Source organism: Callithrix jacchus, chromosome 10 (genome assembly GCF_049354715.1).
Source record: "Callithrix jacchus isolate 240 chromosome 10, calJac240_pri, whole genome shotgun sequence".
Classification (NCBI taxonomy): Eukaryota; Metazoa; Chordata; class Mammalia; order Primates; family Cebidae; genus Callithrix; species Callithrix jacchus.
The window spans coordinates 100,473,864-100,579,102 of record NC_133511.1 but is presented as its reverse complement, the minus strand read 5'-3'; the positions used below and the strand labels follow the sequence as shown (position 1 = coordinate 100,579,102).

Sequence of the window (105,239 nt, the reverse complement as noted above, 5' to 3'; positions counted from 1 at the left end):
GAGCCTTTTGATGGTTCTGTCACATAAATCTGATTGTCTCTCAGTTTTCCACACTGCACACTTAGGAGTCAGCTTTTCCGCATTTGTTCATTGTAACTAATCAGCTATCACTTTTCAGCTTCAAATTTTTGTTGCTCTTGTCTCTTCTTTCAATCTCCTCAACTCCATTGGTTGATTTGGTTTGGAGATATCTCTTTCTTTTCTTTTTAGAGGCTTACATGAGGGAATGAAGGTATGCACACTCTCCTCTCTTTAACTAGAAGTCCAGGAGTAGTTCTTGGCTTTAAAAGAACTAACACTTCATTGAATCTCATTTAGTTTGAAAAACATGAACCACACATTACTCATAGAAAATAAAAGACTTTCAAGTTGATGGAAATCCATGTCATTTTTGCTTTTTTAAAAAATGAGTATGAGGCTCCAGCCATCTCAGATACCTTTTCGACTTTGTTCCTCTAAATTATAGACAGTGCCAGATAAGCAAAGTTCTGTCCCTCTCAGCCTCCCATTCTTTTAAATTAGAGACCTCTGAGTCCATTTCCTTTAGTCTTTTAATGTTAGCCTTTTAATATTTTCCAATAAGGGCTTTCAACTCAGCAATATACATATCATGCTTTCCTCACTATTGATCCATCAATAAATATACAAAAACCAGAGGAAGGGTGTGCTCTGAAAAGTCAAAGTAGAAATAACAGTGGTCATTGTACAGTACGTGAATGAACAATGAGCTATTCTTTGAAAACTCAAAGCAAATGATTTACACGAAGGCAAACCTATGACATAAAGGTGAATGGACCATGTTATTCTTGTTCTTAAGTACATTTTGCTTTTCCGGAGAAGTCAAACGTTTCCTCTCGCCTATTCCACTGATGTAACAGTATTGAATGAATGTTGGCTACAAAATCGATTCTTGGTCTTGTTATGAATCTCAATATAAAACTTTTTGAAAGGTTCTAATAGAAAAGCCAATTCCACTAGGCTTGAAATATGGATTTGAAGGTGTCTTTTGTCTCATTTGATTTTGCACTCAGAGCTAATTTTAAGGGAAGCCCTCAGGAGACATAAAAGATTTACAATTGCAGGAAAAATTACATCTTATGTTCTTAGGTTGCTTTGCAAAATAACTAAATGTTGGCATCTAACTGTTATAAACAAGACCTAGTTTGATGACTTAGGCCAAGTCACCTGGAAAATCATTGGTGAAAATGACATGCAGTCAAGCTGTGCTTCCAGAGTATGCCCTTGAGGTCAAGGGAGTGAGAACACATCTTATCCCATAAACTTCAGGAAATGTTGCAAGGGTTTGCAAAGACTTGGGAAGCTCTCCATTGACAGTGGCCAAGGAATAGAAACTCTAGAACTCCCTTATTTCTATCTGGAAAACAGAGGTATATCCAAGTGTGGGACTACAATAGTAAAAAGGGAAAAATAGATTTAATTCCAAAATAAAACTGAAAATAATCTCCTGTATCAGCCTATTTGTTGGGAATGTCTAGAAGGGGTGGAAACCATCTCTGGCTATGACACTTGTGTCACTATTCCTGTCTCCCTGGGGGACAGATAGAGGCGGGTGTAAGCATTTTGAACCTTGTCCTAGAGTGGCCTGTTGCATTTCGATTAAAGAGCTTGAGTGAGCCTGTCTAGGCCTCTGGTAGACCCAGGAAATCTCTGGGAAAACAAGGGGCACTTGAACACTAGTGGCAGTAACAACACATAGTGGCTTAATGTCCAGTTTCTTTCAAGTTGAAAAGAAAATAAGAAGAAAGCCAGACCACTGAATATGGAACTGGCCAGTGATGTTCACAGAAGAGAAAGGAAGTTTTTCAAAATTTTGGGGCAAAGTGAAGGGAGGGAGGGAAGAGGGTAGACAGAAGAGGAGGAGCAGAGGCTGGGAATAGTGCAGGAAGTTGGTATCTCTCCTTTAAAGATATTCTTCCGATCAATTCTGTCTGAGCCCAGCCCTGATTTGGTTGGGAGCTTTCTTTTTGCTATGTGGTCTGAGAAGCATTGCCTGTTAAGCATATAAGTTTAGGTAACAAATGACTTTTTGTGGGGGCCTAAGAAAGGAGATACCATTTAATAGGACCCTTGCTTTATAGGTGCAATGGCTTCTATTACAAGCAGGCTCTGGAAGTTCTAGGACCAATCGGACACCTTGACGGATGAATAAATGCCACAATGGACTTGCAAAGTGGGAGAAAATATGGGGTTAGAGGATAAAGCCAGTATTCTCTTCTTTGATCTTAAACTTGCCTATCTGGCGATAAGATTCCAATGATGGGAATCCCCGTAACCTTTCCAGGGACTCCCCAGGCACTTAACTCCTAAATAGAACTGCATCAAGAACAGACACTGGCGTGTTAAAGTATTTACAAATATTGCCATAAAAATGTCAAACAGGATCTACACTGCAACCTCTTCTCCCCTTGCCAATCTCTTTCATTTCCATTGGCTCCTCATCTTATTATAAGACATCGAAAGGCACTTCCATATCGTTTTTGGAAATCACTAAGAGGGCCAGCATCTATGAAATAGGGCTCCTGGAATGACAGGTCATGCAAACTTAATGTGACTTTGAAGGAGAGAACAGATGGCCATTAAACCATAAAAAAGGCTGAAGCTCCTCAGCTTACAATTCTGATTCTAAGACAGGATAGAAAACTTTGGACAGAGTCAGAAACAAAACAGTGCTGCCTTCCTTGATCTTCCATGAGATTTGGCTGAGTAGGTCAGAGTGGGAACTCAGAGTCTCTGAGATAAAGACTTTAAAAGAGTCTTCTTTACCATTCTCAACTCTTCCTAATAAGTTGTAGAGACCCAGACAGTGCTGGTTAGAAACTGAAGGATCACAGCAAAAAAGGTTAAGATGGAAGAAGTGCAGATGTTTATTATGAATCAGTTTTAACCCTTTCGTGCCTCTGGCAAAGTAACTTTAAAAAATTATACTGATCAAAGGACCTCCAGGGTTTAATATTTCAAAAACACAGATAAATAGTTTACTACAGATAAATAGCTTCACCCTTTGGGTGTCTCCCAAAAGCATCTGAAAAATTTCCAGGGGGCTCTGTTTAAGCAGATGTGTAACCAGTACATCCCACCCCCCTACCTCACTGTAAAGCAATGCCCAGGGATTGGGCTACTAGAAGGGCAAAATGGACCCATTCAAATTTCCTTCCAGGGACCGGGCCCTCTTAGCCCTGGGGAATGAATGTCCTTAGCTGATGGGGGAAAGGTTGGGGATCAGGACTATGTATGTGTGGCTTGTGTTAGAAGCCACCCATAGCACATCCAAGAAATGAAAGGCCTCCATGCGGGAACTGGAACAGTCAAATTCTTGCTGATTATTAATTGGATCCTAATTTCAGAAAGCAATGCTGTTTTCAAAAATTGGACCTGACTTTAAAGAACAAAACACAAAAAAAAAAACAATAAGGAGTAGAAAACTTTATGCTAAAAAAAAAAATCCCAATGAAACAATCAGTAGCACATTGCATCTGTGAAGTGTCCCAGCTCCCTGCAATGGTTATGTTTCCAATGGTTGTTTCTTTCCAAGATAATGGCGTGGGTGTTACACCCCAATCTTCATGTCCACGTTCTGCAGGTTCCTTGTTTCATCAGCTGTCATAAACTGGTCTGGAGTTTCTGAGGACTCCTTGTTCACCAAATGCACCATTTCCTGAGACTTGCTGGCCTCTCCGTTGAGTCCACTTGACTTTCTGTCCTCCACAGCTCCATTGCCATTGTTGATCACTAGCTTTTTCTTCTGCCCACACCTAATAATGTAAAAAAAAAAATGTATCATATGAGAAAGAGTGCAGTGACTCAGGCATCAGATTATCATCATTATTGAGCACCACTGTGATGATCACTGTGGTTTATAATGGTCTTAGCGTGTGCCAAGTACTGTGCTAGGTGTCTTCTCCACTTTATCTTACTAACTCTTAACAGCCAGCACTTCTTAAAGTGAAGTCCCTGGACCAGCAGCAAGAGCATCATTTTGGAACCTGTTAGAAATACAAATTCTCAGCCCCACCCCAAACCTATTGAATCAGAAACTTTAGGGTTACAGCCTAGGATCTGTGGTTTCACAGAGAAGCCCCCCCCTCAAGGGGGTTCTCTGCACAGTCAAGTTTGCAAATCAGCAACTACAACTCCAGGAAGTTGGTGTTATATTATTCCCCACTACAACTGAAGAAACCATGGGGGTCAGAAAATTCACTAACTTCCCCCAAGTAACTCAACAAGTAAGAAAAGAGGATTCAAACCCTGGTCTATCTGACTCTCAAGTTCTGATTCTCCTTCCATCAGACTTTATAATGGAAACGTTTGTCTCTTTTAAGCATTTTAGCAGTTTCTGCAGATTTAGATAAACCATCAACATGATGATTATAAATCATTCTGATTTGTATATTCAAGAAAGTCCCATAACTTCCTCTCCCAGTCAACACTTCGTCAGTCTTGTCAGCGTTATTACTGAATGTACCTAGCAGAATAAAACAACATTTTCCTAGAAGTATAAGGCCATGGTGATATTTTCCTAACATTGGTTAACTCCCATATAACCCTGATATAGGAAGTTTAATAACATAGGACAAATTATTCTCATTACTTTAAGGTTTCTTAAACCTTACTCAAGACTCAAATGCAAAAGAAAGTTGCTATGGAAGAGCATGACCTTGACCTTTTCCCTGGTTACTGTCCATTGCTTCACCCCACCCAGCCTGATGCAATGCTTCCTCTTTCCTGTCACACATCACTACTACACACACAGGAGTCAGACTATGCTTAGAGGAAGCAAAGTTGCACAGCTTCACAACTGCAAGCAAAATGTGGATGAAGGGAAGCAGATTACCTTCTGAATGCCAGATGCTTTACATGTAATTTTCTGTAATTCTTACAAGAATCTTTCAAAGCAGCCATTGTTCCCATAATACAGCAGTGGCAACTGAGGCCAAAAGGGGTTTAATAACTCGCTCGAGTTCACATAGGGAGTAAGAATGACAGAGCCAATATTCAAATTCAGACCTTTATGACCAAAGCCTGGGCTCTGCCTGGCTCTATTAATGCTGCCAGCCATCTGGAGATTTGCAAACAGTATGAACTCAGAATTGTTCACTTTGCCTCTGGTTATTTGGAGTAATGGAGAGAAAGCCTCTATTATTCATGATCATGGACCATTCCCTGTAGCACTGCCAAGGCCATAAACTTTAATCTCTTGTTTGGGGAAATAGAAATTATACCTCTTCAACAGGAGGTAGATTCTGTCTCCTCTGGCATGAGGTTTAATGAGGGGTTGGGGGAAGGATGCTTGAACCATGAAACAGATTCATGGGGACCGGGAATACAGATGGAGTCCAGCAGGATGCATGGTCAAGAAAAGGGCCTTGGAGGTCAGGTGCACTGGCTCATAGTCCCAGCAATTTGGGAGGCCATGGCGGGTGGATCACTTGAGCCCAGGAGATTGTGATTAGCCCAAGATGGAAAACCCAGTCTCTATTCAAAATACAAAAATAGGACAGGTGTAGCATTATGTGCCTGTAGTCCCAGCTACTTGGAAGGCTAAGGTGGGAGGATTACTTGAGCCCAGAAGGTCGAGGCTGCAGTGAGCTGTGTTTGTGCCACTGCACTCCAGCCTGGGTGACAAAGTGACACCCTGTTTCAAAAAAGAAAAAGAGGTTCACACCTATAATCCCAGCATTTTGGGAGGCCGAGGCAGGCAGATCACTTGAGGTCAGAAGTTTGAGACCACCTTGCCAACATGGTAAAACCTCACCTGTACTACAAAAATTCAAAAATTATTAGGGCATGAAGGCATGGTGACACATGCCTATAAGCCCAACTACTCAGGAGACTGAGGCAGGAGAATTTCTTGAACCTGGGAGGCAGAGGTGGCAGTGAGCCGAGATTGTGCTACTGCACTCTAGACTGGGTGACACAGCATGACTCCATCTCAAAAAAACAAAGAAGAAAGGGGCTTAGAAGGCCTGGTTTTGAGACCTTACTGCTCTGTGATCTGGAGCAACTCACTTAACCTCTCTAGCCTCAGTTTTGCATCAATAATACTAGGTTAGTAAGAGTAGTAATATCGTAGTATTGTGAAAAGCCTTTGATACAGAGCATGTCACTAAATAAATGAGTCTATTATTGCTATTATCCTTGCTCTTACGAATGATGTGGGATAAGGAAACTAAGGTTTGGGATAAGCACGTAGAACAGCATCTGGAGCACAGTAAGCTTTCAGGAAGTGCTATCTATGATTGTTAATACAACAAAAGCCATATGAAATGAATTTTGCTTGTTTCTCCTGGCTGCCTCCACCTACCTCATTATATTTACTATGAAGAGGATTTAAAAGGCTAAAGTAGAATGCTGCTTGTGTTATTTCAAATTCTCAGTTCCCTGTGTTCTTTGGAGGAAAGTTGTCAGTTAAAGTAATTCCCATTTGTCTATCCAACGGGTGGTTGAGGGATGTAATGAAAAATTGTGGGAAAGTGATTTATGAGCATAAAAAATATGTGCATGCGAGTGGGTGGGGATTAATGTGGTTCGTCTAAACGAAGGTGATCTTGACAGTGAATAACCTTTGACCTACTGAACACAGGAATATTCTGCTTGGGTTTTGGCTGGCCTGCATTTCCTTTTGGATTTATGTGTTTCTATCTGCCTGAGTTCTTTCAGGAGGGTAGGATGAGTCTCATAAATAACTCATTCCAATATTCAGTGCTCTAGGCATCTAATAAGTACTTTTAAAAGACACATTCTAATTTTTAAGTTCTTCTTAGTTACAGGAATTTAAGAAGAAGCACTGGACTTGAAGGGGCTTCAGAGATCAGCCAGCCCAGCTTCTTCTTTATGTAAACTGGACGCCAAGTCCAAGAAGTCAAGGGTCTTGTCCAAAGCCTCACAGCTAGTTACGGTGCTGCCAGAATCACAGAATCACAGCTTGGAGTTTCTGGGGTTTTGTTGTTGTTTTTGGTTTTTTTGGGGGGTGTTGTTTGTTTTTTGAGACAAAGCCTTGCTCTGTCACCCAGGCTGGGGTACAATGGTGCCATCTAGGCTCACTACAACCTCCACCTCCTGGGTTCAAGGAATTCTCCTGCCTCAGCCTCCTGAGTAGCTGGGATTACAGGTGTGTGCCACCACACCTGGCTAATTTTTGTATTTTTAGTAGAGACAGGGTTTCACCATGTTAGCCAGGATGGTCTCAAACTCCTGACCTCAAATGATCTGCCCACCTCGGCCTCCCAAAGTGTTGGGTTTACAGGTGTGAGACACCATGGCCAGCCACAGCTTGGATTTTCTGACTCTGAAGATCAGAGATCCTCGTGGACCTGTGTCTTACCTTTATCTCCTCTTCCCTTAAATCTCAGGCATTAGCTGAGCACACAGTGTGGAAGGAGGCAGACTGGGACCTCACCAGGAAAGGAAGGGCAGGCTGGCTGGGGTTTAGAAACCACGTAACATAACTTTTATGGCATGGCAGAATTTATCTCAAAAGATTTAGGTGGGTAACGTAGCAACTGATCTCATGACTCTTCTACCTGACATTCCTTAAAGATATTTAGGGATTTATTTTGCACTTTTTTAGAGCTATGCCATCAATATAGTAGCCACCAGCCATATATGGCTATTTGAATTTCAACTAATTACAAGTAAATAAAATTAAAAATTCACTTCTTCAGTTGAACTAGTCACAGTTCAAGTGCTCAGTAGCCATAAGTGACTAGTAGTTATATATTGGATAGTGCAGATATAGAACATTTCCATAATCACAGAAAGTTCTATTGGATAGCACCGTTCTAGACAGCAGGATGAAGTTGGATGAGCTCAGTTTACAGGGAGCTAGACTGTAGCATAAGAGAAGGAAAATATTGGCCAGGAGCAGTAGCTCACATCTGTTATCCTAGCACTTTGGGAAGCTGAGGTGGGCGGATCATGAGGTTAAGAGTTCGAGACCAGCCTGGTCAATATGGTGAAACCCATCTGGGCATGGCGGAGTGTGCCTCTAGTCCCAGCTACCTGAGAGGCTGAGGCAGAAGAATTGCTTAAACCCGGGAGGTGGAGATTGCAGTGAGCCGAGATCACGCCACTGCATTCCAGCCTGGGTTACAGAGGGAGACTCCATCTCAAAAAAAAAAAAAAAAAAAAGAGGGAAGGAAAACATTTCTAAATCATGGTGATGAATAGAGGAGACCTACTGAGCAGAGTGCAGGTGACCGCCTGCTGGGCTTTATAGAAAAGACGATTATTCCCATTAGAGTGAAGGTTGGTGAACACAAGCAGCATAGTAAAGTCCTCATGGTTTTTCTCCTCTTCAGACAAATCCGTTAAGTGTTTGTTTGTTTGTTTGAGACAGAGTCTCACTCTGTTGCCCAGACTGTAGTGGCACTATTGTGGCTCACTGCTGCCTCCACCTCCCGGGTTTCAAGTGATTCTCCCACCTCAACCTCCCAAGTGGCTGAGACCAGAGGCATGCACCATTATGCCCAGCTAATTTTTGTATTTTTTTGTGGAGACAGGGTTTCACCATGTTGCCCAGGCTGGTCTTCAACTCCTAGGCTCAAGTAATCCACCCGACTCAGCTTCCCAAAGTGCTAGGATGACAGGCTTGAGCCTCTGCACCTGGCCCAAATAGAGTCTTTAAAGGAAAATCTTCTCTGGAGCCTCATCCAGTATCTATCAACCCAACTGACTCGTAAAATAATTATGTGCTCTCACGGAGAGGGAATAAAGTATAATTTCCCTTGGAGAGCTGTAATTCAAGGAGTCAGGTGACATGAGGAACAGCAAGGAAAGCTGTTGTGGAAGATGGCAGGGGTGGAGAAAGTTAAAAAAGTAAAAGAACCTACAAGCCAGCATCTTTAAGACAACGTGACTCACAGATCACTTCATCATGGAAGCCCTTGGGTCCATCCTTGTATGTCAACTTCAGAGACTAATGATTTTCTACTTTTGTCTTTTAACCATAATTTACATAACAGTGCCTGGCACAGGGAATGTTCTCAATAAATACTAGCCAATTCAAATTCAAGAGGCCAATACTGTCACTGAACCTCAAAATTCTTTTAGAAAAGGGGTGATACTCCTTTAGTTTTTTTTATCTTCTCTTTCTCCTTGCCAGGATTGATAGTCACAGAGTCACTCAAAAGATGTTTGCTGAATATTGGAGGCCCCATTTTCAACCAGCCTTTCTTTGATGAAAATAGGATTCTGTATCTCCCTCTCTCTTAAATGTGACAGCCAAAGCAGAAAAGCCTCAGCCTTTGAAGGGGATTAGAAATGGGTTGACAACTTTAAAATCACGGAGCCCATTAAGGGGCCTATGCAGCTGTTAACTACCCGTTAGCTGTGTGGCAAATCTGTTTTCAATTATCAAATCAGGACATAGTAATTTATGGCGTCCAAGCAGCTACTTTCCCGGTGAGATACTTGCTGTGCAGGACCCTGTGTGTCCCTGTTTGCCTGTTGCCAGGGTGACGGCTGGTCTTGGGAGGAGGGAGAGGGCAGCAATGAGGTCCCTTCTCTGCTGTCTGCTGCTGACAAGACACAGGCGATGTGAGAGATACCCAGCCCCAGTGTGTTGACTCCAGCTGCTCTTGGGGACAGCTGAGAGGCTTCTCCCGAGGTCTCTCCCATTTAGGTCTCCCTAAATGTCGAGAGCATCCATGCCAGTGTTTCTATGGTGACATGTGCAAAGCTTACAGACTTTGTATGTGAACAAAAGTGGTGCATTCTAGGGCTTGGCAATAAAGGGCTGATTGCAAACAATAGAAAATTCATATTTAATTGAGCAAAAGTAATCCAAGGGAAAACAAAGAAGCTGAAGGGAAGTATAAAGACTCTTTGTAAAGGCTCCCCCAAGTCACATTATTTAAATTCAACTAAAAAATGTCTTTCCGTTTAATCATAGGAGGCCTTTTAGACTTTTTTCCTCTCAGTTTTGTTCCTTATACCGTCAGCTATCATAACTACTTTTTAAAATCATGCCATCAATGGTAGAGATAGCAACATAGCTATTTGACTGTAATACAGCAGATTTATTAACTTGTACCAGTGTAATTATTATAGCAGCGCCATTTGGTTTTCTCAGATAATTAGAGGCTGTATGGGCTGCCCACGGTGTAGGAATTAGCTGTTGGTTGCCTTCCAAAAACCAGTAAGAAGGAGTCCATAATTCTCTCTAGGTCTTCTCCGAGACTGAGGGTCATTTTTCCACCCTGTGAGGTGATCTGGGGACACAATCAAGGTGACCTTGCTTGGAAATAAAGATTCTTTCACCTTACAAGAAACTACCTAAAGGGACATTTACAAAAGGTTTAATATTCCTATGAATGATGTCCTGAAGAAAAATACTGTATCTTTAAAGTGACTTGGGTAAGAAATTTAGATTTATACTTTTGGAGTACCCCTGTTAAAGTTCATTTCCTCTGTTGCTAGAAGTAACACTGCTTTATACTTCACTTTAGGTGGCATTATTTCTAGAACCTGTTCAAGTCTTAACCATATATATATATAATGTAAATAACTTCCAAACCTATAGGTCTTGGTTCAAGGTAGGGAGAGAGAGTGGCCTTCAAGAATATAAAAACAGCCCACGTGTCAGTTCTAGGTGACTGTCTTCATTTAGACTTTCGTAAGAAAAGTTCTGTTTCATAGACCTCTTACCAGTGAGGAGGCCTATGAAACATGGCTCTTCCTGTGCTATAACCTGAATCTCTTCAACTACAGTTTCCATAAAATAGAAAGACATATCATTACAAACACAAGCAAGAGCACAAGCCAGGGTCTGCTTCTGGGAAGGGTTCTTGAAGGTTCCCTGGGCCTCAGAGAGGCCACAGGGGATGAAGAATCACTGAATCCTTATGCAATATTTGTGCATTGTGAGTGTATTTAATAAGTTAACAAATCAATGAATGAGTATATACTTTTATGTGCCTTCCTGGTGAGATATTTCATAACTTTCATCAGATAGAGTCTGCATGAGGTTTAACCTTAAAAGAATTAAAATCATAAAGGATTCAACCACTACTTAAAAATGATAATCCAAACAATCACAGGCATCTCCTTTCTCTAAACTCTGGGGCAGAGAAAGATGTCTTAAGCTTCGCCATGCACATGAATCCCTGGAATCTCGTTAGGATGCAGACTCTGCTATAGGAGGTCTGGGATCGGGTCTGAGGTTCTGCATTTCCAACAAACCCCCAGGGTGCCCACGCTACTGGTTGCAGAGAGCAACAGTAGAGCAACACTCTAAGCAGCAAGGATATAAAGCCCAAATTTAAATGATGCCTTTTGCAAGCTGAAGGTCCCCCAGGACAGCCCCTTACCTTCTTCGACTGTTGACTGCAATGCAAACTGCAAGAATCAAAGCCAAGGCCAAGAGGGATGCCAAGATGATCAGCCATTCTGGTGTGAGTAAATTAAAAGACGTGTAAGCTCCAGAGATACAGTTTGTAAAAACAAAAATGCACTTTATAATCGACCTAGGTCAAACAAGCACCATAGTCAGCACTGCAGGAGGGACTAGCCATAGGTCTAGCCAATAGGCAAGTAATTCTGGAAGAACAATTTGCTGTAAGTATTTGTCCAATAGCCTTCTTGCTTTAATTTTTTTTTTAAGACAGAGTTTTGTTGCCCAGGCTGGAGTGCAATGGCACAATCTTGGCTCACTGCAACCTCCGCATCCCAGGTTTAAGTGAGTCTCCTGCCTCAGCCTCCCGAGTAGCTGGGATTACTGGCACCCGCTACCACGCCCAGCTAATTTTTTGTATTTTTAGTAGAGATGGGGTTTTACTATGTTGGCCAGGCTGGTCTCGAACTCCTGACCTCAGGCAATCCACCCGTCTCAGCCTCCCAAAGTGCTGGGATTATAGGCGCAAGCCACTGCGCCCGGCGCCTTGATTTAATCTTTTATCATCAGTCAGGATTTTCAAATCCCTCCAGGAGAACTATGTTTCTAAAAAACTACAGGATAACTTGTTGAATCTTGTAGATGCCTTTGGTATAACATTATTAAACAGATAAAAGGAAATGTATGCTTCTTTTGAAAGGAACATTTTTTTCCTGTATAAGAGCATCCACCTTACGTTGTGTTAAAAAACAAAAATGGAGACAATAAAGGATTGGTTAAATAAATTAGGGAACATCTATTGTATTATGCACTACAATATGAGGAGGAAACATTCAACGATATGGAAGCCATGATTAACCAGGAGGCAATGTTTACTAAACACTATTTAAGGTGTAATCATGTTTTGCTATATATTTTACATTTTAAAATGACGGGAAAGATGTATATTAAAATAGTAACTATGGTATTTCTGGATGGTGAGAAAGGTAATAAGTGATTTATATTTTCATTATTTTATTTAATTGCATTTTTCAAATGTCTTCAGCAATTATATATCACTTTTGGATTAATATTCTGCACATTTTGAAATCAAGCTCTCATTGGACTAAAATATGACTTGGCAACTCTACTGAATTCAGTTGCATAGTGGGTTGCATATGTGTGCAATGAACCAAGGCTTGAGAAAGAAGAGACATGGAAAGTCTCATTATCTATTTTCTTCTTGAAAATCTTGGTTTACCTCTGAGTTCCTGCTCTGCATTCTTTTACCTCACCTTTTCCTGGTTTAGATGAATTTGGAGAGGGAGGTAGGGTCAGAGGGTGGGGAGATTGACAGGAGGGCACCATTTCTGTTCTTCCTCTCTACTGCCCATCGTGGCCCTGGTCTCCAGCCCTGAGATGGCCCACCAGCACTGTCACTGGAGCTGGGAAGAATCTTGCTGACTGATGACAGCTAAGGCTTCCCCTCTCCCTCCTCCGGGGCAGCCCACCCTTCTCTCTCTGCTCTGTCGTCAGGTGTGCTTAGGCAAGCTGGGGCAAAGGAGAAAGGTGCATGCCACATTCTTCTCTTTCCCCAAGGGAGGCTCAGTTTGGAGACCTCTGAAGAGAGAATTAAAAGAGTAATTTATAACCTTAGGAGAACCCTTCCCTTTAGTAATTCTCCATGACAAATCAATTTTGATTGCAAGCCAAATAAAGAATTTGCAACAAATGCCTTGTCTTGATGCTCAGGAGAACCAGGTGTCCCAGCCTCCTCACAGCACATGTCACACTTCCTGAAAAGTTTATTCTGTCCACATCAGCACGCAGTTCCTCAACAAAAATAAAGCTGGGGAACCAAAAGAAAGTTTTCACTTCATCTGATATAAACGCCTCTTGGATCCCCTCCCTGTCTGCAACTGTAAGAGGAAAATCACATGCTTCACCATGGACCCCAGAAATAAGGGGACATTGGATTGGGATAAAAAGGACCTAAGTATGACATGGGGTCCTCTGGGTGGTCATTCATTTAGGAAGAAAGCTTTCATAACTAACATGGCACTTCTCTGGGACAGGCCAGGGACAGATCTGCATATGAGCTCAGCTAGTCTGCAGAACCCAGGAAAGGAATATTCTATCTTTTCCTACCAATAGGCTGTTGTACTCTAACTCATCCTCTAACTTGCGAAGAGGGACAGTTGGATTCATACGTTGGGCATTCTGGAGAATGTGCTTTCAAACCGGTCTCTTCTTCCTTGCTGGGACATTCTGAGAAAGTTGCTTTCAGCATCCTTTTCTGCCTCACAGTTTGAAACTCACCTGGAATTTGGGGTGTCCTTAAAGGACCGGAGGTTGTGTTTGCCCCACCTTCTTGACTCCCATGTGAATGTCCTAAGGGGGGGGGGAAAAAAAGACATCTCTCAACAAAGTTTGAAATGCATAACCCGAGTTCCTTGTGGAGCCATGTAAGGGCTGCTCTCCGCTTTCTGAATCACTGAGAAGCCATTTATGGATTCAAGCTGCAGACGTTTATAAAGCATTACACCAAAGATATCCCCCGCTCAGTCTGATTAAGGCTAAGGCTTGGTAATGTTATCCTGTATCAAGGAACCTGAGAATTCTTAGCAGCACTGTTGACAGTGCTCAGGACTTTGGGGTCTAGAGCTGGACAACCCTGGATTTGAGTCTCCTTGCTGTCCCTTGCTAACTAGCCATGTGAGTGAGCTGGGTCAATTTACCTTCTCCAAGTCTTCATTTTCACACTCGTAAGATGGGGATAATAGAATCCCGTTCATCATAATTTTACAGAGGTTTAAGGAAGTACACAGTATTGGTAGTTGTGTGTGGTTGTTATTTTCTATTTTTAATTTAGGACCTTGCTCCTCAAAGCGTGGCCCCTGGACCATCAGCACAGGCATATCTGGAGAGATTGCTAGAAATGCAGAATCTTCCACCTCACCCCAAAGCTACCAGATCAGAATCTTCATTTTAACAAGACCCCCAGGGGATTCACATGCTCCAGAAAGCCCAAAGGGAACCTGAAAATCCCATCCAATAGCATCATAGGAGCCAACATAAACACTAAAAAATAAAGAGTTTGCGGGCAGTGGCCCTTTCTGCCTATGAAAAATCACCCTATTAGAGTCCCTGCTAATATATTACTGAAACGCACCTTGTTAGAAGAATCAACACTTTCTACTGCTAGAAAGCGAAATGAGGAAATGAACAAAATGCCTCAAACTGGGAGGAAGCATCACAAGACAGACAATCCTCAAGTCAGAACTGGAGGTCAATCCAAATGAGTGAGACACAATGCTTCTAAAAGAAATTTATGAGAGGCTGGGCACAGAGGCTCACGCCTATAATCCCAGCTCTTTGGGAGGCTGAAACAGGAGGATCTCTTGAGCCCAGGAGTTTGAAACCAGCCTAGGCAACACAGGGAGATCCTGTCCCTACTAAAAATAAGAATAAATAAGTAAGTACACAAATTTTTTTAAAAAAGAAACTTCTAAGACATCTTGTGGAAAGACTCATCAAAATTAAAGCTTCATGGATTTTAAAACATTCTTCCTCCATTGCTTCAAAACAAAATTCCAAAGTGTCACCAAAAGGAACTTTTTTTCCCCTACCAAATGGAAGCCCACTCTAGAATCCTGAAGGTGATCAATGGATGAAGATAGTGGGGCCTTTAAATGACAGCTTTCCTCAGAGAGTCCAACTTTAGACTGTGCACACGGAAATCTTGATCACAATGGTTATTTGGGGACAGGATGGCTCTTGTTTATGCAATTTAATGCTTTTGTTAAAACTTAAAAGGGAGCAAAACAAGTTCCTACCAGACATCTGGCTGTTTCGACACCCCCCATCCTATGTTGACAATGGCCTTTTACTTTACAAACCTCCAAAACAGTCCAAGGTCCTTTCCCGACATGCCTTACAGTGTCCTTGGTGGCTGGCAGGTTTTCACCTGCCCAAGTCATGGGACATTGGCCACCTAAACTGAAGGTCTTCGGCCTTGAAAACTCCCCAGGAGGTACAGTCACTCTCACTGGTTTTCTTCTGACTCACAGAAGCCTTTGATATTTAAAAGTGAGGCCATTAATGGATCCTAATCTCTTTATTTTGATTTTCAAAAAAAAAAGTGCTCCCAGCAAGACAAGATCTGGGTGTATGTGCAACAAGACGGAACCTCCTCTTCGAACAGTGGACACTGGCTCAAAGCCAACAAAAGAGACTGTCTCCCGTCTCTTTTCCACCTGATTCTCACTTCAAGCAAAAGCCACAGAGGACGGACGTGAGACAGCAGGCCTTGCCTTGTGCTCTAGATGTCTACAAATCCAGTCAGGATAGGACTGGCCACAATAGCAAGTTCCACAACAAGGAGCACTTGATATTCCCGTTGGGAGATGAGATGTAATCCGAGACATGTGCATAGAGATCCGTTCCATTGTCTTCAATGGTGAGAAACGCAGTCTAGCATAGTCTAAGCTTCCAAACTTTCGTGTGCATATAAACCACCTGGGTGGGAGGCTATAGTTAAAATGCAGATCCTGATTCAGTAGGTCTGGGTTGGCCAGGGCTTCTGCATTTCCAACAAGTTCCTAGGTGAGTCCGTGCTAATGGTTAAAGAACCACACTCAGAGAGTGGCTGAGGTCTCTTGGTTTAGAAAGCATGCCCTTTAATAATAACTCCCTACGGTTGCAGAGTGCTTTCACAATTCTGGTCTTCCTCACAAGAACTCTAGGAAGCAACTGAAATAGGCGATTTGATCTCCTTTTTACTAACAAGGAAACTGAGTCTGGGAAAGGTTAAGTGTCCTGCCTAAGGTCCCCAGTGAACCTGTGACTTTTGTCTCTATTTCAGAGGCATTTCTAATGAACCTACCTCCTAGTGCTCCTCCATAGAGGGTTATTATGGAAGCCACTATGTAACTATCCATCTTCCTATTTGTTTTCAATGTGTAAACATTTAAACCTGATTATGAGCCTCACTCAAACTTGGGTATAAAAAGGGAGTACAATAATTGATATAGCTTAAATCATTTACATGGGGGTCACCTGGATTTGTGATGCTCAAGGGGACCATAGTAAGGCAGCACTGGCAGCACCTCGCAGTAGCCCAGTAGTAGAAGTCATTAGTAAATCTACCTCGCATCAGACTTTTGCAGTCTGGGGTAAGGTTTTCAGGGTGTGATCGGAATCACAGCAAACAGGAGTCTATTTAAGAATGCATGCCTCGGCCGGTGTTGTAGCTCATGCCTATAATCCCAGCACTTTGGGGGGCTAAGGTGGGTGGATCATTTAGGGTCAGGAGTTCAAAACCAGCCTGGCCACCATGATGAAACCCCATCTCTACTAAAAATAAAAAAATTAGTCCAGCATGGTGGTGAACACCTGTAATCCCAGCTATTTGGGAGGCTGAGGCAGGAGAATTGCTTGAACCTGGGAGGCAGAGGTTGCAGTGAGCCAAGATCACGCCACTGCATTCCATCCAGCCTGGGAGACAGAGCAAGATTCCATCTCAAACAAAAACAAAACGAAACAAAAAAACAAATGCATGCCTGGCAGTAATTATGGTCATTATAGAATGCCTTCTCCAGACGGCTATGAGAAGTAACATGAGACACGCAGGCTTGAAATGTGGCTCCATCACTCCCTGGTCCTGTCAACTCTGCCAAGTTATTTACCCTCTCTGAGCCTTAGTTTCCTCATCTGTAACATGGGAATAATAATAGTACTCACCGATGTCATCACAGAGTTTGTAGGATGACTGAATGAGTTAATACTAGATACACTCTATGAATGTGCTGATATTGACCTGTTCCTGACCCATAGTAATGGCAGTTCCATTTGGCCTAACCTAATACAGGTAAAGTGTTGAGAAAGATGCTGTTGGCACACAGTAAATTACCAACAAATACCAGCTATGATATCATGTGCCAGGATTATGCTAAATGCTTTATATTTATTCTATCATTTAGCCTTTGAAACAGTGTCCTGTGACAATTCTTATTATTCCAAGTTTATTAGTTGAGAAATTTTGTCTCAAAACCTTTAAGCATCTTGCTCAGTTAATAATGCAGAGGGATGGAATTGAACAGGGGCCATTTTTGCTACAAAACTCAGGCTCTTAAATGACTATGGTGTAGCGCAATGTTAAATTGGGACACTGCCTGAATTCCTTCTGAGGCTTTCGGATGCAAGGCTTTTCTCCAGAGCAGTAGTTCTCAAAGTGCAATCCCTGTCCCAGCAGTGTCAGCATTACCAGAGAACTGATGAGAAATGCAAATGCTTGGGCTCCACCCCAGACCTACTGAATCAGGAACTTTAAGGGTGGGGTCCAACATTGTGATTGAACAAGCCCTCCCTGTAATTGTGATGTATGGTAAGAAGGTTTGAGAACTACTTCTCTGGAGACACTGACTCATACTTCATTAGTAGTCATCATCAGGCTCAAGGATTGGAACAGTAAATGACTGAAGCCGTTTTGAACTCACCAGCTGATTCAGATCCATGAGTGGTATGGGAGCCCCCCCTGGGGTCGAATGCACCTTGGTCTCCTGTAACGAGCAATCAGGAAGGTCAGTACTGCAGGTTTCCACTTAAACTCCCGTCTGCATTTCCTTACATTTGCGTTCTTATGCAGCCTATCACAAAGTCTAGTCTTTTTAAGGTATTCCAAAAAATGATGGCAAAACGTCCTTGAATGGGTCCACAATATTAATTACTGTTCATTGCTTAATCCACTGATAAATGACCTAGAGCTTTAATCAGAATTAAGGAAACTAGGGCAGCAGAGGCTAGGAAGGATGACCACAGGAAGTTCTGTAGAAACTTGGTTTTGGTAGAAATCCAAGAACTGAGATAAGGAACACGCTAACAAAAATACTGTAATATCTTTGCAGGTCGGAAGTTGAGACTAGACATTGTGTATTCTAAATAAGGATAATATGAATTTGATTATGAGACGTGTAATCACTGGAAATGGGCGTACTCTGGTTTAGGGCATGAAACAAAGAGCATCCTTGGCGGCAGGAAATTAGTATGCAATAAGAAATCTTGGAATTGAATGATGCAAAGATTCAAAGAGAAAGGTCAGCTACTTATTTTCAGAAAAAAAGTTGAAAATAAGTAAAAAAGAAAATGGTGAGATGGTAGCTAACATGAGTAATGCGTATTGAAATATGGATATTATGGTAAGTTTAAAACAGTATTTTTAAAAAGTTGAATCTGTATTTTCAACATGACTAATTAATATAATCCTAACTTCTCAAGGAAGGATTATCACCAGAAAGCTTTAGATTAAGACAAGGTCATGGATTGCTAAAATCTAAATCCATAAAACTCCTTCCCCACCCCCATTTTTCAAAAGTATACTGGAATCTTTTTTTTTAATCACAGGATAATGCTTACATACATAACATGGCTGCAGTTATGCATTATGAAGGCACCTTATAAGGAATCTATAGTAACTTAATCATCACCATTTCCTTGATTAGAGAAAGTGGAGGCGGGTGACACATAGTCACTTGTGTAATTATATTGAAGAGACAGATTGCTTTGTTCCTTGGCTGATGGCTAAAATAAATGAAAATAACATTTGCTAAAATGCCACACCAATACTCCCACTACCAAAATCACCATCACCATCGCAATCCCATTACCATCATTATCACCAGCACCATCAGCACCACCACCACCACCACCACCACCACCACCATTGCTACCACAATTCCAAATGCTTTAGTTCTTTTTTTTTCTTTTTGAGACAGAGTCTTGCTCTGTTTCCCAGGCTGGAGTGCAGTGGCTCCATCTCGACTCACTGCAACCTCCAACTCCAGGGTTCGAGCGATTCTCATGCCTTAGTCTCCCGAGTAGCTAAGACTACAGGCACCTGCCACCATGTCCAACTAATTTTTTGTATTTTTAGTAGAGATAGGGTTTCACCATGTTGGCCAGGCTGGTCTCAAACTCCTGACCCCAAGTGATCCGCCCACTTCAACAAATGCTTTAGTTCTTAACATTAAGCATAAAGACTGAGAAAAATGTATAGGTATAAATAAGATTTACGTGAGTGTTTTTGAAGCAAACCCAAATATGAGAATTGAGTCACTTCATTGTCTAATCCATGGAGAACTGTGGAAAATCTGTCTGTACCACTGTGAAAAGCAGAAGGAATCAGTGTCTGTGAATAACTGAATATAAGTTTTGTAGAAAGCATTTGATTCACTAACATTACACTATAAGCCTTCTAGGGTACTGTTACTATTAAAATTGTCATTTAAAATTTAAATTCATGGCCGGGTGTGCTGGCTCATGCCTGTAATCCCAGCACTTTTGGAGGCTGAGGCAGGTGGATCTCTTTAGGTCAGGAGTTCCAGACCAGCCTGGCTAACATGGTGAAACCCTTGTTCTACTAAAAAAACAAAAATTAGCTGGGCATGGTGGCACACATCTGTAATCCAGCTACTCAGGAGGCTGGGGCAAGAGAATCACTTGAATCCGGGAGGCAGAGATTGCAGTAAGCCCAGATTTGCCACTGCACTGCAGCCTGGGCGGCAGGGCGGCAAGACTCTGTCTCAAAAAAAAAAAAAAAAAAAAAATGAAATTCATTAGGTTGCACAACAGGCTTTCTTTTGCCAAGGGAAATTAGGCAGTACTGTAAGATTTACTGAAGAATATTCACAATGGTACTTGGAATTCTTACTAAGTGAGAGCAGAACAATGCTGAATAAAGAACTAAGGAGTGTAAGGGGCTTTGTCTTGCCAATATTGCTGAAGTTGGTATTTTCTTAGCTTTTCTTGAAGCTCTGGGTAGGCCACCCAGAGAAATGAGGCCACACATGTGGCATTCTGAATTTTCTGTCCCTGGATCACAACTGTCATCTGTTTTACTTATTGGGTTCTCAGAAGGTATCTATGCTTCTTTTTCTTTTTTCGGGAGTGGGGAGAGAAGATCTCTGCTCCAAAAGTATATATCTAAAATCTCTAATCTTGAATATGCCTTAGTGATTGTGTTAAAAAAGCAATTGAAAAACTAGTACTAGGAAGACAGAATCTGTTTTTAATTTCTTCACTACAGTGGGCGTTTGCAAGTTCTCCTTTCTTCAGTGTTAATTTCTTAATACAAATGGAGAAGCAAAGAAAAGCAGAAGCAGCGATGACTGCTTATTTGAGAGAAAAAAAAAGACTTATTCTAGGTCCATGTCAAACTTAATTGAATAAATTATCTTCAGTCCTCTCTTCACTGTAACAATAGAAGAAATGGTCCCTATTCATTAATACTAGATTAAGTCATGAAGATTTTAAGTATGCTTCAGAGCTAGAAGAGGTTTATCCATCACCAAAAGTAAAACTGATCAATCTATCACAAAAACAAGATAATAATTTCAGAGCAAAGATACTAGTATATAGAAAGTATTCACCTGTAGGATAAAACCTTACTAAATAAGTAGCATATATTAGTCAAAGTAAGTGGAAATGCTAATATTCGACTATTTTGACCTGCAAAAATATCAGTTTCATGTGGTTCAACTTGATATATCACAAGATAAGACAAAGAAAGCAATTCCATCATAACAGCCAAGTTGTACACATAATACACACACACACACACGGAAAAAACACTGGCAAAAGGTATTCTTTTATCTAACATAAATCCAAATTTATTTGCACTAGAATTGATAACCAATGATGAAAGACATTTCCATATCACAAGCTATTCCAATCCCAGACTACACAGAAAATGTCCTCTGTAATATGAAAGTATGTATTGTTTCTCTACACAGAGAAAGCTAACTAGATAATGAATGGCCAAATTACCTGATAAGGAGTGATTGACATTAGAGTTGGAATCTCCAACAGTAACATCAGTAACTCCAAAGGACCCAGTCTCATCTGGGGTCCCTGGGATGAAGGTCCTGCTTTCCTTTGAGTCTGGGTAAGGAGAAGTATAACCTTCCAGTAAAGTAGTTGAAGGTTCAAAATGACTTGGGCCTCTTCTTCCACCTCTGACATCATTTCTATCTGTGTGAAAGTGAAATCAATGATGAACTCACATTGTAATATCACCAGCCACCATGTGCTTGACTCCAGAACACACAAGTGCTGCAAAAGCTTTCCACTTGTTACCCATAAACAGGGAGGAATAGAGTGAAGTTCACCATAGTATTGAACAGAATAAATATTTTTCAACAGACACCACCACCACCTGGACATCACTCAACAGAAGAGATTTTGGTTATCTTAATACCCAGAATTGGCATTTGTTGCAACATCTGCTTGGGTTATTAGGTAAGGCTTATGTCACTACAACTGTGACCTTGACATCAGCCGAAGTACTAGATAATCTTGAGTTCTTTCTCAATTGGATTCAGTTTTGATGAAATGGAGGAAACATACCATTGGATTGAAAGATAAAATTTTGCTGCCTGCAATTAGAATAGCAAAGGCAAGGTTTCAAAGGCCTGAGGCTACTAATTTAATTATTCTTTTACTTTCCAGAAGGGATTCCTTTCAGTCATCAGCACCATGGAGGTCCAGAGAACAAATGGCAAAATAATATTAATGTGAAGAATATAAAGTGATATAATCCAACATTTACACCAATTATAAATCATAATGCAAAAAGACTGAAATCGTAACAAACAGTCTCTTGAACCACAGCATATTCAAATTTGAAATCAAGACTAAGAAACTCACTCAAAACCATACAATTACATGGAAATTGAATAACCTGCTCCTGAATGACTCTTGGGGAAATAATGAAATTAATGCAAAAATCAAAAAGTTCTTTAAAACTAATAAGAAGAAAGATACAAGGTACCAGAATCTCTCGGACATAGCTAACGCAGTAGTAAGAGGGAAATTTATAGCACTAAATTTAAATGCCCACATCAAAAAGTTAGAACGATCTGAAGTTAACAAAAATAAATAAATAAATAAAATCATATATAAGCAATTCATTATTGTCAAAACAAATTACTAACCCTGGAGTGAAAGAAACCCAACCTTTAAAATTAAGAAATGTAGTTTTCACTTAATGTACAAAGAGGTATATGAAACAGAAAAATCAGAGAACCGCCACCAGACGCACCTTTTGATTAAAAGTAACAGCATAACAGCAGCCAATGGATGCACCTCCACCAAAGACACGGCAAAAGCACCCATAATTTATTGATTCTTATCAATTGCTGAAGCCAACTAGGTTTTATAATCATTCCTTACTACTTGATGTCAGAGTAGAAGTTGTTGGATGGTCTTTATCTTCTTCCAAGCCTTCATGTGATGTAGAGAAGCTCTGAGAGTTACTCTGCTCTGTTTCAATGAGGGATGAATCCAGTGTTAATTTGAAGTTATGACACAAATCCCGTTATCTGCTAGCAGATAAGATGTAGCTATCACAGAGTCAAATGGGTAGGTACATAGGTTTGTGTGCATTATTCTCCTCTGATAGATGGAAATATACAGAAGAATTCTATTTTCCCCCTAGTTGGTTCCAAAGACTCTTTATTTCTCAGTAGAGTCAACAAAGGTAAAGTGGCAAGGTGAAGACTGAGCCAAAACTTTGCCTACCCTGGATTGTTCTGGCGCAATTGTAACATTGTTCCCAGTCACACAGGAAAACCAGAGAACACAGAGATGAGGAAAAAAGAATACTTGAATCTCAATGCTCCTATCGGAAATCAAGAGCATCTAACTGTGTGTCAAGAAATGTGACAGTAGGGAAGATACACAGCATGCTAGCCCATAGTCTACTTGGAACCACAAAAGAAAAAGAAGCCTATCTAGAATAGCCTGCTCGAGTAACACCGATCAAATTTATACAAGGCAATACTTAGCTACCTTGTAAAGGTCATTAATTAAAGTTACCATTTTACTCCATTATTAAGTTTTTTTATTTCATCTGTGTAGGGGGATTCTCATGGCCGCACCAAGGAAACGCTTGCCTGGGCAAACACAGGGCCCTCAGTGATATATCTCAATTTGAGGTTGGACCATTGCCCATATCTAAAATCACCTGGACTGTTTCAAGTTTATTTCTTTTGTGTTCTTTTAAGAAAGGTACTGACCTCTGAGTTGCACGTGCAAAAACTTCATGAAGCACACCCATAAGCCATGCCCACCACCAATTAAATGTTACAACCAGGAGAGACAGTCACCAAATCGCAAAACCAATGTCAGAACAAAAGCCAACAGTGACATCAAATGGAAATATAAGTCTTTCTTTGGCAAGGGTCATTTATAGGCTTATTTGTATCTCCTTTGGTGCTCAACACTGTGCTATTTACATTGCTGACAATCAATACATGCTTGCTGATTTTTTTCCTTTGCCTAAAGGTCTCATATGAAGGGCTCTGCCCATTATGTGTGACAAGCAGTAAAATGGGACCTTCATTCTAGATATTTTTTCATATTCTTCTAAGAAATTAGGAATGACTTTAGGCTGAGCTCTAGGACATCCCTGCATATATAGTAGAAATTAAGGCTACTAGAAATGGACCGTTTCTTAGTGATAGAAAGAGATACTAGCAAAAATTTTGTGGTTGTTGTTCCAGGGATCCTGCCACCTTTGTTGATTGTCAATAACATGCCTTGCCTCTCCTCTAAGAACTGATGTAATTTCTAGGAGTATCTGGCCCCAAAAATGTCTTTTCACAACCATGCAAGCAATCCTACCCCTTTTCTGCATTGGTTGGAGGACAGATGGATATTAAAAGGAAATGGTCAGTTAAAACAAAGAGAAATCACTATCTTAGAAGTGACTTGTCTTTCACTGACATAACTACTTAGAGAATGAAAATGGAGTTGAATAGAGTCCCACATTTTTTTTAAAACACAAAGTCATTGAATCTGGAAGGCACTAAGAAATGAAGGCAAAATCAGGTTGAGAGACTTCCACAAGAAAGATAGACAACGAAGACAGTTTCACACACTGGGCTGAGTGGAGCCACATAGAACTAAATGCACCATTCCACCACCAAAGCTCTGCATCCTGGCTAATGGGGATTAAGAGATGAAGCAGGAATACAAGTCAACAAAGGGGCTGAACATTGTTATCCTTACGCGTTGTCATTGAAAGAGGTCCTGTCCTGTCCAAGTCTTCCTCCAAACCTGTATTTGGATCTGCAGTAGGCTGAAGCTTTGTACTATGACTGGAGTCCATATCTGAAGGAATCAATATTAGTGTTATCGCTTGGTTTCCCAAATCACTATGAAGGTGGTTTAGGGTCTACAACAGATTTTTCAAAATATTTCACATCTGGCCAAGAGGAAAGAAAGCACATATTGACTATATCTCCAAAACTGAGATAGATTATTGTTTCTTTACAGAGTACCACAACAAGTAACTGGCCTTCCTTGAAGGGCCGAGTTATGTGAAAGCTATGATTCGTGTTTGTTTTTGCTGAGTCTAGAAGCACTCTACAAGAGCGCATGATGGAACACCCAAATCTTGCAGAGAGAGAGAAACATTGCCTTTCTTACAGAAACATGCAATCTGACACACAGAGAAAAGTCAACGTGCACTGACTCAGGCACTATTTTATCCCCTCCCTCTTACCAACCAAAGGGGCTTTTAAAAATGGCCCTCTTCCCCCTTTAGTCTTTTTCTTTTCACAAAGTGAATGTGCAAATAAACACAAAATCATCACCCAATACCACCTAGGTGGAGTTACAGGAAGTATACAGGGGCAAGAAATAAGAAGCAGTGGATGTCACCAAATTATTCTTTCAAGAAACTCAAATTTAAGGAGTCTTTAAAATTTAACGTGTACAATGTTGAGTAGTGCAGAAATTTCACTGGAATACTTGCAAATGTTGTTTTTAATAGTTATCACAGATCTATTCTGCTGAAATAACAGGTCTTGAGTGACACAGAGGCCAAACCCCATCAATATTCCTGGCTCTCCAATTCAGTCAAAATCCATCCACATCACTGCCTCTGGAAAGAGCTAATCAGTTCCAGCAAAGCACCAGAATACTGGGTACTCATGTCTGCACTGCAGCCTTTCAACACTAAAATATTTAAGATCTTTGTAGGACAAAAATGTGGTGACTCTCCTATCCCAGATTTCAAACAAGAGCAAGGGCTAACCTGAATCAAAGCCACAAATGGACATTCTCCCAGAAGAAGTCCCACTTGATGATGGGCTCTAGACTCTTGTTCATCTTCCCTCTTATCAGTAGAGTCCTTCAAGAGGTACCACACCATTGTGTAGTTGAAGCCAATTGTATTGTCCTTGACATCTTCATCTATTTAATGGAATCTCTTTCTCTTCATCAGTACAGAGACTTAATATTGATTCCGAAGATCTTTGCCTGGCTTGGTTTTCCCCCATGGGTGTCCTCAGAGCTTCAGCTGCCATGTGCAAACTCATGTGTGCTGGGCCTAGCCATTCAAACATATCTTCCTTTGTGACAAATGGATCCACTCACTTGAAATATTCATTCCTTGGCTTTTCTCCCTTCATGTTTCTCCTTACATGAGTCTCCTTCTTAGAAAAATTCCCCCACCCCTCCACCCACTTCCTTTCTCTGACTATCCAGTTTTTTTTAATTTTTTATAAATCAGGTCCAGTTCACCTTTCTGTGATGCTATGGTAGGTGAGGAGGGGTTCTCAGAATTTCTTTAGCATTCATTATTAGTAACATTCATTTCACATCTATTACTTACTGCCTCACCCAGATATATCTTGACAATAAATGTCTTTTTTGCCAACTGTCCTGACAAATTCCTTACCTTCAGCTCAAGTGTTCATACCAGATGAATATGCATATCACTCCTACCAAGAAAACAAATTTTTGAAGAACCTCAAGTCCTTCAGGAAAGAAGACTGGTCTAAAACCAAGGGCTTATTTCCAGAAAAATAGTCAACAGTCACTCAGTGGATTTCAAAAAAACATAATATATAAAAATTTCAGAGGCTATTACCCATCCTTCTTCCTGCTTGATGACCTCGTCCCATGGGATGTGAGACTGGGTCGAAGAAATCAGTCCAGGAACTGTCCTCTGGGCTTGATGTCGTTGTTCCTTGGGTTGAATGGCTGGTGTGGGCTGAGGCTGTTGTGATCATGCAGTTCAAGCAATTGTCAAAGTGTTAATGGACGCTTGGTCAGGGGTACATTGATTTTATTTTTAAAAAAGACTTGATTCTCTTAACAAGACAGTGCAACCATCTTCCTTGTATAGAGGGCAAGGAAGTTGCATAAATGCAGAATGCTTCAGCAGGTTCGAGTTCACTCATGCTCATTTTCTTCTTAGCAATCAGCATGTGAACTGGAGGACACAAAAGCATTAACAACTCCTGCAGCGCAGAGAGGATGAGTTACAGACATCAAAGGAAGATGAAGGAGAAGTAGTTCTGGACCCATGCCATGCTGCCACAGTCCCCTGAGAGCAGAAGTATAAGAGCCCAAGTGCATGATGTCATACTGAGACAGCCATATTCCAGCCGAATGCACCTTAGGCTGGAAGTGATCTCAGGAAAGAAATCAAGTAACAGCTTTCCATGTGATCAACATGAAAGTCAATGCCGTTTATCTCAAAAGCATGAATGGAATCCATTAGAAGCATTACCTTCTAACAATGGGACTTATGGCATAAATGACACGTAAGACAGCAGCAAATGCCTGGCTTCATTCTGAGCCAGTGAAGAAGTATAGGTAGAAAAGATTACAATAGCATCCTCTTAGCAACAACCACACCACATAGACAGTCAAAGAATCCATTGATCTGCCAGGAATTCATTCAGAACTTGCCATGCCCCAGAAGGACATGCTGCATCACCTTCTATATTGCAAAGAAAAACATGGGACTATTTCTCACTGAACTGAGAATATGGAATTCACCTTCTCTATAAGGCAGGACAGATTTCAATACTATGTCACACAGACAAAAGAATTCTGCATGGGTGCTTGCAGAGCCAAGTTATCTGGCATCACTTAGAGATGATGATAAGACTTGATTCCAATTTCCACAATCTTACAATTCAAGAATAGAGAAGATGCCTTTTTAATACTGAAAAAACAAATTACAAACAGGCATGACCAAAAAGCCAAATGACATCAGACAGGTGTCATTTTTCACATAATGTCTGGCTCTGTTTCTTCAAAGTTTTGACAAAATGCTATATCACAAGAAAATACTTTGTGAGAAATCACATTGTAACTCTGGACCCACATTATAGAATATATTCCTTTGCATGACAAAAGGGGGTATTTTATAATGGCCTCTGCTACAATCTCACTAGAGGAAGCCCAAAACTCGATGTGAAAGAGACATTCTTAAGGGCATATTCTCTGTGCTTCCCGTTCCTATTCCTAATGGCTTGTATTTATTCCTGTTTGGGTAACTTGTTATGACCCTTTAAGATTTGGCTCTGTGTTAACTGCAAGATAATTTATGAAGGAACCTAACATCTTGTGACAATTCCTCCAGTGTCCTTTTGTTCGATGTCTTCAATGTCTACCATTTAACCCAAAAGGAAGTTGCCATCGAAATTTACTTGTTAAACCATCCATTACCAGCTGTCCCTGTTGTTGAATGGGAGTCTTCTCTGGGCGTGTGGAGATATCCCTCATGCCATCTGTTGCCAAACCACTGTTCCTTCTGGGTAGCTGTTTCTTCATTTGTACTACCAGGAGTTGCCTGGACTATGAGAAGAATATCAGTTGGGAGACAAAATTGTCTATTTCTATTTTCCTTGCCAATAGCTGTCACGTATCTTTCTACTTTTTTTTTTTTTTTTTTTTTTTTTGTAGAGACGGAGTTTCGCTCTTGTTACCCAGGCTGGAGTGCAATGGCGCGATCTCGGCTCACTGCAACCTCCGCCTCCTGGGTTCAGGCAATTCTCCTGCCTCAGCCTCCCGAGTAGCTGGGATTACAGGCACATGCCACCACGCCCAGCTAATTTTTTTTTTGTATCTTTAGTAGAGACGGGGTTTCACCATGTTGACCAGGATGGTCTCAATCTCATGACCTCGTGATCCACCCGCCTCGGCCTCCCAAAGTGCTGGGATTACAGGCTTGAGCCACCGCGCCCAGCTGTATCTTTCTACTTTAAGGGCAGATACACATGGAGCTAGAAGGTAGAAAAGAAAGGCAACAAAGAAACAGGCCACTGATATTCTAAAGGGGATATTAGAAATCAAATGATCCAAACGTTTAATTTTTCAGATGTCAAAATTGTGGTCCAAAGAGGTTTTGATTTGTTCAAAATCAAAGTACTAAGCAGACCACAGTTGATGAATTCTCATAGTTCCATGAGTTATTATTTTTATTTTATTATAGTATATGGCATCACATACCCTGTCTGAGAAAACCATTCAAAGAATAACCTCTTTGCTCCAGTCATTTTGAGGAAAGGAAATACTGTACAACAACTAATGACAAGATCAGTGCATTAGGAGACCTTCTCAGATGGTGGTCCTGTAACCCATAATCACACACAATGGAAAGGCACCAGCAGTGGATTTGCCCAGCAGGAAAGGTGATGGGATGGCTTGGATGCTATTCCACTAACACATTGTATAGTAATGTCCACACGGCATCCAAAATTACTAAAATCACTTTTTAACAAAATTAATTCAGTTAACAAAAACTATCCAAGCTAGTCTGAGGCATTATACAAATAATAGTGTGTGACAGGCTTACAATTTCAACCATGGCTTTAAAAAGGACAAAATCAACAGAATAAAGTTTCATAGAGGTGCCTTCAGGAAAAGTCAGACACCAACATTTTTGTCTACACAACTTACAGCAAATTGTTTTTAGTTGATCAAGAAAATGAGAGCCTGTAAACTTGCCAAGTCAGAGTATTTTTTTGCAACTTGTAAAAATGGCTGTTTTTCATTATCTTAGAAAATGATATGTGTAATTTGGTGACAGCAATGACATTTAAAAAATAAAGCATACCATCCTCATTTACCTTTACATTGGCCAAGCCATTCTTGGGTAACTGGTTATCCAGGGGGAGGGGAAGAAAAGCCGAAATCTTTAAGTTTTACCTCCCACTGGCTAAATCACTAATTCCCAACAAGAATGAAGTTGGAAAAACCACTGAATGTAATTACCAGAAAAGGAAAATTGACCCAAATATATACTGCCGTGTTACTCAAAGTTTAAATAAAAGAAATAAGGAAGTGTATGTGTGTGACTGTACAGAAGGACTCTATAGTCCTTCTATCACTACTTTTATAAACATACTGATTTTTTAAGTACCTGTAACCCTTTATTATTTTCAGCTTAAATCGGAATGGGTTAGCAGAACATATGATTTCTATCCTACAAGATGAAGGTTGACTTTCTTCTAGAAGTTGTGATGTTAATTTGTTAAAGCCCAGAAGTTACCAATCAGATCCCTTTGAGTTTCGCAAATACTGATAAGAGAATTGTTACAGTTGTTGCTGTCTTCTCTTTGTCAAGTTACATTCTGTCTGAATTTTCACCCACCCTCTAGCATTAATGCCCCAAGCACCACCTTCTGACAAGAGGCTCATTATTTTCAAGTCTCTAAAGTAGCTTTCTGGTCTTTAAGTGCAAACTGTCTAAAGTCGTTTCTAAGATACACTGTTAGGGCTCTAAGGGACTGGAACAGAATCCTATTCCGAAGAGACTTCTGCTTCCTCTGTATTTCCTTTTCTTATCAGATTTCTTTTTTTAACTCAGCCCCTAAGCCTTATGCATACATCAAATCTACTGGGGCATGAAATGGGATGTAAGGCCTGCTGGATATATTCAGTACAATGTCCAAGACTTATTAACCTCATGCTAGCTGATAGCTGAAACTTTTCTTTTGGTGTCTGAATGCACTGCTCAAGCCATAGAGTCCCAAAGCCCTTTGGTTTTTAAGTGGCTATTGCTCACATTTTCCCATTAGGTATATTCAAGGCTGTGAGAATGACAGTTGAACCATCATTTTAAAAATGCTAAAAAGCTGTTTTCCAAAATAAATGCTTATTTTATTCCAAATAAGATAAGATATTTCATCTATCTCTCAGTGGTATAGATGAAAGAAGAAAAGCATATACTTCTTATGTTTGGGGGTGAAGGGGTCCCCTATCCTCACAGTTCAGTGCAGCAACTTGTTTTAGAAAACCTGAGAAGTTTTCATAACAGTAGAAATAAGAATAAGAGCATCAGAGCCTTCCTCAAGTTACTCTGGGCTTAAAAACAGAAAAAGATGCAGTTGTAGAATTCAAATGTAGACCATATGAGCTACCAATTTTGCTCTAAAGAATGCAAAGGATGTCTTTCAGGGACGAAATACAAAAAAAAAAAAAAAAAAAGAAACTATATTCATAGAAGATCTTCATAGAAAACAAGGATTCCAAAGATCAATTCACTTGACAAACTTTCTTTCCAGATTCCACTGCTAAGCACCAAAGAACACACTCTTCACCAAACATTTCCAAAAACACACACAAGCCACCCAAGGAACCTTTAACACAAAAAAATGTATCTAGATCTACTTTTTAAACATGTTGGCCTTTGGGCAACCTGGTGAGTTGTCATTTTCCTTCCAATTTCTAAAATGTGTGTGCAGATTTGGCAGCTTTCAGTCTCTGAGAATAAAAGAAGTTACTGAGTGGAAAATAAGATGTGGCCAATGTCTAAACAAAATCTTCCCTATCTCTGCAATGTCTTCACTAACTTGCCGAACCCAGAATTGCTGACTGCCATCTTGCTTACTTGTGCTTGTAGAATGTGGGATCTCTTCTTCCTCGTGATGCTCATAGTGAATGAGGGAAGCGTGTGCTTCCTGGTTCCAGTTTCTTTCATGAGCAGTGGTACCATTTCTGTCTACATCTGCTGTGATGATGGTTAAATACACTGTGACTTGTTATCAACCAACTTTTAATGATTCTGTTCTTCCATTAAAGAGCATGCTATTTAACAATTCTATGTCAAAGTAGTATCTCTGAGCATCCACTCTCAAAAAATTTTCAGTGACTTCACCTAATCTGTCTCAAGAGAAAATCAATGGGCTTGGAATTTCTTTGTGTTTACTTATTAATCCACTATGATCAGTTTGTCAAAGGCAGCACCGTAAACCATTTAAACATATTCATTTCTACAATGAAGTAACATAAAATATCCTGTGCCCACATGGTATAATTGATAAACGACTCCTAAATGGAATTGAGTATTCTCATGAAAGTCCGCTAAGAATTTCTTGAAGAGATACTAACTAAATTTCCTACTGTGTCCCGATGATTGACCTTTCCAGCATCATAGGCTTTGAAGGGGGAAAATAATCTTTCATTAAATAGCATAACCCATTACCAGTCATCCTTGTGGTTGTCTGAAGTAGCACTTCTGGATTTGAATGGCTTGGGTTCCACTGGGTCCAATCTTGGTTCTGTTTTGTGTGGTCAAAAAGCCGTGGTGTGGTTGAAACTGTGATAACGTGATTGAAGCAATTAGAAAAATGTTATTCCTTTAGCCTTCACCGCTTGTCTTGCACATAATCTTGCTTCTGTAGACTATGCAATGAATCATCTATACCCAGTTTTATAGATGGCTCCATGGAAGTGGAGGGAAAGCAGAGTGCCTTCAGCTTAATTCAGCCATATTGGTAAGCATCTCAGTGTCCTTTGCATTCTGTCATAGAATACTTGGGGTTCAGAACATGAGATCTTCCAGATAAAGCAGTCAAAGAAGCTGCAGCAGTAGGAAGGACAGCTTTGAAAACACCAGCCCTCCACCGAGGATAGCCAAAGGCACCATTTTGCCCATCCATGCAGTCTGTAGTATCCCTCTGCACTTGAAAGCCCAGGGACTTAATCACTGTGTACTATTTGTAGATCCTCAGGGTGAAGAGGCAGATAGCTGAAAGTTATACCATGATTATCACTTTATGTTATTTGTAATTCCAGTGGGGAAAGAAATGCCTGAGCAGCCAGAGCTTTCCTATAGATGATTCTGAGAGAGAATATCTACCTAGAATAGCCAAATGGCTTATTTCTGAATATTTATGAAACACCTATGATATTTTCATCAAATACAAAATATGTCATGAGCAAGCCATTCATAGCCAATGAAAGAAAATAAGACACCACAAGTAACCAGCCACCATTATAGCAGCACACTGGAAAGAAAGTGGCATACATCCACCAGCACCCTAATGTTGTCACCCCATCTGTTAGAGCTGGAATAGGAGATGCACCTAGCAGAAGGATCACAACAAAATCTGAATCAATGTGTTTTGTGAAAAAGTTGTTTGCAAATCCATCCTCATTGTTTCAAACTTTATTCTGACACCAAAATAACACAAAACTTTTCAGAACTAGGATACCATCAGCTCTATTTTATAAGTTATGAAAATCAAGTTTAGAATCATTAACCACATTCTCAATAAGCATGAAAAAGTACATATTATCAAGCAGTTATCACACCCCTCCAGGGGAAAGAGAGCATCGTGTTGAATTATGTCCATAGGTGCTAAGCAGAGAAGTAAACTGAAATTGGAAAACATGCCATAGAGATTAAAAAAATAAAAAATTTTAGGCCGGGCGCGGTGGCTCAAGCCTGTAATCCCAGCACTTTGGGAGGCCGAGGCGGGTGGATCACCAGGTCAAGATATCGAGACCATCCTGGTCAACATGGTGAAACCCCGTCTCTACTAAAAATATAAAAAATCAGCTGGGCATGGTGGCGCATGCCTGTAATCCCAGCTACTTGGGAGGCTGAGGCAGGAGAATTGCCTGAACCCAGGATGTGGAGGTTGCCGTGAGCCGAGATTGCGCCATTGCACTCCAGCCTGGGTAACAAGAGCAAAACTCTGTCTCAAAAAATAAATAAATAAATAAATAAATAAATAAATGAATAAATGAATAAATGAATAAACGAATAAATAAATAAATAAATAAAAATAAATTTAAAAAATAAAAATTTTTAAAAGTACCATGGGAAGTTTTTCCCTGAAGACTGACATACAACTCATTTGCACATAGATCTGTTTGGGTGACCAGTGAAGGGCATTTAATTTCTCCAGTATCAAGACCACATCTTTTCTGATGGGCCCACCTGCAAAGTGGGGCCACATCCTGAACACAGGAGACAGTGTAATGTAAACTTCCAGTGTTTTAGATTATTTGGTTTCATTCTGAAATTACCAAAAAGAATTTTTTATTCCATAGATTAAGCTCTGGAAGGGTGTCAGGTCTAAAAAAAAAATCACTTAAAAATTTAGAGAGAAAATTCTAGTTCCTTTTGAGTATTGGTTATGTCAATGTACATGCTCAGATGCCTTCAAGGCCTAAGCTGTTTTTTTCCTGGACCCTTTCATCTCTGGATGCTGTCCATGTGAGGATGAAATTCTCAGGTTTTAATGAAATGGACAGAACTTCGGTGAGTTGGCAGAGCTCATGTAGCACCCCAAAAGCCTTTTTTCTAAGGAAAAGCAGAATGGTGAGAAGGTCAGGTTCAGGATTCTCAGCTCTGTTCAGCAAAATCTTAAGTCATTACAGGTATGTGGGGAAATCTCAATAATCCAGCAGAATATTAGACCAACCTTTGCATGTTTTTAACTTTTTAAGGACATCTGTAGAGCTCAATTTCCATCTCTTTGTTCTAAAAACATTTTATAATTGTCAAAAATGTGGATGCTGTTATGTACCAATAGTGGTTTCACTATTTGCTTTTAATAAGTGGCAATGTCTTGTGAAAGCTAACCTGACATTTGCTCTTCCCTTCGAGGTCTTTCCATTATATTGGTGTCCAGCTCATTTGTTAAAACTCTGGATTTATTCCTTTGACCTCAGCCAGGTTTTGATTAACTAACATAATTCTTGAGTTTTAGCTCCCATCATTTAAGCCTTAAGGGCCTTCAACTTAGGATCTTCTACAACTTTTAATTAATACCCTTCTAATCACATTCTCCAGGCCTATTGCTCCAACAGACCATGAGCTTCTGAAAGGCAAAGGCTCTGGCTTTTTTCAGCTTTGTGTTTCTAGCACCTGGCATGGTAAGTACACAATGAACATTTGTTGTACTGTTTTAATATGTCATTCTCTGTTAAAGCCTGATCATTCAAAGACAATCTGTACCAGCAGACCTCATAGATAAATAAAAAAGGAAGAACATGAAACATTAGAAATTTTGTGAGATGTTTTCCCCACTTCTTCTCAAAACAATCTATTTCTTCCTCCATAATTTCATCAAGGTATAATGAAGGTGTATGATTATAGGTTCACTCATTTTTTACATTAACTGCTTTTCAAGAGAGATACAATTGGGTATCACTCAGATTAATCAATAAGGCTTGCATAAATGGCTATACTGTAATTGATTATCCTTACTGGTGCTGGAGATAAAATCTTCATCATCATCAATGCCTGATCCAGAAAAACTGAGGTGTCTGTCTCTTTCATCTTCATTTTCTTCATTTGGCTCCCAGCCTGCTGAGATGGTATTTGAAGACGTACCTGTTGTGGTGACTTGCATTAGTGGCTGAGCTGGATGCCAAGCAACCCACTTGCAAAGGAAGAAAATCAGGCACAGAAGGTATAATGGATTTCCCAGGATTTTATAAAGAAAATGAGGGAGTTGATTTGCATACCCCAAATTCTTATGTTCTGGTCTCCAAAGCTGATACATAAATCTTAAAACAATTGGCTGTGATCTTTAAAACTGAATATTCTCTTTAAGAAAGCTAAAAGAGCCTTATGTGTGGATATAATCTCTCCAAATAAGTTTTTAAAGGCCAGCGAACCCACACACACACACTTTCAGATGTATTTATTACTAACTCATTAAGCATATGCCATTAAAGTCAAGTCATCAAGGACGGAATGGAAAGGTTTCACATGTGCCTTTTTTTGTCAAGACACCTTCAGAAAAATGTTGGAATCTACACCTGTGTCAATCATTTCATTGTGGTCACAATTTGCTAATTCATTTTTCATCTTTTCTAGCATCAGATCAGTGTAGCTGCAAACACAGATAGAAGCTACACTGCAGTTCCCAAGAATACTTCAGCATAGAGCAAAACCATGAAGCCAATTAACAGACAAATAATTCCTGGCATTATTAGGCCACCAAGCGGGTTAACTAAAGTCAACTGTAGTTGAGATTTTGAGAAATTTTTACTTTTTCTTTCTGAATAAAAAAAGGAGATGAAAAATTTCTATTTCTCAGTGGTTACTGTAGAAGATAGCTCTTTACTAAAAAGGGATTTTCTACATTTTGAATGAGATTCAGGCTATCTTAGGGACTGAGCATTTGTCTTTTCATACGATTAGTGTCTACCCCAAGAATAGTTCCACTGATGAAGATTTTCTATATTTTTTCAGACCTAGCTGTGCTATTTCCTTATGAAAATCAAAGACTTTTTATGACTGTGGTAATTTTAGAATATACATGAATAATATTTCAGAGTCACAATTTTGCTATATCATTTAAAAAAAAAACCTGTCCCCTTTTCATAGTCTCTGTATTAGCCTTCTCCTGGGTTATACTAATCCACAGATTAGAAAGAAGAAATCTTATTAGAGCTATACAACCAAACAGATACCAGAGTTCATGATCCTTCTAAAGTTGTAACAAACGTTTATGAGAATAGAAGGGACTTCAGGCTTTAACAACATCCCACTGGTCAATAAAAATTATTCAAGGCTGTTTAGAAAACATATGCTATGAGATAATCGTAACTCATTACCAGCCATTTGTGTTGTTGTGTGAAGATGATGCTTGGACTCCGATGGTGGAAACCACCATGAAAACCAGTCCTGGATTTCTTGCCTCTTGGTTGCTGTCTCAGTTGCTGTGGCACTAATGCTCATCAAAGCTGTTGTAATCATGATTGAATTGATTGTTGAAAGATTAATTAAAAGTTCCTAAGAAATAGCATTGAATATGCTTGTACTCTTTTACTACTCAAGAGAATCATCTATATTTTATATAGATGGTGAAAAGAAAGGGAAAAAGCAAAAAAGTTCAATTCTTTTCAGAGGCCCAAGCAGGAGTTCATAGAATGTCAGAGAGGGAAGGATCTTAAATATCATCTGGTTCATGCTCCTTGTCTTAAAGATTTAAAAATTGTGCTGGACAGAGGTTCTGACTTGTCTGAAGTCAGATGGCTAATTAGCAAGAGCGAGGGCTCCAGGAATGCATGAGAGCTGTCTTTGAATTTTGAAAGTCTATATAAGATAAAAGAGAGATTTAACTTTTGTCTCTGGACCTTTGAGGCCAAATTAGGACCTGTGGTGAAAATTTCAGGGAGATGAATGTTCTTCCAAATGTTGGATTTAAAAAAGCAATAATCTGAATGATCCAACAATGAACTTCTTCATAAAGTATTCTGTTTCCCATCACCAGGAAGATTACTTGGCAGGAAAGTTGTGTAACAGATTAAATCATTAGAAGTGTTGATTGAACCAGACCATTTAACATCCTTTCTAAATCTGAGAGTTTATGATTATAAAACTCAGCTCTTCAGAATCCTAGCTCCTTAATCTTCTATACAATCTTGGGCAAACAATATCATTCTCCAAGACTTTAGGATATGATATTTCTGCCAGCAACAAATACATAAGCCTAACAATCCAACACACAGGGAAAATGACATAGAAGTAGAAGACTAAAAAAGATACCTTTCTACTTTTCTCCATTTAGATTCCAAATCCCTCTAACAACCTTGCCCACAGTAATTTCTTATATCAAACTGTATTTTGCAAAGCAGAACAGGACATTTTGAGTCCCATTCTTTGAAAATAGAATAATCAATCAGGAAAGACAGATGAAGTGACCCCAATGATCTCGCTAATAAGACCAGAAGCAAGAGTAATATTTAAAAATTTCCAGAGACTGCCATTTCTAATGCACAAAAATGTACATCAGAAGCATATGAGCTAACAGCAGACAAAAAGCTGAGAACAAGTTGAAGCAGAGAGGCTGAAACCATCATCCCTAAACACAAAAGTAAGGTAAGTTAGATTTTTTTTCAGCTATCAAGAAAGCCCAAAAGGAAAAATAACCCAAGCTGAAACACTGCCAATTTGTCCTATGAAGATAAACATTGTCAACATTTACAAATAGCATTTTCTTTATTCTGCAATCTCACTATCCCCCCTCCCCACCTCTGCATGATCTTAGACATTGTGATATGGCAACCATAAGGTAACACTAGCACTATTTTTCTCACGATTATTTATAGAAGTAAAGAGTACAATTTATCCAGTGTCACATAAGCCAAACAAATGTAAAGAATCATCTTTCCAAGTTTATTACTTCCCTCTGCAGAAAGAATGTCTAGTTATTTTGGAATATGGCCATTACTTCCCTCAATAAAAGTTAATAAATGAAGGTGTTTGTAATCTCCCATTTTTACAGACTTTGAATCAGTTTTCCCAAAGCTCCTTTATCGATGCACTTTGCAGGGATACAGAACTGAGAGCCACACACCCAGGGAGCTTATTAGAGGTCTAGATTCTGATATGGAGAAACAGGTCATTTCCTACATTTTACTGTTGAGATTTTAAGTGTCCGAAGAAGGGTTCAGGGCCTACGCTTTGATAAGAGAAATCTGCATTTCCTTCTCTTATTATTGGTTGTGAGAATCAGATCAGTAGGAAGGAGAAAACTGCACTTTCAGACAGACTTCTTTCTAAAGGATATTTTCTCAGTGAATCACAGAGTCAATTCATTCATTTGTAGTTTTCCATAATTTCGTTCATTCATTCAAAACTATTAATTCATAGTTTTTCCTTCCTCTGATGGAAAAATCATTCTGATTCTACATACATGTTGCCAAAAGGAAAACAAACAGGACATTTACAAATATCAATCATACCCCCATATCCACAAGCCTTTCTGATAAATAAAGTGCTACCAGATCCTATTCTCACTAAGAATGGTAAAGAAGCTTTGGCATGATAATGGATGTCCTCTCCCCTAACACTAAAAGATCTGATATTCAGGAGAGCTGAAAAGCAAAAGACGAAGCAGTTTACCTGTTGTTGATGTTGTTATGAGATCCTGAGTCTTAGGCTGTGAATTACCAAACCATAGCCAGTTATTTTGCTCCTGAGCTGCTGTGTGAGTGCACACAACTGTTTGAGTGCACAGTTGAAGTAACTGGATCAATTATGAAAATATCATTTAGTGACCTCTATAAATCTTTCCTTTCAGTTCTGTCTATATATGATGTCTGTATCTATCACTGAATAATTAGAAAAGAAAAATCTAGGCCTGGTTTTATCTTTCCAGACTCCTAATGTCTCCCACAATCTTAGGACAACATCAGAAATGCAAATTCCACATGGGTATCAATTTCATGCTATTCATTCTTCAAACAGAACCCCCTGAATTTATAATGAGAGCAAAATCAAGCAGCAACTTAATAACCTGCGAAGGAAAGAGATTTTCAGTTTACTTGACTGGGTGACTGAGCCATGAACTGGAGGTTTTCGAAGCAGAATTTCAAGCAGCTGCTTTCATTCATTTATCTTTCGATTATCTTTGGGTTGCTAGTGTGTATTTTTCACATCTGCCCAGCATTGTACCCAGGTGGCTTGTGATGATAACTGGCATTTCAAAGCTCCACCCACAAACATCGGCCTCAAGTCAAACTTCATACTTGAGCAGGAACTCGGCAAAGAAAACGTGTTCAAAGTGTCAAAATCAGATAAAATTTCCTCAAGCATCTATCACTTCTGTTACTTTTTATTCCAAGTCGGTATGTGTTTCTACCAAAAAACCAGAGTTGCCAAAGTTCATTTCTCAAATTAGAGAAAATATCATCAGTAACATTTTTGCAATATAAAATCTCTTATTTGACTCTCAAGTTTGACTTGAGTTCAGGATGTTTCCTTATTGAAGTAGAACGGCAAAAACCATCAGGATAAATATCTAATTTAAGCCAGTTGAGATTTTAAAAAACCACTTTAAATTATGTATCCCTTTGAAAATCTATGTTGTGACCTCCCTCCTCAAAAAAGCGACCTTACGCATACACACACTCAAAATTTTGCATATTATTTCAAATGGTTTGAGAATGCCTTATAACCTATCATTGAATCCATGACCCCTAGGTTAAAAACTTTGACTCTATCTGTATCAAATGCCAATAGCTGGCACAATATATTATGTCCTCTAAATTAAGCTTGTCTAACCCACAGTCTGTGGACCACATGCAGTCCAGGATGGCTTTGAATGTGGCCCAACAAAAATTCATAAACTTTCTTAAAACATTATGAGATTTTTTTTGCAGTTTTTTTTATTATCTCATCAGCTATGGCTAGTGTTAGTACATTTTATGTGTGGCCCAGGACAATTATTCTTCCAGTGTGGCCCAGGGAAGCCAAAAGATTAGACATCCCTGGTGTAAAGGAAACATTAGGTCAGAACAGAGAGCAGAGAAATAGGAGCCAATGTAACCCATGAAGCTTTCAGATTAACCTGAGCACCCCTGGAAAATTCGCAGATACCACGTTCTCACCTCAGAAACTTTATTAAAGATGCATAGTTCCCACCACCCTCACCCGATAGTACACCAGGAAAAAAAAATAGTACCAGAGGAAACAAACCTACAAGAACAAGATAGAAATAGGCCTTATTTTTGTCTTCCTGAAAGGAGTGATATGAGGGAAAAACAGAAAAACCTACTGCCTAGTCAGCAGAATTTCTAATTTTCCCCACCCAAATAGGCCACACCAGATTTGAAAAAAAAAAAAAAAAGAGAGAAAGAAATTATTCCATTGACACCCAGAAGACAAGGAAATACAATGTTCCAAGGCAGGAGTCTGCTTCTTGAATTGGTTTAGGTTTCTTGATCTCAAGAGTTCCAGATCACCAATAGGAAGAGGCTGATGACACTCAAGATAAACAGCCTCCTGGAAGCCTAAAGCTACCCAGATGGTTGTTCTTACTAGCTGTCCCTATTACCACCCACTACAGGCCCTTCACGAAGGAATGAGCCAGCGGAGCCAAAGACAGGCGTCTTCTATCCTCTCAGCCAGTGCTCCTCTTGACCCCTGCCCTCCTGCAATGCATGAGGGAGGTTTCGCAATTACTCCCTCTCACTCTGTCCCAGCTCTCAGTGTAACAGTGACGAGGTTTTGCAAATCTTCTCGCAGGACTTTGAAAATATGATTATATTCAGGAACCTATCAGTGCTGACTTTTCCTGGCATGCCGTTATAACGCTCAGTTTTCCACCTGGTTGTTTGCTTTGGTACCTTCCTTTGCAGGAAGTGATCCACTTGGAGCTGCTACTGGTCCCATTTGAGTCCTATAGTACTTCAAAGACTTTTAGGTTAGCCCTGGACTCATCTGGTAGTCTCATTAGTCTCTCTCTTTTTCAGCTGCTGAAAGAAACTTAACCAATTTATGTGGGAGGACAAAGGTACAATTCATTTCTCAGCCCACATCCTGAACCATGCTTTAGTTAAGTCTTATAGAATTCCTTTCCCTTGATTTCTAAACTGATAGTATGTAGTCTCCATGAAGTTAAGTCCATGAAATCCTAGCATCCTAGAGCAGTGTCTGGCATACAGAAGACCCCAAACATTAATTGAATGAATAAATATCTCAGTAACCCTTGTTTCTTTTCAATATTACTTCCTAACCACATTTATCCTTACATCCCCAGAGTCTAATAGGCCTGGTACATAGTAGGTTCTCAAAATATATTTGCTGACTAACTTAGGAAGGGAAGATACCATTCTTAAGAGATATTCTATGGGGGTTAAGAAAATGTGCGAATTGCCTTTTTAAAAATACACATGAAATACTATTTTATATAGGCTATTAGTAGCTTGAATGTTAACTTCGTCTAGTCCCCACAAGTTATGTTTTGTCAGGATTTTCTTCTTTTGTGGGAAGTGATACTTTAGGGTAGACCTATTCTGCTTCCTGCTGAGACCACTAATTATTGTGTTTGCCAACATCTGACAAAATTGCATGCCCTAATGATAAGCACATGGTTACTTTAAACAGACTGGGAACCCAAGAAGCAGTGAGTGGCTAGCAGCACTACCGCTTGGTTTGCAGAAGCCTCTCTGAAGAGGAGTTGCCCATGGGATTACCAACAATAAGCTGATGCAACGTCAAGAGTGTCAATAATTCAAGAAAGCATGGGCAGCTTGAAAAAACTGCTATTTGAAAGCCTTCAAAGAATTTGCAGGGAGTGATGGGAACCCCAAGCCTATTTGTCTCATGCCCTCAGCCAGCAACTAACAGAAATCTAAAACACTATTGAGCAAGTGACCTTAAATGAAATCACAGTGCTGGGGAGGTTTCCTTGGCTTCTGGGTGATGAGGAATAGAGAAGGGCCCTGTCTTGAGTATTCACAAGCCAGAGCATTTCTGCCACACTCTTTGGAGGCCCAAGTTCCACCCTTCAGGAGCCGTAGCCAGGAAAAGAGAAAATCCACACCATACTAGGAAAACTGCTCCAGATGCAGATGCCCTATTTGAGTTTGATTAATCCTCCACTGGAGGAACATGGCCCATCTGGAAGCCCATTTCCAAACAAACCATAGAAGAAAAGCCAAGATGGAAACAGAAGAGGCAAGAGAGATGTAAACACTTTCCAGTGGAGTTGATGCACGAGGGGCAAACTCCAAAGCAATCAAATGTCATGTTTACATACGTCCACTCTTGCAGTCCTAAGTAATAAATTACCCCCACACACCAAGTAAGTATTGAGATCCTTCCCCAACAGGCTGGAATATAGAACTCTCAAGTTTATTTAATTTGATCAGAAAGCTCCTCCAGATATGCTTCCTTGGATCAAAAATAAAGGAACTGTTAGTAAATCATGGTTGATGAAAATCCCTGAATATTACACTATCAAAAATATGTATATAAATCAGATTAAAACATAACACAGTTGACCCATTTATGCCTACTCTTCCACTACTGGAACACTATAGCCTACTGCCCAGGTCATTACCAAGGTCTGATTGCAAAAATTCAAAAAATTGCAACCTCAGGCATAAATGGGCTTTTTAAAAAGTGCTAGTGGAGTGGTATGCAAACTCTATGATCCCAACTTTATGAAAACAATCTCATCCATAGGTGGATAAGAACAAGAAGAAAACATGCAAAAATGAAAATAGTTTTCATATCAGGCTTGAATTGTCACTGTATCCCTAGGGATAAGAGAATAAGGAGGGCTCTCCCCAGAATAAGACTTCCAATATGACACTTCTTATGCCAAGGTAAGAAAAACAGTTACAGATGAGGGAAAAAAAGATAAACAGCAGTAGTCAATGCATGCAATGCACTGGCAATCACAAAGGTCCACCTCCCCTAATGGTGTCACCAACTTCCAGCTGTATAGAGATGAGAAAATCAGCATGTGAGTGGGCAATACTCAGGAAGGTCAGAGACATTTTGCCAAGGAAATGCTATTGGGAAGCACAGTGATTTATTCTCCTTACTGGTTGCAGGGGTTCTGTCTGTGCTGTCGGTGATCCAGGGACTGTCTTCATCTGGGATGGGTGGTGAAGTTGAAAAGTGGTTATAAAAGATGTAACCTCCTGAAGTGCTGCTCCTTTCACTGGAGGATCCACTGCTTACATCGTCGTCAGTAGGGCTGCTGGGGTTGATGTCCTCAGGATTCGTTCTGTATTCTCCTTTCTTGACATAGCGGGTGCCGTCGCGGTTAACAATAGCTGGGAGAGAGAAAAGGTACTTACAGAACTTCACAGCTCATATTTCGAGTATGTGGATTAGCATTTAATGTAGTGATTTCAAAGTTATTTTCTTTTGTAATGAAAAACACCTATCTATCCAGTGGTGGGAGAGAGTGGAGGATGCACTAGGTGCACCCTCCCATCCCCCACACACCCTGGGGATGAGGCAGGAAACAAAGTACTGGAGAGTCCCATCGCCATGTTTGAAGCCCAGCTTCATAGAGCTCTAGACAAGGTAACTCTGAGCTTCGGTTTTCTCATTGTAAAATGGGGATGATGTGATACATTGTAAGTACAGTGCTCAGCACGGTATTCAAAACACAGAGGATGCGCAATAAATAATCATCCTCCCACTTGGTTTCCTACTCTCCCTTCTGAGGTACATATAAAATGTGTTGCTATTTATTTCATCTATTCCTCCAAAAGAGATTTGAAGTAGCAGACTAATAGCCTCAGCAGGGAAGATACATTCGCAAATTGATGACGATTTAGATTTTCTGTTTTAAGGGGAAAATTTTGTCTGCTTGGGCAAATTTTGTCTGTTTGTGCAAACACCCACTTCTGGCTAGGAAATCAGCAGGTCTAAACAGAGATAGAGCCTTTGCAGTCCTCTGTGAAATTCAACCTGGAAATTAACAAGCGCAGATATACATGAAGATCAACATCTGTGGTTTCAACAAGCAAATGACTAGAATGAACCGGATGATAAAAAGCCTGAATGCATTCATTCATTATTCCTCCCTAAAAGTATTTGCTGCTCTGAAGTCTGGGCCACTCACCATGCAAATGTACATTTAGATGAAATTATTTACTGCTGTACTGCATTGGTGGGACTAAAGGTTCTTTTTGTCTACCTATTTAGCTTGTTCAATGGAACTTTTTTTTTTGAGATGGAGTCTCACTGTTGCCCAGGCTTGGGTGCAGTGGTGCAATCTCAGCGTGCTGCAGCCTCTGCCTCCCAGGTTCAAGCAATTCTCCTGCCTCAGCCTCCCAAGTAGCTGGGACTACAGGTGCATGACACCATGCCTGACTAGACGGGGTTTCACCATGTTGGCCTGGATGTCTCAAACTCCTGACTTCAGGTGATCTGCCTGCCTCAGCCTCCCAAAGCGCTAGGATTACAGGAGCGAGCTGCTGTGTCAAGCCTCAAGCAGAACTATTAATAATACATAAATGAAAATGAATTAAGGTCTCAATCATCCTGGTAATCTCTGAAGATGAGGATTTGACAAGGAAATATTGTTGACCAGACTCTTACAGGTCTAGACTTCAAAAGAGAACTGTGAGCATCAGAGAAACAGGGCATTTATTAAACATCTACTATGGGACTGGGCATACATTAGACATAATGTCTTTTACAAATTTCGTGAAAATTCTCATAGGTTATTCCATTATACATACAAGAAAACCGAGGATCAGAAAAAGTATGCCACTCCTCTAAAATCTCACACATGGTGAGGAACTAGGATTTCAAACCAGGCCTGACTGAGACAGCACACCTCCTGTCGTCGCCATCATGGTGTGAGGCATCCCCTTCCTACTGCAAGGCACAGGCCAGGAGCAATTCCTTACATAACAGTGCAGGGCTGGGTTTGTGTGGCCTGTGGAGAGTCTCGTCCCTCTCTCGCTGCCAACATCATGCTTATGCACGCTGTTAGTGTCTAGCTGTGAGGAAGCAGAAATCAGACCTCCTTGACACTGTGCTGCTTCCCAATTAATGAGGCTCAAAGACAGTAACATCAGGGTTAGCAGGTTAGCCTATTTGAAAGTTCTGGTTCAGATTTCCTGATTTCTAAAGTGCTGGAATTGGCCAGGCATGGTGTCTCATGTCTGTAATCCTGGCACTTTGGGAGGTTGAGGAGGGAGGATTGCTTGAGCCCAGGAGTTAAAGACCAGCCCAAGCCACATAGTGAGACCCTTATCTCTACTTTTAAAAAGAGCCAGAATATACACCCCTGTGGATAATCAAATACCAGGATTATTTCAGATGGAGTGGTATAAATGATGTCAAAACACATATCAGGAAGTTTATATCCTTCATAATTATCCTTCAATACTTCAGTTATATTAAACAGAAAATTGCTACTTGGGGCCAGATTGCCCCTATGCCTGACAGTTATTAGTCCCCCTTTATAAGAGAGAACATGACTCAGACCCAGAGCTTTCTGCAGTCACAAATTAAGAATATAAATTAATTTTTCTTACATTTAAATGTATTATTAATGTTACCTTCTATTTATGATGTGATCTTGGTTATCTATGTGCGATTTCTTTTTAAAAATGAATGTATATTAAGTAGAAAACAATGGGCCAATTAAATAAAAAATATCAAGTAAATGATAGCAGTGTACACAGAGATGCCAAAAAAAATGTGAAAGTGATTTTCGAATGACTGAAGTTTGAGGCACAGTGCATGAATGTAAACCAGAGGGCAGTTTCAAGTCTTTGCAGAAAAAAGGGAAGAGACAGTGAATTAAAACCAGCTGTCCTTAGCCTTGGGGTAATGACTACTATTCTATATACATATATATATTTTTGGAAATGGAGTCTAACTCTGTTGCCCAGGCTGGAGTGCAGTGGCGCAATGTCAGCTCATTACAACCTCCGCCTCCAGGTTCAAGCAATTTTTCTGCCTCAGCCTCCTGAGTAGCTGGGATTACAGGTGTCCATCATTATGCCTAGCTAATTTTTTTGTATTCTTAGTAGAGATGGGGTTTCACCATGTTGGTCAGGCTCATCTCCTGACCTCAAGTGATCCGCCCACCTTGGCCTCCCAAAGTGCTGGGATTACAGGTGCGAGCCACTGCGCCCGACCTAATATTCTATTCAAATAGTACCATAGAGAACACACCTGAATGCTTTCCCCAAAACAGGAAAATTTAATCAAGATTAGAAGAGATACGTACTTATGGTAATTGGTCCATCAAAGGCATTGGGCAGGTCTGTGACTGATGTACAATCTTCTCCTGGTGGAGCTATGGGGTAGGAAAAAAAAGCATGAGAACCCTTCAAAATACGAGCAAAATCTATCCTAATTTGTATTAGTCAGTTAGAATGGAGTTTTATTATAACTTATCCCCAATAATTTTCTTTTTCCAAAGCTCTGTAAGTTGGCTAGGAATTTCTGTCTTTCGTGCTGCATTTTCCATTTTTATTTGACTTCATAAATTTCTGCAAACTTATGAGGTTTCCAGAAATTTCCCCACCCCAGTGAATTCATTCATTAATAAATATACATTCTATATCAGGCACTGTAAAAGCCTGGGAGTACAATTTTAAATGTGATAGACATGGCTCCTTCTCTAACGCAAATGCATCAGGGAGGATTTTTTAAATTTATGATTATAAAAGTAAAGCAAGAACATTGTAAAATAATTAAAAGTAATGTATGAACTATCATGAGAAAATATAATCTGAAAAATCTATAGAAATGATGAGAAAACATGGCAGATGCACAATAAAATGTTTATCAACATGAACAACATGACAATCTGAAGTTTAAAACAACCAGCAAAGAATTTACTTTTGGTTGAAATATTAAAAACCAAACAAATCTCTTGTCTCTCATTAATGTAGCAATGTATTTATTAATTTAGCTGATCGTTTGAAGTGCTTACTCTGTATAGACTGCTTCTCAGCATGTTGCTTCTGAGGTTGACCACCTTTGGCCTAGATGCCCAGAATATTTTTCAAGATTACTGTTTTGCCATATCTCATCATGGGCATTTCTGGGGTTTTTTCTCTTGCTCGCCATTTATCCTCTACTCTTTCATCTCTTTCTTTAGGAATCAAGATTTCTGCCTGAATCTTGGGCCTGCCTGATCACCCACAGATGTTACTGGTAGCCCTCTGAGCTGCCCTGTCTCAAGCACCCTGAAAACAGGCTCTGAAACTTCCACCCTGCATTCCATTCCTTGTGTCTTAAAAGCAGATTGCAAAGTAGCTGAAGCAACCTTCCATTCATGCCAAAGGGCTTTATTCTGGGACTAGACCTTGTACTGAGCTCTAAAATCTTAGAAAGCTTTAAACTGGTTTTGCTGCTATAGAAAGGTTAAGTCCATTTGCGCCTTACAGCTTTTATACTGTGTGTGTGTGCGTACTTAAATGTAAAATGGAAATTTATTTGCTAGGTTAGTTTCTCCTAGAATTGCTTCTATCAAAGAGGAAGAAAGAGATGGATGGATGGGTGGATAAATGGATAGAGAGAGGGTGGAAGGAAGAGAAGGAGGCAGGCAGACAGACTACTATCACAAAAAGGGCTGTTATCACAAGTATTTTAGGTCTCCTGCTATAACATATTTTTTTTTTTTTTGAGACAGAGTTTCGCTCTGTTGCCAGGTGCCAGGCTGGAGTAAAGTGGTGTAATCTCGGCTCACTGCAACCTCTGCCTCCCGGGTTCAAGCAGTTCTTCTGCCTCAGCCTCCCAAGTAGCTGGGACTACAGGCGCACGCCACCACGCCCGGCTAATTTTTGTATTTTTTTAGTAGAGACGGGGTTTCACCATGTTGGCCAGGATGGTCTCGATCTCTTGACCTCGTGATCTGTCCACCTCGGCCTGCCAAAGTCCTGCTATAATTTTTGTGTGCTTATAAAAGTGGATAAAAACACAACTTGAACAAAACAGGTTTTGTTTGCTTCCGAGTACCTGGGAGTATCTGTTCCCACAGATAAAGAGGATGACCTTTACCTGCCCATTTATTTGGCTTCATAGTGAAACTAACTGGCAGGTTTTTTTTTTGTTGTTGTTTTGTTTTGTTTGAGATGGAGTTTTGCTCTTGTTACCCAGGCTGGAGTGCAATGGCACGATCTCGGCTCACCGCAACCTCCGCCTCTTGGGTTCAGGCAATTCTCCGCCTCAGCCTCCTGAGCAGCTGGGATTACAGGCACGCGCCACCATGTCCAGCTAATTTTTTGTGTTTTTAGTAGAGACGGGGTTTCACCATGTTGACCAGGACGGTCTTGATCTCTTGACCTTGTGATCCACCCGCCTCGGCCTCCCAAAGTGCTGGGATTACAGGCTTGAGCCAGCACGCCCGGCCTAACTGGCAGTTTTATACATTCCACTGGAAAACACAAAACGTTTTAGGAAAAGCCATTCTTGCAAAGCCTGTTCTAAAAGATTTCTCAGATTTCTTTAAAGAGAAATATCACCTCCTTGGAGAGGCCCTTCCTTACCATTCAATCTAAACTCCTTCATTACTCCCCCACGCCTGTCACCATCACATAGCGTCTTGCTCTCATTTCTTCTTCATGTTTACCACTATATAAACTTATCTTGTTCATCTTACTTGATGGCTGTTCATGGCGCAGCTCTCAATTCCCACCTCCTGCTACCTGCCTGCCTCCCTAGAAATATATAAGCTCCACAGATAATAACTTTATCTGTCTTGGCCAGAACATTTCTGTGTGATGGGGACAGAGAAACATGCAATAAATATGTGTTGAATGGATGAAAAAAGAAAAAAGTACCAGGATAATTTCCCAAGGGTCTCTAAATGGCAATGCCATAAGAAATAACTATAGGAAGTTAGAGATACAGTCTTCATTTGTTATTTTTAAGCATCTACTCAACATGCAGTGTTTATATGCCAGACCATATAAAAAGAGAAAAGAAGATGAATATGTTTCTGTCCCTGCTTCTGAGGAATTCACAAGGTCATGGGGGGCAGTAATAATTAATATGAATTTAGCTTTCTACAGTTTTCAAAAATATTTTCCAAAATTATTGCATTTGAAAATAAGGGCATACTGCCAGCCTGGGAGATTTGGGGGAGCATCTATCTTGTTTCTCTTGGAAATACCAACCTATGAGATGTTTCTGATGTTTGTATGTTGTGCACACCTGGAAACAGGCTTTAGATTATGGCGTCTTGATGTCAGGGATGGAACAATCTCCCCCAACTTCATACACAGCTGCAAGTAACAGTACATTGGGAATCTCCAGGCAGCACGTTGTAATGGAATGGGGCATGATGTCAAAAATCCTAAGACAGTTTTGTAAATTACTAGAGCATTTGTTCACATGGACACCCTTCATGCTCCAAGTCACTGTAACTTTTATAAAGAACATCAAATCTGGCAAATATGTTTAGGGGATGGTGATCCAAATGTGCAGTTGACACATTCATGCTCTCATGTTGGATTCCAGGGCCTCATTAGATAGCCTTTCTTTCCATTTAATGAGCTCTGTACTACTTGGAAAGCTAGACTTGGTGAGGTGATCTTGAATCTGAGGACTTGTTAGAAATTCTCTGAGGTGGGCATTCTCATAAACGTTGGCTTCCACGCACCAAAATAACCAAGAGAAACATTAATTATTCAGTCTAGCCACTAATCTCTGGGTGTCAGATAGAAAGCCACCCTCCTCAATTCTTGATACATTCTAGGTATCTCATAAATATTCTCAAATAGTTGTTGCACAAAGGAGGAAATGGATAAACAAATACACGTAGATCTTCCCTGTAATTCTACCTTCAAAAGAACATGGGGCACTTGACTGAAAGCAAGCTTAATAAATGAATGAATTCAAGTCAGTTCTGAGTTCACACAGAAGTCTCTAGGCTCATATTGGACCTTAACCACTGAGAATGAGGCAAAAAAAAAAAAAAAAATCACAAAGGCCTTTTCAAGTTCTGCCTTATTTTAATTTGTTAGCCAGAGGCCATGTTTCTAAATATACTGCTAAAACTTTAAGCTTATGGAAGCTATCTACTAAGATCAAGCCGATTTTTGTCCCTAGAGCCGTTTTATGGGGGGATCACAGCACTGGGAATGGACCAACTGCTAGCAGCTCTCAGGCTAAATTAGAATCAAGGATCCTTGCAACAAAATCCTTTGCAGAGGGCAGTTTATCGAAATCTTTAGCTCACTTAATACCCATATCATCCGACTCTAATCCAAGACATTTAGAATTTATTTTTCCTTAAACACATGTATCCTCTTCTCCAGTTTCTTTATTTTGTTGTCTCCTTGCTTCAAGAAGATTGTGAAGTTCTTTAAGTAATGTAGCCTCCAGTTTTTTTTACCCCATCTGTGCCTAGTGCAGTACTGAGCCCATAGAGGTGATCAATAAATATTCCCTTTAAACTTAAATAAAAACTTACAAAAGTAGCCATCAATATTGAGTCAATTTGGAAAACAGAGAAAATGAAAAACATTACTTCTAGCTTTCTTATTTAATTCATCCATGTTAGTAAGAAATACCCACGCTATACCTCTCAAACCTTTCAACTGAACTAACCCTCCAAGGAGAAAAAACCTAATCAATGCTCTTACTCCCAACTCCAGGGATGGCCACAACCTCATGAACAAAATTAAGGATAGAAACAAGTCTCAGTAGCAGGCTCCGATGCCAGGCAATAAAACGGTGTGAGCTTCTGCCTGTTTGGGTTGAGGTTCCTTCTGGCAAGTGATACCAAGTTGTAAAACAGGTAAGACAATGTGGGTATGCAACTACATAACTTATTGCATGCATTCACTCAGCAAGGCTTAATGGGAGACACAATAAGCAGTGCCCAGAGACTCAGGAGTGTATGGCCTCATGCCAGCCATTTCCCACTGAGCTAACCTCTTCCTCTAAAGCACAAGCTTTTCCCAATGTCTCCCTCTGACCTGTTGCACCTAGATGGAGCTAGCTAGACCACATGTTGCTCTGTGTCTATTTCTTGCTTGTTTATATGTGATTTTCTCATTATAATATCATTAGAATGACATGCTAGACATGGGTATGGAAATGAGTATGTATGAGTTGTGTACTGTTTGGTGTTCATTGGACTACCTTCCCTTTGGTCAAACTCCATTTGTGTTTTTCACTCACGTAACGGGGAGGAATAAACATTCTACAGTTTTCTGTTCCTCTCCATAGGTTTAGTGACCTGTAAATTTTTGTCAAAATCTACTGGCATCACACACTCCACTTCAACTGCTAGCCCTGATACTTTGTCCTAAACTGTAGATTTCTTCTCTGAATTTCCACTCTGATCCCTACTGTTCATACAACAAAGGGTGGGTGGTATAGACTAAAGCCACTAATGCAATATAGCAATTAATTTTAATTTTCGTTTTTTTATTAGTAGGTAAAATATCTCATAATTAAGTTGATGTCCTTTTTCTAGCTTAGAAATCCATGCATATTTTATATTTTACTCTCTCTATGTGTATATATATAATATACACAAAAAATATATAATATATACAAATATATATATATATATATATATCTGTGTTTGTCTCAGGCTGATAATGTTGTAAGTCCCTTTCCACCTAATTTAACATCCCCTTCCCACCTTTAAGGAAAACTGACACTCCAGCAAGATGTACTAAGTTTAACTCAAGGCTTCATCTTTTCCTTCACACAACTTCAAACCTTCCATGGGAACAGAAGGCGCAGTTTAAGAGGTAAGACTTTTGATAGTTGGCATCCAGAAATTTGACATTTATAATTTTGATCCTTCTCAAAAAAATCTGAAAATTTGATGCATAGAATTCTTTAATTTTGCTAGGACTTGAATTAGGCTCATAAGCAGAATTTCCTAGGTTAAGGGTTGGGAGAAAGTCCCAAAGACATGGAGAAAGGCTGGCCTGGGTCCCAGCATCTACATCTTAACTTAGGTTTCTTCTTCTCTGGTTCTCTCAACTGTTGGGTAAGGGATATTTAAGAAGCTCAAAGGCATACCATATACTCTCCAAGACTTTTTTTCCAGTCCTCTCATATAATAAATACCTCTCAGCTAAGACATTTGACTCACACCCCAAAGCTATCATTAGATTCATGTCACTCCCTTAGTCAAAGCCTGTAATGGTTTCCTATCACATTGAGAATGAATCACCCCCTGTGAGCGGGCCCTTGCTTAGCTCTCTGACTTTATTCCTTGGCATTCCCCCCTCTGAGCACTGATATTCTCAGAAAAGGCCAGGAGGCACGTTCCCTGACCACCTTTTCAGAAAATAAAAGCATCCCTAGTACTAGCTAGCCTCGTATTCTGCTTTCTTTTTTACAGCACTTGTATCACTTTCTGACTTCAAGCTTGTCTGACCTGCAACTTGCAGGCCACATGTGGTCCAAGATGACTTTGAACATGGTCCAAGATGACTTTGAATGTGATCCAACACAAATCTGTAAACTTCCTTAAAACATTATGAGATTTTTTTTTGAGTGATTTTGTTTGGTTGTTTTATAGCTTATCAGCTAGTTAGTCTTTGTCTAATTTATATGGGGCCCAAGACAATTCTTCTCCCAATGCAACCCAGGGAAGCCAAAATATTGGACACCCCTGAAGGGTATTTAATATTTATCTGTTTATTTATTTATTTTTGAGCCGGAGTTTCGCTCTTGTTGCCCAGGCTGGAGTGCAATGGCGCGATCTCGTCTCACCACAACCTCTGCCTCCCAGGGTTCAATCGATTTTCCTGCTTCAGCCTCCCGAGCAGTTGGGATTACAGGCATGTTCTACCACACCCGGCTAATTTTTTGTGTGTTTTTAAGAGAGATGGGGTTTCTCCATGTTGGTCAGGCTGGTCTCAAACTCCTGACCTCAGGTGATCTGCTCACCTTGGCCTCCCAAAGTGGTGGGATTACAGGTGTGAGCCACCATGCCAACCCTGTATTTAATATTTATTTGTTTACTGTTTGCCTCTCCAATTCAGTGTTTAAGCTCCACAGAGACAGGAATGTTGTCTCTGCTATACAGATATTGAGTGAGCATTTGTTATGTAAGTAGAGGCTACATGAATCCCCACTTAAGCTGAGATCCAAAGACCAGGCTCCCAAAGCCTTTCATGCCAACAGACACCCCGCCTGAGAACCAACCTGAAGCATTGAAGCAATATGTGTCATACTGGGAGGTGTTGGACGTGAGAATGTACACCCCTGTGTTGTTTGCTGCACAGATGGAGTTGGGGTGGATCCGAGGAATCACCACGTGCCCTTCTATGAACCCATACCTGCAAGAGAAAAACAAGAGGATAGTGACCTGAAAGGCTAAGATGGGAATTTCATAATATCGCATTGAATGACATTTAATACCGTGCAATTCTTCACTCAATTCTCCCTTAGGGATATCAGAGGTTTCAACAAACGAATTACGTGAAATCCAAAAATAACATCACAGAGAGGGAAAGAGATCAATAAGACTGATAGAAACAAAGTAATTTTATTTAGAGACCTGTAAAGAGCTTTTTTTTTATTAAAAAAATCATAAAAGGGATAATTAGTTCAATCGAAATTTGTGGTCAGCAGTGGTGAGTCTATTTGAAAAAACAGAAGGAAGCCTGAGCCACAGAAGAGAGAAATTTTGATGTGAGATTCATGCTGGCTTTGGGTTACCTTCATGTTTTCTAGAAAATACACAAAATGGTCAGCTTCCATAAACGGGAAGAGGTACTTCTTCATTTCAGTACACACATTTCTGACCTGCCTCATGTCCCATTTCCCTGCTTATTTCTCAGACACAAGTCTGCAAGCCCCCTTACTCCATACTCCATTATCCTAAACATGAAGCCTTGTTCAAATGCAAAGTACACAAGCACACTGTCTCCTGAGCATCCGGGTATAATTCTATTGCCAGTGGGAATAAATTAACCATCATTACAATGGGAGTCATAGCAATTAAGTAAGCAGATAGCAATGGCTCTTGTAACTCAGGAACTTTCCAGAAGCAGCACACCCAAAGAAATGCTTAACCCTCTCTCCCTACCAAGGTTTGTCTGGGAGCTTGTTACAGCTGGAGGCCCTTTCAGATACCAGAGCCCAACCTCTTCTAGCAGCATCCTGGTGGCTAAAAACTCACTTATTACACATTTTAAAAAAATATAAAATGCCTCTTGACCTCGTGATCTACCCGCCTCAGCCTCCCAAAGTGCTGGGATTACAGGCTTGAGCCACCGCGCCCGGCCTCGAGACCATCCTGGTCAACATGGTGAAACCCCGTCTCTACTAAAAATACAAAAAAATTAGCTGGGCATGGTGGCACGTGCCTGTAATCCCAGCTACTCAGGAGGCTGAGGCAGGAGAAGTGCCTGAACCCAAGAGGTGGAGGTTGCGGTGAGCCGAGATCGCGCCATTGCACCCCAGCCTGGGTAACAAGAGCGAAACTCCATCTCAAAAATAAAAAATAAAAAAAAATAAAAATAAAATATAAAATATAAAATGCCTCAAAAAAAATGAGATGTGGGCTGAGAAAAGGTTGTGTGCAAGGGAAGCTGTGATGCAGCAGGAGGGCAGAGAGAAGGAAGCTAAATCCAGCAGGTGGACAATACAGTTCTGGCTAAAATGCACAGCATCAATGCTTTCCATCTTTCCTGCCAGGGGCAACAGCATGGAACCCATCACCCTGCAAGACCCATGGAATGTTTGTGAGTTTGAAGTTTCCAGGCACACAGAACTCATATCTATGTGGCAATTGTAGCTTGCATGACTAATTTCTCATTTGAACAGACAGACTGGTTTCCCCAAGGTCTCCTTAGCTTGGCAGGGGGAGCGGGCACAATTAAATGGTAATAAGTTTTCACGTATCTGAGAGTTGCTACCAATCAGGGTGGGGCAGACAAAAGAGAGTAGCTGTTAAGGTTTTATCCTAGCCCATGAGACTCTGCCATCTGTCCTATGGCAGAAAGCTGATTCATAGCTACCTGAGTGAAATTATGGAAATGAGTTTTGCAATACTTAATACCAGTTATTGGTGACATGATAGATTTCTTTGGCACAGTTTTTCTTTTTCTTTTTCTAACTAATACTTCTTGGTGAACCTACCTGCCAACTCACCTCATCACATCTTATCGTCAAGTATTCTAGAATAGGTTCTTATTCTAGAATAGATTGCACTCTTTGTAAGCTATTACTGAGTTTTTGCCACTTCATGTTGCCTGGCAGTTTTCTGTGTCATGCTAACCGTGAACTGGGGATACTAAAGTTTATATGTGTATATGTGGCATGTAAGTTACTGATCACAGGGAGCAAAGAATATTCAGCAAATCCGGGCAGCGTACTTCCCTCCCCTTTTAAGCTCCCAAGGAGGCCTTGGTCATTAAAATCCTGTCCTGGGCTCAGGCTAAGCAGATCCAGAATCCCAAATCCTCCATGGGCAGGCTGTGTGTCCCAGGGTGTGGAACTTCTCTAAGCCTCAGTTCCTTCATAAAATGAGCTAATAATATTGACCAATAGTGTAGTTTGAGGATTAAGTGAGGGGTTTGGCCAGGTGGGCAGTAGGTCTCCCAGCATCTAAGTGCTTGATGACTGGCCTGTAAGAACTCTCCTGGTCCTCAGCATATGGGAGCATTTCTGTATTTTTCAAATATGCCTTGTTTGTATTTTACAATCAAAGTTCAGTTTACTAAATTCATTTTCTTAGACCAGTGGCCTAGTCAGGGCCATATTTAAATAATTAGCCTGGGGAATAGAATAATGGATTTGCTAATTGGCCTGTCTTCACTGCAGCCTACAGTACATGTTCAATAGCCACCAGAGCTTTCTCCCTTTCTCTGCTCCTTTCATATTCTCCCAGTACTAGCTCTGAACACATACAAATGTCTACAAACATCTGCTTTTTATTTTAGAGCCGTGCTGCCCAAAAGAACTTTCTACAATGATGGAAATGGTTTGTAACCTGCATCATCCAATACAGCAGCCACTGGCCGTTGATGGCCGAACCCTTAAAATGTAGTTAGTGGCCAGGTACAGCGGCTCACACCTGTAATACCAGGACTTTGGAAGGCCGAGGCAGGCAGATCACGAGGTCAGGAGTTCGAGACCAGCCTGGTTAATATGGTAAAACCCTGTCTCTACTAAAAATACAAATAACAGCTGGGCATGGTGGTGGGTGCAGTGGCAGGCGCCTGTAATCCCAACTACTCCGGAGGCTGGGGCAAAAGAATTGCTTGAACCTGGGAGGCGGAGGTTGCAGTGAGATGAGATCATGCCACTGCACTCCAGCCTGGGCAGCAGAGCAAAACTCTGTCTCACAAAAAAAAAAAAAAAAAAAAATGTAGTTAGTGCTAGTGAAGAACTCAAGTTTTAACTTTAGTATTTTAATTAATTTAAATGTAAGACAAAAGATTTTCCTCTTCTTTTTCAGCAGAAGTCTCAGCCATTGCTCATAATGTGGGTGCATGATTCCAACCAATGTAGGGGGATAGAAGCACTTAACTTACACTTAATGGTTTCCGTAAACAGTTCTACAGCTTGGCTTTTCAAAAAGCAGTCTGTGTGCATGCGAGTGTGTGTTGCAGAGAAAGGAAAATTGTACCACCTAAAGACATTGCAAAATCACAGCTGCAGGCTGGGCTAGAAACTTCAGAGCAGTTGTAGAGATTACTCAAACCTCTTCTAGTGAAAACAAACCAAACCAAAACAATTCACCGCGACCGCCACGATGGCTTGCTCTTCCTGTGCACCGCTTACCAAAAGGGCATTGGAAATTCAACAAATAAAGTCCTTACTTATTGTGATTATCTTGGAGCCATAGTTTGAGAAAGACTCTATGGAGCACTAGGATACCTAGTAGGAGCCTTCTCAGGCTCCCAATAATAATAAATCTTAATATAATAAAGCTGAATATCTTTCATGCCTTTTTATTTACTTTCTCAACCCAGAGAAACATAGAAGAAAAACAAAAAAAAATTTTTTTAAGTGAGAGCAAGAGAGAATTGCTTGAAAAGTCTGCTTTGAGCCAAGTCTGCAGGCCCAAGACTCTACCAGCCACATATTTATTTTAAACACTGTTATTTGGTTTGTGTTTTCTTGTGGTTCCGACAATGATATTGCAGCTTTTTCAAAGCCAGGAGAGCTCTGTGGAAGCAGGTTAGACAAGAGGATTCCAGCCGAGAGGACTCCTAATGGCTTTCTCAGAGTTCCCGCTCTATGATTCACAAAGGTGTCTTTAGCTGACTTTAAACTCCAGTTGTCATACAGGTTCCAGATTGACTTGGCCAAATTAATAGGTGGGGTTGACCCTTTAGGCCATAATCCATTCAGCTGATGGAGAGGAGCCTTCCAGTTCTAAGCCCAGCTCCCTGGGCCCAGGCCACCAGCTTTCCCCAGTGGTTGGGTGCTGGTCTCTTACCTGCAGGTCTCAAACCCGATGCTCAGAGCTTTCTCCATCTGGGCCATTGTGGGCAAGGTGCTATTGAAAGCCTTGCAGAGGTCAGCTGCCTCCGTCCGAGAGATGCTATAGCGACCATTTTTCTCCACGTGGTATACACCTTCGAAGCGGCAGGTTATATTCAAATCTATGGGAAGAAACAGAAATGTCAGATTCTTTTGCATAAATAATTTGGAGACAGTTAGAAGTTCACTTTAGGACAGACTCCTTAAAAAGCCAAACTTCTCTAGTAGCCAGAACCTTCAAAATTCACTCCAGCATCCCAAAGCACCATAGCATTAAGCTCAAACCTGAGATAAGACATGGTAAAACAGCGTCACACTTATATTCTCTCCATTGGTTGCTCTGCAACAAAGGTTTTAAAAAGTAAATTATTTAATTTTGATTATTGATGTCACACAAACTTATGGTAAATTTACAAAACACAAGAAAGCAATGAAGGAAAGTAAGTCCACCACTACAAAAACTATAGCAAACACTTTCCTGTATCTTCTTCCAGTTTATTTACTGAATACACACATTCACATTTGCACACACACACACACGTACTTTATGCATATATACATAAAGTATGTGTATACACACACAGACACACACGTATATACACTCACACATGTGCTTGCATAATTGAAATAGTACTGACTATACAGTTCTGGATTTGAGAGTCCTTTTTCCACTTAATCTCATGTTATGAGTATTTTTCCACGATTAAGTGGTATCTCTCCCTGGCTTACACCCTCCAAGAGTTTATGTTTGCACTCAGTATAAATGTTATTATCGCTAAAACCAACATAATCTGGCTCCTGGCTTCCTCTCTAACCTAAAAGTAGCTTGCTCTGCTCTAAGCAAAAACTTTTCTTCAATTCTCTCAGAACCTTTGAGCTCCTTCCCATTCTGGAACATTTGTATCTGCCTTCTTCTCTGCCTGGAATGTTTTATCCTCAAATGGTCACATAGGTGGTTCATTTTTTTTGTCATTCAGAATTTTAACCCCACATCACCTCACTTTAGTTCTCTCCTAAACACCCCTAGCTTATCCCCAGTCTCTCCCTCACCTCATTTGGTTTTTCTGTCTCCACAACAATGCGTTCATCTACTGGTATGTGCGGTTACTGTCTTCCTTTCCTTGGAATGAAAGCTCTGAGAAAGCAAGAGCTGTTTACCTGCTTGTAGCTGTTATCCCTAACCCCTACAACAGTGCTCCGTAGACAGTAGATGCTCAACAAGTACTTATTATACAAACAAATGACTCACTGGAGTTTCCTCAGAAACACACTTTTAATATATTGGCAGACCCAAAGCCTGTCATTTGCTCTCAGAGTTAATAGCATTGAAAATGAAGCCTAACTACTATCACCTGGGTAGAGAATTATTCAAGACAAGTACTTTAGTGAGTTTCGTAGACATTCATCTGAAATTTCAGTAAAGAGGTAGAAATAATCCTGTTCTACTTGATTCTGTGTAACAATCTCAAAAGACTTCAAAGGCCATAATCGAAAACTCCTAGGACAATATGATCCCCGGTTTATACTTGAGGAAACTCCATACAGAAGGCTTAAGTCATTGAAACTATCCTGGGGAAGCTTGATTCCTCCCGAACACTTCCTTGGGCCTCAGTGACAGTCCTTCTCTAAGGACACATGTTGACATTGTCTTGGGACAATGACCCAGGTGCCTGGCCAGGCACCACTCTTTGTTGCTAGTTAAGTACCAGGTCTGGAATCAGACAGAACTGGCATTAGCCCAGCTCCATCTCTTCCTTGCACAGGTCTAAAGGTGGGTAGAAAGGTTCTACTTACTTACCGAAAAGAAAATTAAGGCTCAGGGACGTGAGTTGCCCACGGAAGTGAGTGAGTACTTTTATCTACAGCCTATGGTCTCCTTCCTGAATCCCAGTTGCTCTTTTCTATGTTTCTGAGTTGACAGCGATAGGAGAGGAGACCTATTACTGCAGTGTCCCTGGATACCCAGTACCTTTGAGATTCTGTGTTACATCATCTTCACCAGAACCCTGAGAATTGAGTTTTATATACGTGTGTATTATTTATGGGTGAAGCCCAGAAAAATTAAATGACTCCCCAAAGTCACCCAGCTCTTAAGTGGCAGAGCCGGAAATCTATCTCAGACCTGCTTAACATCCAAACTCATGCTTTGAACCCCTTTACTATGTACCCAAGTTTCCTTTTCTATCAGCACAACTGAAGAAAGGAGAGTGGCGCACCTAAACAATTGTTAAATAACAACAAATGTAGAATCATGATTACTGAATTGTGTGGGCAACCACTGCCTTCTCCTTCCTGAGCAGGAAGCGGGTCCCAACCACTAGGAAACAATATCTAACAAATGCAAAATGAGATGAGAAAACTGTTAAAATTCTGTATTATCTTCTTTGATTCTGAAAATAGTAAAAGAAGAAACAAGAAATGGAACTTGAAAAGACATAAATCAATTTCTATTACATTTCCTTTCTTTTGTTTGCATCATTAGCACCTGGGGGAAAAATACCAACTAGGTGAAATGGAGAAAATGTGCTTTTGCAGTTCACTCTCTTTCAAGCCTAATGGTGTTCTCTTAAGTCACTCATGAAACACTTGGCTGATGGGGCAATGCAAGCATAGAGAAGGAAATGCACAAGGTCCTTTTGCAATACTATTTGTTTTTACTGACATTTTCAACTTTGGCCTCAGTTGGCCAGCCTTAAAAGGAAAACTGTCAATCTGCATGACAGACCTTCCGGGGCTTCTCCCTGTCCAGCACACAAAAGGAAAACAAAGCATTCCAACTAGCTTCTTGAAGGTAAGGCTGATAGAGAAGCCTCCAGTTCCAGGAGAGGCAAACTACCTGTCTGCCCCAGCCCAGGTGGCTGCTATCACTCTCAGGTTAAAAATCAGCTCTGAAGCATGGACAACAATTGGAGCTAAATTGTAGTTCCTTTCTTATTACAGTCAATTCTGCCTTGCCACCTGGCAGATAGAATATGCAAATGTAAGAGGAACCAATTGAGGCTGAGATTTTTCAGTAAAATCCCTTCAGTTTCATATCCTACAGCCAACATAACTTCATTGACAATACGTGCGTGCATTGTGTGAGTGTGTCTACACAAGGGGTCTTCCAAAAGTTTATAAAAAATATGTTATGAAAAAACTACATACAGATTTCAATCTTTTGCACCAAAGTAAACTCACACTAACTTGCTATGTCTGAACCAGATCTAGTTTGAGGCACTAACAAGGATAAGACATGATTGAAAAGATCGTCTCTCAGAGCAACATGAATTCTGCTAAAATTAAAGCAAGAACACACATCAAATTTTTTGGTGGAGCTTAGGTGGAAGAATGGCAAAATCATCGATGCCTTATGAAAAAGTTCATTAGGACAATGCCCCCCAAAAATGAGCAGCTTACAAACAGATAACTTGTTTGAAGAAGGGACGAGATGGTGTTGAAGATGAAGCCTGCAAGTGATATGCCATCCACATCAATTTGGGAGAAAGAAAATTAATCTTATTTGTGACTTAAATGAAGAGGACCAATGATTAACAGCAGAAACAATGGCCAACATCATAGAGATCTCAACTGGTTCAGCTTACACAAATCTGACTGCAAAATGAAAGTTGAGCAAACTTTCCACTCAATGGGAGCCAAAATCATTGCACCCAGTTCAGCTGCTGCCAAGAGCTGAGATTTCAATGGAAATATTAAACAAGTGGGATCAAGATCATGAAGCAATTTCTTTGAGAATTGTAACAGGAGTTAAAACATGGCCTTACAAGTGTGATCCTGAAGACAAAGCACAATCATAGGAATAGCTACCAAGAGGTGGAAGGGGTCCAGTCAAAGCCAGTGGACCAGTCAAGAGCCAAGGTCATGGCCAAGGTCATGGCAGCAGTTGTTTGAGATGCTCAAGGCATTTTGTTTCTTGACTTTCTGGAAGATCAAAGAATGATAACATCTGCTAATTATGAGAGTGTCTTCAGAAAGTTAGCCCAAACTTTTGAAGAAAAATGTATCGAAAATCTTCACCAGAGAGTCTTCCTCCACCATGACAATGCTCCTACTCATTCCTCTCATCAAACAAAGGCAATGTTTTTTAGAATTTCTATGGGGAAACCACTAAGCATTCACCTTACAGTCAGAATTTGACTCCTTCTGACTTTTTTTTTTGTTACCTAATCTTTAAAAATCTTTAAAGGGCGCCCATTTTTCTTTAGTTAACAATGTAAGAAAGACTGCATTGACATGATTAAATTCCCAGAGCCCTCAGTTCTTTAGGGATGGACTAAATGGCTACTATAATAGCTTATAACAGTGTCTTGAACTTGATGGAGCTTATGTTGAGAAATAAAGTTCATATTTTAAAACTTTTATCATTTAATTAATTTTTTCCATGAACATTTTGAATTCCCCTCATACTCATGTGTGTATATGCAAGTGAGAGTGTGGTTGTATGTGCATGTGATCAGCCAAGACAGGATGAAACAGATAAACTCAACCTTTAGCCTTCCTAGATGTGAAGGCTTAACAGGTCCTGACACATTGTAGATATCCACAAAGGACTACTGATTAGATAAAGAAATCCTATGCAAAGTAAAAATGTTACAGCCTACTTTTATCTTAATCTCAATAAAAAGTCCATTTCCTAACCCTGATGCTATTTAGCCACTTAGGAGTTGCAAGAATGGTGTCAAATACTTCATTTCAGGTCAACTATCCTGTAAGTGTTCACAATCCTTCTCCTCTAGACTTAAAAGGAACCAACACTTTCAATGCTTTGTGTCACTCAGATCCTGATAGTTTATGAAGACATTACTTTTTTTAAATTATACTTTAAGTTCTGGGGTACAAATGCAGAACGTGCAGGTATGTTACATAGGTATACACATGCCATGGTGGTTTGTGCACCCATCAGCCCATTATCTACATTAGGTATTTCTCCTAATGCTATCCCTCTCCTAGACCCTCAACCCCCAATAGACCCCAGTGTGTGATGTTCCCCTCCCTGTGTCCATGTGTTTTCATTGTTCAACTCCCACTTATGAGTGAGAACATGCATTGTTTGGTTTTCTGTTCCTGTGTTAGTTTGCTGAGAATGATGGTTTCCAGCTTCATCCATGTCCCTGTAAAGGACATGAACTCATCCTTTTTTATGGCTGCATAGTATTCCATGGTATATATGTGCCACTGATGGGTATTTGGGTTGGTTCCAAATCTTTGTTATTGTGAACAGTGCCTCAATATACATATGCATACATCTGTCTCTATAGTAGAATGATTTATAATCCTTTGGGTATATACCCAGTAATGGGATGCTTGGTCAAATGATATTTCTAGTTCGAGATCCTTGAAGAATCACCACACTGTCTTCCACAAAGGTTGAACTAATTTACACTCCCACCAACAGTGTAAAAATATTCCTATCTCCCCACATCCTCTCCAGCATCTGTTGTTTCCTGACTTTTTAATGATCAACATTCTAACTGGCGTGAGACGGTATCTCATTATGGTTTTGATTTGCATTTCTCTAATGACCAGTGATGATGAGCTTTTTTTATATGTTTGTTGGCTGCATAAATGTCTTATGAAGACATTTCAACAGGTTTCCTCAATACTTATGCAAACCCAAATTATTACCCCAGAGGGTATTCATAATACCAACAGCAATAGCAGTGGCTAATAAATATTGTGCATTCATGATGTATATGTCAGGCACTCTTCTAAGCACTTTAGAATTATTTACTCATTTTATCCTTAAAACAACCCTATAAGGTGGGTAATATTAATATCCCTATTTTCCAGATGGACAAACTAATACACAGAGAGGGGAAGAAGTAAAGAAACATGCCCAAATTCCCAATGAAGTAGAGTTAAGGTAAGGCTAAGGCATGAATAGCCACGGACCACAGAACATTGCTGAGAGAACACCAATGTCTCCATGCTGCAAACCACTACAGAGAGGCAAGCCTCCTCAGATATCTGTGTGTTTCTCCTGAGAAACAGAGACCTCTGTGATTCAGGATCCACTTTGACTCAAGAGGCTAATACTAAATGGCTGATTGCATCTCTCAAACAAGTCTTTCCAGCTGGAAAGAAATCAAGAATGTTTTCCATTGGGCCCTCTGGTCTCCAATAAATCTCCTGTATCATGTAATGAATAAACTGTCCCAAGGCCCTCCCTCTGAGATAAATGGGCTCAATAAAAAACACTGAGTGTTTGAGGCCTCTTTTGGATTTGGAGAGGAAGCTTCCCATGATAGAAATCCACTGGGCCTTTAGAATGCTCATGACGCTAGGGCTGTGGGCAGCACAGAGGGCTCATGGAGACCAGTGTCCCAGTGTCTAGGAAGCTCATCTCCCCACCCACATGGGAAGAAGTCTGCTAGAGAGCTGTGAGGAAGGCTGGATAAAGGAGCTCTGCAAGAAAGTTTCTTTGTCCTGTAAAACTAGTCTCTAGTGTCAAACTTTTATGAAGGTCAGTAGTTCAACCTAGTTAGGACCTGCTCAAATCTTGTTCAATTCCTGACCCTGCCCCTCGCTTCAGGTGACACAGGTTGTTAGTTACTTAACCTGTCTGACACTCCACCTCCTCCTTGAGGTGGTCAGGGTTTATTGGACTATTAATGAGAAACACTTGATATGGTGTTTGACACTTAATAATCAGAGCAAATGGGCATTGCATACTTATTAGGTGCCTTATGTCCTTCAGCTAATTTAATTCTCCTCAAAATGCTATGAGGTAGGCACTATTGCTAAACCCATTTTAGAGATGAGGAAACTGAAGCACAAAGTGGTAAAGTCATTTGCCCAATGTCATCCAAGTGGGAGAGTCCAGGTTCTAACCTCTGTGCTATGCTGCCTACCACACAGACTCCTGGTTACAGGTACTATGCATTCTCTCCTGGATAAACCCCTAACACCGTTAATCTCATCTATACTGTTCCATAAGCCTCACATCAAGGGAAATAGATCTCTAATAAAATCATTCCAGCACATTTCAAAGCTTTGTCTAGATTGTAGAGCCTACAGGGAATAATAGCTTCTTGGTCCACACCAGTCATTTCTGAAGTCATAGAAAATCACAACAACATCTACTGGGAAGACAGCACTGTGTAATTTTCACCCACATTGCCATTATCTACATCTTCCTAAACTTTCCTGAGAGGTGAGTGGGCTGGTTCATGCAGTAGCTAGTATTGGAGCTGGGCTGCAAGGGATTTTCAACATGGAATCCAGGAGCTGGTCTTCAAGACATCCATGGACCTTTGAGATTATATGCAGGATTGTATGTGTGCATGGGTGTATGGGTGTGTCTGTATGTGTCTGTGTGTGTTTAGGTGGGGCAACATCTCTGGGTTTTATTGGTTCTCAAAAAAGTGTAACACAACCCAGGTAAAAAATTACAAGAAATTATTATCTCTATGGTCTCTTCAGTAATCAGAAATTCCAGTATTCTGGAAATTGGAACTTCCCTGTGGGCTTTGTGACAACAGAAATGGTACTGCCCTTCTTCACAATTATATCCCCAGGACCTAGTACAGTGCCCATGGCAGGCAAATGTTGAATGAAATGATGAATTAATAAACGCTCTCTTTCTGCCCCCAACCCTCAACAGGCGGCAGATTTATAGGGGGCAAAAAGATCACCTATCAGGTTCCTTCCCCACATCATCTCTGAAGAATCACCAGCTGGTCTTTGCTGAGAATCCCTTATTGGACAATTAAAATGTCTTTAACTCAGAACTTTGCTTCTGTGAACATTTGCTGTCTTCCCTAAAGCAAATGTTTCAGAGACCACCTTTTAGTTTTGTAACTGGCTTTATCTGTCTGAATGTGCAAGCCATCATCTCAGCAACAGGCATGGTACATTCACATACCATCACAGGGCCATTTCTGAGGCCAGATCTCCTAGGGAATGTGGTAAACACAGTACATCCCATATGAAGACAACCTACAATTGTACTGTGCCCAAAGAGAGGGCACTGTCAGTTCTACAGACCAGACGTCTCCAGATTTTGCAAAATGAGTTAATTTGTTTTCTAACATAAGCCACCCAGGTGTACCTGGTCCTTATTTGTCATCTCTTCAGGAGGGATGAGGGAGAATTAGAGTTTTGGTCCCAGATTAGGCCATATGTAAGGAGAAGTTCTTTTATCATGAAGATGAGAATAAAGCTAGGTCCTGTTACTCAATGGTGTTCTAATTCCTGCAGCTCCTGGTCCATGATAACCACAGTGAGCACTCACTGAGAGCCTAGTCTGGGTTCAAAGTATTCAGCACTTTACACCTAAGAATTTGCTTAATTCTCCTAACAATGCTATGCGGCAGGTATTTTTATTATCCCCATTTTCCACAAGAAGTAACTGATTCATTGAGAAGATGTAAGTAACTTGTGCTAGTCACTGGGGGGCCCGGATTTCAGACTGGGCGATCTGGCTGATGGCTTTCCAGTGTTAAACTGCAGCTTATGCACAGGTCAGATACTGAAACTATAGGAAGCTCACTTACCCTTCATGTGATTTTTTTATAAAGTGTGCAGATGTGATCATGAAGAGAACCCTAGAGAGAAGAATTTGAGCTTATTGAATATTATTTTAAGATCAGAAGTCCCCTGATTCTGGACCACAAGATAGGAGCCTTTACCAAGGTCTGGTAAAGCTTCAGTGGAATAAACTTCACTGATGGAATTTTCACTCTTTCCCCAGAGAGATTCTGAAGTCGTGACATTGGCTGGCTTTCCCCAACAGTGGGTTGACTACTTCTCTCTGGTTCTACCTGTTGGTCTTCCCATCATACCCTTGGGAATTTAGAGAACCCAAACTTGGTCATAGCCCCCAGATCTCCTGCCTTTTATAGCCTGAATGCTCTCTCTACAGTTAGGCAGGGTGCTTAGGAGAGGACTCCAGGACTTGGGATTGGCCCAGGGTTGCGTCACCAAAGACACAGACAATCCTTGTGACATTTTGAGATGTTTGCAGCCAAACCCAAAAATCTAGACTGACCAAGCTAAGGCTTCAGGTTCATATACCTGGAGCATGGCTTTCTGGGTGGACTGCACCCAAGGAGATCGAGCTCCTGGGAGTCAGCCACATTCAAACCACTTGGGCAGCCAGAAGCACTGGCAAGCTCTCCAAATTTTTCGTTTTTACAGTGTTTATCATTAAAAAGCCACGCTTCTATTCCTGTTTTTTGATTTGCTAAGCTCCTGTCCAAAACAGGTTGCACAACTCATAAATCTTACTGAACTGGTTCTGATCAGAAGTAGGAAGGGAAGAGAAGAAACTTTTTGCTATTTTAAAGCATTATTGCTAATTGGATTATCTACTTTTAAAGCTAGGAGGGACAATGGGAAGCTTCTAACCAATTTCTCTTGTGACCTATCTTTCATGAGAGGTCTGAGCAAGCTGTTCTCAATACAGCCACAACACTCTGTCTTAATAGGACACGAAGAAGTCATTCTGTTCTTCATTTGTTCGAAGTCTTCAAAGCCCAGAAGTTTTCTTATTTTTTTTGTGATTTCACCCTTTTTGCCCTGGTTTCTTCCCATGCCCAGAAGTTTTCATCTTGGAGTCTATTGTGCCCTCTGCTGCCCCCAGGCCTGCCAGTCTAGCAGGCCAGCAGCCTTCCCTCTGCCACCACATCACTCGCTCCCATCTCCTGACACCCATGTGATGGGCTCCTGGTGAAAGGGCGTATTGTTCAGCATCCACTTCTGAATGAGGCCAGAATCACACTTGGTGGCCGAATCGCCTTTGGCTGCCCAGTGCAGACCATGAGTCTTGAGTGACTCAATCTCTCCCGGAATTGCCGTGGAGGCGGATGAGGGTTTAATGAGCAGAGAAAACAGTCATGCACAATCATACCCAGAGAATTTCCTCCAGAATGTGCCCTGGGTTGCTTTCAACTGAGCTATTCATCACTTGGCACTTAGAAAGGCAAGACACCCCAATGTCTTGGTGTCTGGCTGGATCCTCTGATCTCTCTGCCTTTTTTCCATGGAGCAAGGAGCCTGTCATTGCAGCCAATGCTGAACCAACAGGGGCCCATCACATTGAAGAAGAATCCCAAGGGTTCTCTTAGTTGTTACCCTGTCCCTTCAGCCAAGGCCATCAAATGACCAATCCAATGCACAGTCTAGAAAGCTCTTGGGTTGTTTTGAGAGTTTGGAGAACAGTCCTGTCCCTGCCTCCTAATGGGATGATGGGGAGTTGGAGAAGGTGAGAACATGGAGAACTGTTTAATCCCTCACTCCTGGTCCTGGATCCAAGAGTCTTCCTGGCAAAAGGAAGTGTGTGTCCCAGAACTGTTGCTTTACTGCACCAGAATTCTGTAACACCAGGTAGTCTTTGACGAGTGTGTCTTCAGGGAGAGAAACCACAGTGCGCACCCCTGTGTGTTGCCATGGTGATCAGGAAATCCTCTGGCCTCACAATCTTTGTTTTCTGCTTTTCGGAGCTTATTGATTTAGCAGACTGACTAGCACAAATCCAGGATGTGGTAAATGAAATGAAAAAGCATCTTGGGACCCGCATAGGGTTTTCTTGTTGCAAGTAGGAAATAAGGTTGATCCATTTGATTTTGTCATTGTATTTTGTTTTTCTGGGTAGTTTCAATGACTGATACATCACCTAATCAGTATATAGCTTCTGCTACTGTCTATAGCTGGCATTTTGTGGACCTGGTTAGCTTTAGTTTAAGGAAAGACTCTCATAACAGTTGAGGTAGGCTGAGAAACTGTTACTCACAAGTAATATCTGTATTTCAGGGGTGATTAATGGGTTACTGACATGTTGATGAGCTAGCAGCCCCCATCTGGGAGTATGATGCACTGGTTCTAGCCTTACTTCTGTTAATTATCAGCTAATTATGTGACCTTGAATAACTCACTATAGCTCCCTGAGGCACACCTAGCATTCCTACCACCCAGGTTGAAATAAAAAGTTATGAAACTTTTGGAGCTCATGTGATAAAAACGAGAGGGTCGATGTGCATACCTGGGACGGTATTAAAATCTCAGAAAGCTTCTCAAAAACCTCATATGAATTAAGACACATTTGGGCTTCACCCTCAGCAGAACAGAATTAGAACCAGGATTAAAGTACATCAGGCTTTGCTAGTCTTGCCATGTAGGAGTTTCCTTCACCAATTATAAAGCACAGTCACATCCAAAAGCAGCTTTGTGAGGCCCAGAGGACAGGTGCTATGGACCCATTTAACAGATGAAGAAACTAATGAACATAAGTTTCACAGACTCAAAGTCTTATGGAGAGTTTGATAAACCCAGGTCTCAACTCAGATTTTCCAGTTCTGCTAATTTTCTCCATTCCCCTGTGGTGCTGCCTTTTCAACTTGGGTTGTAACAGGCAAATGGGATCAGTGGCAGCACTCAGAGAAAAGATTGGTGGTTTTCAGACTCTTCTTCCTCTCCCTGCCATGATATCTTAGGCACAACCACAATATTTTAAATGGCTAAAAATAGAGCTAATGGGCCGAGCGTGGTGGCTCACACCTGTAATCCCAGCACTTGGGGAGGCTGAGTTGGGTGGATCACCTGAGGTCAAGAGTTCGAGACCAGCCTGGCCAACATGGTGAAACCCCATCTCTACATTTAAAAAAATGACCAAAAAAATTGGAGCTAATAGGGGCTGGAACGAGGATTGAAGGGCAGACACAGAGACTCAATCTACCAGCTGCTCATTCTCATCCAGCACCCACCCTATCCCATCAATGGTCCTGGCACCCACCACAAGGCCCTAGGAGCCTTGGTGGAAAAGTCTGGAAAATACTGTAGTAGGGACCAATCAAAGTGATGATGGCCACCACTTAGTAAATTCTGCAATGGGCCAGGAGCTCCAAAGCATTTGGAAACCTAGAAGGGTAAGTCATCCCATGAAACAGACATGCAAACAGACACACAGAACAATTAGCACCGTGCAAAGGCTGCAGACCAAATGAAATACATTGTGCAAAAATGCTATTCATGATTCAGCTTAGTATTATCACTTTTGTATTTTTCCCCTCAGTATCAAGAATACAATTATCTTGCAACTTAAAGTTTTTTATAAAGATTGTCTCTAGTTCACTCTGCAGAGCAGATAGCAAAGTCTGAGTTTCCAATCCTACTCTAAGGGGACTGGAGCTAGGTAAATAGTGGAGTTGGTCAGATTTATACAATCAAAAATTGCAGTAAGACTTGTAGTCCTAGAACACAGAGCCATCAAGATGGAGAGAAGCGAAAGGTCACCACCAATTCCATCAGAGCCCAACTTCAACACACAGCTCAGGGCATCTCCAAATTTGCTTTTCTTTCCTCTTGCCTATCTCTTTTAGCATCTCCTTAAGGGAAAAACAAAAGATTTGGAATGTATGGAGCTGCTACTTTGTGTCAGATTGTAGTCTATATGCCTTAACAGATGCTATACCTTGAGAAGTCAAATTATCACCCCCATTTCACAGACGAAACAAGTGAGGCTAAGAGTACAATCCACCCAACATCCTACTGTGAAAGTGGCAAGAGCCAGGAGTCAATCCCCAGGATAACACCTGGTCTCTGACACGAGTTAGCTAAGAGTCAGTTTATGCTTGGGACATGTGGATTCTCACACTGCGGCTGAAAATGCAAGTGGATGGTAGGGTAAAGGATGTCGCTGTAACACTAGGCTCCAGCAGCTTCTACCGCTGAGCCCCCAGTTGGGCTTTCCAGTAATATTAACTCTAATAGAGCACCTACTGTGTGCCAGGCTCTGTGCTTGGTACTTCACACGAACTATCTTGTTTCAATCCCACAGTAGTCACGTGAGATAAGTACAATTCCAATCACGGAAACTTTATACATAAAGAAAACTGAGGCTGAGAGAGGTGCAAGGTTGCACCAGCAGAGGGTGAGGCAGACAGATCTCTTCTTTCTTGGCTGCCAAATACAAATTTCTCTCTCCTTGCTGCACCTTGACTTTAGGAAGGTACAGGCAAGAAGCAGACTCATGCCTCTTCTCAGATAGTTTTAACGTCTTGGGTTAGAATTTGCTAATATCAAGCAAATTTAGCTGGGGGATGGGAGCTGATTACGAGTTTCTTCTCCCAGGAAGTAGCTATCAGACCAAAGGGCGGGGAGCGGCTGGGGGCAGGGGGATTTCATAGAGAAATTGGTCTTGCGCTGGCATATAAGAGGCCCAAGCCTAAACAGGGCCTCTAGGGACCACAGCAAGAGGAAAAGCTTGATGAATGGACTGGATTTCTGCCTGACTGATACAGTCCTCTAATCTTTCTATGAAGGACATCTGTTCTTCACAGGACAGGTTCCATCTGGTGCGCGTACTCCATAGATTGATGCTTTTTAACCCCTTTCCCCATACCACCACTACAATTCACAGGGTGGACAATGCCAGTCACACTCCAACGGGCATTAAGTGCCTTGTAATCCAAGTGGCCTCTTCTCTGTTACTCAAAAAAGCGTATCTGAATGCAAGCAAGCGAGTGTGCATGCTTTTCTAGGAACAACTATGAGTTTGCTTCAGTTTGGAAAAAAAAAAAGTAAATCATTTACAACCCTTGGTACTTGATAGCCAATGGCCCTTGCCTACAACCAACACTGACTTACAGGTGGATTAGACAGAACAGGATTCATGCCTTTAAGTTATCTTGCCTTCTTTAAACATATTAGCAATGAAGTGTTGCAGCTGCAAAAATATTCATTTGCAACAACAGAGCATTGCAAGTGACAAAGTAGATTTCTAGATTTCTACTGATTTCAAAGTCAGAGGACTCAGACATCACCAGGTCACATGTTAATGACTCAATCTCTGTCTTTCCTCGTTCTCTTTTTCTATCAGAGACTAAAGCGAACACGTGTGTGTGTGTGTGTGTGTGTGTGTGTGTGTGTCTGTGTGCACAAGAGCGTGTACATAAGCAGGATCTCCTTTGCAGTCCAAGAACCCTACTGCTATTCACTCTTCAGATATTTTTGAGAGTTACACAAATCTTTCCAAGCAGAAGCCCTACAGAGGGAGAAGCTGGGTTGTGGGGTTATTTTTAAAATCTGGGCCAAAAGATTTGCAGGATTACTACAGTTCCAATTGCCCTGTGAATTAATTGCTTGTAATTCACACCTCTTCCCGAGCTTTCAATCTGTGAAATCTCATCTGGAACAACAGATGCCAGTCTCAAATGCCAAGTTCCAGAGAACTTATTTCTGACAAGCTTTTAAATCCAACTCAAGCCACAGGATTTGGACCAAAATCTTTACCATTCCATGCAAAACTGAAGCAGGCCAAACATAACTTCCTTCTTTTAAGGAGCATGACACATGCAAAGATCCAGAGGCTTGGAAACGAAGGACATTACAAATGACCCTGTGTGCAGTTGTCAAAGAAAATAAGCTCTTGGTTTTCTCTTAAATGGCCCCGAACCATGACATGAGACCACACCTTGCAAAAACCCATTATTTCACCACAGACATTGGAAAGTAGCTCTAGAACCATCAGGATGGGAACAAGTGGGCCTCTTTCTATGAAATGGGTGCCTCCCAAAGCACCATTAGTTCTTATAGGGCATAGTGCAAGGTGTCAATTCACAGCACCTTCCATATGATATGGATGATATGAGCCAGATATAATCTTGGGTGCTGGAGAGTCAGACATGATCTGTGCCTTCAGAGAGCTTCCCTCTAGAGTGAGGAGATAGTACACAGGTAAATGATTAACACATGAACACGCTAATTTCAGATACTGATAGCGCTACACATGAAATAGAAGAGGATATTACAATAGAGAATGACAGGCTCTTTTTTTTTTTTTTTGCGACAGAGTTTCACTCTTGTTTCCCAGGCTGGAGTGCAATGGCACGATCTCAGCTCACCGCAACCTCCGCCTCCTGGGTTCAGGCAATTCTCCTGCCTCACCCTCCTGAGTAGCTTACAGGCATGTGCCACCATGCCCAGCTAATTTTTTGTATCTTTAGTAGAGACAGGGTTTCACCATTTTGACCAGGATGGTCTCGATCTCTTGACCTCGTGATCCACCCGCCTCGGCCTCCCAAAGTGCTGGGATTACAGGCTTGAGCCACCGCGCCCAGAGACAGGGCTCTTTTGACATGTGGTCTGTGTGTCTAAGGTTCACTCTTATACAAACTCATGGGCGTATTTACTTATTTATTAAGGGGCTTTCGGTGGGCTCAGAAAAATGTATTTCCTTTCTAGCAAAAGGAAATACATTCCTCCTCCCCCCCCCACACACAGATTAAATCAGATTTGGAATTCATTTCTGTCTTCCACGGTCCACAAGTGTGGGAAGAAAGTTGCCCAGGTGCCAAGGCAAGAGACTGAAGGCACAATCTGTCCCAGTATAATAAACAACTGATTACTTAGTTTTAGCAATGATACCAAATATGTTTAGAAATAATCACATAATTATATAATCAATCTTATTAAATAATTATTCTTTATTATTAATCTTTGCTTTAGTATTATAGCATAAAAACATTTTAGTCTCATAGTATAGAAATAACCTGGTGAAATATAATTAGAAACCAAAGGGACATTATGAGAAGTGATCAGGAGACGAGAGTGAGAGCCTTGTGGTAGTGCCAGCGCCTGGGAAGGTGCCCATTACTTAGCAGGCAGGCCTCGCGGTAGCGCCAGTGCCTGGGAAGTCGCCTACTACTTAGCAGGCCGTGAGGGGGAGTTTCCCTTTCACTGGGGGAGTTCAGAGAACGCTCTGCTCTGCCCCGCTCTTGAGGAAGGTCTGACATTAGCCAGGCCTGCCCGTAGACATCAGGGGCTTAAATGCCTCTCTGTGATGCTGTGCTCCGATGGTCACCATCCTTGTCCACTTTCATGTTCCACTTTCCCATCTGGCTCTCCTTTTAAACTCTTAGAAGTTGTGAGTAGTAAGAGTAAGAGTAAGGGAATCCTAAAAGCCTTTGATCTTTCTGATAAGTATGGAGAAAAATGCTGACATATGTGCCTCCCTCCCTTGCATCGGCTACCTGAAAGGGAGGGGCCCCCTGTACTGTAAGCATGTGATTTGCTTGACCCTATCAGTCACGTCAGATGATTCACTCTCCTTACCCTGACCCACTGCCTTGTATACAATAAATATCAGCATGTCCCGGCATTTTGGGCCACTGCTGGACTCCGCGCCTTGGTGGTAGTGGTCCCTCGGGCCCAGCTGAATTCTTCTCTTATCTCTGTGTCTTGTGTCTTTCTTTCCTGAAATCTCTCATCTCCGTACATAAAAGAACACCCACTACACCCTGCGGGGCTGGACCTTGCACATAAGGAGAAGTCCTTAGAATTCAGAAGGGAAACTTAGAAGGCAAAGGCTACAACAACTGAATGACCTGGCTTAAGGGACAAGAGTTCCACGTGGGTCACAAGCTGGGTAGAATTGGTGTAAGTGAAGCCACATCTGTCCCTTCTGAGTTTTGACCAGAAAAATTCAAGGCAAAATCCAACCAGAGATTTACAGAGCAGCCCAGCAGAGTGCAACTGTGATGTGTCCACTCCCAAGCCTTCTGAAAGCTTACAAGGCTCTCCTGACCCCCTGACATCTATGCCATCCATTATTTCACAGTTGCTGGTAACTGGTGATTGCAGAGATTTACCCTCATTGTATTGTGAGATTGTGGTAACAATACTCCAAGTATGGCTTGGATCAGAAAGATCCCAGAAAGACTTGGGTCCAAGTCCCGGCTTGCACTCTTGTGGGATGTTATGCGTGCTGTGTTTTCTTAACCTTTAAGCCTCCGTTTCTTCATCAGTAAAGTAAAACCAATGCCTTCCTTATGAGGTGCTTTTTGAGAATTAAATGAGGAAATGTACTTAAATCATTTAGCAAAAGACTTGACTCTCTTCAAAGTACCTGGTACTTAACCAATATTAGCCAATCATCTCCAAGATTAAAGTGTATTAAGGCAGCTTAAATGTAAAGTGCCTCTTACTTGAACTTAATTCTTCATTAACTGGTCAGCCACTTTTGGTATCCTTGGTTACAACCACTCAAGACCTCCAGGCTTCCTGGTAATTAGGAGCTAGGAGCATAATTATCCAGATACATGGGCTCCTACTCTACATTATTTGTGTTCTCTCTTGATAGGATAGATCGGAGATAGGAGGGAAAGAGAGAGAGAGTCTCTATAAGACACCATTCTAAGGAGGAGCCTGCCTCAAGTGTCCTAACCCATATAACCAAAGTGAGTTCCACTGGGACCACTTTGTGTCCCCAGTGTCTGGCATTTAGTATGGCACACAATAAATGTTAACTTGGTTTAGTGGGAAGAGCATTAGGCTGAATGTCTAATGACCTGGACTTTCATATCAGCCTTCCTACTGTTAAACTGTGAGTACTTAGAGAAGACACCTTACCTTCGGAGGCCTCATTTTCTCTATCAGACAAGGACGGAGTTGGATTTGAAAATCTCTAGGTCACCAGCCAACTCAGCCCTCTGCCTCTAGAAGGCTATGTATCTTTCTCACTTACCCTACAAACACTCAAAGAATCCACATGACTCTCTCCTGCCTGCAGAGAAATGGCATTTCACTCTGGTGTCAAGGTGGTTATGGTATAATGAATGCGTCAGACAGGGTGGACTGACCAGGAAGAAGAAACAATTGGCAAAACACAAAAGAGAGTGTTACCAGCATCCTGCTCTCAGATTACATCAAATAAATGCCTTTCAGCACGCAGATATGAGAACCTGCCCCATGGAAGCTGGAGGCAAAGAATGGTTTCAATTACAAGAAATGCAGCAGCTACTGATTCCCTTAGAGAGAAGGCTCCTAAGTTGCTACACACTTCCCCAAAGCTCCCTGCCATAAATTTCAGCATCTTGGGCCAATTAGAACCATTCTTCAGTTCTGAGACAATCCTCGCCTGAGGAGCTGCTGAGTGGCCCCCAATTGAACAATGAATAGGGAGCCGGGAGGTGACCCCACCTGGTGCCCTGATCTTTGGTGGTCTTGGAGGCCCCATTGTCCCTGGGAAGAGTGGGGAGAGGGAAGTTTCACCACCTGCTTTCCTGATGATTCCTCTCAAGAGTTGTAAATTGTTTCGAGCTCCTTAATTCTCAAAGAGCCAGAAAAATCCAAATTCTTAAGAAAAGGAGATGCTTTGAGCTTTCAAGGCTTCATTCTGAGGACAGAAGAACAGGATTAATCCCATGAAACTGAATGGAAACTTGAGGTGTAGTGTTAAAAGGGAGAAAGGGTTCTAGCTGAACCATATAAGAGCTGAGCCATCTCAGGTGAGTTACTTCCCCTTTATGAGCCTCAATTTCTCTCCCTGTAACCTGGCTCTAATGAAATTCAGCCATTCCTTTATTCAGCTGTCATTTGCTGCCTCCCTCAAAGAGAAGTTAATGGGAGTTAGAGAATAAATAGACAAAAAGCACCAGCAGAGAGTCTGGATCATAACAAACACTTAATACGTGTCCATTTTTTCCCTTCTCCTACAGAAAGATGAAACCTTGGACAACTGGCTTCAGCCTTTCCCGCTACAAAGGGGTCTCGTAGGTTCTAATTTACGATGTGTTTCCACCGTAAAAAAAGATTATTTGCACTTTAATAATCTGCTCTTTCATCTCAAACAACAGTCCAAAATCACACTCTCATGAAATTGAAAGCTGATGAGAAACCGACACACATGTAAATACTCCTATTAAAAGGTGCAAAAGCCTTACTCACTTCTGAGGTGTGGCTGGGAGCGGCCAGATCTTCCTTTCTGTAGAGGAGAGCATAATTAAGCAGCTAAACTCAATTAAAGGTATGTTTGGAGATGAGAGAATTGATTAAAAACTATTGACACACTTTATGCATTCAGAAGCTGGCCCCTCATTGGCAACCAAGAAATTCCAAGCCTGGGCTTCTGGGGAGGAAGTGGGCTCTGGGGAACTCCGAACTTCTCAGAGTGAAAAGGAAGTTCCTCTGTTAAACTGCCTCTAGATAATCAGGCCTCTAGAAAGGGCCCTTCTGTACTTTGAGGCCAGAGAACAGCACTGTAAAGAAACAATTACATTTGAGAGGGAGAAAAACACCATTTCTTCCTCCAGCCCCACCACCCACTGCCGGGACAGAAGGCAGGAAGAGGCTGATCCTGCTGAGACAAGCAGCCTGGAAGATTGACTGTAATTGTGCAAGTAAAGACAGGACCTGGAGTGCGTTTCCCACTTCACTTTCACCAGCTACAGCAATAGCCCTGCTTCCTGGAACGTTCCACGCTGCTTCATCTGCTCAGCAACAGTTGTTCCAGGAACCCTGCATGCACATAGTGTCAGCTCGCTGGTGTATCCTCCTAACCAAATTCAATGAGAGTTGATTGGCTAATGTTTTGCCCAGAAATGGAATGAAAATTTCCAGAGGCAGCTGGAATCATTTTCAAGTGCAGCAGGAACACACTTGGGGCAGAATGGTGAATGGAGAGGTCCCGAGTGTAATCATAACAATGATCTTAAGTATGCCTGTTGAATGCTTACTCCATGCCAGTCATTCTATCAAGGGTTTCATGTCTGTGATCGCATCCGTCCTTACACAACCCTAAGCCATAAATGTATTACAACTCGATTTTAGAGAAGAGAAAATTGAGGCTCAGAAAAGTTAAGTAAACTGCTTAAGGCCACGTAATTGGTGACTGGCAGAACTGGAACTCAGTTCTATCTCCGCAGTCCACACGGCTTTCTGAGCTCCCAGGACACCAAAGTCAAATCCCCCTAATGCATCCTTGACAGCCAGGACACTCAACTATGTGGGCTGGAGTAAATCTTCTCAATTCCAGCCTTTGGAAGAAGATAGGAAATCTGACTCAGGGAGACCCTGGTCCCTGCTGGCATATTAGAAGAGGGGCTTGTTTCTGAATGTCTCCCAGGGCTCTGGGAAACTGGTTTTGGAGAAGAAACCAGATGAGTTTTCCAGAGTTTTTAAACAATGCAGAATACAAAAGTAGCTGTTGACTTTAGCCTTCCAAACAATGCAAAGAACAGGAAGCTCAAAGAGATAATCGGGCTCCTTTCCTAGACCATCAGAAACTATGCAGAAGGAAGCCTGGGGATGATCTAATGCGGCTTGTTTCTGAGGAGAGAGAGCTGCCCTAAATATGTCCCGGTGGGGAGCCACACAGAGTGCCCCTCTCAGCCCCAGCAAGAAGTAGCCTGGAGTATCCATGCCTTGCTATCCCAGCCCTTGCCCCAACTGTATTGCCTCTAGAGGAAAAACGTTTCCTTCTTATTCCTCACATCCATCCTAAGTGGTCAGATGTTGCGTATGTTCAGCTTCCCTTGGGGTGATGCCCTTGCAGGGAACTGTGGAAGAGATGATCTCTTACATGATGCCAACCAAGGAAGTGGGTATGGGGACTGCAGTGACTCACAGGCATGAGGAGGAAGGAGGGAGTGAGAAAAAATGTGGCCTGTGTACTGACTCTCCTCTGCTTTTCAAGCACTTGTCTCTTAGTCCAATAGAAACAGTAAGTTAAAAGATGATAGACATAAATATATGATAAATATAAATGGATAAACAGAGATAATATAGATATATGACAGATAGATGATAGAACATAGATAATAAATGATAGATAGATAGATAGACAGACAAGGGTTTTTAAGAAGGTGAATTTGAAACTCACAGGCTGTATCCACCATGGTAAGCTGCAATCCCACCAAAATCACCCCAATACTGAAGTAGATATGGGATTTTCAAAAAGCAGAATCCCAGTTCAGTGCCTCCATGTGCTGGGCACTGTGGTGGGAACCAGGAAAGATCCAGGCATTGGATAAGGCAGACAAGGTCCCTGCTTCAATAGAGGTTATGGACCAATAGAGCAGATGGGCTTCTTTTTTTTTTTTTTAATTTTTAATAGAGATGGGATCTGGCTCATCACCCAGGCTGCAGTGCAGTGGGACAATCCTAGCTCACTGTAACCTCAAACTCCTGGGCCCAAACGATCCTCCCACCTCAGTCTCCTGAGCAGCTGGGACTACAGGTGTGTGCCACCATGCACAGCCAATTAAAAATATGTTTTTGTAGAGACAGGGTTTTACTATGTTGCCCAGGCTGGCTGTGAACCCCTGCCCTCAAAGCAAGTCTTCTGCCTCAGGCTCTGAAAGAATTGGATTACAGGCATGAGCCACCGACAAATATTAAACAAGCTGACAACACAGCACGATAAATGTAACAGACACACGAGGTGTAGCAGGAGCCGAGCCCAGTGGAAAGGGAAGTCTTTCCTCTCCAAGACCTGTTCTGTCCCCAAAGGAGATGTGTCTCTCTGAGGAAATGCCATTGTAGCTGAGAACTGAAGGATGGGTTAGGAACCAGCCGTCCAGTCTAATGCTCAACAGAATTCATGATCAGGAAATTCACTCTCAAAAGAAAGCATACATCATTTTGGTATAGAATCAAATGGTAGAATCCATTTCCTTGAGATCTTTCATCATTAGATACTGAAAAGAACTGGCCCCCTTCCTGCCTAAGACACAATCACATCCTTCAGATCCATCTTTAAGCATCTCTGGATGTAGTCATCACAAATGCTTTAACTATATTTAGGTAATAAAGGAATAAGAAATGGAATCCTGAAGGCTTCCCCCCATGATGCTGGATTCATGAGCTAACTGTGTGTAGGCAGAGGACTGGTCCAGAAACCCCTCCTGTTCATTTTGGGTTTATTAAAAGGTTGAGAGGCTAGATTCTTAAGCTTTGGACTCAAACTATTAGGAAGGACTTCTGCCTATGAAAGAGGAACAATTAATACAAAATCCAATAGTCAATTCTAGACAACTTGAAAGTAAATCAGGTCTATTGGGAGTCAATGATGTCCATGGTGACAGCGCTGGAGTAGAAACTAGGGTTCAAATCCTAAATCTGTACTAATTAGTTGTGACCTTGACCTTTCATAACTTTGCAAAAGTTATTAAACTTCCCTCCTATACAGGAGGACAATAATGCCAACCACAACATGAATATGAGGGCTGCTTTAGATAATGGAGCTGAAAACACTTCACACACATTAATACAATCTAAGAGTGCAGTAGAAAAGGGAAGTCGGCCATTTCCCTTAAGGGACATTATCTCATAATTCAGAGAAAGAGATGTTCATCCAGCGTTGTAGTAATTATTTTTTAATGGATCACTCTAGAGCAGTGGTCCTCACGCATAGTGTAGCTCCAACAGTGCTGAGATGGGTTGCAAGTAATGAGTTTCTAATAATAAAGTACTCAAGTATGCAAAAGACTGGCTGTTTCTTGTAAATTATAACAGATTTAAGGTTATTCCCTGATATGATTCTCTTTTGTGGAAGAGAGGAAAGGACAAAGTTATAGCTATTATCATTGAGTATAAACCACAGATCATCTAAGCCTCAAACTGCAGTGTGTCCCCTGTGTGAGCTCTACCCATGAGGTGTGTCTTCTCAGAAAAAGGTTGAGGATGTGGCACAGAAACACAAAAACTTAGCTTTGCCTTCTTTCCTTAGCCCAAATAAAGCCTCAAACCACAACTCTAGCAAGTAGATGGACTCCCTTGCTCATTGTAGCACACACTGTTACCAATGCAAAAAAACTTATTCCACCTGAAGTGCAATTTTAATCAGAAACCCTGAACTTGTGCTTCAGGAGAGGTGAGATCTCAACTCCCAGCTCCAGTGGGTGGATCATGATTGGTCTAAGTCAGGCACTGTGGTCCAAGATCTCCTTGCCAGTGATTGGTTAGGTGTGGGCATGTGACCCCATTCATCCAATGAGAAATAAAGAGAAGTCAATTAATGACTTCCCAAAAAGCCATTCCTCCAACTTAAGAAGAAATGTTTGTGAATATGCACTCTTTCTTCTGCTGCTAAATATTGATTTTTTTTTTTCATAAGATGCCTGGAACTGTGGGATTTAGTTTAGGAACATGAGGGGTGTTTTAACTGCAGGAAGACACTGGGAGTGGCAGAATTGAAAGCTGGAAAAATAAACCTGGGTTCCGATAATATCATTGAGTTACTGGAGTCATCCCAGACTTCTTGCCCTGGGAGGTAATATTTTATGGGGGTTGATTGTTCTGTTACTTACAGAAATATTCAGCCGGTGTGTACTGATAGGGATATACCAAAATATACACAACAGATAACAATCACACATGAGATACCTCATGGTTTGACGCACAGATGGGTTATAGCTTATGTTCAATCATGATAGCTATAACTCCATCCCTGTCTCTTCTGCCCAATAAAGCCAATTTGAGTAAAAGTGAGTGAGAAAGATGTTATCATCATCATTGGGGGAATAATTTTATTCTCATTTGCAAGACATAGTTGTTTACAACCAAGCATTTGAATTAGCTAATGCCTATACTCTACTAATTTTTAAATATTTCTATTATTACATGTGCTTGCATCTGAAGGCATCTTAAATGATGTTTGTGGTTTTGTTTTGTAACCATAACTATCTCACTGTTCTGAAAGCGTCTACTCTTGTCATCTCCAGGAAGTCACCAGAAGCAACGAACTAATGGAGTGAGGCCCTAGGAGCCAATGGTTGTACATCCATATTCCAGAGTTTGTCTTACTCCTCCTGCCTGATTCCAAAAGAGGCACCTGCATGCCCTCAGACCACATCCTGTAAACCATCCCTTACATATACACTAATAAAACTCTAGCCCCAAACTTCAGACACAAGACCAAGGAACTTTCAGTGAAATGGTTAAGATTTGACTCTAAACAAATGCTTGACGCTCAAGATCCCAAAGTAAATTATGAATTTTCCCCGGTAGCTTAAAATAACTTCTATGCCATGTGACACTTTTTGATTCTCTAGAATTTTGGTTTCCCTTCTCCCCAAATGTGTGCTTCTAAAATCCTGAGTCAGCTTACAGGTTCCCATGATTTTCTTCCCACCAGTGTCTATTACAGGGCAGACATGATAAACCACTTGCTTTCAGAATTTTGAGGAGTACACTTTTTTTCTTGCTCTCTTACTCAGAAGGCCCAGTGGTGAGACAGTGAAAGGGCTGGTGCAGCTCTGAGAAGTCCAACAAGGAGGATCCCCAAGGAATTACAGGGATCCTGGAGACATAGTTACTGCTGTTCATCCAACAGGTCTTGGGAGGCTTTCCCTGATGCTTTAAATCAGATAAGATCTCTGTTATGCTCACAAGATCGAGTGCTTCTCCTTCATAGCACTTACCACAAGTGTAATTAAACAAAGCCATCATTAGTTGTTTACTCTCTGTCTTCCAGATAGACTGCAAGTTCCAGGAGAGACGAGACTATGCCTCTGTTGTCTACAGTGGTATCCTCAGTGCCTAGCAGAGCACACATACTGGTGTTCGACAAGCGTGTGTTGAGTGAACAATTGAATCATCTGAAAACCATTGATTGTTAACTCACAGAATTGCTGAGAGTGTCTGGGCAAGGCAAAGGTCAGGTTGCTCTGGGCCTTCTCGTTTCCAAATGTCAAAAAGGATCAAAACAAATACCAAATATAGATGTGCAAGATACTGCACAGGGAACTAGTTCCAAGCACCACGAGGGGTTCAGTGCAGCATAAACACCTACACCATTTCCTGTTGTGCCACCAAAAATCTCCGTACCCTATTATCTTCCGGTTTTGCATTCCAGGTCTTCTTGTCCTGATCAGATTGTTCTCCTCTTGTTTAGCCAGTGCCCTCTCCTTTATCATCTCAAAGGATAAAATGAAAAGAAAGCCAAACAAGTCAGAAGACCAGGGTTTTGCCACTAACTAGTTGTATGACCTTGAGAAAGTCACTTGCAGTCCTTGAAACTTCTTTATCTTTCCAATCAAACAAGTGAGCTACATAATTCCTAACACGCTTTCCCATTCTGACATGCCATCATCTTTGGCTTTTTTGTCATCAGCCCATGATAACTTCCCATATAGGATCTGTTCTCTCTTTCTCTTTTTCTCTCTCGTTGAACCCACATTTTGGTGCTGCTGCATGGGCCCAGCTCAGCCTGTACCTTCTAAGCTGTCCCATCAGCCCTAGTAAAGCATCTGATGATTATCCCATTCCCACCTCTAGCCCTTTACTGAGTTACCCTAGGAAGGGCACTGAGAGCCACCCTGGCAGGCTGAATCCATTTGCAAACCTCAGGAAATGGCATAACCAAGAAGCCTGAGCCAATACTGGGCCCACCTAGATAAGGAGGGGATGGCAGCTTGGAGGAGACTGCTGAGCATTCCAAAGAATACAGTTTCAATGATCGGGGTCAACCAGCAACAGGAGACATAGATAGAGACGAAAGTTACCCCAGGTAATAATAGGACCTTGTAGTTTTATATCACGTGCTTCTGCCTACTAGCACAAAACACTTTCACACCAGCAGGCAAAGGTGGAAAGGTCTAGGGGAGGCAGAGGGATTATTATCCCCCAATGGTTCACACAGTATATTGAACCATTAGACAGATAAAGCCAATAGCCCAAGGTCAAACAATTAGGCTTTCACAGGGTGGGAATTAGAGCAGAGTGTCCTAATCTTACCCAGGGGCTATTTCTGGTAGACTTTTGATGGAGCCTTTTGTTTATACCTTGGTTCTATCTTATCTTACCTGCGCAGGTAGCTAGCTGGCTTTTTCCCTTGGGGATGAGTAGTGGGAAACTTGAGTGGCCCAGAGTTAGCTAGCTGGCCAGCCTGAGCTCAGAATCCAGCCTTCTTGACTTGGATGCACCAAGCAGGACCCAGTGAGCCCAGTTCGTGGAATGCAGCTGCTGTTTGCATTTGGGAGGCAGAGAAGAGCTTCTAGGGGCAGCTGAGAATGCCGAGGCTCCAGGGCTGATAAACGTTGTAATTAACGTGCACATACCACCCTTTCATCTTCAAAGGCTTTACTCGCATTAGCTAGTTATTCCTCCTGTTGCCCCCATGGGTGAGGCATCACGTTTGTCTTCTCAGTTTGCAGATGAAGAAGCTGATGAGGAGAAGGCACCCTTTGCCAGAAAATCTGGCCTTTGTTCAAACAGAGGAGATATCTGGCTCCCAGCATCTAACTTCATGTGGATTAATGGGAAAACAAAATGGGAATGAATCCTAACAAAAGGCTCTAGTGACTAAACTCTTCCCTATGGGTAAGAGACTGCCTTTCTACTGTTCTAGAAGGAGGTAGAATCTATAGTATATATGGCTAGTTAGCCAGACTCTAGAATGGCTAAACTCCCGGAGGACTCTACACACAACTATCAGAAACATAAACAAAGAAAGCCTGCTGTTCTACTACAGTGATGTCCACGTGATGCATGGAGGTCGAATTCTACATAATGTGCCCATGACAGACATCAATAATGGATCACAGCACTCTCCATACCTGAGCCAAGGTTTGACTTCTTAGCACAGCATTCTAGGAAGCCTCTAGGAGTCACGATGGGAAATGTTCCATGAGCTAAAATCTATTGGCTATACTGCCACTGTAGGTCTTGTTCGGAATTCACATAAATTGCCACTCTCCCACCTAGGCAAAGTTGCCAAAGTTCTTTCTCACCGTTGGAGGCGGCCTTCTGAACTCTGTCTAGCACTGTCTGAGAGGGTGATTCATGAGAACTTCTGAGTTTCTGGGGCAGAAAAATTGAATCTTCTGCCAGTTGACAGTGCCACTGTTACTTGATTGCCTGGAATCTGTCCAACCTCCTCTCTCACTGTTCTAAACGTGAACTCTCTTACCCAGAGCAGACTGACCCCTCCCCTGGTCCCAGTCAAGCCATTCTTATTCCTCCACTTTAAACTCCTGGCTCATGCTTTGCCCTTCCCTGGTTTTTCTCCTTTCCCCTCTCTCTGCCCATCTTCTTTTCCACATCCAAGTCATCCTCAAATTTCTTCAAGCCTTCCCATACAATCAAGATGTCTGTTTTTCCTTATCTTCTGACACTTGATTATGCTCTCCTACATAATTCTTTCACCTGTTTTACTTTTCTTCCACCAAATGGTAAGCTCCTTGAGGACAGAAACTAGGTTTTCCACTTTCCTCATTTCTGTCCACAGTGCCAATACATTTTAAGGAAATTTTATGTTGGCCAGTTTGTCACCATTTATAACTGGGGAGACAGAGGCAACCAACAAGGGAAGGACCTTGCCCACAGTCACCCTGTGACTCAGAAGGGAGAACCTCTGCTGGCTACGAGTGGGTTCTCACTTCTCCTAGAATACTGTGTCTGTATGATTAGCTGGAGATACAGGTGACTGAATCCTATCAGCAATAACTGAGGGCATTGCACAGGATGTGAGATCTGAGCCCCTCTGGGATTTTATTTTAACCCAATGGTCAGTGGATTCCAGATGGGTATAAAGTGAGCACAACCAGAAGGAGCTGTGATCTGACCAAGGTCATTTAGAATGCCAGAAATTAGCCTTACGTTATAGCCTCTGACGCACTTTGACAAACTCCTGAGTCATGCAATCTCTATGATTTCCTTTTTTTCTTTCTTTTTTCTGAGCAAGAGTTTCTCTGGTTTTATGATGATAAGAAATTCTTACTGGGGGTCTGGAAGGCTCTCAGTAGAAGCAGAAATTCACCATCTCACAGGCCTGTCTTCATGCCTTGATGCGGGGGAAGATTATATATAATATTGTGTTTTGTCTTGCTCCCACCCACCTAGTTACATAGGATACTAGCGCTCACCCTCTAAGTACAGTTTTGTCTGAATATTGTGGTTCATTTTGCACCCACATGTTGCAGAGTTTGCTTGAGGAAAGCTGGCAAGTCCAAGGTGCTCATGAAGCTGAGAATGAAGGGAACAATTTTTCTCTTCTTCAGGGGTTTGGCTTTTTTGGTCACATGAAGCAATGATTTTTAAAGTACAATACAAAGAGTACATTGTTCAGACCCTGCTGGTAATCCCAGAGCTGACTTCCTGGTTTCAGTTGTGTGCCTGGGACATGCTGCTAACTTCTCTGGCCAGAGCTTCTTCATCTGCTTACCTTCTAGAGGAGTCTGTGAAGTACTAAGGGCAAAGTACTTTCTCCCTACGAGTCATGCTTGCCCATTGGAGTTAGAGTGTAATTGGGTCCATATGTTTGTTTCTGGCATGGATTAATAATTCACTTCTGACATTTAATACAAATCAGGCATCAATTTTTTTTGACACTGCATTATGGTCATTTTATGTTATTCTTTCCATTACGTTTTATGAGGCCTAGGTGTTAGTAAGCCTGCAGAGTGGTGAATTTACAGAACATGAGGTCTGGAAAGGTCTAGATCAACTAGAATCCAACCCTCTAATTTTACACATGGAAAAGTAGAGGTAAGTAGGGGTGAAATACTTTGCTTGACAGCACATCAGTAATAGAGAGAAGCTAAAATACAATAATCATTTCTATTCTCGGGGTATCTTCTATGAACCAAACATTTAGCTTTAGACATTATGTGCTAAGCATTGTACCAGACCCTTACCAAGTGCCATAGCCCAAGCTCATGCCGCTCTTAGGTGGCGAGAGAGGAATGAACTGGTGTGGATCCTCCTGTCTATTACCATTGCCCTTATACCTTCTGAATAACTCTCCTCAAAGCCAGACCTCCTCATTCTCATTACACCACACCAAGCATCTGAGTATATGGAGGTGATTTTTAATCTGGGAGGTCTTCACACCATTGCTTGAATTGCCCCTTTATTCCTCTAACATGGTGACCAAAAATCCAACAATCTTTCTCTGAGTATTGTTGAGAATATGATTTTGAGGATGGGTTTTTTTAAAAATATATGAGGCCAGATTTGGAAATAAAGGTGGGGATAAAGAGGCAGCCAGACCTATAGGAAATCCAGATCCTCATTCTACTGGACAAAATATAATGAGCTCTAAAATTCCCCTGCTTTGCCTAACATTTCAAACCTCAAGCAAAATCCTTTCAGGCTAAAGAGTGTACAGAGAACAGAAATTTCAAGGGGTGGTTGGGTGGGTGGTTGAGGATTGCTACAAGCAGCAACAGAGAAAAATGAAAAAAAATTTGTATAGGTCAGAAAGAAGAAAAATGGTGACAAAGAATTAGACAGACCTACAAAAATCACAAACAAATAAGTGACGAAGATGGGTTTGCTAGCCAAGTCTAGAAACGTTATTAATTCGGTCAGCCATCCAAATATTTACTGAGCACCCACTATGACTGGGGAACTGTGCTGACTGCTCAGGCATATTGTGAATATGAAAATATGGAGAGGGTTTGGGCTTTTCCCTAAGGAGTTTTTATGCTCAGTGGCAAAAGAGAATAGAGAGCCGTTACGTAGCATCCCTTAAACTTTCTCTTTTTAAATGGAGATATGTTTGTGGAGTTTTTATGAATTTTCAGTGGGGAACAACAGGAGAGAGTAAATCTCTCAAAGGAGTCTACAGGAATGTACCTGACCTCTAATGATATTGTAAAGACAACTGGTCTTACCACAGAGGATCCACTGCAAAAACAAACTTCCTGGTAGATTTTTTTCCCCAAACTTTTATCCCCTCTGTGTGTGCAGCACTCTTGGAGTTGCCAGAGGGGGTTTTCCCCTCCCTCACTTGCAGGCAGATGTGGGCCTAGCAACTCGTTGGTAGCTGCAGAGCTGACATCAGCTGGTTTCCTGCAAGATGGTGCGTAGTTAGCCCTGTTGGATTCTGTTTTTTGGGCTGGACATACTCAGCAGAGGCAACATCTGTGATTGGCATATAGTAGCTACCCATTTAGAGTTCACAAAGACTGGGGCTAGGGGCTTGGGCACAAATGCCCTTCTAAGCCAAAGGCAGCAGACCAGGTGTTGTCTGCATGGAATCGTTCGTTTCACCCTGGCATCTTAATGTGCATAATGGTAAATACTTGTGAAGAGGCTTCATGTTATCACGTGACTATCTTGGAAAAGAAGTGGAAACAATGCTGCCCAGTTCCATGATTGGTGTGTGGGTCTTCCTAGAAGTCACTGTAGACCTTTTTAAGTGCAAAGAGACGCACTAAAATTGAAAAAAAAAAAATGTTGCTGGGGGTAGAATCTGGGTTGAATCCCTATTCCCAGGCAAAGACCTGGGTCCCTTCCTGTGGACTGAGCCAGATGTTCCTGGGGGGCCTTGCCTCCTCCCTTCCTGGGTGGCTTTTCTGTCAGTGAGGGGTACCCAGAGGAAACTCTTTGCTTGCTGATGGGATGGTCACATGTGGGATCAAATAGAAGCCCGATCATGTGGTTGAGGCTAGGGCTGGAGAGAAGGGCTATAGCACGCTTCCTAGCTCTTACCAAATTCCTTGTGCCCTGGATGGCTCCAGCCCTACTCTTGACAGCCTCTTTCTCAGAGTATCCTTCCCTCCCTCATTCCTTCTGGCCAGTAGAGAGAAGACCCTGGAACCAAGGGCCCTTAAGCTGAGGGCAAGTATTTTGCCGCTATTTGATTGACTCATTTCCCAGTCAGTTTTAGATGATGGAGAAACACTAATCAGCCATTGTCACCTTTCATCCAGCTAACAAATAATAAAGTGATAATGAACAAACAATTCAATTCACATCCCTTTCAGCCCTACCCTATCCCCAACTTTCCATCACATAGAAGAGAGTAGCGCTTCTATTCAGAGATCGGAACGAATGAGTCAACTTATGCACTGGAAGAAGTTTCCATTACAACTTCTTCCTCCATTTTTGCAATTCTAGCCCCTTCCTCTGACATCATGTTTAAAAGCTCTGTGGATATTATAACCTCACCCACAACTAGATTCCCAAATGAAGTTTTTAAAAACAACCAAAGTACTACCAGGTACAATCATCTGGGTTTCTGGGGTGCCTCAATATCTTAATATACCAAGGGAAGCACTCTAATGTAGTGACAAAGAGCATGACCTCTATAGGCAGACTTGAGTTTGAATCCCAGAGCCATCACTTAGCTGCATGGCCTTGGGCAAGTTACTTAAATTATCTGTGCCTCAGTTTCCTCATATGTAAAAAACAGGTAACAGTACCACCTTCATGAGGTCAGTGTTTTTGTTAAACAAGGCAGTATATCGGAAACAATAGAATGGTGCTAGCACATGGTCAACACTCTGTAAGTGTTTGCTATTATTACTAATAGTGGTGAGGGTTCTCAGAAACGTACAACTTGTGCAAAGATGCAAGCGGAAAAAGCATAAGAGCTTTCAAAAACAGATGAACTTTCAGGCACTGCCGAAGGAGACTTGCAATGCCACCACAGGAGATGCTCGGAATGACTGGTCTATGTGAATAATCTCTTCCCCTAACCCCAGAGTTTTGCAATTAACCTTTATTTTTGAACGCTGAAGACTTGGAAGTTTCTGGGACCTGAGTGTTGCAAATCACCTCCTTGGTGACTCAACCCCTCCCCACCCACCTGAGATCTGTCTGCCCACACTTGCACTTAGCAGGGACACTTGCCTCAGGAGGACACACCCGGGCAGCCACTGCACCCCACACTAAGGGAGATCTGGCTCTGTGAGTTTCCATTGTTCCCCACCCCCACAACAACCACCCTCTCATTCTGTGTTTGTCTCCCTGTGTCTCAAGTCTTGCTAGGCAATCTTTGGGAAGACAGAACCTGTCCCAGTTATGGGTAATTTCTGACATCACAAGCTCTGTGGAGAGGAGACATGGTTTGCTTTTGTCAAAGTGGCTCCCCACTGGATGTTAGGATTCCCTACAGATTTGCCCCTGAAGAAGCTACAGTAGTATCTGGTCAGATGACAGCTTGATAATTGCCCAAAGAGACCCACAGAGAAGTCAAGAAGTGCAGTAAGTACTTCCACTTCTCTCCTCTGCCACCACCTTCCAGAAGCAGGCGTGGGGGCTGGAGGAGTGTGGGCTGCTCACCCAGGGATCCCAACCTCATATCAACATCTCCAAAATAACTAGAACTACAAGCTGGCTGCTGCTGGGGAATGTTTTGTTTTGAGGCTTAAATTTGGGGTTGGTGTCACCATCTCACTGGCTCCCACTCCCTTCTCAGCCAAACTATCTAGTAAACCTGTCTTTAGACAGATGTCTCCAGCCGTCACAGCAGGCAGCCACCAAAGCCACAAACAAACAGATGGGTGAGCTCACTGTTTAGGGCAGACCAAACATGAGCCCTGTGGTGGGCAGTCAACCAACCAAGCGCTCTCCTCAGCCCTGTCCCAAGCACCACAGCCGTCACCACAGTTCTCATTTACACATACATGTATTTGCACCTTAGCCATGCTGACAGCATGCTTCCATATATATAGATACCATTACTTTTATATTCTAGACATTCATTGCAGTTCAACAGTTATGCATCAATACTACTGGGATCTGGGCCCACAAAAGTGTGACATGATCTCTGGTATCAGGGGACTCCCCCGGTGCCACAGAAGACAGGAAAAGATACATTGGAATTTGTTTTGTTGTGGCTATTTTCCCCTTTAAGGGATGAGAAAGTCTTTAGCATTCTTTGGCATCACCAATTCCCACCACACACATAGATACATCAGGCACGTACTTACAGGCACACCTGTAATGTGTATATGTCCACATCCAGCAAACAAGAATCAAACATGTGGCTTATCTTGGAACTTCACACACTGGGGTGATTGAGCAATTGAGAGCAGAGGAATATGAAATATTTCTCTCCAAAGTACACATGTCCTGAATCAAACATCAATTTGATTGACAGCCTCCTAAACATGTGAATTTCTTTATGCAAAAAGCATTTTTTAAAAGTATTTGGCTTCAATCACATGAAGTCATGCATTTATTTGTGGAAAAATATATAAACATTTAGTCAAAATACACACTATACATCAATTGTAGAATGTTTGCATATTTGAGATCCTGACTGTCCTGGAAAATCTGGAAGGCACAATGACTGTATCCACGCCAAGCCAGACTCCAAAACCACAAACTTAGAAAGCACCCTTTTTGGTATACTCTAGCAAATTGGGCAGTTGTGGGGGATACACTTAAAAAAGAACCCAAACCCAGTTGGACAGTTGTGGGGGGTACGCTTAAAAAAACCCAAACCCAGTTGGGCAGTTTTGGGGGATACGCTTAAAAAAATTCAACCTGCTGAGTGAAAAGTGGGATTCAAATTTAAGGTAGAAGGCATCATCCTACCCTGCAATTCTAAAGAAAGCCTGTGACCTTCCCATTAAAGCAGGGACACAAAGGAAATTGAATCATCAGCTTCTTGTTGTGCAAACCCCCAAAATTTCTCTCTGAGACAGAAAAAGATCCCCTTTAAAAGCTACATGGTCCCTGGTAGTATCTGCCACCTGCTTCAGCTCATTCTTTTGCAAGAACCACTTCCTTTTCAGGCTCTTGGGTGGAGTCAGCTAAAACAAAGGTCCTGGGGAAACACAATTGCAGTCACTATCTTGTCCCCAGCCCCAGCCCCAACCAGGAGGCAGTGCTGGGGAGGCCCAAGTGACATCCCACCACCTCCTCTCCATCAGGGGACCCCAGCCTTGAAGCATCTGACACTGTAGGCTGATCTGAAACCTCACTTGGGTGGCCATGTGTCACCTAGAACTACACATTGGGTTTCAGTTCAAGACCCATGTCAGCCAACTGCCTGGGGTCTCACAACCTACTACTGAGCATGTGAGGAGTGGGTCTCTGGGTCAGTGCATGTGACATGCTTGCTGGGTCAGAGTGAGAGCTTCTGTAGTGCCTCTTTTCTCGTTTTCAGGCAGAGGGCATTGCCCTAACTTGTCTCATAGACAAGCAACCACCTCTCCCTTTATTCCAAGCATGCAAATGAGAGCATGTCTAGAAGGGCAGCTGGACTCTGATAAGAGAAGTGACTTATTTTAGTTACAAATAACTTGGTTGGCATCTCTGACAGCTGTGGCCAAACCTGGGGAGAGACAGGCCAGGGCAGGGCAGCCAAGAGTCCTGAGCCTCCGGAGGTAGAGAGAGAAGCCACCCATGCAAGGCTTCACTCATGTTGGCCATAGCAGGAAGGGAGTGTGGGAGAACCACACACAGTTTCCAAAGTCCTCCAGACACAAAGTAACGAATCAAAGGAGCATAAGCATTGGAGTCTAACATGTTAGACAATGGGGAAATCCCAACTCCACCACTGGTCCTGGGGCAAGTCATGCCATCTCCCCAAGCCTCGATCTCTTTATCTATAAAATGGAGTTAAGAGAGTGTGTAGGGCTGTTGGGAGGCTTAAATGAGATATCCTGTGCTACCCCCAGCTTCATGTCTAGCATAGAGCCAGTGGTCACTGAGTGGTATTTCCCAGGGACTCAGGACTTAGGACCCTGCTTTACATAGGACCATATGGTACCATAGCAGAGTGTCAGGCTTTGAACACTTCAGTGCTTCTAACCATCTAGCGATGTTCCAGGAGGTGCTAGAAGCCCCAGGACAATACAGAAAATCTTTCTCGAACACCAACTTTGCTATATGGTAAAAGTATATATATATATTATTATTATTATATTAAACTCAATTTGGGTATATTGTAGAGTAATACATAAAATTGTAATGAGTGTGTAAGGCAGTATTTAAGGTGTGAAACAAATGTTACATCAGTAGACCACACCCTCCCTGTTCACTGCCGGGGGTGGGTTTGAGGCTCCCACAGTCCTCATGATGGCGATGTATCAGAGACCAAGTGTATAAAGAGTGCCCTGCCCTAATATCTTAACAAGTCTCAGAGAGGGGAAGTCACTAGTGCCTCTCTTTAAGGTTTTCTAAATGATCCTTGGAGTTCCCATCTCTGAGTCTATGACAATGAGTCAGGAAATAGCTCCTGAATGAATGGAAAGGAATCTGTCATAAACTAAGAATTTCATGCTGTCCAGCATCCCCTCCTGTGTGGGGCAATTTGGGGAAAAAAAAAAAATGGAACATTTTCCTACTGGCTGCCAGCCTCCCACACACAGACTTGTCACCATGCCTTTGCAGGAAGTAGATGTCCAATGTGTAAATGGGGAATCCCTGAGTTAATTGATGCCAGCCCCAACAGAGATGAAGCTTTGCCTCTTTGCTTCTTCACATGGGAAAACACAGCCAAAGATCTAAGTCCCAGCAAGAGGTGGAGTCTCTAATGCTCAATTAGAGAGAAAGGAGCAGAAAGGTGTGTGTGCCTGCCCCAAGCCCGAGGGCTCTTAGATGCTCTCCTCTTTCTCAACACCAGGCACGCAGTTCCCAAGCAAAGACCCCCTCACCCACAGAGAAAAGGAAATGCGTGCGCATGAAGGACTCATCCCCTCTGCCATCCAGCAAGGGTCACTTTCTTCCTCCTGCACAGGACCCCTAATTCAACAATTCTATTCCCCAACTCAGAGTTTCTGGGTCCAATGTCACTTAACTACATTTGGCCATTTCTCCACTTTTTGCTGTCCCATACACAGATTGGACCCCTTCCTCTTTCCAAAAGCCTTGCTCCTTTCCAAAGTTTTCTCATGGTTGTCCAGAGCCCACCAACCCCCAGAATGGGGCAACAAGAGTTCCTTTCCTTTCCCCTTTCTCCTTCTTCGTCCGCCTCCCCCCATCCACCCCATGCCCAGACCCAAGCCCTCTGACAAAGTCATGTCTCCTTTCCAAGTCTCAGTTCCTGCCAAACAACTTTACAAGCACATGAAAGCCAGGGCCGGGGCAGTTATTGCTACTGGCACTTCATTGTGCTTCCTCTAAATGATGCTCCGCAAAGAGGCCGTGGAAATTCAGGGCAGGAGGGAGCCTGCCAGTCTCTGGGAGAACCCCAGGGGTTAGGACACTGCCAAATATTTGGAGGTGGGGCCCTTTAGAAGAATCAGGGAGACAGGCTGGAAGGAGTCAGGAGTCAGAATGCCCAGAGACAAAGCAGAAGATGGCACTGGTAGGTGACACACAAATAAACTCCCCTAGAAACCATAGGGAAACCATCAGGACCCTCTTCTCTGAGGCCAGGCCCAGGCCTCTCTGAGGCCATCTCCCTGATCTCCAGCTTCCCACTTCTCTCCCATTCTGACTGTTTCTGCTTTTCAAGGGCCTATTTGAGCTCTGGCTCCTTTTGGAACTTTTCCTAAGGCCTAGGGTCCACCGAAATCCTTCCCTCCCTGAAATCCTTTTCGAGTGTGTCCATCTTATATTCTAATCCAACACATTCTAAGCCTAGGCTTTGGAACTCAGTGGAGCTGGGTTTTCATCCAGCTTTGCTCCTGGCCGTGTGAATGCCAGCAAGTCACTTAACCTCTCTAAGCATCAGTTTTCCTCCTGTCAAACAGGCCTGATAACAGGAAACTTCTTACTAGGCCATTATGAAGGTAGAATGAGATAACACATGGAAAGGATTTGACATAATGCCTGGCACAGTGAAAATATACAGTAAATGGTAGCTGGTGCCGTATTCCTTTTTTTTTTTTTTTTTTTTTTTTTTTTTTTTTAGACAGAGTCGCATTCTGTCATCCAGGCTGAAGCGCAGTGGTATAATCTTTGTTTACTGCAACCTTCGCCTCCTAGGTTCAAGCGATTCTCCTGTCTCAATGTCCCAAGTAGCTGGGACTACAGGTGTGCACCACCATGCCCTGCTAATTTTTGTAGTTTTTGTAGAGATGGGGTTTTACCATGTTGGTCAGGCTGGTCTCGAACTCCTGACCTCTGGTGATTTGCCTGCCTTGGCCTCCCAAAGTTCCGTGATTACAGGCGTGAGTCACCATGCCTGGCTGTGTTATTGCTGTTATTATTTCAGCTTCAGTAGCATAAATCCGAGATCCCCATATCCCCACCTAGCAATGACCTCCGGCCCACACAGAAAGGGAGATGTGTGTGCACAGAGAACTCATCCTGCCTAGCCTCTACCTAGGGTCACTTTTTTCCTACTGCCCAAGGTATTTAGTTCAAGATACTTTACACTGGGTACTCAATCTAAAGTACCCAGGTGGGACTGTATATTTCACTTCCTCAGTAACCACCCCCCCTTCCAAGAACTGGATTAATAAATATTTGCTGAGTATAATTTGCTGCAGGCTGAGGTGTCTTAATGACCCAGCTGGCCCTTCTTAAAAGAAAAATTAATTTTGGCTAGTGATAAGCAAATCGGCCAGGTAATTATCTGTACATATACAGACAAAGAAAGACAATGCTTAGAGTTGAGCTGTGCTAGAGTACCTCACAGGCAGCCTCTCCCCTCCACAGCTACTGACAGGCACCGACCCTGTTCAGAGATGTGCTATTGGAGCCCTAGCTCCAGGGTTCCTGATGTTGCCCTGATATCAACACTCCTCTCTCTGCTCTGAGGCTACCAGGCAGGGAATATGAGACACTTTACTGCTGGGATTTCCCCACACTGATTGGCAGAAGCAGGAGGTAGCAAGGACTAAGCAGCTGGTCCAGTGGTTGCCTCTCCTATTCATGCTCCCTGTCCCAGGCTGGAATCTCCTGGAGACCCGCCCTAGAGCTCACCGCAGAGCTGGTTCAAGCCTCCACAGCGCTAAGGTGGCAGTGACAGTGCGTACTGTAAGCTTTGGAACAAAGCTCAGTGGGGAGTTGGGAGAACCCAGGACTTCTTTCTGGAAAGCCTATTGCCAGCCAGTCTCTCACGTGCAACTGTGACCCCCTGTGTGACCACCTTGATAACAGCCACTTGCCCTGTCCCAGCCCCAGTCCCTACCCCGCCTAGCTCTGCCCTGCCTAGACACAGCCCGGTGGGGCTTGGTGAGCCCTTGGGCACAAGAGCCTGTTAGTCCAGACACCGACCGCGCGCATCCAGGAGAATGGTTACTTTCTGCCATGTGCTCCAGCTCTAGCGACCTCGCCCAAAACTGCGCGCCGGCAGCCTGCCCAACAAACTGCACTCTTTCTCTTTTCGGTTCAACCAAATGGTGCTGCCACAGACACACTCTCCAACGGTTTAGCGCCGATCCCAGCCCCGCTTTCCCGAGCCCAGTGCACCTCGCTGGCAGCTCACTCGACTCTAGTCCCCCAGGGCCAACTCAGCCCCAGGGGCTACCGCCGGGTCGGCGCTGCGCACCCCGCACCAAAGCTTAACAGCTGCCCCGGCTGCCCCGGTTGCGGTGGGCACTCACCGATCTGCGCCAGGCTCAGCTGCACGAGGCAGAGTCCCCAGGCTGCGCGCCACCAAAACTTGTCCATGGTGTCGGGAGCCAACCGAGGGCGCAGGCGAGAGGAGCTGGAGAATCCCGGGGGCGCGGGGCAGGGGCCGGTGAGGAGGGCGGACTGAAGCTGGCAGAGGCTGGGGTCCGCTGGGCAATGAGGCTGCCTCGGAAGTTGGCTGCAGTTTTTATTCGACAGCTGAAAGTGACCTAAGACGGAGGGAGGGAGCGAGCGAAAGACACACCCAAGCGAGAGGGGCTGTGACTAAGCTGCCGGCAGAGGTTTAAAGAAGTAGCGCGTTCCTCGGCGGAACCCTCTGCCCTCGCCCAGCGCTCTACTGAGGTTGTAAATCGGAGCTGCCGGGGACCGGGTTGGGAAAACCGGGTGCTTGTGCCTCCGAGCCCCAGCGGCCCTTGAGCTCCCGGGACGCACCGGCTTTCTTCTCCCGCTGGCCCCGAGGCGTCAGGACAGAGGATGACTGAATCCTAAAACCTCGCTCCGTTGGGTTCAGCCTTTGGCCTCTCCTTCCCCGCTAAACTTCTCTTTGAATCCAGCTGGAGAGAGATCTCTGGGTTTCACAGGTAGTTGGATATCCTGGGAGAAGTTCTGGAGACGAGGCGAGGTCTTGCTTGCCCTGGGTGGCGCGGTGCCTCCCAGCCCCCAGTGGAGAGTGAGGGATGGGGAGAGTGAGGGGTGGGAAATTGGTGAATCTTCCTAGGGGAAAGAGGGAGAACTCATTCTTTTCCCCCTGAAAAATGAGGGAAGTCCACATGGCTTAAGTGAGTTTTTGCTTCTTGTCAGAACAGCTCAGGGAAAGCTACAGGTGGCCGGTCATAGGGCTGGCATTTGGCTCGGCCAACCCATGAGTTCAAGCCAGTGGGGAGCAGGCACCTCTCTCCAGCCACCCACATACATGCTCATTTATCCTCCTAAATATCCTTCCATCCATTCATCCATCTATCCACCCATCTTCCCTTATGTCCTTGCAGGGCTCTCGCATCCATCCTCCTGTCCATCCACTAACAACTTAGGTCCATCCATCACCCCTTTCATCCATTAATCCAACCACACACTTTTTAATTTATTCATACATCCAACCACCTATTCTTCTGTTCATTCTCCCATACAACTTCTCACCCATTGTTTCACACATCCTTTTTCACGTCTCTTCATAAACTCACAACAATCTACCATCCTCCTCTCCACCCATCCACCCACACACCTGTTTATTGATATATCCACTCATCTCCCATCCATCCATGATCGACATACCCACCTATCATTTTATTCATTCTCTCATCCACCCATACATTTATCTATTATTTTTTGCCCCCATTATCCTCCTTTCTGTGTAAACATTAATTCATTTTCCCCCATCTCTTCTACCCAGCAGTTTTTAAAGTAGAGATTGTTATATTCTTCAAGGGAAGCCTTTTGAGATTGAAATATCATACTTGAATGATAACTGTATATTTACCTATAATATACTATGCTTTAATATTTGGAAATCAAACGCGGTACTTATTGTTCATGTGAACTACTAAAAGTAAATCTGCATGGACTTCTTGCTGCGTGAGTTACACAGAAAGTGAAAGTGATAATCAGTGTCTGTGGCAAGACTGAAGGAACCATGCCAGAACTTCTGAGGGAAGGTAAGATTTTGTATTTATTTCAAGAAATTGAAAAGTTGAGAGAAATGCACCCAACCATCCACCTACCCATTCATTCATCAAATATGTCATAAGTGTTGCAGGGTATCAAGGTAAAAAGACCTTGCCCTATTTTCAGAGCCCTCGCCCTCTGGTAAGGAATCAAACTCCCAAGCCGGCCATTACCACACAAGGTGAAATATGCTGCAAAATATGTGTGTTCAGGGTGCTACCATTCCTAGAGAAGGGAGTCATACTCTCCTGGAGAACACCAGGCAGTCTTCACAGGGGAGGTGATATTTGAGACAGGTCTCAAAAGAGGAGAGGGAATTCTTCAGATGAAACTACAGGGATGAGTCATCCACTGGCAGCACTATGTAATGACAAACAGCATGGATGGATTCAGGAGCCAGAACACCTAGGTCCAAACCCTATCTTGGCTGCTTCTTAGTTGTGTGACCTTGACTAAGGCAATTAACTTAATTTGCTCAAGTATAAAATGGGCTCATTAATAGCATATATGTACTTTATAGACTTGGTGAGGATTAAATGACTCAAAGCCCTGCATGTATTAAGCATTAGATTTAGATTTATGTGTGCACACAGCAAGCACTATAGATAAGTGTTTGCTATTGTTACTAAAAGCAAAATTGTGTTTGAGCATAGAAAAGTGAAAGAACATGGCTTGTACAGAGAATGGAGAGCAACGTGGGTTGAACATAGATCAGATGGATGGGTCGGGGAAGACAGCAGACATGAGGCTACAGATGTGGGAGAACAAGGTGTGAGCTATGCCAGGGAGTTTGAACTTGAATCTGTAGGAAATAAGGAACCAATGTACATATTTAAAATTATTATTATTATGTCACAATATGCATAACATAAAATTTGCCATTTCACCCATTTTATTATTTTATTTTATTTTCGAGATGGAGTTTTGCTCTTGTCACCCAGGCTGGAGTACCGTGGCAAGATCTCGGCTCACCGCAATCTCCACCTCCCGGGTTTTAACAATTTTCCTGCCTCAGCCACCAGAGTAGCTGAGATTAAAGGCAACGCACCCCCCCAACACGCCCAGCTAATTTTTTTGTATTTTTAATAGAGATGGGGTTCATCATGTTGGTCAGCCTGGTTTCCAACTCTTGACCTCAGAGAATCCACCTGCCTCAACCTCCCAAATGCTGAGATTATAGGTGTGAGCCACTGTGCCTGGCCCATTTCACCCATTTTAAAGTGCATACATCAGTGGTATGTAGTACTTTTACAAGATTGTGCAACCACCACCATTGCCTAGTCCAGTGTAAATTTTTCAGGTGCAGAGATTCCTGTTTGACTAAAGACTGCTCCTCTTGCATTTTCAGGAAGAGTGTTTGAGACTGAAAAATCCATGTCTGAACCTAGTCCTCAGCACTCAGAAGCTGGCAGGCCACGATGCAAAGGGCTGCCCGTCTGGAATGAGGACAGGGCCCCAGAACTCCCACCTGAAGAGCAGGTGCTTGGAAAATGCTGCCAGTCTGCAGGAAAGAGTTGCTGCTGCCGCTGTCTGTGACCAAGAGGACACTTCATTTCTTCAAACAACTGGGGGTCAAACTGGCTCCTGGGTAAGGCTTCAGGCCCTACCCATGTGAGAAACCAGCCCTGGTGGGTTCCATGGACAAGAGTACAGGGCAAGGAGTGGCCTTGTTCACCTCATGCAACCTCCAGGCATTTCAGCCTTCTTTTCTTGGAGGAAGAAAGTGAAGTGGATAGTCACTAGGAACAATGTGTGTTTTACTGCATTTCATGGAACCTGGAGGCTCCTTAGAGACCCTTCAGAAGCAGACACAGTGGTCAGAGTAAAAGCTTAAGAGTAGGCTGTGCCTCTCTGTCCTCTGTGCCCAGTCCCCATCCTGACTACAGAAGTTTCACCTGCATCAGTTTTATATACCAGACTATTGCATGAAATTTCATTTTGACAAAGGACTATTTTTAAAAAATACATAAAAATCAACAAAGTAGGCCATATCAAGTCCTGGTCCCTTCTCTATTAGTGCAGTAAACAATTCCACCAAGGCAAAAGCAGGTCTGAAAGTGCTTCACAAACTATAGAGGGGCATGCAAATTCTAGGGGTTGCAATCAGGATTTTTCTCCCCAGCAGGGAGTATTTTGTTTGCCTGCTTCCCGATAGTTCAGTGAGGGACTGAGGTCATTTGCCCCCATACCACAAATGACTCATTTCAAATAACTGACCTGGTGACTTACTGAGTCGGGGCCTGCCTTTGGGAATTCCTGGATCACCTCTCTGAGCTCTCCTCTGCTCCACTTTTCACTCTAAACACACCCTGCCCATGCCCTGGTCACACAAACTCTTCCCAAAATCTTAGCTGCTCCATGTCTGTAGTGTGTTGCCCCACCTCTCTTTCTAAGCCAAACCATGGGATGTGGGAAACTGGAAAGGAAACTTGATTGATTTGGGTTGACATGAGATCACACTATTTGGAAAGAATCCAGAATGCAAACAGCAGCTTTGGACCAAGAAAGCCCAGGTATGAGCATTGGCTTTCCCCCTTATCAGAGGATGACTTAACCTCTGGGAGTTCTGGTATTCCCAGCCCCAAAATGAGGGTAATCAGACCTGTCCCATAGTTGACTATGAGTAGTCAGTGAAAGAAGACATCGAGACCTTTTTCTGGGGTGCCTGCCTCATGGTGGAACTCAAGGACCTCTAAGCTACCTGAGAACAGGGACACATCTGTCTGGGGTGCTAGCACCTACTCAGCTCTCAGTTCCTGACATACACACTGTGCTCCATAAATAAGCATTACATAAATGCAGGAGGGACTGTTATTTTTTTCCCTCCCATCAGAGAACATAGGGGTGTTTCAGGAATCTCATGTACTAGTGGGTAGAAACACATAGACAACTTGACAGTTTCTAAATAAATGCAAGCAATGGTATCCTACTCGGGGTGACTGGTTCAGGGAGACTTCAGTGCAGCCAGAGCATTACTCACTCTGGCAGACTAGGGTTCTTTGCTGAAATACTGGGGCCTGATGGCTTCTGACTGGTAGTAATAAATCCTGTTCCTCTCAGGCAAAGAAAAGTCAAATCTAAACCAAATGTGAGCAAGAGTGTAAAATGCAAAGCTGGGAGATCTTGGGCCGAATCATGGAATTCCAGGATTATAAATGCAACAGATCACAGACTCTTTTAAAAAGACGACATTTAATTATTTCACAGGACTGCTTCCCAGAAAAGGAATGATCTGGCATGGGAAAGAAAAGATGACATTCCATTTAAACCTTAACTCTGAAAAAAATTGATCCTTAGTTCCTATTCGGTGTGAATTCTGCACATACAAATGAGTTGTGGTGAAAAAAGCTCTTGCAAAATAATTATTAGTAAAGTCTAAATAAACCAGTGGCTGGGAAGCAAACTTCATAAAAATAAATGACCTCCAATGACTAGTCTCAAGCTAACCAACTGTGATTACAGAGCTGATTAATAAGGCTTTATTAATAAGGCTTTAGGATTAATAAGGCTTTCAAATTATGGCAAATAAAGAAATTGGTGTGGCTGCTACACTCTGGAAGTGCCAAGGAGACAGATGCATCTAGATTTTATATAGGTCCATTTTAGCCACAAAGTGAGTTTTACACAGACTTTTGGAGTTTAAAATAGTATGCAGATAGGAGAAATCCTAGACTTGGATGATAATAAATTTAGAAATGAGAATATTTGAGAATGAAATTTGAATTAATGATGTGTGACTTTACGTAGCAAGCTAACTGGAAGGAAGACAAGTGAGACAGTGTATATTTTATGCACTATTATTTAAGGGAAATGTAATTATATTTATTTTAAACTATATTTCTTTTATGTTCATGTAGTAACTAAAATTCATATTTATTCCTCTTCTCTCCACTTCATACAAAGTGGTTAAGCATTTATTGGCAGGCTTTAGAAATCTGTTACTTAAGCATGATTTCTTTAGAACATATCCATGGTTGATATGTAAATGGTAACTAAAAGCCTTGTAGTTGTCTGAAAATTACATGTTCTCTGCATTCATTCGCTATATGAGAACTGTATACTGAGAACAATTTATACATTCTTGGTTCTGTCATAATTAATCATCACCACTCCATCACTGCCACTATTGCTGTTATCACCACTACCACAACCACCGTGACTACCTTGAGAACTAACACCACCTCTACTATCACCACTGCCGCTCTCATCAACGCCACCACTACCACCATCCACCATCACCACTGGTTATCACTACCATCACTATAACCACCGTTATCTTCAACATCATAGCTAATAGCCAGCACTTTCTACATGTCAAACCTAATGTCATTTCATTGTCACAACAATCCCATGAAAAGTTAATTTCTATTTTACAGATAAAGAAACAAAGTCTTAGAAAAGTTACAAAACTCGTTCAAGGTCACATTTTTATTTCACTTAGCAAATTTTTCCTGTCTTTAAGAGATAGGGGGATAGAAAAGTTCTGATTCTTGACAGCAAAAATACTAAATCAATGGAATCCTAATTCATAGTCTTTACTAAATTTTATTCTGAATCATGGAAATAAGTTTCTTTTAAGAAGGAAGATTTCCTTTGGAAGCTTTTATTGGAGTGGAGGAAGTGAAAAGAGTATTGCTAAGGCAGAGGATGGAGAATGTTGCTTCTCCCAGCTCCCTGAAAAATTAGAATCCTAGAATAAGACAACTTCAAATGTGTAGACACAGAGCTTGGTTATTCAATGGACAATTTTAGATTTGCATAGGACTACGCCTTGATTTCTTATAGTATCATTGTGAGATGGTTGTGTATTCTGACTAGAAATAGCACCATTTTCTAGTTACAGCACCTGAGAGTTTATTCAATGACAAGAATACTCACAAGACCCTTTTTGGATTGTTGGCCCAACCCACAAGTTGTAGTTCCTTCTCTGAATATTTCATCCAGATTGTGAAAAGCAGCTTTGGCAGCCATAGTTGTACCTGAGGTGGACACCTAAAGCAATCCCGACCAACCAGAGTCTTAGATTTTGACATTTGGGATTAGAGCATGGCTGAAGGTATGGGACATAAACTTGGAAGCTCTGGGGTAGCAGTACACCTCCATGAGGACAGAGAAGCAGGGGAAAGAAGAATAAAGCAGAAGCTCACAGAAACGCAGGAAATGCTTCTTGAGTTCTAACACTTTTCTGGCTCCTTGTTGTAGTCCATTCTTGAAACACTCGCTCCTTACAGAAGCCAATGGCAAGAATGCAGTCAGGTCCTCCTAATAAATTCATTTTATTCTGTTTACATTACCACAAGCTGGTTTCTGTTCCTTGCAACTAAAAAGACTTGATGAATCTAGGAGACCATCACACCATTTTACAAAAGAGTAAACAGAGGCTCAAGTGGATGGTGGATGCCCCTACCACTGGGTCTTGAATTTAGGACTTTAACTGTAAACCTCAGGTCTTCTGATTCTGAGTTCTGTGCTCTTTTCATCACTTGGCCAAACCTACAATCCCTCCCTGCATCATCCCATTCTACCCAAAGAATACAGTTATCTCTCCTTTACTGTGATAGAAACTAGACATCCCTGATACTTGCCTATAGTTGTATGGCAATCCAAATGAGTGGCAGGTCTTCTGAGTCCCATCTTCCAAGATCTTCTCCAGAGAGCCCCTTTCTGCCTGAACATGCCTCACAGTTTATTTTGAAAGGCAAAGCCTTTCATCTGGCAGATGGTAACAGCTGCTTCTCTTCAAAACACCCAAAGGGTAGAAATTCTGGGCTCTAATGTACAGGCATAAGACTCCTGCCAAGTCCTGACTGGGCTTAGCATCAACTCCTGTAGAAAAGGAACAGGTACAGAACATGGATGTGAGGCAAGACCAAAACCCATTTTATTGCTGGCTACTGTTTGCTAGCCACAGAAGAATGCTGCTGTAGAAGGCATGGCATGGATGAGAAAGAGACTTGTTGAACTGAACTTTAACGGGAAAGAATGTGGAGAGGGCAGGTGAGGGAAAGAGAAAGGAAGAGATGTTTTGAGAGAGCATATGAAGGTGAAAGGAGACAAAAAGACACAGATGTGACTTCACGGTGATACAATGGAAAATAAAAGTCTTCTAAACATCAAATGGGAATTTAATGGACACCTGCTGTATGCACTATGTGGATTCACCACAGAAGACAAGCCACAAATAAAGAGGACCTGCCCTTTCTCTTAAGAAATTATGACCTAGATTGTGGTTGGCAGATCAGTTGCCTTCTTTAGTTTAAGAAATATCTTGTAGGCACCTCTATATTCCAGGCACTACTCTAAATACCAAGAATGCAACAGCATAAAGACAGAGCAGTATTTTATTATCATTGAGGAAGTGGGTAGAGAGCGCAGGAAATTTTAATAAGGTAGACAAGAAGGTCTGGGTGAAGAGGTGACATCTCAGGCACACTTGAACCAAAAAAAAAAAAAAAAGAGTGTAGCAAATGTAAAGCCTTTGAGATGGGAGTATTCTTAGTGTGTTTGAGGAACGAAAAGGGTTGATGTGGATGGAGAAGAGTGAACGAGAAAGCAAATAATAGGAAATGAGATTGAAGAGAAGGGTAAGGCCAGCTCTTGTGCACCCTTGGAGGCCCTGGTAAGAAGTCTGGATTTTATGCCAAGTGAGATGAAATGACTTTAGTGGGTTTCCCCTAATTTTCACATCTGATCAATTAATAATGACTGCTTAGCTCACTATGATGAGAAAGATTCTGAGGCTTTACAGTTCAATGGATAAAAGTTTATTAGTGGATTAATAACATACATCATGTCTGTAGCATGAGGCAATGGTAACATTGATGATTAATATTTGACATCTCTGATCATGATGAAAGATTAAATTGTATTTGCCAAAATAGTCTGGGCTGTATTGCAGTAACAACGTAAACAAAGTCTCACTGGTTTAACACAATCACCCAGGTGACTTCTTGCCATGCTAATTTGGCTGTGGGTACAGGAAATTCTCTAAAACCACTGTCTTCCTTGCAGTTGCTCACTGCTCTTATGCTACCTCTGTCTCGTAACACAATTGCTGTAGCAGGGAAAAAGAATAGTAGGAGGCTTCATGCCAGTGATTAAATGCTTTGTCTCAGAAACAATAGATGTCACTTCTTTCCCCAACCCATTAGCTACAGCTAGTCACAGGATCCCACCTAAGTGCAAGGTGACTGGGGAAGGGTCATCCTTCCATTTGCCTAAAGGTAGAGAAGAGCCTAATGTGAGTAAGCAGTAAAAATCTAGCATATAAATCAATCTTAGAGCAAGTCCAGTAACACTCTAAGGAAGTCTGTAATGCACTGGGTAAGGAGTAGTACATAATAAAGAAATTCAGAGTGGTCATACTGACAAGTATAGCTCAAAAAGGCTCTACAGAGAAGGGTACCTGAACCAGAACCTGATGGATGAGCAGTGTCCTGTTACTCAATCCTCACCATCCCATGCCCAATAAATGCTCCCCTTTCCCTGGCTCAATCCCATCTACCATTCTGAAAGTCACTTCAACTGGCTCTTTAGACTTATGATTTTGGATGTAAGATCACATGGTGTGGAAGAGCATTATGTATTTGCTGTGGAACTTTGGGCAATGTGCTCAACCTCTTTGAGTTTAAGTCCTCATTTAATGCTTGATATAATTATCATGAAAATTAACTATATAATGTAATCATGCATTTATTCAACTTATCAAAGAGTTTGGAATATAACACGATCTAAAAAATAGTCATTGTTATGATTGACTCATTCTTCCTGAAAATTATATTTCCCCTTTGCTTTATAGATACTGCCATAGTCATCTTTCATCCTACCTTTCAGATGAATTTATCTTTCTGTGATTTTGGTCCAATTTCATCTACTAATAAATTGACTCAAAGAGGTAGAATGGATTAAACACATTCACATTTATTTTATGGTTACCTAATACTGGTAAGGGTGCCTGGGTAGATAGGATGATGAAGACGGAGGCTGATGGAGACTCTGCAATTTTCAGTACATGACCTCCAAGTTCGCTGAAGTCATTTCCATTAAGTTTGTGGAAGGAAAGAGAGTATGGTGGAGCACTGTTTGTGAGGTTTTTATGAGCTAGACCTGACAGTGGGAGCCTCACTTCCACCCTCATTCCATTGGCCAGAACCCAGTCTCATAGCCTCACCTAACTGAAAGAAAAGCTGAGAAGGTTATGTGGTCCAGCTGTGAATCCAGAGGAAAAAGAAGAACATGGAGCTCAGGAAGCTGTTGTCTTTGCTACACTTATGTCTCCAACCCTTGCTCCTCCTGTGAGTCGTTTCCCCTGTTTCTTCTCCTAGTGGGGGGTTGTGCATTTGATGTCTTGGTCTGTACCCATTTCTTCACTTATTTCCTAGGTCTGCTGCACCTACCATGCCACAAACAGTGATGAAAATAGAGACATTTGGCTGAGCCCCACTCACTGAGCATGCCTCCACCTTCCAAGAGCTCCTGTTCACTGTACTCTGAAATACACTGTGCAAAACATTAACATTGACCAAATCAATAAGGTCTTTTTCCAACACATTTTTACAAATCCCAATTAGAGTGTAATTTCTC

The 105,239-nt window shown here is 41.9% G+C and overlaps 1 protein-coding gene and 1 long non-coding RNA gene across 32 annotated transcripts; one reads left to right on the top strand and one right to left on the bottom strand.

Moving 5' to 3' along the window:
- Positions 1 to 542: 542 nt before the first annotated feature.
- Positions 543 to 95,155, bottom strand: CD44 (CD44 molecule (IN blood group)). Of its 30 annotated transcripts, XM_078340830.1 has the most exons (18): positions 94,967 to 95,155; positions 57,028 to 57,193; positions 52,779 to 52,912; positions 45,877 to 45,945; positions 42,716 to 42,949; positions 35,990 to 36,118; positions 34,632 to 34,757; positions 31,614 to 31,727; positions 31,020 to 31,139; positions 27,854 to 27,982; positions 26,262 to 26,390; positions 24,395 to 24,496; positions 22,556 to 22,645; positions 21,152 to 21,355; positions 17,827 to 17,889; positions 13,649 to 13,720; positions 11,328 to 11,406; positions 543 to 3,773 (listed from the first exon to the last, which is right to left on the bottom strand). In XM_078340830.1, exons 1-18 carry the CDS (start codon positions 95,031 to 95,033, stop codon positions 3,569 to 3,571), a joined length of 2,232 nt encoding a protein of 743 aa, XP_078196956.1. In that variant the 5' UTR covers positions 95,034 to 95,155; the 3' UTR covers positions 543 to 3,568. The 30 variants fall into 30 exon arrangements, with proteins under 30 accessions (XP_078196956.1, XP_009006161.2, XP_078196957.1 ...); XM_009007913.4 differs by lacking the exon at positions 31,020 to 31,139; XM_078340831.1 differs by lacking the exon at positions 35,990 to 36,118.
- On the top strand, positions 17,756 to 63,321 carry LOC103796279 (uncharacterized). Of its 2 annotated transcripts, XR_004730611.3 has the most exons (5): positions 17,756 to 17,910; positions 34,730 to 34,836; positions 50,258 to 50,400; positions 51,263 to 51,367; positions 62,862 to 63,321. It is a non-coding gene; the product is annotated as an uncharacterized LOC103796279 (long non-coding RNA). The 2 variants fall into 2 exon arrangements; XR_004730610.3 differs by lacking the exon at positions 34,730 to 34,836 and having other exon boundaries at positions 62,862 to 63,316.
- Positions 95,156 to 105,239: the final 10,084 nt, after the last annotated feature.

Excerpts from the sequence above, each read along its gene's own strand:
- CD44 (XM_078340830.1), bottom strand. The coding sequence starts at position 95,033 with ATGGACAAGTTTTGGTGGCGCGCAGCCTGGGGACTCTGCCTCGTGCAG. Across the intron at positions 24,497-26,261 it reads TCAAGCAGGAAGAAGGATGG|ATATGGACTCCAGTCATAGT; the intron begins GTAATAGCCTCT and ends TGATTCCTTCAG. Across the intron at positions 13,721-17,826 it reads TCATGGATCTGAATCAGCTG|GACATTCACATGGGAGTCAA; the intron begins GTGAGTTCAAAA and ends CCCCCCCCTTAG.